Raw genomic sequence first — 122,157 nt, 5'->3', positions numbered from 1 at the left:
GTAAATGTGAGACAACTGTATCATAGTTGCACAGAACAGTATTTTATTTGAAATATTACAAAATGCTTGAGGTAAATATAATGTGTTATATAATCAGTTACAAAATCAAGAGTTCAAATTAATGTTTCTCTAAACTTCTCAAGGCAGAAAGGACAACAAGAGGGACAGCCACACAAGATCTTTGAGGGGTGATTGATAAGTTAATGGCCTGAAGGAGAAGGAGCCAATTTTAGAAAACTTTTTAAACATTTATTTTTCAGCATAGTCCCCTCCTACATTTACACACTTAATCCAGCAGTCATGGAGCTTACAGATCCCCTCTTTGTTGAAGCTGACATCTTGATGATGCCTTCATCACTGCAACCACTGTGCCCCCTCATCATCCTGGGGAAGAGGTAGTCTGAGGGTGCAAAATCAGGTGATCAGGTTTGGAACAAGTTCAAATCTGCATTCTATCGTCACTGTGGACATGTGGGCTTGAGCATTGTCCTAGTGAAAGCGTACTTCTCTTGCCAGCTTCTCACACTGAATCCTCTTGATTTTCTTCCACATAGCTGTCTCAAGAGATAAACATAGAAGACTCCTGTAATTGTGTGACACTTTTCCCGGTAATCCACCAGCAGCAGTTGGAAGAGGTGGACCCAACTCTCATCAACGGTTATAAAGTGCTGGAGAAATCTCTCCAGTTCCACCTCAAAAATGGCAAAAATGTCTAATTACATGTTGTGCTGAATCCACTTCACATCAGGCCAAGAGAGTTTCACAGCCCACTGAGCTGACACCTTGGTCATTTGGAGTTTGTTGTGGATAACTGCATGGACACACTGAAACCCTCTGTGTCAATCTACTGTTGTGTTATTTGTCGATCTGTCAGGATCATCTTGTCATTGGTCTCCAGGACAGGGGTCATCTTCCGGGCACTCTCCGCCATGTTTGAATTCAGCATCCCACTTCTTCACAATACTGTCAGAACTGATTCACTTCCCTAATGTTGCCATGTCCTCATGGACCTTGTTGAGTGAAGCAGATCAGGGGTGCAGATGACTGTACCTCTTGTGTTGTCCATTTTCTGACAGTGCTAACCCACAACAGAAATACCACAGAAGTTATTAACTTCAAACTGTGTGCATTTTCAAAGAGTTGAACTGCATGTAACAAGAACCCATCTCCTTCTACCTTAGACTACAAATTCACCAATCACACCTCATATTTACTAAAGCAACATTCTCCAAAACATGAATGTCTTTAATGTCTTTTATTATTCATACATATAAGTCTTATATATATATATATATATAGTAACTTCAGGAACGTATTGACACTTCCTCTTTTTACTTCCACTACTTTTAGGCGTGTTTATTATTCATTAATATGCAAACCTCTCCTGTAATTATTCTACGCTGGAATACACAGTTTAAACCACGCTGTATCCATCTCTTCCACTCCTGCTCTTCACATGTGGGTAAAGGGTCAGTTTGATGTTGACTAGCGTATAGATTGAACTGCCCCGCCCCATTGCTGACGTCACGCACCGGACCCCGGCTGTGATTGGCTGCTGGGTGAGATACAGTGTTGCAAAAGAAAGTCGACACGGTCAGCACGTCGTGTTCGTGGAAGTGTGTGAGCTTTAAATGTTTGGCTGAGCCGAACTGAACCGGACCGAGCCGAGACAGCTGGGCTGGAGCGTAGAGCGCGGGACAACAGAGACAGCGAGGAGGGAGGAGAAGAAGTTGTACAGACTGTGGGATCCCATAAGAAGAGATAATTCACCGTATTTAAACATTCGAAATCTGTTGTATTTATTTTGATATCTCGGCTAACTGCGGAGTTTTTGTGCATGTAAATGTGATTTTTTAATTTTTTTATTTTGCATTATTTGCACTATAGTGGACCTGTGAACTCTTGAAAACGATAGTGCAATTTGTTAACGAGAAATATTCAAAGAGAAGAAGAAATGGAGAAATCAAACAGCTTCTCGCCGGACAGAAACATCCTCTGCCTGTTCGACGTAGACGGCACCCTGACTCCACCGAGAGAGGTGAGCTCAGTATTTAATGGGTTTTGGTCATCACAAGATTTCGTAAGTGTCCCCTGCCTCCCTGCAGCTCCTTCTCCTCTGCTTTCATCATTTTCATCTCAATTATGTCCAGGGTTGAAGACTAAATTATAATTATGCAACACGAGATTGTATAACGAAATTAGACAGACCGTAACTGAAAGCACACAATGTCCTCGTCACCTCAAACGCTCCCTCAGACAATTTTTTTTTTAATTTAAGCTTTTTCCTTCCCCCTGCACAAACAGCAGCTCTTACCCCTTCACTGCTTACCTCACACTGTGACTAATGCAGGGTCTGTGTAGTATGTGGTCTGGTCATGTATAGGTGTGTTGGTATCTGGTAGCCCATGTAAATACACACAGAAATCACCCCACGTGGGCTTAAATAGTATTTTCATAATTGATATAACACTTGTAAATAAATCCCACTTTTCTGAGCCTCTTTTTTGAGTGACAGTCAAGTTATGAAGGACTTATGTAAGTTTTAAGGAGAGAAATCATCAATTTTTTATTATCCATTAAAGTTATGTTGTAATGTGTTATGTGTCATTGAGTGTGATGGCTTGGGTTCATCTAAGGTCACTGGTTTGTGTGTGCCCAGATATTACATAATGCAGTCTCCCTTGTGTAGCTCAGACCTCTTCTTCCATATGTTAGAAAATGCTCTGTTCCAAATTACAACACCACAAAGGCAAGTTCTGCACTTGTGTCCATTGATCTCTGTTATCTCTATGTTAAAACGCCTCCATAACACAGTGCAAGACTTATATTTAGCTTTTTGATGATGGTACATGTGTGTGCATGCAGAAACGCACGTGGCCTGTGTGTGAGGAAGCTCTACCAGTCAACACAGAGTGTTAACACGGACTGTATTTTCCTGTTTCCTGCAGAAAATTGATCCACAGCTGGACGAGTTCTTCCAGACTCTGAGGAGGAAAGTGAAGATCGGCATTGTGGGAGGGTCGGACTACTCCAAGATAGCGGAGCAGCTCGGGGAGGGGGACGATGGTGAGCAGTCCACTTCCTGTCTGAAAACCACAAACGGTTTATACTCTGTATATGATTATACCCAGCTGAATCACACTGTGTCAACTGACACTTTTTACTGTAATGTCTGCTTAATGGGACACCAGTCTACAGAGAGTGGAGCAGAGGTGATGGGTCCTGGGAATACTTTAGGATTTAGGCCACAAGGTCGACTTAAAGTTCTTGGCTCGAGCAGCTTATTAAAGAGTAACACAACATCCTTTTAGCTGCAATAGAGGGCCATTATAAAAGGATGATAAGGATAATACAAAAGTAGAAGTTAGTTAAGCCTTATCATCTTTCTCTTCCTTTATCTATGTCGCAATTCATGAGGCATGGCTCGTAATTGTCTCATAATGACCAACACAGATGCCGTACGATGATTTCACAACAGCACGTCGGGAGCCACAGCTAAAAAATGAACACACTAAACTTAGACTCCTGTGTCACTGCTGATATCTGAGCTCACATGACAACTCCAATGCTTCAGTTTAGTTTGTTTTACTAGCCGGTGACTCCCAAAGCTGCTGCCAAAACAAACTGGCACACTGACCCGGACACCGCAGTGCCAGCGACAGCCCAGCTAAGCTAACACACACCTGCACGGACAGGCTGAAAACCTGTCTATCAGTAAATATTAGGCTACACCTGGAATGCAGAGGTATTGTGCCATGTGGTTTCATGACCGTGCCAAGTGTGTCAAAGGTGAAGCCTTTCATATCTCATGATGCACACAGTCACAGCTGATGCTGATGTAGCTGCTGGACAGTGTAATGATCTATCAAAAACAGTTACAAAATGACACATAAAATTGGTTGAGAATGAGATAAAAAGATGATGAAAAGGGTTATTATTATTGTTATTATTATTATGCTGTTTTGCTGGTGACTGCTGTTGGAGCAGCTTTTCAGTCAGGCATTAGGCTTTCCCTACTGAGTGTTGTTGGCACAGAACACACAGGTCAGCATGGGAAGGTCAGATGGATTAAACTTGACTTTTCCAGGCAGTGTTACATACAGTGTAATCTGCCACCAGGTAAATATAGCGGGCTGTTCTGTCCGTCTGTATTAATAGCTAAGTGGAAGAGCCACTAACCTAGTGGAGCGTGCAGGTTTTAGAGAACCAGATGAGCACATTTAGCCACATTTCACCTGTCTCTTCTGTTTTACAGTGATACAGAAGTTTGATTATGTATTTGCTGAGAACGGGACAGTGCAATACAAAGATGGGAAACTTCTCTCAAAACATGTAAGTGAACAGTCATAATGTCAGCTCACTATCTACACATTATCTGTCTCAAGAACACAAGACATTGGACCAAATGTGTGTACTACATACTGTACATGCTTCATATGTTCCCCCTGTAGAGCTGATGAATACTGACACACAGAGAAGGTTTTACTTTTAATCAGCTTTTTAAATTGTCTTTAAAAATCACAATCAATGGCACAGAGCACAGTCTGACATTTTGTTTATTAATGAAGTGCATTTTCATCCTGACAGGCCATTCAGAACCAGATTGGGGAGGAGCTTCTGCAGGACCTGATCAACTTCTGCCTCAGCTACATGGGGCTCATCAAGCTGCCAAAGAAAAGGTGAGACTGACCGAACCCACGCAACAATTAGGCCACTGGTTACTCAAACCCCCAGGTGGACATGCACACACATCTGACCTGCATTCCTGGTATGCAAGAATGCCAAATCTCCTTATCAGCTCTGATCTGTTGAAGCAGAATACATGTCCCTCTTGTGTAGAAATAAAACTAAAACACTTTTGTTAACAGGTCATCTTTATATAGAGGTAAAGGCTGAGTGTGTAGACTTTGTATTATGTTTACCCAAAAGCAGATCTCTGCCTCTGTGAAGTCTTTTTTAATGTCGTGTAACTGCTATGCCTCTTTTAACCACGCCTACAGGGGGACATTCATTGAGTTCAGGAATGGAATGCTCAACATTTCTCCCATTGGTCGGAGCTGCACGCCGGAGGAGAGAATCGAATTCTCTGAAATCGACAAGGTAAAATACTTGGTCATTAGTACATTATGTCCAGTCACCATGCATGGCGTAAATTGTATGTCAGAGGTCAAAGAGTGTAGAGTTTTCAGGACAGCTTAACAGGCTGTCCATTGATGGCTCACAGAGCCAGGCGATATGGAGGAAGCAGATAGCGGCAGAAGAGGAGAGGTTTAACCCTTCAGCTGCCAGCTAACATGTATACAGCTAGATCCTCAGAGGAGTAATGTGGATGCTGCAGCAGGTGATCTGGACGTGACATGTACATTGTAAGTTGGACAAATTTAACCCTCAGGGGAACAGGGCAGGTAATAGTTATGACCAAGGATAATCACAGTCCAGAGCACTAAATGAACACACAAGCCTTTGAGATTAAATCTGTCTGCTTTGTCTTTTTCTCCACAGAGAGAGAAGATCAGGGAGAAATTTGTTGCTGCCCTGAAAGAAGAGTTTGCTGGAAAGGGATTACGGTTTACTAAAGGTGAGAGCTGAAAGCCAATTTACAAAAAAAACCTGTTGCTGCTGCTGTTTTTAATTTACTAATTAACCACAAAGTAATTAGGTCTAAAGATTATAAGATAAAAATAACATTTTAGCCTCTCCTAAGTTATAACCAGGTCACAAAATGAGTCAACGCTTTATTTAGGTGTCAGATGGGAGAGAGAAGTCTGAACCAAAACAGACTTGATTTTTCTACGAGCATGTGCACTCACCAACAAACCACATCCTGTATTATTCTACCCACCAACGTTCACTCTTGACTGCTCCCAAGTAAAGTAAGTAAAGTAAGTAAATTTGACAAGAAGCATGAATCATCTCCTAATCTCCAGGAGGCGTGACACAGCAGAGCCAGCTGGCGTGACTGCAGGGGGAGAAGAAGAAAAAAGCCTGTGTGTATCTGTCGTTAAGCATCCCTGCTTTTGAAATCTGTGTCACTGGCTCAGGGCTGAATTCAGTGTGACAGCGATAATCTCTTGTAGCCAATGTGTCACTTCATGTTGCCTCACAAGTGAGGTGTACAGATTTTAAATTTGGGTAAAAGAGAGCACTGTATCAGATGAGTACTCAGTAGCTCAAGCTGAGATATTGGTATTGGTATCAGGAGAGAAAAGTCAGATCAGTGAGAACGTGAAGAAAGCTCATGAATAGTCATGAACCAAACATTGGGTCTTACAGGCTTTGTGTTTGGACATTGCCCAGTCTCCTGATAATAGCAGTCAGGCCAGAGACAGCATCTCTGTTTCTGCTCCTAGAGGAATTTCTCTCAGGAAGAAAAACAAGCTCATCAAATCTGTCTACTCAATTGCAGCAGTGTAGTTTAATGACAAACCAGTTTTACAGCATGTGTTTATGCTTGTTGTCTCTTATCTCCATTTTAAAAAAGAGGACTCCTCTGCCTCACAATTAATGATGTGTGGAGGACCTTGTGCTGGACATTGGAGCCCTCAGTTAGTCATTACCTCACACACTGTTCCCTCTTTTCCTCTGGCAACACGACAGCAGTAAGGTGAATCGGGTACTCAATGTTTGCTTACGTGCTCTGTGAGGTGTGAGACTCTGCCAATGACGCGTGAATGCTGGTCACAGGTCAGGCAAACAGCCTTGTTTTTCCTCAATACTGTCCCTGTTAAAAGATCCCTGGTATGTAGCAGAGAAGACAAGTGTGATGTTGTTTTATATCTAATATCACAGGGGTCTACTGTTCTAAATGCCATCATCAGTCAGCATTTTTAACTTACTGAACCAAAGGTCAACCAGTGCAAAATATAATTCTCTGGTCACTGAGGCTGCTGAGGTGAACAGCAGGTGTGTTTTGTGCCATAGGTGACATCTGCAGCAAAGGATGTAGAGTTTAAAATTAATTTGTTTGGCCTGCTCAGTGTTTATCTCTTTCTGTGCACCCTCTCTTGGTAACTGATGCGGCTGATCTTTGCAATAGGTGTTATATAAACCCGACACTCTATCCACTCTGCACTGAGTGTACAGAATGTAAGGGACACTGAGACTGATGAGGTAAAAGCTATTATCCTATATAGATTTTTTTCCTCCTCATTAAATGATACTGATCGCAGAGGAGGAGGTGTGCTTAAGGAGAAGGGAACCTTTGTGTGAGACTTGTGTGCACATGTCATATGTCTCTATCAGGTGTCAGTGGTTACTCAGGTTTTATCAGATTACTGTTTATACTTTCCTTGGAACTATTCATCTATTGTGCCCTTTAACCAAAATGCTTAATAACCCTTAATTATTAGGGCAGGTTGTGTAAATAGGTTGAGTAATAGTTGAGTAAGGTTACAAATGCACATCTATGCACTGTCAGCAGCTCTACTTGGTCTCTGCTCAGGAGGGTGAAAAGCAGGCTGGGGGATGGGTCACTGCAGATGAGGCTAAATCACAGAGGTGTTTATAGTCTTGGGCTGATGGTGTTTGGGATGGAGGCATGTAGAGGGTGTGTGAGGGATACGGCCCTCTGATTGGCTGGATGCTTCTCAGCTGTTGCCATTGTTGTTTGTGCTTTAGAGCGATCAGCTGAGAAAACAAGGCAGTGAAAAGAATTTACGGTGGGGGGGGGGGGGGGGGGTGAGAGAAGAAAGAGAAAGGGAAGAACCTTGCTGGAGGCTTTTCAGCCTCTTTTCACAGTTCAAAGGTCACTGCGATCATTCACCGCTCAGCTGAGCAACAACTGAGCTTCTTCTGTGACTTTAAAGTGAGGAGCCAAATGAGCTGCAATGAGAGCCAGAGTTGGAAATGCAAGATTTTTACAAAACTCACCCTTCAGTTGTGCAGCAGGTTACACACAGTTACCTAAGGATTTCTTGAAAACAGGAAAGATAGACATTGTTTGGTCTAAAATAAACACAGACAGGATGAATGTTAATGTGTGACACATCCTTTTTCCATCTACAGTGTGTCTTTGTGCCAACAAGTTCTCTGTACTGTCAGGACAAACAGGCCTGTCCCTGCTGGAGATAAAAAGCCTCCATCAGCTGCTCAGACTGTAAATAACACTTGTTCTGCAGAGCTGCAGGTGTTGACTGTTCATACAAGTAGAAGAGAGCAAAAGAGAAAATATACATACTGAGTGAAGTGGTTAATAAAAACTGTACTGTAAATGCAGCATTAACACTGCTTTATCTGTGATTTGCTGAAACATTTGGAAAATGTGAATGTTTAATTTACCTCTGTAAAATGTTAAGAGGTATGTCTGTTCAAGAAATACACTGTGTATATAATACAGACAGTGATTGTAATGATGTCTGTCATCATCTTGTTTTAGGCGGTCTCATCAGCTTTGACATTTTTCCGGAGGGCTGGGACAAGAGACTGTGTCTGGAGCTGCTGGAGAGTGAAAGCCTGGACGCCATCTACTTCTTCGGCAACGAGACCTCAGATGTGAGTTCATCTTGGGAAATGTTTACAGTAGAGCCAGACACAGTCCTGTGAGAGAAACATTGTTATGTATATAGATCCCAAGAGGTGGATATAGATGCCAATATTAGACCAATATGTGATTGTGTCTCATTAAAAACCACAGGGAATAATATTCTGCTGTAAAAGCTTTTCACAAGATTGAAACATGCAGAAATTTGAGAGGTCACACTGATGCTGGTTGATAAGTCCTGACTCACAGTCGGTATTCCAGTTCATCATAAGATGTTGGATGGGGTTAAGGTCTGGGAGAGTATGAGAGTTAGTTTTACTTTACTTTTGTTACTATGCAATAAAAAGAGTTTGCTCTTTAAACGTTAGTAACAGAGATAAAACTGTTTGTCCAGGCTGAGGGGTAAAAGTTCAGATGACATGGTTATGTTATTGAAATGACAGAGGAAGAGAAAGAGAAGAAGACAAGTCAAGCCACAATAATCCACTCTGTGCGCTGGTTTATGACGTTAATGATTTTCTCTGTAGGGAGGAAACGACTATGAAATTTTCAACGACCCACGGACCATCGGTTTCACAGTCTACTGTCCAGAGGACACGGCCAGGCTCTGTCGGGAGCTGTTCTTTGACACGCCGCCACACGAGCCCTGATGTGCTCAATCGTCTCCACCCCTGCCCCAGCCCATTTACCCACAAGCCCCTCCGAATTCCCACCTGTAGATCTACGACAACCAGGCTTTTTATGAACTGCTAAAAGGTACCACTACTGATTTTGTACATGTTATTAGTGGGGTGATTTGACGAAACATGTTCAATAAATCCCACATCTTTTTTTAAAGGGACAGTAACTGAGGAAGTGTTACATGTTGATGTGTGTTCAAGTGAGGTTTTAATACTGTGCCAGAAGACGTGTTTGACTGCAGACTTACATCACAACATGTGATGTGCAATGTGTAGCATGTAACATAACGTTAATCAAAATGCTCAGAGAGATTATGAAACAAAGGTTAATACTCCAGATTACTTAGAGTATAGGATGATGTTTTGCACTAATGTTGGGATAATCTTATACCAGTAGTTGGTATAGTCTTGTTGAACACTGCTGAGGGATGTGATAAGAAAGAAAGAGACTGATATTAAAACTTTCCTTGTTGTTTTGTGAGTCCATTTTGAAAATGACATATGAATGAAGTGTTAAAGAGGATGTGGACCTTTCCTCCTTGAAAGTTGAGGATACAGGAATCATTCCAGATATTTGAATGTCTCTACAGCTCTGAACTGGATGTAATTTATTGATGGTTTGCTGTGTGATCCTCTGAAAGATGTTAGTTTTAACTTAACAAGGCTGCTGGAAATGAAAGAAGCTTGCCAAGCATTGCTTTGCTTCTCTAGGTTCGTTAAATGCATTAAAATGAAAATATATCAGCTTTATATTTAAAACTGAACATTACTGACTCAACAAATTCATTCTAACCAGTGAATTAAGCTACGGTGACCAAGTCACTCACTTTTATCAGTCAGTATGACAATTTTTTTATGTAAAATATTTTTACAAGCTGTATAATGACCTGCATGCTGTATATGTATTGATGCGTATTGCTTAATTCCTTGCAATTTTTTAAAAGGGTTATGCTGTTTTCAACAGCTGCTTAAATGGTTTTCTTAAGAGTAACTGCCAGTTTGATTTTCCCATACTGTGTTAATGATCCATCTTTCTGCTGTGGTTCAGGAAAATACTGTAACACCTCTTTAATGAATCATTATTGGGAACATGAAGTTTTTGATAAGTTAGATACATCAGCAGCAGTCCTGTTGTGTCCGACTGTAAACACTCCCTCTACATCCAGAGGATCATGCAGACTTCCTTGCACAGCAGAGAATTAGCTTTTAACGTGTCACTGATGCTAACTGTAATATGGATCATGTTGTTTTTCAACATGTCATTAATGGATAAAAATGTGTTTTATGTAAATTCATTGTAATAAATCTTTTTTGATATCATTTCACCGACCTCAGCTCTCCAGTGTTGTTCTTAACCCAGTTTGGACCAAACTGGGCTTTGAGCTCAGAAATGTTTATTCACAGACTTTTTCAATAAGCAGACTGCAGATTGTCCTCATGGCCCTTTCATTCTACCACTGGAGGTCGCCAGACATTTTGATTTCCTGTCATCTATGTCTCTTCATTTTATTCAACAGTGTCTGATGTGCTTTGACAGGCACTTGACTAAGTGGGCCTCAAGAATAATTGTCTGTAGAAAGATTCACCTGTCTGGAGTGAACTCTGCTACCAATAAATAACAGAGAGGCAAAAACACCCATTGTTTTTCAGGTATCCAGCACCTTTGTCAACTTAATTTCACTGGTTTATTTTGGTCTCTGCAAATTAAGAGATTAAAACCTGAAACCTGGTTGTGACCCTTCCTCCTCTCTCTCTCCAGGGCACAGAAGACACACAATGACACACAGAGCAGTATGAACTCTGAATTCATATCAATGAGTTGCAGAAATTATGCCCCAGTTAACAGAGTGCTCATGGTTCAAAAATATAAAATATGAAACATCAAACAACAACAGACACAAACAGCAGGAGCAACATGTGTATGAAAGAAAGAAAGAACTGTAGTTGTGACAGTCAAATAGTAGAGTGTGTTATTTTCCAGGCCTGTAGATGTTGCTCTAAGGCATGTCCACAGATTGAAATCTGTCTATTGTTTAAATTGCCTGTCACTTTTCTCAGCAGCAGGTGGCGCAGGTTGGACTGGAACTGCTGCTCTACAACAAGATAATATTGGCTGAAACTGGTTTTAGGTACTTTACATCAGTGATATTAAGTCTTCTTGTTTCCCATTAAACAATCCTACTGGGTCTATTTTGGCCATGCCAGAATATGAAGTTGCAAATTTGCTGCTGCAGTAGAGTGCATCGGTCAAACTGCCCCAAAGCCCCAGGCCCTTACACAGCACATTTTTGCCCTTAGTCACACTTCTACACACAACCTAAAGAAACAGAAGAAGCTTCCATTAAACCTGTGAATCTTAAAATGCTTTAATGATCTTTCAAGGCTCAACAGACATAATCAAGGGAATCACCACCACAATGGTTCGTCAACAGGAGAAAGTGCCCTTTGATGTGACAGAAACAAACAAAAGGTCCATGTTGAACTGATTCAGGCAGTGACACTGACAGACGAGACGAGATGCATAGTGCATAATGAGACAGATATAATAGAAAATGACATACAGTACAGTATATAACCTGAATAACAACAAACATTTTTGTGACAATGATCTCTATTGGCACCAACTATGAAGTCATGTGGTTCACCATCACGATGACTGCGCTCAATAAATCACACGTTTTTTTAATTGTAGAAAAAGAGATTTAGAAATAGCTGTTTTTCAATAAATCTTGGTTCCAGACGCTTTTAAAACAGGAATTTTCATTTGACAAATTGACTGAAGCCTGACAGTTGTGGCAGTTTTCAGAGTGGAAGTTCAAATCTCTCCAGTGCAAGCTTTGACTGTATTACCCAAAATATAGAGCATGTAATCTGAGGACACACACATATCTGAACCAATCATCAAATAAATAATTAAAATAAATAACCACAAACAAGACAATACAACCAAGGATATGTATTTTTTCAAGGGGAGATACTTGCAGTCGCTTTCCATTCACAGTAAAATATATATTTTGTTGATGCTTTTGAAATGTCCATATATGGTTTTATTAGGTCTCTCTGCTTCAGTCCTGGTCCAACCTTTGCTCTTTCTATCAACACAAACTGAGTTCCAAACTTCTTATTTACTCTGCCTTCAACCCTCAGTACATTCCCCTTTCAATTTCAAAATAAAACATCCTCTTTTCCATCTAAAGATCATGTTTCTAAACTGGTGCCCTGAAAACTAAAACGAGGTCATGAGATGTCCTGTCAGGGGTGCACACTTAGAAGTATTTTTATCTAGGGCTTTGGATTTTTGAATAGATTTCATTTCGGTTTCTAATCCAAATCTAGCTGTTATTTACTGCTCTAAGAACTGTCAACCTGCCATTTCATCCTTTTTTCTCTCAGCAACACAGTCGTTCAAATCTTTTCAACCCTACTCAAGCCATGAAACTACTTTCTTTTACAGTCTTTATCTCTGCTGATGAATTCAAAGTTTAAGCTCATCTCTTCACAACCTGCACTTGATGTAAAGACAGTGTAGGTTGCAATAACAAGTCATCTGACCCATGCTTGCACCCAACATGTGATCCTGGAAACTTTGGTGAAGTAAATAAGTGCATAACAGCTGCAAAGAAGGGAAGTAAAACTGATTTCAGCCTTTTGTCCTCTCCTCCTCACACATACTGTTCACTCAGCAGTCATGGCCCAGTTTGAAGCTCTGCACCACAGTTACATACACAGTTTTCACAATTTTTCATATTTTACATACTTGATTGAGTAACTTTATCTTCCCCACCTCTGAAATTTGACTTTCAAGAAAAAATATAAATAAACATGTGACTTCCCTAACAATGAATAAATGGTCAGTGTCACATACACAGCAAAATCATCAGTGTAGTAAACAGACTCTGTCAATGGACAAACGTCTGCCGTCGCCTCCTACAACTGAATTATTAGCACATACTAACGCTGAACACTATGCTGTGTAGGTAAAACGTGTATTTAAAAAAAGTTTTAAGCACAGAATGTGAGTTATCAGTCCCAGAGCACCTCACCCCCTCACCACCCACTACCCAGCCCTGCCCAGCACCACCCGACCAGGCCCAGAGCTCAGGTCCTACGAACTGATGATCTGCCCAGACCAGGTCTCGTGTTTCGTCCCTGGGTTCAGATGTGTGATCTTCACCTCCACCGCCTGCACCTTCAGGTTTTTGGGCGGGACCCGGCACACTTTGTATGTGACTTCATCACCCTCAACTGGGACATACTCGCCTTCGATGCTGAAATGGAGAAAAATGATCACAACTGAAGAGAATGTGCAGGCAGTGACTTGTGACTCATGAAATGACTTAAAGCAGCGGTTCTCATCCTTTTTTCTTTTTTTTTTTTTTTAGATTTTCAACTGACTTTACTTCCTGACTTTCAACCATGGAAACTCTGGGAAGTCATCATAATTGACTCATATTTTCTAAAGAAATAGTTATAGCAAATAGCTCTGTAAAACCACAACTTTTTACATTCTACAAACAAACTCAACTAACGGATACAACATTTTAATTACTAAGCTTTAGATGTGCTGGTGGGCGTAGTTTTAAACTTAAGACAGAGTCATGAGGTGAGATCGAAAAGTTCTGAAACTGTTCCTGTTGCAGTTGCAGTATGGTAATGTACATGCAGCAGGCGCAAACAATAACTTTTGTGAGATAGTTATGCACGTTACCTTGTATGATCGACATCTGGACCATGTGTTTATACAATCACTTGCAGGTGAGCAATCATTGATACCCACCCAACTCACTGGATTTCGTTCTGTGTGACTTCTTCCTCTTCCCCAAGATGAAATTCAAGCTGAAGGGTCGCCGTTTTGACACAGTGGAGGAGATGCAGTCTGAGTCGCAGATGGTGCCTGACACACTTACAGAGCAGGACTTCCAGGGAGTGCTCCAATCATGGCAGGAGCACTGAGAGCAGTGTATCCCTGCACAAGGTGACTGCTTCGAGGGGATGATGGCCAAATTAAAATCAGGTACAGTTTTTGCTTGTTATAGGCGCAGTCTCAGAACCTTTTGATTGCACCTCATATGTTAAAGTAACTTTAAATTAATCCTTTCATGGCTCTAGCTTGTCGATCTTGTCATCTAATTCTTCGTAGAAAAAAGTAAACAAACATAATTTCCCAAACAAATGTCAAACACAGAGTGTAGTTGTACATACACACATACATATTAGAAGGAGCAAATACAGACATCTGCTGGAGCACTGATACTCAGGAAATTTGAGACAAGATAAATGTTGGACTTTCAGATCCATGATGCAGATGTTTGGCTAAAAGATAACTGGATCATCCTGCATAATTTGCTTGGAAAAAATCTGCAGATCTGCTTTTGCTGAGGCTGTAAATCATTTGATGAACTGCTTGTCCTGAATAAAAAGTAGAATAAAACCAGTGCGGAGAAGTCACTGCACTCTTTGTGCATGTCCAATTACTGCAGGTGTCACAGTGTCCTGGGAGAGTAGGAAAAAATAGCTTTCCCTCTGAAAAAAGTGTATACTTTAACAGCGTAGTTTGTCGATTTCTTACAGTGAAATGAGATTGTCTATTTATGTTTCTATTTGTAATGCAGCTAATGCATAATATGTTTCTTGGACTGTGATTCTCAGAGGCACCAGCTGTGAAATCTGCATAACTGTGTCTTTGAGGAGTGAGTTCAGTGTTATTGCCACTCACTCTGAGATGTGAACAAAGATGTCTTCGCCGCCATGGGAGGGTCGAATGAAGCCGTGACCTTGTGACCTGGAGAAGTTCTTACACATGCCCTTAAACACTGGACCTGAGTGGGCACGTACTGTACTGCAGGGGGAGGACAACAGGGTTCTCACATGAACAATAAAATTACTCATCTCAGTATGACTCTCTTTTTAGTAGAAAACAGAAACAAGTAGTTTACAGTTCCTATTCATGGTTCTGGCCCATTTGACAAGAGAAATGGAGAAGTGAGAGGAGGATTCATACAGGAGGTGAGAAAGGAAGATGAAGTGCTGATCAAATCAACTCCTACATGTCGCCTCTTAATGTCACAACACAACGGCAGCAGAGATGAGATCACTAATCTCCTGAATCACAGTGTAAACAACATAGTATTTAACCTTCAGTACCAACTACTGTCTGCAAACCAGCCATGATACAGCCTGTCAGATTTATGTTTGTAGTAATACTAATTGGTATGCACATCCTTTACTTAAGTGAAAGTAGCAGTACTACAAAGAAAATACTCCCTTACAAGTACAAGTACTTCAAATCTTTACTTGGGTAAAAACCACAGACATAACCACAGCAACATACTTTATACTGATACTTAAAGCATCATGAGTAAAGGTAGCCTATGCAAAAAAAAAAAAAAAAAAATGGTGCATGTCAGTGTTGGATTGTTATGCATTGATAGATAAGCAGTATTTTAATTTAGCTATTACTTTTCATAGTTTTTGGCAGTGTAACCCATAGCAACACATCATATTTTATAAACTCATCATAAGTCTTGTATGTAAAATCTGTAAAGGGACTAGAGCTGTCAGATAAATAGGTACCACTCTCTAAAAAAACGTGCTGTTCATACAAGGTTTATAGGCTGTAACCAGTGGCTTTATAACCCACTTTAGGTTTCCTAGCTAAAGAAACTTTCTATAACATCACAGCTTATTCTATAATTGATTTAGTAAGTATTAATCAATTAGTTACAGCTTATAAAGCCTTTACACCCCTTTTGTGTAGTACTGTAGAGTGAAAATTACAATATTTTTCTATTAAATGTATGTGAAGTATTGCAGTACCACAAAGTCAAACAAGGTACAGTCAAGAAGAGAACTGAAGTAAATGTCTTTTTTCCACCACACGCTAAGTGGTAAATAAACAAATCATACTTACGCTGAATAGGTGCGGGTGCGTTTGGTTGGCAGGGGGCTGGGCAGATCCCGAGGCAGTGGTTGCTCTTTCCCTTCCTCCCACACCCGGCTCCCCTCCCTCAGGAAGGGGAAGGAGAGGGTGAGGGAGGCGTTGGGGGAGCGCAGTGGTGTCCCAGAGGGTGATGTGAGGCTGGGGTCCGCCATGTCAGATGTGACAAAGAGGAGGAGAAGGAGAAGGAGGAGGATGGGGGAGGATGGTGTGGATGCAGTGTCGGATGCTGCTGCTACTCCTTGAGCTGCAGGCTGCTGATGGGCTGCTGACACCGCTGTCTGTCGGCTGGTGTATCTGTGAGTCCGTCTGCTCGGAGAAGCCTGCCTCAGTGTGGGACACAGGCTCAGCGGGTATCCAGGTCAGCGCTGTCGCTTCAAGTCTGTCTTCAAGGAGGACTTGCTGTGAGGAGAGAGACCACAGGGAGAGAATGGAGGAGGATCAGAGAGATCAGATATGGCTTCAGACCTGCTGGGGGGAAGGAAAGGATGAGAGGGGCTGTAGGAAAGTAAAAGTGGAAACTAATTTTCTGTGTTCTTTCCCTGTGCCTTTCATTATTTGTCATTATTGTGTTAATAGGCAAAAAATCCTCTGAACAGATGACAGATGTTCAGATGACACAGCCAACCCTTCCTCAATCAAGTCTCAAATCCTTTAATTCAAGTCATTTCAAGTGTTAAAGGGGTACTCCAGTGATTTAGTATAGCACATCCAATAGGGTGGGGGGATCGCTAAGGACCAATATAAGAAGAGACAGATCAAAACTGTTGCCACAGAGGCTGCAATATTCTGACTTTTAGTATATAGTGTGGATCTAAAAAACACTGGATACCACACTGCCCATAATGCAACAGCATGTTTTCAGTAAATCCTCCTGGTAACTGGTAACCTGTTAACTCCACACTGTGATGCTGTCCTATCTATCTATCTATCTATCTATTCATTATTTACTAACATGCACATTGTATCTTGTTTAGTCAGGTGACCTTGCCCTTCATTCTATCTAATCTGGTTTCTTTCAGTGTTATGGGATGAGGAGGCAGCTGACTGATCTCTTGTCAGTACTCAAGGGTGACCTCACCCCAGAAACACCATTACCACAGTGCGGACAACTACCGTGTCTCATATTTTATACGTGTATGTGTGTCACGCGCGCACGTCTGTGTGTGTGCGTGCAGGACGTGGTGTTTTTTTTAAAGCCCACTTCTCCTCTGCCCGTGATGTGATGATGCAGAGCTGGAGCACCGCACGCTTCGTGACGTCAGAGCAGCTGCAGAACGCGCCGCCACCGCCTCCAGTGGTGCGTTCGTGACGTCAGTGCCCCATTCCCAAATGAACGGTCACATAGGCTCTGATGTTGTCCTGCAGGAGGACCTCCCTACTACTGAAACAACATTACAGCCGTACCACAGGACAGGTCCAATAACATACTCCGGACACACTGCTACCACTGATGATGATGATTACTGTAACGTTTCACAATGAGAAACCACCAAAACATTCAGAGCTACTCAGGTTACACTGACATGCACGGGCTCCAGCTGTAGAACATCTGGAGGTGCAGAAATGAAGCAACAGAATTAAAAAGATCATGGATCCTCTGGCCCGAGGTCAGGGACAAATCTCCTTTCTGGCCCGTGATTATGAAAATGCACGACTAGTGTGTCTATGAATTGTGTGTCTGTGCGCGTGTGTGTGTGGAGTTAGTCCCAGGAGTTCAATTCATACACCTCACTTTCCTCAAAAAAGCAGCGTGAAATCCCATATTTGATCTCTTTGCATTGTCCCTCTTTTTATCTGAGCAAATAGCGACAGAGAAGAAGCCCTGATTCGCAGCAACAGTAAATCTCTGCAATCTCTCAGAAATGTGTGAAAGTCGGGAGAAGCGATCAGTGCTGTTAGACAACACAACTTGGACAAAAGCAGGGTGAGAGGTCCGTTATAAAGGACCAGCTGGCGTCAGATATGGTGGAAATGTTCCACCCATCAGTCAACCCCATACAGTCACAGATAAATAAATCAAAACTGTCTTTTATTTTAGCGGTTATTCTATCAAGCATGCAAAGAATACTCATTGTCCCGATCCAAAAACAAAGCCACACTGACACACTCCCCCCGCTGCAAGCACTTCAACATGCATATTATTCACAAAAATGCTACTTACTGCATCGGATGCGATAGTTGGTTGAAGGTGATCAGTGTGTGCGAGTGTGTGTTTTAAGTCGGTGTGTATTATATAACGAGTAATGAAATAAATAAGTCGACTAAATCCGCGCAAACCGACGGAAAACCCTGATGTGACGGTGTGTGAGGGGCTGCGGAGTCTGCGCAGCTGGCGGAGATTCCGATGGCGTGAAGCGACTGTGTGTGTGTGTATGTGTGTGTGAGCGTGAAAATGACTTTCTTCATTCTTTATCATGTGTGCAATCTGCTGGGGGAACAGTGTGTTCAGTCTGGTGGGGTTTTCTTTCTCTGCTATGATGTTTATCATAATGCATTCTTTATGCAGCTGTTCTTGTGCTGTTCAATGATAAAGGCTGTGTTATACTGCAGACTGGACTCTAGTCATGCTGTGGATTTTTGCATTTTACATTTATCTTTCATCACAAACACATAATGAAAACCAACAAAAACTGTTTTAATCCAGTGTGTCCAGAGAGCAGTCACATCCACATGATCTGTATGTGATACTCTGCAGTAAAAGTAGATATTAACATGGTAAATAAATCATCTTAAACTGAGCTTTCTGTTGGCAGGATCTCTGCAGGCAGGGTCACATGCAACCCATCTATTTTTGCTGATTAAAAACTCCATACAGTCTGACCTAGTTTCACAATAGACAGCAGAGACAAACATCAACTGGCCATGCAGTTGTCACATGAAACACTACATTTCTGATTCAACAACAAACACAAGTGTGTGTTGCAGGAGCTGAAAACTAACAGGGACGGACGCTAAGAGTGCAGAGGGCAGATCTGTCGTAAACAAACAGGACTCTGTCCTTCACTGCCCGTCAAACTGTGGGATTTAAAGACTAATCCTTTTTCACATACTTCTATAATCACACAAAATGATAAATTCTCAGATCACATGCACTCACGCTGATGATACATCAAATATTAGATCACCAGGCTGTTAAATAAACTGCAGATATATGCACAAATACATGGGGTATAAAAATGATTGTGATATAATTTAATATTAACATATAAAATTATGATATAATACTACATGATAGAAACATAACAAATGGTCAACAAATTTTTGATCTAATTAATTTCCATGCTCAGATGGCATTCACAGAAATGAATCATGAACTGCCAATCATGTCACAGGAATAGAGGTATGAATTGCCCAAGTTAGGTTTTAGTTTTTTTAGATTTTATCATAATCTAACCTAACCTCTGACTTGTGAAATGTTTGTTGAGTGTTTGTCATGTTCTGACCATAAGGAATAATTTCAAGCCATAATTAACCAAATGGTTTCTCCAACTTTCACTCAGGAGCAAAAATCTGCTTTTAAACTTGAAAGAAATGATAATTTGACCATGATTTATCCTAATAACTTTCAATACTGTCCAGCGCTTGGTAGATGTAATATTTAAAATAAACTATGTTGAACAAATTTGACCCCAACTGAAAAAAACATTTTTATTGCTGCCATGTTACCTCAAATCTTTATATCAACAAAAATGCAGCTGCCTTATTTCTCTCACCTTTAAACTCAGAGGTCCCACAAGTACATATAATTTATTCATCCCTGATAAATGACGGAGTTTTAAGAAGCACCTACTTTGAACCATTAAAGAGATTTTGTGTCCGTCCATCAAACTAAAGTCAAATAATTAATAACATCATTCTTGTTTTCTTTTGATTTGGGGGGGAGGGTGTCAAAATCTCATGTGAAATATATCAACTGAATGTGAAAGTTCATCAATCTTTCTGTTATTAGATATACACGGAGCTGGTATTTTAAGGGCAGTGTTTACTAAACAGTCAGTCTCAGTATGACAGGTTACATGAGTCACCTCTACACCAACAGTATCTTGGTTCAGAAAGCAGCTCCACTTTGTCTCTTTACTTCTGCACGGAAAAGGCAGGGTTGTGTGTCTCCAGCTGACCGTCCCTCTGTCAAGATGGGCAGTCTGTTCCTAACACTCAGATTTCCTGTCCTCCCTCTGCAGTGCTAACTGTTCCACCATGACAGCAGCCCCAGCCCCGGCTCACAGATGGTCCCCTGAAACGACAGCACAAGAGGGTCGGACCATGTGAAGCTACTTTTGCTTCTCCAGCAGGATTTGTTGCATCTCTTGGGGTCAGACAACATTTACCTGTATGAATCTGTTGAACACCTGTACAAGAGCCCTGTCACAACAGGAAGTGACACAGTCTACCTTCACAGAGACCAAAACTGTAGGTTTAGACAACTCTGTTTGTTAAGTCAGACACTTCGATGTTTAGCACCACAAAACTGCCCTAAGCAGCAAATGTGGACTTGGAAGGTGCAGCCTCTGAACTATGAGAGACTACATGTACAGCTCCACCTACAAAGAGTCTGAGCCAGCCAAAGGATTTTCACACATTTATCAGTAACACAGTTTTTATTTGAACAGGTCTCCTGGTGATGTAATTGCATGTTAACTGTGAAGTGTGTTCTTACAATCAGAGTGTATGGCGCCTCTTTCTTCTGCCCGCTGTCCTCTGCTGGTGGCGCCGTCGACTGCCCCGGTTGAGCCGGCGTGTCCGTCGCTGCGGTGGCCGGGCCTGTCGGCGACGTATCCACAAAGACCTCATCCGTCACCCGAAAACGGATCTCCTCTCCTTGGTCCATGTAGAGGTCGTGGGCCCCCTCATCCGTCTCGTACTCCCAAAGCCAAACTTGTTCTGCTTCGTCACTGAGGCTGCAGCTAAGGAAGGTGAGACCGCTCAGCAGCTGCAGCTACTTCAGCTACAGTCACAGTCAGCTCTAGATCAATGCAATTGATTTGATATGTGATGCACAAAGGTTATGAGGCCAAACTGCACTCCTGATGAAAAGCACTTGAAGTCAGGATACAACTTTGCAGGCTGTTGAAGTGACTCTGGTGGAATGAGGATGTCGTCAAAGAAACCCATCGTCACTGAAACAGAGAGACAGAGCGTGCAGGTAGGGTTTAGCACAGGACTATAGATGAATCAGGAAATCATTGTAGGAGTAAAAAACAATGAGAATAATCATTAAACATAATTTCTTTCATTTCTAGGGTGCTGAGAATGAATCTGCAAATAAAATTCTGGACATTGAATCAAACATGCTGCAATGGTAAGAACAGAGGTTACCATGAACTCCCTCCTGACTGCAGTACTTGATCTTGCCGACCAGGATCTCATCGAGGAAAGGGTGAAAAACAACATACCTGAAATGAACTGACAGAAAGACCAAAGGAAGATGAGAATCAGATCAGTGGGTAAAAGCCCAACCACCTGTAGATGTGTTCTCATTTTTGGATAAGGAAACAGCAGCAACATTTTCTGGGTCTGTATCATTCTGTCCTTTAGGAGTTTTCTCTTAACGAGGGCAGAAAAGCCTCTGAGCAACAATATGATACCATATTCTTAAAGAATCATGATGAAAATAGGTGAGTTAATCCCATCCTCCATCTCACTCTGATCTGTATGTAACAGTGTTTCTGTCAGGATGTCGGGGTAAACTTTAATTTCTGCTTTGGAGAGACACATTTTTCCTTCAATTCCTTCTATCAGTAAGATTCACATTAAAGCACCAGTGCAAACACAGCAGTGTTATCACCAGCCTCATACCTTTAGTGTGTGAGGCTCCATCCCCTGGGAATATATAGGAATCTTCCAGTTTAGTGATGTCGTACAAGCAGATGCAGAGGCCAACGTTGTAGACCACCTGAGGTGATGAGAGCAGGTGCTGAATCACTGAACGCCACTACAGCTTTCACTGAGTTATCACAACGTAGTCTCAGTGAGTTTTACCAACTCAAAATACTGTCATTACCCACAACTCATATACAGACATCTCATCATAAATCACTTCACCACCATTTCAATGTATTCATGTCATTTTCTTTACTGTAAAAATGTTGCAATGTATTTTGAAATTGAAATATTTAATAGTGAGAGTTATGTAAAACTATTTTTTACAAACGAAACAAATATTCGATTAAGCTGTTACTTGATCGACTGAGATCAGCAACTATTTTAAAGATGACCTCATTTATTAAAACAGAAATGCCAGCTTCTCAAATGTAATGATGTGCTGCTTTTCTCAGTTTGACGTCGCTGTAAACTGAACATCTTTGAGGTTTGGTTGTTTTTCACATTGTCATGATACTATACAGACTACACGATTACTTGAAAATATAATCAATAGCAAAAACAATCATTAGGAGCCTTACTGTGTGGCTGCTTCATTTAATAATCATCTGATTAACTGGATGTTTCTGAGAGTATACAAGTTGTTTCTCTCTCTCTCTGTCTGTTGTCAGGTTGAACACCACTGTCCAACCTGTGTTCCTGTCTCTTTTTTTCTCTCTCTTTCTGTCCTCTCCTCCTTGCCCTCTTCACTGAGTGTGCTGGGACCTTCATCCTCCAGGAGACTCAGTCTCACCTTTTATCTCTTTCCTCCTCTGTGTGAACAGTGTCCTTGAGTCTGTCTCTTGTGTGTATATGTTGTCTGTCCTCTTTTCAGGTCTGTGGTAGAGAAGTCATGTGGTATCACTTTGGGCTGTTTCTGTAAGTTGCCTAACATCTTCCGGGATCCATATTCTTAATATATGTTCAATAATGTGCAAATTCTGTATACACAACATCTATTACACATCTGTGCGGCCTGGAGGAGGGATTCCTCCTCTGTATCTCTTTTGTGTTTTTTTCACATCCAAATCAAGGGTCTAAGGACAGAGGATGCTCTAAAGGTGCTGTACAATTTGTAAAACCAGGTGAGGCAAATTCATGATTTTATACAAATTCTGATTTTTTTATAAAAATTCTGAAATGCAAAATAATTGAAATGCAAAGGTTGGCTGCCAACAAGAAGAGGAGTACAATCTATCATTTTTCTTAACAAGTGTTTCCTACTAAAGCTGCCTCAGTGTAATCACATCTCTGTTAAACTACTGTTCATCAGACCAGCCCCCGGGACTGGTTATCACACCAGTAAAGACTGAACTTAGGAAGACACTGTCCTGCACCCTGCACCATATAAATGGAATGAACTACAGAGGACTTCAACGTCTCATCTCACTGGATGAATTTAAACGTCTAGTTTTGGACCTTTTTACAGGAGTCTGATGAGATGCAGTGTTTTATGTGACTGGTTGAGTTTAGTTGAGGGTCCTGTCTCTGCTCCTATTACTTCTGGTGTACTCAGGTCTTGAATCGCTGAGAGTGAAACGCACCTTGTTGGCCAGTTTCTTGTTGAGCTCCTCGGCTATGGCCTCGTTGAGTTGTCTCTGGAAGTTCCACGGAGGGATCCTGACAGTGTCCACCATCTCCACCAGCACAAACATGATGCAGCCAGTACTCACTCCCTCACACACACACACACAGATATACAGACACACCACCTGTGGTCCAACAACCTGCCTGAGCTGTCAGTCTGACGCCAGGACGAGCCGTTTATTTTTCAGGACAGCATTTACAGTTTTTTCTCCTCTACAAATGACAGCGGAGAGGAAACACATCGACAATTATTGTCAATGTAGCAAGCGACGCTACAAGTGCATTAATTTAAAACAAAGTGTGAGGCAGCCATGTTTCATGTCTCCATGTGAGTATTTACGACAGTGCGCCTTTACGACATGTCGCAACACTTAAAGGTACAGTGCGCATTTTAACCATAAAGGTTTATTGGGTGCCGTGTTCTTAATATCTTTAATTCAGGGGTAGTGTGGCAGGTTAATAAAGATTATGAAAAATAAATATAAATAAATTAAATCTTAACTAACTTCAACGGAATTGTATGGATAGGGGATTGAAAATATAGTAGTTCGTTGAACCTGTATGTATGTAAAGTGTTACTGAGTGTTACTGATGGATGGATGAACAGGGATAAACAGGTGATATAATGAATGTCAGTGTGTATTAACACCACAATACTGACACATATCACATATTCTATCATCAGACAAAGAAACACAAAAACATTCACTTCTGAATTTCATCTTTATTAATTTACCATTTATACTGTAAATGTCAAGATATCTTCTCTAAATCTCGCAAGCTACAAAAGTGCAGGCATTCTGAACCATCTACTTTTACAAAAATCAAGTTTAATGCTGAAACAGGAGTGTGAGGGAGACCATCACCGTGATATAACATCTATTCATATTCCATCTTCAATCAAATGTAGCATGTTAAAGAAATGATTTCCAACCAATCATACAACGCCTGACCAAACAGAGTGCACCTGAGTACAAAATGACAGAATGGGCATGCCACCACACAATGCCTTCATGAACAACATCATTTGATTTATTGGTTTACAGTAGCGCTGTTAAAACTGAACCAGTGAACATCAAAGTAGCATCTTACATCACAGTATAAGCAAACTGTTTCACAAGCAGCTGTTAAATGTGCTGACACAGGAAATGACAATCAAATAAATCAGTATTTTTGAAGATCCTGGTGGATTCTTTAGGAAACACGACCCTGTAGAATATCAAGTCATTGTGGAAATGGAAATGAATGGGTGATTTGTCAAACTCCTGGGTAAATGTTATTTCTTCACATTTTTCATTAGGCATCTTTGGCAGTAAATCTGATACACTGATGAGGAGTGTTTAACCGTCAGAAATGTGATCGTAATGAGGGCATAAAACAGTTTTTTTGATGATTCTCAATGCGTTGAGCAGCTGAGTTTATGAACAGCTGACCCTATAAGGAATCATTTATGTCCAAGAAGTCCTTAAAGTTGGGCTGCTGCTTTTTCACCTTTCTAAAAAATAACAAGTCCCTTTTCACTGTCAAAGCCCAGCAGCAACTGACAGCTACAATCCAATATCTGTGCTTTCATTTAACCCACAATCAACATGTCAACTGGTCTGTCAAACCATCAGATTAATGGAGATTCAGTTTAATTTAAAGACCGGCTGTATATCATGACACTACGCTACGAGAGGTAACAAACTGAGTTAACGGCTCTCATTTAAACGGGCAGCATACAGCATCTTACTTGCTCTCTCTCTCTCTCTCTCTCTCTCTCTCTGTTCATATATATTTATATCTATATAATTATTTATTATCTATGTACACATCCCTATACAAAGTGCAGCTATATATCACATCATTTACACGCAGGTCCAAACTTTGTGACTTTTTAGTACATAGGGTTTTAGCCCAGGAACTGTATTAATCCAAACAGTTTCACATCTATTACAGCAGACTGAAGAAGTGACGGATTTAGATTCTCTAAACACAGAGGGCTAACAGTACTGCCACATTAAACATAGCAGCAATGACCTCAAATATCCCTAAGTCTCATATATGACCACAGTGTTTCAGTGGTGCACACTTGGTATACATCATAGCAAGACTCTGGTTTATATATAAGAATGATCTCGAATCTAGGTCGTTCTACTGGCTGAAAACTCATTTATCAGTAATGAATATATAAAGTTGTATGTCAGTCCTATAGAGTCACACACAACAGAAATGTACGCAGAAGAGGAAGATGTATGCAGAAGAAAAACAACGACATATAGCAAAGCACACCTAAAAACTACTTCTCTAACTCTACAAAGTGCTAGTGTACAGGCATCTGGACACTAGATTGTGCGTTAGTTTGTGTAAGAAGACAGCAGGCCTTCCCATGCTGCGGAGGACCAAACCTCAACCTGAAAAAACATTCTGTTCAAAGACAAACACAGCCTGTCATCTCCCGTTACAGCTACACGAGGCAATTTCACACACTGGCAGCTCCAGATGATGGGGAGGACGAACTGAAAAACTGGGATTTAAACACAGAGAAATGATGACAACGTAACGTAATGTGTACATAACGCCTGAGCTGGATGACCAAGTGATCTGTGAAGCTCCAGCTGTTTTCATTGAGATGACAACACTGAAGGTCGACTATCCAAGCGTACAGGTTTCTCTGGACGTGGAATGATTGCAGCTGCTAGAAAGAGTTTATCACACTGCTGCTTTTTCTCTGTGGGCACAGAGGATTTCTTGTGTCTATACTTTACATCAGAATGTACATAAAAATCTTGCCCAGTGCAGCTTTACTGTCTAGCAACACAAACCTGATTACAGCCTATTTAACCAAGCATCAGGTTTTGGTTTGGACTGCATGAGCCAGCCTGGTGACCACAAATAGAGAGGCAGCAGGAGCAGAGAGGGACAGACAGATGCAAACACAGACCAATGTTAACCTGATAAAAACAATCATGCATCTCATACACAGAAACAAACACACACACACACACACACACACACACACACACACACACAGGACAAAGCACAGATGAAAAGAAAAAATGGCAAAGCTAGTGCTAACACAACAGTGGTATGTGTTCTGGTTGTTGTCCCAGTCAGAAAGAGACAACCACACAGAAACATTTTCACACAGTGGGGTGTTATATCATTCAATAAGACGGAGAACGGGCTAGTGAGCATGAGAAGAGCAGCAGGGAGTGGACAGAGATTCACATGGAGGCTGATGAAAATGAAAAGTGCAACAACAGCAGCCTGAATACTCCAGATCTCCGGCCGAGTGAGAGCAGGGTGGGCCGCAGGTGTAGGAGCTGATGGGATGTCACTGATGCTGCTTACAGTAAATAAGTGAGTCTGGCAGCTTGTTTACAGTGTGGTTCTAATCAACAATGACTGAGAAACTTGTTCAACTCAATAATTGTATCAGAAAGCAGAAAACCCTGAAGTACATCATCATTAGAAGTGTAAGAAGAGACTTCAGGTGACAGGTCTGGAGATAATGAAGGAAAAGTACATTCATGTGAGTTAAACTACTCAGTCAGCTTATTGAGCTGTTTGGATGGAACAACATTACAGAGGAGGTATAATGAAGGACAAGAATATCCTGGTCTTGGGTGGATTTTGCAGTTAAAGATATTTAACTATGATGCTATTAACTAGTCACTCCTTCATCAAATCTTTAAATTATATTCTGCTGGATACGGCCACCAAAGATGACAAGACACAGGATAGCTGATGATGATGTTACTGCTTCCAACAAGCCTGTTTCTGCAGAGGAGAGTTTGAAACGACTTTTAGTGAAACCAAACAACTTCCTCTTTTGAGAAATACAGTAGTGATACCAATGTGTCACAAAAATAGGAAAGTACCAATGGAGAAGGATGAGCATCTGTGTATGAAACAGTCAACTAAGTGCCAAATGAACAAATGAGCTCGACAATTCTCATTTAAAACTGAGGAGTGCTGCTTGTATGAACGATACAGTATACGAGACAGACACACACACTGCTAAGCTTCGGTTATGTGCGTTTGTTTGAGTGCATTCATGCTAGTCTGCCTGTCGCCTGGGAGTGCTTTCACAGTAATCCTGTCTGTGCATGAACATGCTCGTGTGTATGTGTATATGTGTGTGCGCTTTTCATCTGTACAGCGACCTTGTGTGTGTGTGTGTGTGTGTGTGTGTGTGTGCACGCGCACATGTGTGTGTGTTCTTTTCTTTAACTGAGCATGACTGCCGCTGTCCTTAAATCAAGTCTGGTTACCATCTACCGTTAAAATCGTCTCTCCCTCTTTGCGAAGCCCCTCTCTAGGCCCATGTTTCTCCCCTTCTTAACCCACACCAAGGCCCCTCATTGGCCCCTTCAGGCCCCACCTTCCTCCTTGCCACCAACTACTGGAGCTCCTTCATCCTGTTGAGGGCGGAGCCAGCCTTGAACCACTCGATCTGTGTGTCATTGAAGGTGTGGTTTAGGGAGATGGACTGCTGGCTGCCGTCGCTGTGTTTGATCACTGCTGTCAGGGTCTGGAGAGGGTCACAGGAGGCGAACATGAATCATGTGTCAATCATTTATCCAGTTACTCTGACATAGTGAAATAGTGAAAGCCTGGGCTGTCCTCGGGATCAATGTTTCATTAGTACAGAACATTGCTCACCTTGCCGGGAGCAAAGGATTTCAGGCCAGTGATTGAGATCTTGTCATCAGGGCGAATTTTGTCGTAGTCTTGGGGGTCTGCAAAAGTCAGAGGCAGCAGGCCCTGCTTCTTCAGGTTAGTCTCTGTGAGGAAGAAAAGGGAACACGGAAAAATAATAAGATACTGACTCATACTGTAACTCCATCAGGTAACCAGAGAAGAGTTCTCTATCTGACAGGAGTGTATCTGTTACACACAAATACAAGGTCATGGGGAATAACACATGCAAGTATGTATGTCTCAGTGTTACTGATGAGCAGCAGTTCTCATGATGAATAAGCTGCTCCATTCACACAAAATCCATAATCATGCTGAATGATTTATTTTTGTGTTGTCTGCAAGTTCTGAATAAATCTTTTCACAACAAATGAAAGAAACAATATTTCATCATCCATTCAGCCTCCTCTGTGCAAAAAACTGGCACTGGACTGTAATTACAACTTGGAGACTAGATACTGCTGGAGAAATCTTCATCCTGGCAGACTGTAAACATGCCAGATTAAATTATCATCAGTTTTCTGCAGAGGCCAGTTACAACTATTAAAATGCTGTTTCCCCATTGCCTCAACTTTTAATAAAGATGATGATGAACAGTTGTGGACAAATGGATGTTTGCCTGTTGTTTACCATGGATTCTGGCAAAGCTCTTGACGATGATGGCGCGTCCTCCCAGGTGTCGTGGCTCCAGGGCGGCATGCTCTCTGCTGGACCCTTCTCCATAGTTCTCGTCTCCAACCACAACCCAGTTCACTCCGTTGGCCTGGTTTATAAAATCAAACAAAGATCAAGATGGCTGTCAGCACAGGACAGACCAGACAAATGAAGGCAAGTTCATCTGCAAAGAAACCTATTAACAACAAGGCAATTCCAAGTGCTTTACATGAGGCACAGACACAGTGCTAGAGGGGAAATTGAATATCTGGTTGCTGGGAAAAATGTGCAACACAAATATGTAAAACAATTAATCAACAGACACTATTCCCCGTCAAACTCACCTTGTAGTGGCGGGCCACATCGGGCACACCTCCGTACTCTCCTGTCAGCTGGTTCTTGACCTTGTTGACGGCATCATTCTCAATGTTGACGGCACCAATCAGCAGATTGTTGGAGATGTTGTCCAGATGGCCGCGGAATTTCAGCCAGGGGCCAGCGGCACTGATGTGGTCAGTGGTGCACTTTCCCTTCACCTACAGCAGCAGAGGGAAAGAGACAAGGATGAGCGGCTGAAGATGCAGAGGACAGGGAAAGTAGGAAGAGTGACGTTCTCAAATTCTCTACACTACCTCTCAGCAGCAAGTCTAATCTGTCCTACTGAAGATATAAATATTTTAAAAACTGGTCACAAATATATAGCTTCTTTAAAAAAAGGTCAAATGTTTGCTTTAACAGCTGAGCCCTATACTTTTTTAGAAAACATAAGTTAAACAGGACTACACACTGCATTTGTTGGGGACTATTTTTAGTCATGAATTAATCCACATTTGGTGCAGAGTATTTTCAGAAGCAGGATGGTGTATGTGAGATCATTTCATCCTAATGACAGAGAATGTAACCAAGAGCTACAGTGTGGCTCAGTAATTTGTTTTTGGTCAACAGTGGAGCTCTAAGGCACACAGGGATAAGATATCTCAGATACTTGTTTTTATATAATTTGCTGATAATAACAATATTATTGGTGCAGTTTTTATTCTATTTGTACAGTCACCAGCTCTCCCTTGTTTGCACATCAATCACGACTTTCCCTCCATTTCCTGCTCACCTTGATGAGGACCCTCATGTCTTCCAGGTCTTTTCCGTGCCATTTGTCAAACGGTTCCAGCAGCTGCAGACGGTTGCTGGAGGGGTTCACATCCACCTGAACAACAGCAAATCAGGGTGAGACATGAAGGTTCTTCCAGGTATATTTGTAACAGTTGGTGAGGCAGACAACTTCCAGATAGCACTGAATTTTATTTTAACACCAATAAAACGTCTGTCTAGACTGTCACATTACACAGTCTATACAACCCTTGATCATTCTGTTAGTTTGCACTTGTTTTCTCTTTCATGCACTGGTTCAAAGTCTTACTGGGCTAAAACAGAACATGCTCACTTTTTTAAATGTCTGTTGTCATTAGTGTTGTGCTGCTTTCTGGATTGTGAAGGATCGATACTGTATCTTAAAAAAAAGAAGAATCACATTGACTGAGCTGCTCTCAGCTGGGGGGTGCTGGTAGGTGTCCTGGCCTGGGTCGAAGTCTCTGGAGGGGAGCTCATCACCGCTGGGTGGTTCTAGCTTGAACTTTTCTCCATTAGGAGCAGTTAGGTAGTCAGTCTCAGGGTTGAAGTTGAGGGTCCCAGCCAGGGCCAAGGCAGTGACAATCTACAATGAATTACAGGACAATTAGCCAATGGTATCAGTTAAATGTGTTTAGATCAGGAGACCAAGAGTGTGCAACAGCCTTTTTTATTCACACCCACTTTGCTGTGTATATGAGCTACTGGAATCCTGTATATTGATGCCCATGTAATTATGAATTGTTGAGAGTGAATTCTGCAGGATGTTTAACATGCAGACCTTCTTACCTCAGGAGAGGTGACAAAAGCGTGAGTCGCTGGGTTAGCATCATTCCTGGCAGTGAAGTTCCTGTTGAAGGACGTGACAATAGTATTCTTCTCTCCTTTCTTCACGTCCTTCCTGAAGAAAAGCAAAATGTAAAACATGTTAGTCTGACACCTTTAATTTAACCCTCATTTTTCAAAGGAATCTTCTATTTAATCTTCAGACTTTACACGACCTTGCTGCTAGTGAGGCAAAATTAGCCTTTACAAATGAAGTACCTACCTGTCCCACTGTCCGATGCAGGGTCCACAGGCATTGGCGAGTACAATTCCGCCAACATCACTCAGGATCTTGGCCTAGAAGAGGGACAACAAGATTTTTAAAAAATAATTTCTTGTATCTTTTAGAGACAGAATTGTATGAGGGACAAACTGACCAAAAGAAATCAGTTCATTTTGGCAAGATTCTGACTCACATATCCATCCCTCTCAATAGTGGCGCGGATCTGTTCAGAGCCAGGAGTGACGGTGAACTGGGCCTTGCACTTCAGACCTTTATCCAGAGCCTGCTTAGCCAGAGAAGCCGCTCTGCCCATGTCCTCATAGCTGGAGTTGGTGCAGCTGCCGATCAGACCTGAAAGAGACAAGTTAAAAGTTTGTCAGACGAGAAAGAGGAAACTAAAACAAGGGAGGATACAGTCACAATGGCCAATTGGAAGTACTCATTTATTTTTAATAACACATCTTGCGTATGAGATGGGAGGAAAATTGTTGAAGAGGGGAAGAGACAAAAGACAAGCAAGTCTGTAATTATACATTTGATGATTATAATTATCCTCTACTCATTCTGTCAATGACTGGAATTATACTGTGTCTCGTACTCATTCTGGTAAGTCACTCTGAAACACCACCGGCTACTTGACAGAGCTGTAATGTGATCTGATCATATCTGGTCAGTAACACTGATAGTGCTAGAACAAAGAAAGAAATATCACATTTCACTGGACAAAGCATTAAAAATATTAAAAATTGTAAGGCAATATGGCTGTGTCACAAATACAGACCAACTTTAACCTCCAGGGGCCAGCCGCTCTTCTTTGCTATGGCCCCGATCTCAGACACAGGGTGGGCCAGGTCAGGGGTGAATGGTCCGTTGATGTGGGGCTTCAACTGTTTAAGGAAAACAAAACAGAATGAAGGACAGTCATAATTTACATAAACTGGGACATGTTTTGTATGCTAGAAATATTGGTTTCTAAATTTGGAAACTTTTAAAAGAGGAACACTAATAAGCACTTATACTGCCTCATGCACCATCATAACCACAGAACATGACACAGAAGCAAAAGAGGGTGACTAAATAAGAACTGGGTGCTGTGGTCTTTTTACTGGACAGCACTTGAGAACACCTCAGGAAAGCTTTTACTCAACACAAGCAAAATTTTAATGATATCTGTACATTTTTGGTTTACTGCCCAGCTTCAGTGCCTAGGTCATTCATTAAGCTAATGAATGAATGGCTAGCTAATGAATAAGCAGGTTACTATATTGAAATGCTATGTCTCAACATATTTTAGCAGCAAGGTGCTCCAAAATCAATCATACAATGTATTATGGTGGCAGGATGTACACTTTACATCCAAAATCCATATCACATCCTAATTCTAAGCAGTAAGAATATGAAGTGTATTCACACTCGCAAAGTGACAGAATTAATTATATTATATTTAAAGCAGATAAATACAGTTTATTTTTGAGCTTGCTATTAATGGATGTTATTCTTCCACAATTCAATGCACAAAGGAAATGGAGAAGAAGCTCACAGCTGGAAAACATTAAAATCATTTGTGGCACGCAGTGAAACAGCTCCAGAAAGATCTTAGAGGACAACAGTATTAATTTGATTCGCTCTGACATCCTAATGTCACAGTTTGACTGTCACACACACTATATCATTTCCTGTTAGTATAGAAATGTAAAGTTTGTTTATTATTTTGTATTCTAACTGCTACACCAGTATACTATGACAATTAGTACATACTTAAAAGAATTAGCACGTAGCATGGATGTGGGACATGCTGATAATAATGTTGTGCGTTACATAACCAATGCCAGGAATCCAAAGTGTTTTAACTCACCTCACTCAGGTTAATCTCAATGACTTGGTCGTACTCACAGCCCTCATCTGGGACCAAGTCATCTTTAAACTGATCAGCCACAGAGGAAATCTCTGAGAGGGAATGAAGAAGGAGACAAATTTGAAGGTAACGGTGACACACTGAATATAAACTAAGCATACAGAGAAACACTTCAATGACTGACCTCCACGGCCAGTTTTCTCCAGATACGTCTTCATGCGGTGGTTGTAGGGGAAAACAGACGTAGTGGCTCCAATCTCAGCACCCATGTTACAGATGGTGGCCATTCCTGAAAATCAAAGAGTGAATTATACTGAGCTACAGTTAAAGAAATATATCATAATGTCTTTCACCAACAGTTTAAGTCTTGGCATGTCATTACCAGTGCAGGAGATGGAGTCAACTCCAGGGCCATGATATTCCACAATGGCTCCAGTGCCGCCCTTCACAGTCAGGATGCCAGCCACCTTCAGGATGACATCCTTCGGAGAGGTCCAGCCAGACAGGGTGCCTGTCAGCCTCACTCCGATCACCTGCAGGAGGAAAGCACACAGGCTTAAACAGATAAAAAAAACAAACAGATAAGAGACATTTAGTGGAGACATTTAGTGGTTGAAAACAGGGCCGGCACTGAAAGTTAATTAGATTCAAATAAATGTAAAACATATCAGATGATGCCAAGAACTCACTTTAGGACACTTGAGCTCCCAAGGGATTCCAGCCATGACATCCACAGCATCAGCTCCACCCACTCCAATACAGATGGCACCCAGGCCACCACCATTGGGAGTGTGGGAGTCTGTACCAATCAGCATCACTCCAGGATAGGCATAGTTCTCCAAGATGATCTGGCCAAAGAAAGAGACATTTCACATTCAGTTACACATTTCCCCATGTGACTTTAAAAGTTTTTGGACTGCTATTTAAAAGGTTATATTAACTATTCTGGCACAAATACTTTTAGAAAGGAACTGCATGCTGATTCACTGCGAACAGCATATGATGGTGCAAGTTCACTGACAAGAATTTATTAAGGAATGTTTGTGTGATTATTCTCTCAGCACTGGGAGGTGCACAAAAGTCAGAGAAGCCATTTATAGCATCATTATAAATCAGTGTACTTTACCTGATGGATGATCCCTGAGCCTGGTTTCCAGAAACCAACTCCATATTTGGCTGCAGCAGTTGCAAGGAAGTTGTACACCTCCTGGTTCACCTCCTTTGTGGAGATAATTATGGAGGAGTTAGGGCTTCTGTTGAGGTTATTTTCATGTAACTATAAGAGAATAAACTTGGCTGCAGCACTTAATCCTTAGTCCTATTACTCAGCCTGACCTCCAGGCATGTGGTTAACCAGACAATTTGATCAAACCTTCAGATTGGGAACCAAACCATGATATCCATTGTGCTCACAGAAAACTGATAAAGGCTGCTCCCTCTGCAATCACATGAATCCCTGCTGGATGAGAATAAAATGCTGCCCAAACAACAGTGAAATGCCGCCTAGCCCTTTACAAAAAATTAAAATGAACCGAACAGAGAAACAATATGTGATACTGTGAGTTCAAAAATATATTATGTGTAACTACACTGTATAAACACTGCTCAAAATAGAAACTGGCTCTTGTTTGACTCATTGTGTTAATTGACAAACCCTTATAACAAACTGAGCCAGAGGCCAGAGGAGAAACTTATGAAGCTGTAGAGTCTCTCCATGACTGCATCTTGCCAACACATTAATGGGATGTTATGAGGTTGGTATCAAATACACACATTGCAAGCACACTGGCTTAGTGTTGTTGTTTACTGTTGTGGGTATCAAATGTGTGCGTAAAAAATGAAGCAGCCCGAGTGACCTTAACCTGAAATCAGCATCACATTTGTTAGTCACTTTAAACCAGAGGAACTATGACTTCCACAGTATAAAAAGCAGTCTGTCAACATTTGCTTTGTAGTAATAAGCTTGTCAGATTGTGCCATTGTCCAAGGCTCTTTGCCATAACACTTGAAGTATCCAATTATACAGCAAAATGGAGGCCAGTGGCATAGCAGAGAGTCACAGTAACAATAACATGCATCTCGTCAGACAAAAATAGTAACATGGTGATGGTAATTCGCAACCAATAACTGTACCATAAAAACATATGTGCAATAAATATAATTCTCACTTTAGCCCTCTGCAGGTCCTGAGCTCCTCCGATCTGAGCCTCAATCAGGTGATCACAGTGGATGGTGGAGGGAACGGCCACCTTGGGCAGACCACTGCTGATAAACTGAAGCATCGCCATCTGAGCTGTAGCGTCCTGCATAGCCACGCGGTCTGGACGCAGGCGCAGGTACGTGCGGCCGCGGTCAATCTCCTGCCCTGCTGGATCATCCAGGTGACCATACACAATCTTCTCTGACAGAGTGAGAGGTCTGTTGAGCCTGGTGGGGTGGATTGGTGGAAAGATGTGAAAAATATTGTGTCTGACTGTTTGTAAAATCAGATTAACTATGTTTTCCTGTGATACTGTTTGCGTTTTGTGAGATATGCTGGGTATGCAAACTGACATAAGACTGGAATAATAACAAACAGTACTAGAAAATTTGGAAAGTTGCAAAGAATCAAAGAAAACCCATAACACCAGAAATAACCATGGATCAGGACAGCAAACATTTGGGGTCTGACTGCTCAATAGTTGTTGGAAAAAAAGGCCTTTCCATGGTTCCATGGTGTAATGGTTAGCACTCTGGACTCCAGCAATCTGAGTTCAAATCTCGGTGGAACCTGACTGTTTGTAAATTTCCCCATTGTGGGAATAATAAAGGATTATCTTATCTATTCCTGGATTACAGCATGTGGTCAACTAAACAAGAGGGGAACACCAGGTCATCCAAAGTTAGCTCCTGGCCCTACTGGCTCTGACAAGTCAACACTGTAAATGACACAAGATTTACTGTGTGGCTGTAATCAACACCAGCCATCGCTCATGAGCCAACTGTAATCAACAAGGACTCTGTTTGTGTGCATGCATGTGTGTATTTCTGAGAAGGTCAACTGCTGCTAACCTCCTGCGTACAATGTTGATGTTCTCGTGCATCTTCTCATAGTTAATGCTGGAGCCGGGTTCAAAGCGGCTCATAGCCACTTTGGCTTTGGCACTGAAAGCTGTAGAGACATGAAACCGTCTTGCCCCAGTTCCAAGGGCCAGCTAAACCAGGGAGAAAAGAAGACATTTCACAGAATTGACACACCATTGACACCAAAGTTTTATTGTAGAGTTTAGGACCAACACATAAAATTTCATAATGAGTTAAATAGTAACTATGGAACAGAAAGAGGCAATTAAGTCATGTAAGAATGGGAACACATGACCAAGACACAAGGCAGGTGAGTCTAATTAAAACCTAATCTTGCAATGGACAAGCAGAACCATTGAAAATGTGGACTAATGTGGTTAAATCTCTGCAAGATTAGTCCTGTTTATTTTATCCCAGTGTACTCCAGCTACACCAGTTGCCCAAATGCTTGACTCTGATAAAATACAATAGTCCATCTCTAACACATGTCCTTTGTCAGAATTCCTGCTGCAGAAATTCCAGACTGACAATCATCTCTTTGTAGACATGATATACAACCTTACAAAACCTTTCTTTCAGTAATTTGAAGTGTGCAATATGCCCTTATGTAGAACAATACATTATATATACACACATTGTATCAAAAATCAGAAAAGAAACTCAGACACTCAATCTCAGGCATTATAGGACTAGATTTACACCTGTTATACCAGTGTGTGATCCTATGTGATATACAGTAGGAGGGAAATCTTAAAACCAGCAGTTCAGTTGCTCAATATCTGTCCTTTAGTGTTGATATTCAGAGGAAAGTCACTGCGCTCAAGGAAAACTGGGTGAAAGTTTATACAGCTCATATTACAGGGGTTAGCCTCACCCACTGGACTGTTACTGACAGTCCGATGCTCTAAGTGAATTCAACTGTCTCTAAACTGTTACCCATGTATGAGCAAAAGAGGTACACACATAATGATTATAAAAATATGTATCGGAACCATTAGAGTACCAATGCCCATACTTGTCATCAGCAAATTAATTGTTTGATTCAGATTCCACGGCAGACATATCTAATGACATGCACTTTGTATAGAAATGTTATGATATGATATTAAGGATAGTCCTCTGTAATTAAACGAACATGAAATCATGTGTAATGTGCACATTTCATCAGCAGAAACCGTCACTTTGACATGTCCATTATCTTTGCAACTTAAAGATCACTACTTCCTCAGTTTAAGCCTAAATGAGGAGAATCTCCTTCTTGTCATACAAACTGTACACACATGTTCTTGAAACATCCACAAAGGTCTTAAGTGAGGAGACTTTAAAACTGCAATGTGGCAACACCGTAACACACTGACACACTACTGGAGCAGCAGATTCAGTGTTTGGGTCACTAACTTTGACAGTAACAAGTGGTTAATGAAGAACCTGTCTGAATGAATACTTTGTATATAATGCCAAGTCGCCACCTATTTTCAAAACTGGACTAATCGCAATTAGTTTATATGTAAAGTAACACTAAAACCTTCCTGGCTGTATTTTTTTTCTTCTTGATATTTTTTATGGGAATAATGCATGTAGGTATATGTTTATGTGTGTGATGGTTTATTTGTGGAAATTGAAAATTCAAAAAGATATCTTTATAATTTAAAAATATTACAATAAAAAATATCACAAAAAATAAAAACTCGTCAAAGAATGTGTACATCCCATAGTAAACAGATGCCTACAGAAATTCCGGGGTTTATCAAACTGAACATTATCTGATCAGACTCATTGCCCAATACGGGACCAGATTCATGCTGCTGTGCATCAGTCCCGGCTTCAGAAGTGAACTGTCACAGAGACAAGTCTGTAACCTTGTGATCACCTTGCAAACATCATGACGCTGAGGTCCATTTAAAGACACTGTACAGCTGTGATGTTGAGTGAATTAGACACTGTTATTAACAATAACATGGTTGTAAGTTGGTTGTCGACAGGTGGGACGTGGTTTAAAACCGTTTCAACGCATCGCTGCCCGGAGTCAAACGGGGACACTGTGACCTGACTGACAGCGGCTCGGTACGTACTCTGCTCTACATATACCCGCCGTCAGTCAACCGTAAGCGATGGCGACTGTACCACACAATAGAACTTATCGGTTGTCACATATGTTCTCCACAACAGGACAGTCAAATACTCCATAAAAGTAAAATAACGTTTTCTTACCCGCAGTCTAGTGACAGTCAAGCAGTAAGACGCCATTTTGTTCAAATATGTGTCGCCCGGGTGTGACGTCACCGGCTTAAGAAGTCCGTTATTTAACATTTAATAAAAAGACTATTTAACATTTAATAAAATAAAGTATTGTTATTATTATTATTATTATTGTGTTGTCATTATTATTATTATTATTATTATTATTCGCTTTTACTACTTTCTACACAAATACGTCACATTGATTCAAAGTAAAATATTGTACTTTTACTCTGTTTCAGTAGTCAGTTAGCTTCACCTGCACCAGATACTACATTAAGATGTTGCTCACACAGAGACGCAGCAACATTGATAGGCATTTTTCACAGGCTCACTTTATACTGTCTGCTTCTCTGATGTATCAGTTTCAATCCTGGCTTATTTTGTAAATATTCTCTTCCTGAAATTAAAAAAACAAAAAAACATACATACACACACACATACAACGTCTTAAGGGGGGAAAAAAGCCAATAATCAATTTGAAATGCTTTCAGTGTAGATGACTGATGTCTGAAGATTCTTGTTTTACACCTTTTGATGTGTGTGAGTCGTTAAAAGAAAATAAATAGTTTAGTTTTAATTGCATTTATACAATAGTTTATTTATTATGTGATTAATTTAAAAAAGGTACACACACACACACACATGTGAATGCATGATAAATCAGGGTAAAAAAAAATAACTGACTAGTTTTATAATCCCATATCATTTACTAATAAGAACCACATTTCCCACAAGCCCCTGGTGAAAGTCAGGTTGCTTTGGTTGGCTGAGTGGACGCTGCAGCCCTATAATCTGTGGGTCCTCCCTCATCTCAGCCAATAGAGACTCTGTTGCTATCACTGCTTATATTTTTAGCAAATTGTTCAGCACCGTAGGAAACTACAAATATCCCTCCGCACAATAAACTAGAGTCTGCAAGGTAAACTTGCATTTTACGCAAGGCCAAAAACGTCCTTATTTGTGTTTTTGATGTCGCTACTTTCGATGAAAACTATGAATCGATATCGTGTTTAGAAAGTGAAGAATGTACCGTTTATATTTGTTTTCGTTTTTTAAATCAGTCTGCAGGTTTATACTAAAAAAGGTATGGTTCATAAGGATAGCATTAATGATTTGCTGACAGAAGAACAGCCGTGATAAATACAGCTATACAGAGAATATAAAAACAATAATAAAGCAGCATCTATTATAATGTGAAGAAAGTAGTGCCTGCCGTCACGGGGGTGTGGGCGAGTCACAGTGTATAAATACGCCGGGTTGTCAAACAGTAAAGTTTCTCTGGACCCTCCATGCAAACTGTCAGCTCTAGACAAACTGGGAAACCCTTTAGCCATCAAAGAATTGGGGCAGCAGTTTTTAAAAAATTAACATCACTAAGGTGAAAAATATCTTCTGGTCAGCATCTTAACCGACGACTCGACACATTCCGCCTTGAAATCTGAGATAACACAAGGGATTTAAAACAGAAACGCAGGAGTACAAGTCAAGCTAGGGCATCAGTAACGATAGGTGAGTAATTAACTGTCAGCCGGTGCATGAAACAGGCTAATTTTACTCTAATATCCTCACAAAGCCTGTCCATTGACACCTGCATGTTGCTGTGTGTTGGTGTTTTCCTATCCAGAAGCTTTGGTTATCCATCAAAACGCGCTGACTATAATGAATAACTGTACTGGTTCAGCCACTGAATAAATACACAGCTTTTGTTTTTGTCGTTATATATTAGCTGACGTGACCCTCTCAAAGTCTGTTCAGCTGTCACGTCTGTTCGCGTTTTATTCGCTGTTTGACGGGCTTGTTTATGCTGAGGAGGGACTCTCTCCTTCATTGCTCAGTGCACATACTCGGTCGATAGGCTGTTCACCACTTAATTAGCTCCATAATTTAATTTACAGCGACAATTTGGCAAGGAGGGATTCTCCACCTGCATGTCAGCTAAACCAGTGTCCTTTCTGCTCTAGGGTCTTTTGACTGGCATATGTCAGTAATCCCCAGGTAGACCCTGCTGCCTTATTATCTGAGCTGCTCACCACTCACACAAACCTGGTTGATATTTTTTTCCAATTTCTCTCTCTTCTTGCATATTAATCCTCCGTTGTCTGTCAGCTAGAAATGCAACATATTCCCAGTTCAGTGGTTCTATATGTAACTCGTTGTTATTGGGTGAAAACAAGTGACAAAACAGGACAAAAGGGAAAAGATCACCAAAAAATTTGCCTCCAATTTTATTGAGATCTATGGTGGTGACCACTTACTTCATTCAGGCCTCTATATGTTGCTCTGACCCTCAAATATAATATTTCTAAATGGGCTTTTGTTGTCATATATGTATTGTAGCTTGTGCCGCTTATAAAATCACTGTGGCTCTGCTGCTTAATAGTTAAAACCTGACTTGTAGTAGATGCTTTGCAGCACACACTGTCACACATTTGCAGCTCTGATAATCAGTCCATGTAAACAAAAATAGCACTGTAGATCCTGCTGCTGCTCCGATACGCAATAACAGGCCTTTAAAATATGAAAACCAGCTCCTTCAAACTGTGCAAGAAATCTGCAGGTGAAGGATAGAAATATGAACACACAGAGAGGGATTTACGAACCTGATAGATTTTGATGGGTTTTTAAAAATTAAATTCCAAGCTATGGGTCATGATTTAGAGCAACTATAGCACCCCTGGAGCAATAAATCTGCACATATTATGAGTTATTCCCCTAACGTCATTGGATGACATTGGAGCTTGTGTATCTTGCTGTTGCCTTTTTGTAATGAGAGGAACAAAATGCAGTGGATGCTGTAGGTAGCTTAGCTGTGCGTGTGTGCACCCAAGGTTTTTAGTGATGATGGCTGTTGCAGGTAATGGACCAAGTGGATTCTCTAGTGCTCGGAGATCCTTTCCTACAGACACTTTAACTCATTTTTAACCCAGGTGGTAGGGAGCAATTTGCACCACAGATGATGCAAAATGGGGTCCTATTTATAGCCCATCCTAACCAACCCCCACCTTATCCTTCAATGTCACCTTTTTCATGCAAAAGGAAAATGTAAAATTTCATCTTGAACTGTTACTCCCGCAGCCCTGCATCCAACCGGAGCAGCTTTATCTGTAATAACATTAGAATTGTCTGTAATCGGAGGCGTCTTTCTAATCTTAGCTGCCGAATCCCCATCTGGCAGGGAATGTGAGTGAATTGTTTGTGTGTGTGTGTGTGTGTGTGCGTGCGTAGGGGGGGTGTGATGGTGCGCACTGCATGGTGGGATATGGTGTTCTCTGGAGTCGATTAACTGTCCTGCCATTTTATACTTCTTCCTCTGGGAGTCTTTTGTTGTTGTTGGGTTTCTTTTTTTGCATGCAGTCTCTTTTCAGCTCGACTGTGTGTGGTGATGAATGGCCTCCGTGTGACTGTGTTACAGCATTAAGCAGGAGGCACTCCGTGAGCTCGGATTCAGATTATAAAGGATTTATGAAGCCCACAAACACAGCATCTGTTACATCAATCGGTACATCCTGCAGTTGATAGAACCAACTGATATAAAATATAAAACATTTCTAATTGCTGTGTGTTACTGAATAAGAATAGTTGTTGTGTAAATAAGATTGTATACCTCTAACAACCATATTCAGTATGTAGATTCAGTGAAACTACAATATTTTCCCCTCAACACCCCCCCCAAAGTGTCCATGCCTCCAACACATATACTGGATTGTTGATATGCTATATTATGAAAATATGATTCCTAAATATTAATGACATTATAGTGGGCTTTTTACACCATTTAACCAGTCTATTTTGAATGGCTCTGAAGTCACAGAAATACTGTTGTATCGCATCAAGCAGTGATGCTTCCACTGGTCTCATACCTGCAGTCGTGTCTTTTTCCTCGTTTCTCCAGGCATCTTTCACTATCGTGATGTATGGGAGCTTGGAGTGTGCCGAAAAAATTATCAACAACAATTAGACATTCAGTTAACTGATATATTTGCTTAACTGTTCCACCAGCATCTTGTACATTTTGTGTGCATGTGTCTTTCTTCTTTTCCTTTTGTATTTTTTTATTGGAATTATTGGAAAATTTAAGTTGTTTGAAAAAACTCATAGATTTTTGTAAATGTAAATAACACTTTTTTGATAATTGCTGCTAGTCTATTTATTCTGGTGGCACACTCTGGCCCCTGTATAACCAAGGCCTCCTGGGTCCATCAAATACCAGTATGATCAATTGTTTACAGGCAGAGCAGCAACTAGAACAACAACAGAATTCTTCATGTCTTCGCCAGGTTAAATGACTGCTTTCTTCTCTTTTCGTCTTCACAGTTGGGACCTGAAAACATTGTTATACATTTGTGACCGCGAAGAAACAGCCTGCAACCTGCTGCCCCCGCCCTCAAGGTGCCTTTATCATGGTGACACTAAAAGAATCATACATTTTACAATAAGCCAGAGGAAAAACTCTTTGTTACAGTTGCATTGCCTCACTTTCAGCACAAACGTATTAAACAATTTGCTCCCAAGACGGCGTTAACCCAGCGCAGCCATGCATCTAGAAGTGAAGGTTGCCCTCAACTTCATCGTGTCCTATCTGTACAACAAGCTGCCTCGCCGTCGAGCTGACCTGTTCGGCGAGGAGCTGGAGAGGATACTGGTGTCTCGTTTCGAGGGCCACTGGTACCCCGAAGCCCCTCTCCGGGGTTCTGCCTTCCGCTGCATTCACCTGGGAGCGCCGAGGGACCCCGTGGTGGAGTTGGCCGCCAAGAGAAGTGGGCTGGACACGGAGGAAGTGCGTGCAAATGTTCCCGCAGAGCTCAGTGTGTGGATCGACCCTTACGAGGTGTCCTACCAGATTGGAGAGAAGGGGGCAGTGAAGGTGCTCTACCTGGAGGACCCACCAGGCCTCGGCTGCGACAGCGAGAGGGCCGAGGGGGTGATCAGAGAGGGTAAAGGAGATGCAGAGGCGGAGGAGGCCAAGAATCTGGGCTTCAACCCAGACGCTCAGGTGTTCGTGCCAATTGGAAGCCAGGCGTCTCCTGCCCTCATGCCGTCGCACTCCAGCTCTCCCACACCCCTGTCTGCCCAGTCCTGCCCCGGGCTCTTCAGCTACCCGAGCTCCAGCACACCCACCGACCCCGCCGCCCACTCCTCCAACACCTCCACCCCTTCCCCTCCCAGCGGCGGGCTGCCCTACCTCGCCACTCAGCAGCCGCCCTCCGCCCTCCCCGCCGCCCGCCCTCAACCCATCACCTTCACCACCGCCAGCTTTGCCGCCACTAAATTCGGCTCGACCAAGATGAAGAAGTGCAGCGGGGCCGGGTCGCCAGCCAGCTCTGGAGTTGTCGTGCCACCCGCCCAGAGAATGCTCTCCCGTTCTCCCACCACCATCGCGACACCAGAGCTGCTCAAGCACAAGCCGCTGTCTCTCTCCTTGCACTCCCTCGGAGGCCCCATCCCCAGCCAGCTCTCCCCCAACGCCAAAGAGTTTGTCTACCCAGGATCCCCAGGCCCCCTTTACTTCGATGCCGACACCCAGCCCATGCAACCCCGCGCCAGCCCTTTCCAGCCCCCCCACACTGTCAACACCCATCCGTCCTTTGACCCCTTCTCCAGCCCTCCTCCTGCCCAGAGCGTGGGCATCATCGGCAGCAACGGAGGAATCTCTTACATGGAGAAGCCGCCATTTGTCGAGGGTTTAGGAAGCTACAACCTGCAATATCCCAGCCAGTCCTTCCAGCCTGTTGTGCTGGCCAACTAAGCCTTCATTTGTAACCAGAAGAGTTGTCGTAGGAGGCGTTGGGTGTTAGGACAGTGATGCTCCTGATATTTTCAGTTTTTCTAAGAAGTTGTTCTAATACTAATACAAGTTAAGAGTTAGTTTTACTACAAAGATTTACAATATCACATTCACTGAATATTTCATGTGATTTGTTTTGTTCCTCCATAACCCCCAAACCCCACCCTGCCCCCTTTTGTCCATTGCTGTTACTCGTCACGTTCTGTGTGTTGGCTTTGATGACAGGAGTGGGTGGGGTGTTGAGTTCCTTTCTACCTTGAGTCCTTGCCAATCTCTTATGTTTATTGTTTTGCATCGAATGTTAATGTGAGAGACTTCTTTTTGTTTTTTTTCGACTTGTAGTCTAATGGACCCGGCTCTAGTATAGCTCCATTTTGCACTGCACTGTCATGCTGTGAAAAAGGACCTCGCCAAGTCCTGCAGGGAACGACGGCTGTGGAAAGCTCAGCACTTTGCTCTGCAATCTGCTCTGCCCTACTTGCCACAAATACAGAGAAGGGGGGCTCTGCTGTCTCTGTGCGTGTAGTCCTGTTCTGTTTTGTTGTGGCTCAGCGTGATCGAGAGACTCATTGTTTGTACATCGGGCCCGTTACCCTTGAAACGCACTCATGCACAGGCACAATTTGACTCTGTTGTTGTCAGTGGGCGCATATTGAAAGCAGTTTATCGTCAGCTGGAATGTGCACATGACATGGGTTTCAAATGAAGTCGGAGCGGTGGAGGGAGCAGAGAGGGAGCGTCGGGGTGTTTAGGGAGTGATGTAGTGGAATGTATTGTACCTGTCAGGGGAAGCTGCAGCTGGGAAGGTCAGGGAAACCTTGGTGAATGTGATAGGCAAATGCATCTTTGTGTTTTAAGACAATAACCATGTGCTGATACCTCAGTTCTATACACACAGGGATGCAAGTTATGGTTTCGCACATGTATTCAAACTGGCACGCACATACACAGAAATACGTGCACGTACAACACAATTCCAGTCAGCGGTGTGTGAAGGTGAACAGGCGGAGAAGGAGGTGAGGGGGAGGGGATGCAGCCGCTAAGCAGTAGGGATTGTGATAAATGGCTTAACATGACTTTGACTATGAAGGAGAGGTTTTCCTCTGCATGAGAGGGAGAGGGAGAGGGGGAGACAGAAGGAATTGAAAGAGAGAGAAGAAGCAGCAGCAGCAGCAGCAGCAGCAGCAGCAGCAGCTAGAGGGTTCTGTTGCCTTGGTGGCGTCCAGAGCGTATTGGCTTAGAGAGCGACACTTTAATACCCAGAGCACGTTTCTGGTGAGCTTAAATGGTATTGAAGCCAAAAGCTCACACTATTCTCTCCCTCCTCTTGAAATTCTTCAACGATATCTGCTTCTGTGGCTGCTACAAAGAAAAACCAGAATCATAGAGATCAGGTTGCTCTGTCTCTATTCCCAGTTGCGGTCATGTGGACAAAGATACAAAGACGAATGTTCTTTATTGATGTGTGGCTTTTGTCACTTTATTGCATAGCCTGTCAGATCTCTGAAAGTCTGTTGTTTGAAACGTCTGTTTACCAGTCGGGTCCATGTGATTGTTGGTTAGTCGCCACAGGGAAGGGTAAACCCCCACCCCCCACACCCAACTTGTCCATTTGAACTGTCCAGCACTTTATTACTGGGCTCCTGATGCTGTGTGTTGTGCACAGACATGAGCGCTTAAAACCATTCCTTTGCCCTCTGTTTGGTTAAGGCACATTTTGATTCTGCTGTCATGAAATGCTTTAGAGATTCAAACACAAGCTAAATTTGTATGGAACCGCGTCTCGCGGGTGTGGAAGATGCCGTCAGTCATGTCCGTTTATTCGAATGTTTTCCAGACTTTTACCCATAAATGTTTTTGTATAAGATGACCCGAGGACCCTTGACTTGTGCCCACGCTGGTATTGCGATGTGACAGCTTGTCATATGCATGCAAGTTTTATTTCTTTTTCTTTTTTTTCTAAGGGAATAGGTGGGGGATACACGTCTCTGTAAATGCTATGATTGTGAGGGAAAGATGCATTTCTAATTTTTGTTTTGTAATTTATTTCCAATATTTCTATATTTTTGTTTTTTGCAAATTATCACTTAACATTTGTATGAGAAAGACATGACTGGAGTCCAGGAATATGTATATATAAAAAGTTCTTATGTTCAGATTCTTTGTTTAGTTTCTTACATGCTGAGGTTATTTTTTCAGAAAATAACATGAATATATGCAAACTGAGACAAAAATAAAGATGTACAGAATAAAGTATTGAATGTGTATTGTATCTTGTACAGCATTTGTCTAATAAGACGGGTAAATGTATTCATTCTTCAAGTTGGGTTTGGAGTTCAAGACGTGAATGTTTACAGTGGGTTTGTGTAGGAAAAGATGGCTGATTATCACTTTTTCTGTGCTCCCAGGGCAGTCTGACAACACTACTCCCATAAGGCAGTACATTTAAACCAAAAATCTCCACGTTTTACATTCATTTTTGAGTGCAATGTCCACCCTCCGTCTTTATGTGAATTTCATGTGGTTACCCTTGGTGTTTCTTTTCTAGAAAAACTGTCTTTGATTTTTTTTTTCTCTCTCTCTCCCCCTCCCTTTTTCCTTTCTTTAAACGGCTTCACATCAGCATTACTCACCAACAGTATTTTCATCTGTATGCCACTACAGTATCTAAACCCACATATACCTGCCCTCCTTATATATTTCCCATCAAATTTTACTTTATCTCACCTGCACTGTTTTGTTTTTGTTTTTTTTTTTAATCACTGGGTCATCTTCTCCCCATCAGCCTGGATCCTTTGGTCCTGATACTATAGCCATATCCCAGACTGTCTTTGCTTACACAGATGCTCACCCTTCTCCAGTGCAATGTAACGCCATAGTTTAAATTACCCTGAAGGATTCAAGGGGTTTCTACCTCTCTGCACCCTGGAAAAAAAAGTAGATATATATCTCTTCTTCAATAGGAAGACAGTGTTAACGGCAGGTTTGGAACGATGAAGGAAATGAATGTGCTGTGAATGTGATTCTGATCTGATGTTAGTCGAACCCTGGTTGAGAGGGCCTGCAGAAAATAAAACAGAAGAAACAGCAAATTTTATTGTGTTTAAAAGTCTTGGAGAGATTTTTAGTCACATGCATGTCTGAATTTTTTTTTCCCCTCCCCACATTTGTCAGATTATTCAAAATGCAGAACGAGGTTGTGTTGTTAAATTTCTTCTGCGTGCAAATCTGGCTTGTGAGGAGAGAGATCTGAGGATGTGAGCGATGATCGTAAAAGCTGGTTTTACCCTCACATCTTTAAGAATGAATGCTCGGTTTGTGTTTTGCACTTGGAAAGAGATTAGACAGTGTTTTAAACGCACCACAGATCAACTCTAAATGCAGGCTGTTCTTCAATCAGGGTTGAACATTAATGGAGAGGAACAACAAGAATTTTGTATTCTGATGTCCTTTGCTTATATCAATATGTGCATTTTATTTTGCACTTTGGAATATTTCATTGTCATAAAAGAAGTTTATTTTCTATGTAAAATTTAACATTTAAGAGTAAATAGATATAATTAAAAGTTCAGATGATGTATAAATATAGTGCTTTCTTTCCTGCCTGTATTTTATTATTTTTCCTATTTTGTATCTGATCTGTACACCCTGTAGATGTATAATGAATCTTTCACTACTGAAATGCAATGACCTGTTTTCTGTGCTGCCCCTTGGGAATGGGGAGTTACTACTGCAGTTTCTTATTGTATCAGATTCTTTTTTAAGTTTGTAATAAAAACAGATTGGCAAAAATGAGCATGGAAAATAAGCTAATTGTGTCGTCCTCATCGATTCTGGGTATGCGGAGGGTTACGTGACTAAATGGGAAACTAATGTGGGCATGCAGCCTAATCATAGATAAATCCACCTCTTACTGCCTGTGTGCGTCATACTCAATTAATGTTGAACATGTTGCAGATCAAAGATTATGAAAAGTGGATCCCTGTGTTCCTCTGAAAAGCCTCAGATTGAAATGCCAGAGCAATGTGTCCTCTTATTGCAGTAAATAAATTCAAGTGATGTTTGATCAATAATTCAAAGCTGAGATGAAATTCTCAAATGGTGAGGAGCCAGATTGTTCACCACCTACCTCAGCTGGACCCATCCCAGCAGATATTACTTTATATTTCATCATGCAGCACTCTGTCTGTCTGTCTGTCTGTCTGCCTGCCTGCCTGCCTGCCTGCCTGTCTGCCTGTCTGCCTGTCTGTCCTGTGCTAGCGTTTCCATTGGATGCTCGCTCATGAGAGGCATACACGCCAGGCTGTGCTTCCTATAGTAACATGTAGTGGTGTGACATTAACATGCGTGGCTGGGCTCCTCCTTGGCTCTCCTCTACATCTTCATCGCCCACTCACTGCATCCCATCCCCCTCCCTCCCTCCCCTCACATGTCTGTAACTGCATCCCTGTTCTCCATCTTTCTCTGTCCATTCCCTTGCCATCTTGTTTGTCCCTCCTCCCCCCTCCCTCCTTCTCCCATTCTCCTTCACCCCCTGCCCTTCCCTCCCTCTCCCTCCTCGGCACCCTTTCCTCTCCTTGCTCCGCTCCATCCTTCTAACCACCTGATCCTTTCCTCTCCTTGCCCCCCACCCCATTCCCAGAGCCCTCCCTTGCTTCCTTGCTTTCCTTTCTCTATCCTTCACACACACACACACACACACACACCCATCCCACTGGTCTTTGAGGCTGCTGCTGTTACGCAATGCTGCTCCCCTATGTGTTGATGTGATCATTACGCAACATCTCCTACTCCTCTGGAATACTGATGAGCAGCAGGACCGAGGCAACGAAGGGACAGTGAAAAACAACACCACGTCTCAAGGAAAACAAAATATGATTTTGTGTGTGTACATGGTGAGGGGGCATGTGTACGTGTGCAACAAGGACGAGGAAGACGTCTCCATTTGACCACCAAACTGTGCTTCTTTTGTTATCTATTGTCTCTTTGTCTCTCAGCACCAGTGTGCCTCCCATTAGAGCTGCTGCAGCTGGTCGATGACTTCAGCAATGTCAAACCCAGAGCCCACGTGTCATTAAATCCCAATTTATTTCATATACATGATACAAGATACAGTTAGGACATGGCACTGCAGTTGCATGTGTCCTATACATGGTTAGGACAATACAAAAACACTCAACAAAACACATTTATATAAAAAGAGAGAAAATTAAGCAAAAACACCACAAAACAAACAAAACTTTAAAAATGTTTTCAATAAAGACCTTTAAATATTTTATACAGGAGTACTGTAGCTACATTTAATAGCAAACAAGGACATAGTGTCAGTGATGCAGAGCACCTGAAGCCAGTGCCAACAGTTTCAGACTAGAACCTGAAAACAGCAGTTTAGACCTTCAGATGTGCTCATTTGCACCATCTAAAGACAAAGAAAACACTTGCACTTTCACACTTGCACCACCTGCAGGCAAAGTGTTACTACTGCAGTTTTTTTAAATTTGCAAAGCTTGACCAGATATCAGGATTTCTTTTTTCTTTGTCCAGACTTATTATTTATTTATAAAATATCTCATTCCGGACATGTCAGTTAACAATTGCATGCCCAGTTTTCTGATGATGAACTGCTTGACAAAGCTTAATTATAAGCAGAAGTCATACATGAAGGTTAGTATTACTGATGCTTGCTTGCAATCACACTGACTTTTTTAAGTTAGCTAGGCAAAATGAATGTTGAACTAAAAAACTGAAACAAATGCAAGTAAATAGCAAAGGTAAAAATGCAATTACTTTGTCTATAGGTGGAAACACACATCGACAGCTGCAGGTCTAAACCACCACTGCTTTTATTTTCCTTTTCTATTTGTGGAGCAGGTTGGCATGTGTACAACTGGAGTACCTGCAACCTGCTGAATGTTAATGAGCAACAATTACAAGCCGTTTCCATGAGGCGCTTTGCTTCAAATAGAGAGAGTGCTACATACTGTAAGCTGTACTACAAAAGATCTTGATTTATTGCCTTCTAAAAGGCTCTCTTGGCCAGTACCTTTAGTCAGCCTTATGCAGAACGTTTTTAATTTAGTTAGAAAATAACTCAAAGTTTGCATTCATCAACTACACTGATGTATAAACACCATGTTGCAGTCAATGTCAAGTTTTGAATGTCGATGCAAAATAAAACTCACTGCTGAGAAATGTCTGTTATACTACACCATCAGGAAACTGAAACAAACACAGAAACTATCAAGAAAACACAAAAGCACCAACTGATCCAGTGTATCTAGATATAGATCAATCTGAAGTAAATAGGAAACAATCCACACAGTGATCAAAAGATGCTGTTTTCAGCTAATGTTCACCCCAAGGTCAAGCACTGGCTGCACAAGGATGGGTGGCGCTATTATGCAAGTTATAAACACAAGACATCATAGCTAAGATGTTCTGCTTTTCCTTTTGACAGAGCTGTACAACAGAGCATCAGCCCACCCACCCAAAAACACATCTAGTTTTCAGTGATGGTTTACAGACATAAGTACACTTGGTGTAAAATAGTCAAGAAAAAAAAGACAAGTTTACTGGTTTTCATGCATTAAGATCCCAGACGACAAAGGATCTAAACTGGAAGCACAGATGACTTTGGGGCATTTCTATTTAGTACATCATAGCAATTTTACATACAACATCATCACTGAAATTAAACAAGCATTACATAACAGAGTATTATTGCCACATTTATTTTCTTTCTAAGATTATGGGGATTATGAGCACAAGCCGACCGATCACAATATCTGCATCAGTCAAAGACACTTGAGATATAGTTTCCCATAACAGTCTGTAATGTATTTACTAATGTAGACACAGATGCAGCCATTTTGGCAAAAAGAACTCCATTTATCAACTTGGATTCAAGGTTTTGCCAAATGGAGCTAAGCTGCTTTTTATGTGCTCTCTGCTTCAATAAACACCACTCTGTAGCCCTGCTAAACTTGTATCCATTCAAAATAGGAAGTGTTGGATGAGGTAAATAAGAGTGTGCCCTGTTCTTTCTGTGTTCAGACACATACATACATATTTGTATGTATAGAGAAAAAAAATCATTTAACTGTATAAATCTGTTTTTAAAATAAACATCCAAAAGCACAGTTTACCCATTTGAATTCCCTGCTTAGTCATTGGTTTCATTATAAGTAGTGTTTCTCAAAGGAAATAGAGATATTTGACATATTGTTGTACATCACAATCAACAGATGCATTATTACCATCAGAATAAATACAGCACTCATTGACTATTTGGCAAATATAAGTATTGGATTAATAAAGACACAGTCAGAATCCCTGTTTTAGGAAATAAAGACCATGAGACAATCATTTAATTACAAGGTTTAGAAGCAGTCGGCTTTGGGCCTGGCTATAAAAAAAACATCAATCCAGCCATCACTACACCATGAGCAGGCAGGTAGTGGCTATAGCGCCCTCTACTTGCGGTGTGCAGTAAAATAAACATCCCTACATGAAAACATACCCCTCCACCAGTGAGGGCCCTAGAGATCATCAAACTTATGCCTTTGACAGCAAACAGTAACCTGCAGAAAAAAACCTACTGCTCTTCCTCCGCTTGTAAACCCACCATCTTTTAAGTAAACCCAAAATCTGTATTCTTTAATAAAATATTGTGTGAGGCTGATCTGAGGTTAGTAGAAAAGGAAACTAAATCACAGTAGCTTTAAATTGTAGGTCATGCATGTTTTCTTTCCTTATAAACTACTGTGTCTTCCACTGTGGTTGTGATTTATTTAGGTAGACACCTGCCACCACTATAATCTTTACACACTGTTGTTTTTTTTTGTTTTTTTTAGAAAAAGTGCAAAAATGGATTACACACTATTACACACACACACATTTATGTGGTGCAGGGAGATGACTCTATATACAATTTATTTTTAACAGCGTTTGTGTGTGTGTGCAGATGTGAGCATGTGGGTTACAAGAAGGAAGAACTGTGACTGTGACCGAATCACACCACTACCAAACTCTCCTCTTTTTCTCCTCCGCTGACCTGAGCTCTTTTTGATTCCTTTCTCTTCAGGCTATGACACTGTGACTACTGCCTCCTGCTCCTTCATTCATATATTTATCTGTCCCTCTGCCACCCTGCTGTGAGTTAATAAATATCCTTCTTCTGAGCCTCAGCTGGATTTAAAGGATGTACGGACACAAATCTAAGTGCAACACAAGGAAATATGAGGAACAGCAAGTGTGCACCATTCTAAATACACAACTTCTAACTGATGGGACTCATGCTTTGGTCCGTTTGAAGAAGTGCTATGCAGTGATAAAAACTGATCTGTGTGGTAGTTAAAAGCCAGCCTGCTTCCTTATTTCCTGACTTTCCTGAAACTGTCTTGAGACAGAGCATATTTTCCATGTGTGTATGACCATGGGAGTATCCACCATCATCCCATTCCTCTCTGAGTGTAGGAGCCAGGCGCTCTCCACAGGCCTTCCTGTGACCACCGCTCCCATCATGCCTTACTGCCTGCCAGTGTGTATCCAAAGCGCCAGCATCACGTTAAAAAACAACTGGAGCTTGACACAGTGACTTGAGGTCAGCAAAGACAAAAGTGCAAATTTAGATTCCCTCTGTGTTTGTGTCTGTGTTGAATTTTTGCGGGGAGGGGAGTTCTGCTGTTGTCTGATACTTCATGGGTTTTAAGCGGAGTTGTTTACAGTGGACCGTACTTTGCCTCGTATCGGGCCAGGAATGTTCTTACAGCGGCCACAGTCCTTCCGCAGCTCAGCCACTTGCTGCCTCAGCGCGGCGTTTTCCCGCTCCAGGAAGGAGGCGCGCACCGTGATCTGGTTCTCCTTCAGCCGCCGCGCGTCACGAGAGCGCTTTGCTGCCAGATTGTTCTTCTTTCTCCTGGACCAGTATTTGTCATCCTGAGGGAATGAGTGGATGTGAATAAGAGGAAGAGAGAGGTATGGTCGAACATGACCAACATTAGCAAGGGATTTGTAAAAGATGAACATCTGCATTGTGAAAACAACCCTGCCATCTTTGATCACTAATCCACAAGCTGGCCCTCAACACTGAACTGCCTGCAATCCATCCCTGGAACAATAAAAAACTCTGTCATCTCACACACACTTTAGAAGTCTGAGTTCTCTGAGTGATTTATAAAATCTCTCTCTCTGAACTTCTTGCAAATGATATCTTTGTGGTGTTTTGATGATGGAGAGCAGACTAATATGTTGATGTTGAACTGGGTTAAGAGCTGGTGACTGCAAAAGTCATATCATCCTCATTGAAACATATTCCACATGCCCTACTGCCTAATATGGAACCATCTGTATTCACATTCTTATTTGGTTAGGTCTTTTGGCTACTATGAAAATGCCAAATTACACAGTGAATTTATCAACAAAATTTATGAACAAAATTATTTTCATAACAGCTAAATCTAATGCACAATTCAGCTGTAAAAATGACAAACTGTACAGCCACTGTGTAATTTAGATCACTGTATGAGCAGTTCAGCATCAGTTCAGCACCACATACACATGTGATTAAATTGGCCTACCTTCTGTTCATCAGGAACAAACACTTTCTTGGCCTTCTTGATCATAGGCTGCGGCTTCAGCTCCTCGTCAGAGAACTTGTGTTTGCGTGGGTTGAACAGCTCTCCTCCCGGCACACTGGACAGGACCAGGTCTGTGGGATCCGGCTGGAAATTAATGTCCACCTCAATCGCATCTGGGTCGATGGGGGAGGGGGTGTTACGTTCTGCAGCACTGCGATCTGTGGGTATGGAGAGACAATGAAAGCTCTGATCCAAGAGAGGTCACTCCGAAAACAAAACTAACCAAATCTACTGCTCCACTGAACACTAATATTAGATTAGTTCATTGATTTTTCAAGTACATGAACAGTAAAAACCAAACATTTTCTGGTTACCGTCGCACAAATATGGATATTTGTTGCATTTCTCTGTCACATCTGATTTTATATAGTTTTTTGACTTTATTCAGCACTTGTCTCAAACTGACCAGAAAAAAACTCTTCCTTAAACCTAAATCAATACTGTTATTCCTTTTTTTCCTTTTTGTGAAACTTATATTGTTTTGGTTTTTTTTTTAAGTTCAGCAAGGATGTCTCAAATCAACTCTGTGGTAATTAACCCTGTGTAATGTTTTTTCAGGTAAAGTATAATGGCTACATGTTTGAGCCTCTATATGCCATGTGTGTACATAAGTGAACATTTTCAGGCACTGGTAAAGCTGATCTCTCCCTCTGAAGGTTGTGAATTTGATGTTTATATTGGTACATTTTGTGGTACATACATCTGTGGTGGACATCATGCTCCAAACACAAAAGCTATAGTATGGGCTCAAAGGTCAGTGTTTTGTCTGTGTGTCTATGGCATGTTAGTTAATCTTACACCAGGGTCTCCAGGAGTGAGAGCAACTAAACTACACTTAACTACAAACTACATCCACAGGCAGCACCTGAAACAACTGGCATTTTTTCAGCCTCTAGATACAAAATTTAAAAATCTAGGCCAGCAGAGATTGTTTTTCTGAAATAATTTGCTCTAATTGTAATAATTAAGATAAACAGAATATCAAAATAACACATCTACAAAGAATCCCATCAGCTGCCAATTGTTCAACAAATATTTACTTCTATAAATCTAAATTACTCACCTGTATTCTTCTCCTTTACTTTCACCTCTGTCGTTACCTCTTCAGACAGAGATTCCTCTTCTTGTCCTTCTTCTTCTTCCTCTTCCTCCTCCTCCTCCTCCTCCTCCTCCTCTTCTTCTAGTTTAGCTGGTTGTAAGGTAGTGACTGTCACTGTTTCCTCTGGTTCTGAGGTGGCCATAGCAGAGGCAGAAGGGGATGACTCTGAGGCGGATACAGATGCTTCAGCAGCAGGAGGAGTAGTAGTAGTTGTTGTTGTGGTTGCTGCAGCAGCAACCTTGGGGATGGATTTGCCTTTGCCTTCCACTGAGCTCAGAGTCTTCTGCAGCTCCTCCTCCTCCAGGCTCACAGGGATCCCGTTTTCCAGAAGGAACTCATCCAGGTCCATGTACTCCAAGTGGAAGGTCTCCCCATCGTAGGGAATGGTCTTCTCCCAGATGGCTGGGGTCAGGGAGGCTGATACCCCTCCACCACCACCGCCACCGCCGCCACCACCACCACCGCCACCTCCTCCTCCTCCTCTGGAAACTCCACCTGCACTGGCTGCTCCGGCCCCACCTCCCTCCACATCCTCGGATGAGCACAGCTTCTCCTTCTCTATTTCTGAATTAAAGACAGGAGGGAACAGGAGTTAAATAAACAGCTGTTTGCTGTGTGTGAAAGGTTTTTTTCTGTGCACACATAACTTCAGAGTCCTCTCAGAGAGTCTGAGACACATGCACACATAACACAAGCCAGGAAACAGATGAAGACGGGCAAGGTGGGAGGTGGCATCTGACTAAAAAAGGGGGTAAACAAAGATGGGTTACAACCAAACCTGCCAGTGAGTTTGACAGTGGGAGAGCAGATGCCTGGATGAAATAAAAGACTGACTGGGGATTTGAGGGAGTCAGAGTGTACAAGGGCAGGCACAAGAAACGTGAGTGTCCTGCTTGTTCTACACACGGACCCCAAAACACACCACGACCACACAAACTAGGGACTAGATAACACTAGACCATTGTGTTTAATAAAAAGCCAAACAGTAATTCTGTCTTTAAGTGTCTTTCCGGTGTGAATGTGCTGCTCAGAGAGCAGCTGAGAGGAGTTAGAACTTTTTGTTCTTTTTCTGTTTCCTCGCAGCCTCGGATGAAACTGGCTCCGTGCAACATATGGGATGTCCGCGCTAATCTCGCGTAATTAACGGCAATGATTCCATCCACATACAATTAATAGGGCTTGGTACAGTTACAGAAGATTATACACGCCCAATTCAGTATATAGCTTCTGAACCATAAACAAACTCGTAGTAATTTCACACGCTGCTTTTCGTGTCATTCTTACCGTCGTCGCCTTCCTCCAGGATGTTAGGAGGGGGAATGTCCATAATCTTCTTTAAAACAAAAGGGAAAGACTTCTGCGGTGTCACCGTAACGACGTTATCGCTGGGCTTAAGCGCCACTGCCACCGCGGCTTTGCCAGGCATTGTTCCCCTGCCAAGCTGCGAGCAGACCGGAGCGATGTTCCCTGACGGTACCAAAGAGCTGCCTCCTCCACCGGGAGACGACGGAAACAAAACGGAGCGCGGTTCCTCACTTGTTTCACCTCTACTACTGCTGCTGCTTTCAGGCCTGTTTGTCTATATTGACGGTTTTGGGTGCGAAAACAACACTACACAAACCCCTTGTTCTCCGTACCCACTGAGCGCCCTTGTTGGATATTCATGAGTCGCGTGCCCCGCCCACTCGGAGATTAGTAGAATCTGATTGGCTGTCGGTTCTGTCCATAAGAATATGTATCACAGCGGCTGTAAATGTTCAGAGTACATGGACGCGCATTTGTGTCTGTGTAGTAGTTCTACGACTCCTCATTGGCCGCAAATTGTCCACATGGAAATCTATTCTTTATATAGAAACGTCTGTTCAGTCCATGCGGAACGTGAACCGCAATAAGAACATAATGTCTCGTGCAGCCAGTATATTAATGTCTTTTGAATATAAAGTGTCATTATTTACACACTGCAGGAGGATGATGCGGGGAGCATCCAGCTGAAGCGGCCACTCGCTACGCCCAAAAAGTACCATGGAGTGTGCGCCTGCGAGTCCAAAGGACTTCTTGTTGTCCGCATCCCACCCTACGCAAGATGATACTCGTGGCCAAACACGTGCCCCCGCCCCCATCCCTTTCACGTGAGAGTACAATCTGTTGAGGGGCGTAGCTTCAGATACTTAGCACGTGTGGGCCAAGGCAAGCTGGAGCGGGCACGCGCCCATCACTCGAACAGCTGGCACGGGAACCAAAGGTAATAGAGAGACAGCTCTGAATAATAAGTCAGTGTCTTCATATTGATTTAAAACCGTTTGATTGAATTTCCTGTAAGAAAACACAATGTTCAGGCCACATGTTATAGTTTAGAGTTCCACAATTGTCTTTTAACACCAAACATTCAAAACAGAGACCGCACCTCTGTGTGACGTCATTGCGCCACTCAATATTTCACACATGTATTTCTAATTAAATACATTTGAATGTATTAATCTTCCACACCAAACGCTCCCAGCGTCAAAAAAAGAGTTAAGCTCACGTTTCCATGCACGCGCTGCTATACTGCACGCGACAATGAGCGCGCGAGGGTCTCATGCTCCCTTCAACAGGATGTTTGGGTTCAGGAACACGATGTTCAAACCGCACAGCACTCCACCTTCACCACTAATCTGTGTTTTTTTACAACTTCTCCACAGTAACCATACGGTAAACAAAGTGCTGTGTGTCTGCTGAAACTGACCCGGCAGAGAGGAGGCATCCCCACTGCAGCAGACTGGCATACTGAGAGGGGACTGAGGACCAGACTGATGTACCCTTCTTATCTAAATGAATGGTGCAGCTGGCAGAGATAAGTCCAGTATCAGTTGTCACTGTCTTTGCAGTGAGCACTTGTTAAACATGTGAAATCAAGGTAAAAGTTTTTTTTTCTTAGCTATTGAGTGGATAATGAAACGGAAACATATATATATACATACAGAATACAATAAATCAATGTCGTTTATTTACTAACAGGAAATTAGGCAATATATGCTCAGATTGATGTTAGTCAAACTGCCAGTTTGGAAAGCTGGTACCAGTTTATACAGAGAAATCTTACTTGTTGACTTAGAGTAAACACTTCTCATTGCCCTCTACTGTCCATTCACAATGACGGAGACACTGTATTTACTCCCTGGAGCTGCAGACAGGGGGCAACCTTAAAGTCCAACTTTTGTCTCAGGATAAGGTAGAACAATAAGGTTTTGTATCCATACTGAATTCAAATTCAGTCTAAGCAGAACAGCTTAGTTTTAACAGCACATCCAAACAATACTCTGGTGCAGAAGTTGCTCAAAGCTTCTCTCTCTCCTCAAATTTCCTCTTTATTAGACATTATAAGACATAATCTTAAAAAGGAAAAATGATGGGATGATTGATCTGCTGTTCACTGCCCAGCAGAGTTAGTTGATTGATCTTTCTTTTGGTCAGTTATTTTGCATGTATTTAGCACATGTTCCACTGACACAAACATGTGAATACTTTGTACCAAAAACAAGATCAGTTCATGTCTTCTTACGTGCTGAGTCTAAGAGCTGCTGTCCCTCTGCCTGTTCCCTCCAACAGTGAACATCCACTATCCTGAGGGGCCATCCAAATTCTTCATTTGCATACCCATAGTATACTGTATAACTAAGTTTGTAGATGACCCTGACCTTTGACCTTTCTATATGAAAGTAGCAAGTAAAAAACAGAATTCCTCTACAATGCTCAGCAAATTATCACAGCATTATTCACAACTGTGATGCAACAGAAACTGGCTCAGATATATTTACAGACTATATTAAGAGGTGGGTAACCATGGGAAAACCCATTTAAATTACAAGGATACCAGGATAAGTTATTATCCCTGCCTATGTTAATCCCTGAACAAAGCATACTGGGACATTGTGAGTACAGGCAAGAACAAGAGAATAGTCACAAAGTAAGAAAGGAAAGGGCGTCCCTGTGGCCGAGTGGTATAAGTTACAATAACATGTGATCCCATCGTATCACAATTACAGCCAGAGACCTTTGTTCCATGTCGTCCCCTCTCAGTCCCTCCTCACGTTTCCTGCCTGTCTGCACTTCCAACTCTTGAATAAAGACCAAAAAATAATAAATAAAATAAAATCTAAAAAAGAAAGTAAGCCAAAAAAAGTACACATGAAGAACTGAATCCACAGAGAAACTAATGATGTGATGAAACCGTGAGTGAGGGCTGTTTCAGTGTTGTTGCATCAGTTGCAGGCTGCTGTGTTGTGACTGTATGGAGAAGCAGCACAGACAGTCTGCTGACACAATGCAGCTCACTGCCTTTGATCATCTGAGCATGTTTTGAGCCACCAGTGCAGCTGGACACATTTCCATATAATCCTGAACCTGCAGCTGAGGCAACTTTAACATACAACCATGGTCACCTTAGACTACAGCAGTCAATACAATAATGAACAGTGTGAGTGAGAGCAGACAATGTCTGATCCTCTCCTAATGAGGGCCATAAGTTGTTTTGCATCAGCTGTCTATTCATGTAATAACTTTAGAAGTACTACTACTTTGTGGTAGAAGTATTGAGCCCAGTGTTGAGACAGTAGTGTTGACCTAATGTAAAAGCATTAGTCCTGCATTTCTTATTCTATTCCATTAGCTTAAACAAACTGTACTCTCAGTTGCCAGTTTATTAGGAATAACTAGCTGAAAGTATTATTTTGTCCACCCTATTCATATTAATGAGGCTCGGCTTCAACAGCAGCACAAACAACATCCTCTAAAATCATAATACAGTTGGGTCGACACCTCTCTAAAACATCCTCAACTGCAGGACTGATGTATGAGACTGCATACGTTTTAGCTCAGTGGACCTGATGACCTGGTAACTGAATGCATACTTAGAGCATTAAACTTTTAGCTGCTTTACATACTATAGGGTAGGTTAATCTATGATTATATGTTTTGTGTGTAAAATCCTAATCTAATGTAGTGCAAATGGATTACAAGGAGAGTACAAATACCTCAAAAATGCTACTATTAGGGCTTGAATAAATGTACTTGGACTCCACCGCTGTTTACTGATACAAGTCTGGCTGCTACAGTTTCTAATTTCTGACAACAAGAGCAACTATTAGACAAGTTTCAACACTGTTTTTCTGCTTGAAAAATGTATATGTACGTATTCTTACCGGTGTCATCAAAGGTAGGGAAGGTGAACGGATAGTCAGCCAAGGACTTGAGGAGGTCAGGAACGTCGTTCCTATCTCCAAAGAAGTTAGCTGTTGACATGCTGAACAAGTCAAAGTATCTCCTGTTGAAGTTAAAAGTCGAGTCCAGCTGAACAAGAAACGCTCGAGCTGTGGCTGAGTGTGTGTTCGCTCTCGTCTGCTGACTTCAGTCACTTCTCACCAACTTCGCAGCAGGTCACATCACGGGTACCTCTGCATGTGTCCAAACAACTTGTATTATAATGAGCAGAAGGAGCCCCGCCCCCAACACCATGTTGATTCGATGACAGTTGAGTACGCGCCTGTCAGTCACGTCGCAGAGCCAATGAGAGAGCAGGGGGCGGGCTCTAATGAATCACAACAGCCATGTTCAGGTTCAGGAAAGCACATTTCTCTCCACGCACGGCAGCACGTGCAAGACAGAGCAGGCTCGAGGCTCGAGGCCAGGTCCAACCGTGAGCCCCACGCCATCTAATGACCTGATTAAGTACTGCATTAAAAAGGTGACTGCACAAAGCAGTGGAAAAAGTATTAGTTGTTAATACCACACTTAAAATTTTTCCATTACAAGTTAAAGTCCTGCAGTCAACATATTACTTGATTATTATTAATAGATTCACTAATATTAAAAGTAAGTCCTCAATGCAGAACACTGCCAGTCAGTACAATTTTTCACTCTGAACTATGAATAGGTATAGTTACAACTATACCTCAAATCTGTACTTAAGTAAATGTTTTTAGACATTTGATCACTGTTCAATAACTGCTGCTACAATCTGAAACTGAGTTTGAACCCAAATACCTCATGACCTTTACACTGATATAAATTTTTCTATTATTACTCTTACAACTGGGTATTTATATCTATTGTTATCAAAATCTTTTTTCTTTTCATTTATTACCATAGACTATATGGTAGTATATAGAATCTTTCTTTATTATTTGCATGTTTTTTTCTTTTCTTTTTTCCCCCATATATACTTAAGTTTCCTTAAACATACTCCACACATACACATATATATCAAGCACATCACCAAAACTGCTTTTAGTGTTGTGGTTGATCTGTGTATTTATGACAAATAACACATTTTCACACATGCATAACCAAACAAATACATAACATTAATACACACAACAATCATATGAACTGATGATGAACTGTACTGAGTTTAATTCACAAACTATTCCTGTCCTGTATAATCTTATTCAACCCTTTACAGAGCATCTCAGGTCTGACTGGAGCAACAACACTTCACTTAATTCCGTTCTTATTCAATTATACAATGACCAAAACTATTAGTCTCATAATGACAGTTCAGCCAATTTAGCTTCACCAGTCTCTGATGCTTAAAAAATAACCATGATAACACACGTATGCTCCAAATAAGAATACACAGTCGAATCATGCCACCAAAAACAAATATGTCTTTGCTTAAGCACAGATCACAACTGAACCTTTTTTATTTGTTGTAGGCCGAGGTTTTGAAAATACTTTGTGGAGAGTATTTTAATGCACAGCTGGAGTTTTAACATCCTCTCTCTTACTATGGAATGAAAGCACTATTATCATACCCCCTGCTTAAACAGAAAGGAAAAGAAAAAAACAAAAAGGTTTGTATGAACATCACATGGCCCTAACCACGCAAGAGGCTGTGTGTAGGGTTAAATATAAACCCTCTAAATGTTCTGTAATTAACAGTGTGTGTGTTTGTGTCTGCTGTGTCTCTATGAGTGGCACCAACATGAGCCTTAGTTTCACAGCATTGAGTAGTTTGTACTAATGTTTTAGCTGAACAGACATGAAGAAATTAAAATATTTACCTGTTTAAAGTAAATGGTATATGGCATTTTGAGAATGCAAATCTCAATACATATATCTCTCAGATTTCAACTGATCTTTTGGCAAACTGACACTCAGCTAGTCTGATCGCATCACCTGTTCATTTTGGTTTTGATTTGAAAATTCCTGATATGGCAGTTTCAAAAATGGCTCTAACTCTCCTCAGTTCTGAAGTAGAAAGTTGTACTTCCCAAAGTCAAATTCATCGGGCATGATGAGCATGTCTTCCCTGGCTTTGGTCAGCTTCTGTCGCAGGAAATCCCTTCTCTCAGTCCACTCCTGCAGCTCCTCCAGGCTGTGGGCGTAGTCGCAGCTCGCACCGTCAGGACAGCCACCATCCAACCTGTCGGTCATTAACAGGATGCTTAATGTTTCATCTGTTTTAAGATTTGTCATTTTTAGTATGAATATAATGAAGTGTTCACTGAATGTTTTGACAGTGTATTTAATTCCCAATCAAACAACTCAGATCTGTAACAAGTGGTACAGACATGTTTAATACTGACCACTCTTCGCTCCATTAGACCTTTAAGCCTATACAACAGAGTTGCTAATGTAAACAGCTGCTTATTTACACATCTAGCAGACAATGAGCAAGATTAGCAAATTTGGTGACAAATTTTAGTCAAATATTCCAATATTCTCTTAGCTCTGTTTTGGTTTCCACCAACTCCTGAGAAAAATATCTGGTTGTTTAGCAGCTAAATGCTCCACTGTGTTTACCAGCTAGTCACTAACTTTGTCTGTCTGATTGTATGTTGCTGGACAGGCACAGTTGAAGAGTCTTCACTAAAAGCACTTGTCTGTGTCTTTTGCAGGTTGTAAACCAAAACAATGTGCCAAAAGAGGCTAAAATGCTCTGTGGAACTGAAAGGAATGCAAAGTTGGTGATAAGTTCTTGTCATACTCTTACAGAGTACACAGCAGTGAATTTCAAGACTTTGTGTCCACGCTAATTCCCTGCTGCTTGACAATTAGTCTCAATCATTTAGAGCAAATACAGATATTTATATGTGAACAGTTACAGACTGTAGCCCTGTAGTTATGTATGTTGCATTGGTCCACTGTGAAGTTGCCAATTCCATCCAAGTCTACAATTCAGAGTAATTACACTAACACTGACAATGGTTGTTGAGAATCTTTTTTGTTTAGAGTAATTTAACACCAGTAGTGTTTCACTGCTCTCCCAGGTTTAAAGTGTCAACTCTGTTTCCCTGCACACGCCCAACAGTGATGTCACAGTGTCCCGTCTCATCCTGGAGTACATTTCTGCATCACTGCAGCTGGATTTCAGGGTCAGCAAAAAAAACAATAAACAACCAAACAAGATTTTCAAGGGTGCCAAGTTCCCCTATATTTTTGTGGTCTCCACCTTGACCTGAAATTCATACCAACAATAATGATGCAAGATCCCTAGCCAGTTGAGTTCAGTAGTGAATTATTTTCTGAATGTAGAAACTGATCCAGGAAAAGATCTTACTTGGGGCAGAGTTCAAAGTATGTTCCAGGAAAACGGTAGTTCCACGTCAGAGCCTCGTCCTCTCCCTCACAGCTGAACACTCGGTCCTTGTGCTTCTCAGAGGAGATATGTCGCTGCCACTGCCGCTCACTGTTACTGTGTTTACCACACAGACGGCAGTAGAGGCCACTCTGAAATATCAAGACAAAGCATTGTTGTCATCTTGCATAGCCAGGAGAGTTTTAGTTTGGTGCCAGTGGAGCTGTTTTTAAGTCTTCAACTTTACTGAACCAAAAAACAAACGTGAACCCACCATTAGTTCAGCATAGTCAGTTGGCATAGCAATATATTTCTCTTCTGGGATGGGCTGGGTCAGCATGGTTCCATCTGCTTGGCGGTTTTGGGTGGTTAATGTCAGCCACATGTCATACATCTGCTGCATGTCCCGCACTGCCAGCATAGATAAAGAAAATCTCTTAAGACTACTGGGATGTTCAGCAAAAGAGAGAGTCAGACTGGAATGTGGGTTTATGATAAGGAATGTTAAATGCATTACAGATTAAACTGCACTGTGCAACAGAGTGATTTTAATGACTCACGGTCATTATTCTTCATATACATCCACATCTCCTTCTCCTCTTGGCTGTGGGCAAAGGTGCATTTTCCAGTGTAGTTACATCTCCTTTTCTCCAACATCTGGGTACATATCTGCAAAGACAAAGCAGTACAAACTTTCACGAGTGCCTGATCAAAAATATGTGTTGCGTTAAAGTGCGTAAGAACAGAGGAAGCACACCTACATCATACTGCACAGGGAAGTTCTTGGCATGTGGCAGTGGTCGGACCTGAACCCATTTACTTCTCTCTGGGGACCTGACCAGCAGTATCCGCCTGTCTTTAGTCCACCTGAAGATAATGTCACAAGAGGAAGACAGAAAACGTGTAGTTTAACTTGTCTTTTTGTATCTAAATGCACCAATGACTTGTCATATTTTGAATTCACTGTGATTTACTAGATAAAAGTTTTTTTCAAGCAGGCTTTAAATTTCTTCTCCACATTTGAAGTCTTGATATTAAAGTGGATCTCTAATAATATGACATGGTTTTGCAATGTGAGAAAAATAAATTTCATATTAAATACATTTTTTATTACTTTCCAGACTTGTATAGGAACTATGCAGATATATCATTTTTACTAACATGTGCCTGGCCTTAGCATTGCAGTACTTGAGGGTTTTGTCTGGTTCACTAATCAGGCCATCCCGCCAGCACTGGGCGCAGGCAAATTTCATCTTCATGTCCAGATTTTTCCCAGCTCCTCCTCCAACTCCTCCTCTTGGTTTGTTAACACCACCTCCAGAAGACAACTGCTTAAATGAAATGATAACAAAGGTAAGGGTGACAGTCACTTAAAAACATCCTCCTTCATGTTTCACCTCTCATCTGCCAAAATAAACTATAAAATAATCTCAAATATTAAATTAAAAGGTTTAAGTTGGCCAATAGTTACACAGATTTTGATTAAACTGCACCTACGCAATACTGCACAGTTTAAATTACATCACTGCCTCAACAAGCAGGTTCATTAGATTTAGAAAAACAAGAGAACACAGAACAGATGCTGGATAAGTTGACTGACAGAAAAACTGAGGCAAGTCATACACATTGTGTTTCTATAAATACAATAAAAATTGTTTCTTACTCTACTCCCTTTCTGTTTGCTTGCATTTTGCTCTTGTTTCTCATGATACTTTGTAGCTACTTTCACAATCTCATCAGGGCTGATACCTGTAAATAACACAAACACATATTCAGAAACACAGTCGCCATTCACTTTGAGAGAAACACTACATGCTGCTGCTATTGTCTGGTTTTTACTCAGAATACTGAAAGGGAACACTTACACCCTGCTTATAACGATTAGTGTTTTTACCTGATTTAATAACTGTTCAACAGACAAAAATATCTTAAAGCAATATTAGCAGTATTCATTGATTTTTTTCAGCAGCAAAACAAGCTGTCAACAATACTGACATACAAATACCTTAGAAAATTAATATGGCATACATGTTAGCTAAGAGTTGCTTAAGTAACAACTACTTGAGCAACATTATCATATATTTGGAGTTCATACAGTATTCACTCTCTTTTAGCTCTGTTTTTGGTCCCTTCCAACTCCCAAGGGAAATATCTGGCTCTTAAGCTGCTAAATTCACCACTACATTCTATAGATAGTTGCTAGTTTTTAGAGTTTTTCCACTGAAAACAGGTGCTGAATGGTGAAAGTGAATTAAACCAGTTAAGTGGCTTACCATGAAACAGTTTGTTAAAAGAGCACAGAGAACAGATGAAATTCATAAACACTCTTGATTCTAAAATTACCACTACATGTGTTTGGAAGACCGCACCTGTGTCCTGCTGCACCCTCCAGGTTTTGAGCTCTATGATGGAGTGGGCATAATGGCAGGTGTCCTCTCTCTGGCAGCCGTACCGGATGGCTTTGTGGCACAAATCCAACTGGCACAGGATGCTCAGTGGACGGACCTTTCTGTAGTTCACATTGTGGGTCCTCACCACAAATGCCAAGCACCTGACGGGCACAGAGAAAAAAATCAAAGAGTGTTTAAAATTGATTGAAATACATGAGAGTTAAAGAGGTAGTAAATGAGTGAAATGAGTGAGGCTGAGAGGACAACGTCTCGCAGGCACACATGTTGTAAACGCGCTCACTTATTGGCATCGAAGGTGTGGTGAGCATCCAAGTTAGAGCAGATGGTGTGATTGTCTCTGGAGCGCTTACTGATGATTCTAGGTTTATTGTCATAGCACTCCTGGAGAGACAGAAAGACAAAAATAAAAGGAGAAGACACAAACAAAGAGACCAACAAAGGGACAGATAAGAACAAAGAAAGACACAATGCCTTAATAAATGTATATTAATTAATCTATTATGGTACGGAAGAATGCTTTGTACATATACATGAGACATGCTTGTCTGTAACAGTGCTTGCTTCAAGGATAGAAGATTGGCAACTGGTACAGTGTTAAGCATTTAAAGGACCCGTGTGTGGGATTTAGTGGCATCTAGTGGTGAGTTTGCAGATTGCAACCAACTGAATAAAATTGCATGTAACTACATAGATAAATAATTAGTGCAAAATTAAATTAATAAATGCATGACTGTTGGTAATTAATCAGGGCAAACATTAATAATATTCATGTCAACATGATTTTTTCTATATTTCAATTAATCTAAAAAATTAGAACATTTGAACATAAAAAAGAAGAATAAAATAATTGTAAACATAATTGAAAATAGCAAAAATAAGTATAACAGACATGATTTGATTTAAAAGCTTTGTAAAATGATAACAATATAAACTATATAAGCACACTGACCTGGCAGAGGAACATGAATGTGCCTTTGTGTTCCTGCAGAAGGCGTATGATGCTGTTTACAGGATCCAGTTTATCAGCTGTAGTTTCAAACAGCAGACTTCTGTCCAGTGTCCCCTTCCTCTCTTCCGTCCAAACATCAATCTCCAGCTGGCTATAGGCAAACGTACATTTCTCTCCGTATTTACACAGGCCCAGATCCCCAGATTTCAGCAGCTCTGAACATGTAGAAAGACACACAAATCACTCACATAAACATGATTGTGTAACTCACTCATTTTCACCCAAAGTTCCCTCATTAACTACACAACTGTTTGAATTTGAGTAGAAATTAAGTGACTGACATGATTGTTTGCCTGAATTAATTTGTCTCCTGTTCCCTCACACTCTACTGTTTCTGACCAATCGACATGGTAGAAAGTTGCCTTGCAGACATGGGAAAAATGTTAACACTGGGTAACTTCCCAAAACTACAAAGTCCCATCAAGAATGCCTGATGCTTGCAAATCAAAGCTGCCTTCCCTGACTCGACTGCAAAGTATGATGTCGTTTAAAGAGCCTGTCACATGGTTAAAGGAAAACAACACTGCTCTATAATTTGAAAGAACAACCTGTGTTTCAGGGTCTGCCATGTCACGTGAGCATCATGACTCGTGGTTGAGTGACGCCTCCTGCTGCCTGACAACAAACGATTGACTATCATTTCCCTCTTGAGATCAGACCAACAGTCTAGTCAGGCCATAAAATTTGAGAAATATATGGCCTTAACTTCAAGTGCACTATCCTAAGACATGAGCTCCTCTCTTAATATTTACAAATCTGTCAAAAGAATTAGCTTGTCAAACACCATAAAACATCCACTTACATTTCTGTGTCTGGAATAAAATAGAAACTGGGAATGAGACAGTAGTAGTTAATCTTTTTGTGCAGATATTTGTCACCCAGCAACTGCAAAGAATTTATGGAAGCATGAGTGCTTATTCATGACAGCTAAAATAACTTAATCACTGAAGAACTACTTTTGGCCTTTCATTAACACTTTCTGGTTTGGCATATACTGTTGAAATAAATGATATAATCTGCATAATCTATGCATAACAGGTTTTTTTTAATCAGTATAATAAAGACTGAACTGCAGGAGAAGCTTTGCAGAGGTGTAGGAGAAGCCCTTTATGGTATATAGATGGGACACAGATATGGAGGTGTTTTCCTTCTAACAGCTGAAGTTACTAGCCATGGTCCAGTATCACACCTTTCAGAGTGTCTCATGTCTGTGTATTAATATTCGATTCCACTAGGAGGAGTAGGGGAGAGAGAGTTAGGAAGGTTTAAGCTGGGAAAATGTATTTTCTGCTATTCTGAATACGAAATAAATTAATTTGTGATTAAGTCCTGATCACTTTAACTACACTAATGAGCCATGAACAATGAATACCAACAAATATCAATCAAGCATTTGATTTTGAGATGCTTACCCTTGCAAAGTACAAAGGGCCCTTTGAAGGACGTGCAAGGAGGCATCGGTCTGACTCTGGTCCACTCTGAAGGATAACCCACCTTTCGTCTACATAACAGAATGTCTCGCTTACAGTTGTGAACCAGGTCTGGCTTGTGAACATAAGTATATATCCCTTGACCTGAAAAGAAATGTTACATAAATATACAAAATATTTCAGATATTCAGTAGGAACAAAAGTGGGAGATGATGTTTCTGTTATTGAACACTGAACATTTGTGAATATCTACAAATTCATACGTAAGGGTCATCATGACTTTCTTATGATTACAGTTAGTTTGAGACAGGACTGCTCCGCTAACGTACCTTGCCGAGGGTAACAAGCAGAGCAGGCCTGCAGGAACTCGTGGGTGGAGGACAGGGGGTTAAAGACTGCAGCAGGCTCTTGGTTTTTCTTCTCCTTTATTACCAGGATGAGAATAAGATTTCAGTTAATGCTAACAAAACAGACAGAAAAAAACAGCTGGTAACACAAGCCAGATAAACTGTCTTACTTTGTAGTTATTCTTTGGAGATCGCATTACTGGAGCTGCAGCAGCACGAGAGCCTGGGGTACCTGAAGAGCAATAAGAGAAAATCAGTTGCAAATTAAGTATTCATTAAGTCTACACACTGTGCTAAACAGGCTAGAATATGCTCAAACACCAGTATCATTTATCAAAAGAGGGGAACACTTGCTGAAGGTGTTTGAAATTTAAATTAAGTGTCTGGGTTTACTGTATTTTATCTAACTGTTATTTCCTACTGTTCCTGTATCACACATTTCTTGTTTAACTTGGCATCAATTTATATATGGACCATGACATGCACGCAGTGTTTCTTTCCCTCCTCAAAGCTGACATGACACACACACTACACTGTAGGTCAGTGGTTAATAACCTGAAGATTAGAGCACTCCCAAATAAGGGTCTCAAAACATACATTCAGTTAGTTTTCAGTAGATCTGCTCAGAACTCAAGAGGGCTCTCAAACAGACACTGCTCACAAGGCAAAGAGGTTGGGACCCGCTGCTGTAGGTCAAAGCCATCTAACTAATTTCAGCATCTATTAGCTGTTGTGACATCTCAGAGAACGGGGCTTCTGCTTTGCCTGATAATATAATAAGTCGCAGATAAATCATAATCACCAGTTGAGCTGAAATCTGAGAGCGAGTCCAGGCCTGTTCCCCTGATGGAGACTGCTGCCATAGCTGCTCCAACACCTTCAACCGAGGGAAACGAGTCCAGGACATCAAGGCAAGTCAAGCTGGTCCATAGTTCTCATAACAATGGCAGGGACATTACCACCCTGACCACCTGGATCAGAGACGGGCTCCAGGGGATCTAGTTCATCTAACAAATCATCAAGGGACTTTTCCCCCACATCCAGTTCTGTTTTGGATTCATTAACTTCCTCAGTAGCAGCAGCATTTGGCGTTGTATCCAAGAAGTCATCCAGGGAATCAAGGCCATCCAGAGCATCCAGCACCACAGAGGTCTGTCCTAAATTTAGAGCATCTGATCCACTTCCAATTCCAGAGAAGTTGTCTAAGGCGTCCAGACCTGGCGAGGTCAAGAGGTCGTCCAGGGTATCCAGTGCTGCACTCGCAGTGCTGTGCCCACCACCTGAGAAGGAATCCAGGGAGTTGAGTTGGCTGAGAGCTGAGTTGAAGAAGGCTGGGGGTAGCTGGGGTGTTGGGGCAGGCAGGACCGAAGGAACTATTTGTGCACAAGTGGATGTTGTGTGGGGACCTGAGTAGGCTGCCTGGATGTGGTTCTGGAAAGAATGTAAAAAGCCATAAACAAAGCTCCACAATGCTCAAAACTGATGATTAGATTAGAAGGTTTTGATGGATGTCAGCTGACAATAGCTGGCTAATATCAACACAATTCTGATTTCATTTATTTATTCAATAAAACAATGAAGTGAAATACAGCTACATTAAATATTTACTACAAATTGCCCAAACTTAAAGCTGCTCTGGTCAAAATGTTTACTTAAACAATGGATTGAATGACTAAATGTGATAGGTGGCGAATGATAATGAGCTGCAGTTTTACACATAGAGCAAGTGTCTCAAATTTTACCTCGGTTGGCTCTTGTTCAGTAGGGACGCAGTCAAGCAGGCTGTCTAAGTCTTCTCCCATCACCTCCGAGTCCTCCAAAGTGTCCACCTTGTCAGGCACTAGGGAGATGGCAGGTTGGCAGCTGCTGGGAGGTATGGAGGGAATGGTAGACTGAGGCATGCTGGGAAAGCTGACTGAAGAGAAGCAGAAGGGAATTTATTGAGATCCTACCTGTAATTTATTTTGAAAAAAGAAGCAGAGACAAACAGTACATGTTGCCTATATTGTTAGTGCAATTCTGATTGAGTGAAAATCAAGAATTCAGACCTGGTCCAAGGCCACTCAGAGGATTCATACCATTTCCTAAATTAGCACCAGACACCTGGAGGTGAGAGTCAGGAAAAAAATCATTTCAAACTATTATGATAATGTCTGAATGTTGAAATGATTTCTTTAGAACTACTTTGTGTTATCATTTCTAATAAACAACTCTAGTTGTGTGACTATGAACAGTAGGTTTCCCAGGCTCTAAATCTTTTTCCTTACTGGGAGAGATGCAACTGTATCTTGTCTTGTGAGGAATTCTGTGTTCAAGGACAATATAGAAACTGCCAATGTGTAAGTGTGTGTATGCCAGGACCATAATTGTGTGTATTGTGTTAGTATTGCCATACAATTTAACTCAAAAGCAACCAGGGCTCTCTGTGTATTTCTTTTCCTTTATTCATTGACTCTCTCACACAGAAAATTCCTCAACGCCTGGGTAAAGGATCACAGAATATCTCAGATCATGAGTAGGCCCTTTAAGAAAATTAAACTGTGTTTGTTGTTTGTTAGTAAATGGTGATTGTTTTCTAGGAAGTGTTTTTTTTTCTCCCAAATCTATGACGGTGAACGTTAGAGACGATGTGGAACTTGCCTTCATGGCTTCAGCAGCCATGTTTCCATTTGTGACAGCTCTGGTTATAAGTGCATCTTCCTGGGGAAGACAAAGACAAAACAACAAACTGGATGGGGGAAACAAAATAACTGAGGGCCATATGAGGACAAATCAACACCATGTCTTAGAGTTAGGAGATATGATGGTATATAGAGTACACTACAGTAACCATTTTTTAAATATCTCTAGCTACTGGCTACCTGCCCACAGCACTGCATCTTTAATCTGCTGCAGTGTGATAAAAATAAATTAAATCAGTGAAAAGGTCAAAATGATATGCAAGCTTTCCAAATAAATTGTTCTATAATTATACTAAGCCATGATCTGTATTGATATCCCAATGTAAAGTCACCTACACTGATAGAAGATTTTATCACACTCAGCCCCTAGACTGCATCCTATCTGACTATGACTGAGCTGGAAACTGGAAAAGTCTTTTAACATTATTCATTTGGATTCCTCAGTGAACAAAATCTTTACAATAATCTTTTTACCAACCTTTGCGCTGACATAGGGTTTTCGATTTTTTAGTCCCAAATGAACGGCCAGCTCCCGTGCCAGTTCATTCACCTCTTTATCCTGTCAGGAGTAAACAGAAAAAGACTGAATGAATACAGCGCACAAGCCAGAAGTCTGTGACATTTAAATAATAAGATTAAAAAGTAATGGAGAGAGTGTCATTGAGATGATTGCCCTCACTACAACTTAGCTAACTGTATCTGCTTTGAACGCTGTGAGGTGTCATAAAAGGTCTAGAAACAAGACTATGAGTCTACAGCCATGCTAGCAGCTCTGTGGGGCTGTTCTTAGGCACAGCTGTGCTTTGAGCTAAATGCTAGCAGGCTAGCACGCTAATACACTTGTAAAACACTTGTAATTTTGACCATGTTCACGTTGTAGCCTAGCTATTCAGCATGCTAACTTTAACCAATTGGCATGAAGCATAAAGTGCAGCTGAGTATAATGATGGGAAGATCTGCCAGGTATTTATATTTAATCAAAAGTAATGGACACATTTTTGAACAGCTGGTGGTGCTAAAGAAAAGTCAAGGTATCAGTGAAGTTATTAGGATTCATCCTGAGTGGGGCATGAATGTGTGTACAGAATTACATAGCAATCAATTCAGCAGATGTTGAGATATTTCAGTCTGGACCAAAGGGGTGAACAAGCCTGCAAACCGTCATTATCATGCTTAGAGCCATGCAGCTTTCGTGGCTGGAAATCCATGCAAGTGAACCTTGTGATTAATTTTTATGTCAAACTGATATTTCCAAGGCCGAGAATGAACCATCAAGCTAAAATAATCTTAAACAATGTCTGTCTGTTTATTCTGCTACAACATAATTTCATTTTAAAGCCCCACCACCACCAAGCGACTTTAACTTACTTTAAAAAGTGAGACTTCCACTACCACATTACCAGATACCACGAGATCTTACTCAATGAAGCAGTATTCCTATACATGAAAGTAACAGATTTGCATTCAGGCCTCTCTCAGACCTATTTGCATTGACTCTCCCAATTCCCTTCTTCCTTTACCAGGCGACTGATAAGCAGACAGTCCGTGGTGCAGTTGTAGGCCTCCTTGTGCTTCCCAAGCTCTTTCAGACAAAGTGCCTTCCTGTACAGAGCCTTGCGGCTTTCCTTAGACAATTCAAGAGCTCGGTCACAGTCCTTCACGCCTCGATCATATTCCCCCTGTGGAAAACATGACAAATGTGGAGAACGTGAAAAGAGTTCAAATGAGGAGTCTGGAAGTAAAGTATGTAAAGGCAAACTAACATATAAATGGTGTACAATTAAATCAATTTACAAAGTTTAGGCAGAGAATTTGCAGCAGATACTGAGGAGTGTTTTTTTAGTATGCAGGTTTAAGCTCAGTGGCCTGGTACTGCTGTAGAAACATCTAAATGATTTAGTACTGGTCCACATTGTTTTAGGGGTAGTAAATCAGACTGCTCTCGCCCAGTGTCAGCTGGGATTGGCTCCAGCCCTCCTGCGACCCTTAAAGGATAAGCAGTACAGATAATGTGTGGATGGATGGAGATCAGATTAGTATTGTTTTAAGAAGCAGCTTCATAATTCAGGTGTGAGCGGTGATGAGGAGCTGTAGATGTGTGGACAGGACTGTTAATCATACTGTCATATCCCTGAACTGCAGTTTAATACATTCTTTTCCCATTGCCTTATGTCTTGAGTTTAAGTTAACTTATTTGATTTACAGATATCTCTGCACTTTTCTTTTTGTGGCTAACATTATTTGTCATCCTGTACAACAGAGACTGCTGCAGGTCAATGGTTTTTCTAGGTCCGGCAGTGCACCGGGATTGATATTTGCTTTCAGGAACAGCAGCTAAATATACAATAAATAAAACCAGACATTTGATTTTTCAAACAAAGTATGATTTTTACTGAAGTAGAAACCCCCAAATGTTGTTAGAATTCTTTTTTTTTTTTAAGCACAAGAGTAGATATAGAAGTATCTGTATCTGTTAAGTGTTGGTCAACAGCATGCTTGGCTGGGTATCAAACACAGGCATGTCATAGACCTCTGGACAGCCAAATTAACTCTTAACTGGCTCACTGGGGTGATCACCATCTTGACTGGTCAGTCTGAAAATGACCAGATATGTATGTATAAATTATTTATATTTTCACATTCATTCTTTTTTAATCAACCATTTGGCGTAACAGAAAATTTAAAACGCTGATAATAATGTGCCACTACAGCAACAACTAACAGTTTCTTAATTATTAGTTAATTTGCTTTTCTTGTTTAATCATTAGGACTATAAATGTCAGGAAATAGTAAAATGTCCGACCAATTTAATATTTCTGATTATTGATCGTTATATAATGTTCTTTACTGTTGATTTACATGACAATTGACAGTTACTGTGATGGATTAATGTAAGTGTTACTTCAGCTCTGACAGTTATCCTGACATTACCCTGGCTGGTTATAATGTAGTTATAATGTAGTTAGTGCTGATGGAGGAATTTCCTGGGTCGTCCTGGACAGTGTTTCCACAGGTCACTAGTTTGCCCTAAAAGCAATAGTTTATTGTCCTGTCTCAAGGATAGCTGTGAAAACACTGATAGAGTCAAGCTGGTCCACTCCCCAATAGCAGTTGCTGTAGCAACCAAGGTCATAAAGATATGATAAACCAAGCCTCCGGTTGAGGGAGTGAACAGTAAAAACACAGGGGCTCTGGGACAGACTGTCTTTCCTTGAGAAAGTACTGTAAGAAATGTACAATTTGATTTAATGTTTAAGATCTGGTCGCCAATGTTATCTTCACACACGTATGGAGAGGTGCTGTGGTCCCATGAAAAATACCCTTATTTGGATGTGCTGTACATTTTGTATGAGTTTTGAATGGGTTTAAATACACCCTGCAAGGAAGATGACCTGCAGAACTGGGTGGCATTACTCCTTGGTCAAGCTTCAATAAATGCTTCTGCCTAAGACATCTGGCTTTCCTGAAACCTCTTCCTATGGATGCACCACCAAAAAGAAGCTAGAAATGTTGTTAGAACATTTCACAACAAAATCTTTACTGGTGGCACTAGAGGAGAAGTCAGGGAATCACCAAAGTCATTAAGACACATCATCTGTCTGCACAAAGTTTGATGCCAATTCTTTAAAAAAAAAAAAAGTCAAACATGTCAGTATGATCAAATGAAAAGGTAATATACAAGTCTATATTCAAAAATATTTAGATTAATTATGTAATCTAAATATAATGACTAACATGCATGTTACATAAAAATTAACAATGAAAATTACTTATTATATATAATACCTGTAATTATTATGGGTTGATCCTCTTTTATCTGGCTTCACAGTTAACTGACTCACACTCAGATCAGGTTTGGGTGTGTAGAATTATTTGTCACAGAAATTGGCAGCGTTGTTTACAGCAGCATACATTCCTTAATGAGCGGTCACAAGTGTTTGCTTTTGCATTTTTGCTGCACTGATGCTCACTTAAATGTTCTGCTGCAAATCTCAGAAACACACAGAACCTAAATGTATCTCACCATACTGTGGTAGGCAGCAGCCCGGTTGACATACAGGCTCTCAAGTAAAACTTGGGGGATCTGGATATCGTCTCCTGCAGCATAGGATGAGACGTTCAGGCCTTCAGTGAACTCTCTCACAGCCTGCTCCCACTCTCTTTCTCTGAACAAGACATTGCCCTCATCGAGCAGGTTGCACACTAACTGGGTCAGGAAGTCCTGGGGGGGAGGAAAGAAAGTAGGGAATATGTTTTTCAAGTTTTATGAATGATTTTACATTCTGGTCAGTACACATGCGCATAGATAGTAAGCACAATGGCTCTAAGTTTGACAGCTGCAAATGAGGTGTTTTTACAGAAATTTACTTCTTTAGGTTCTAATCAGGATCAAGATCAGAAACTACACAACAGATGAGCAAATCATGACAGGATGTAGACAACATGTTCAACAAAATGCAACGCAGACTTCAAAGTGTGAGATCAGTCTGTTTAAGTTAACTTGAGCTGTGCCATAAATGTAGTTGTAGCACTCTAATTTAAAAGAAAACTTCCAGATTGTTTTAGGTCTGTCCTAATGCAGAACTCTAATGTCTGTATGTATGTTGAAAGTTAATGGTATTATAACTGCTGTATTCATTCCTCCTGTTCATACTGGCCCTGAAGTGATCACAGTGATCAAGTCATTGTTGTGATTTGGACCAAGGTCCCTCCCTGGTCACTGGACCAAAATTCTAAGTATTCAGCTTTGTTCAGTTGTTCAAAAATATCTTCTAATTGGTTGTCAAAAATCCTCAGAAGGAGTCGGTGTTGAAGGGAGCAGTCTTTAATGCTGGCAAAAAAGAGCTTGAAAGCTGTTCATAGTGTACACAGGTTACAGAAGAAGCACTCTGATCAACACTGGCGTGAGTCCTTCTTATATACCCCTTGGGAGTGTAGTTTTTCCACACCTATTTGAACATTTCATTGGCCTTCAACATTACACCATTATAACACTATAACACTGTTTTAGGCCCATAGACCATCTCTAGACATTACACCAGTGTTTTCATCTCTTCAGGTTGGAAAGCATCTAGGAATATATCAGGTTTCAGACCCTTAGGGTACGCCCTACCTTTCTTTTAACACATTCTCTTTACATTTTACACCATTATTTCCTAATTCCTCTAGGCTATATTTTAAAAAAACTAGATTACATTGGTTCTTTACGCCCTTATTTCTTAATTCTTCCTTGTAGCATTTTTTTTTTTTAAATTATTACTTCACACATATATATGGTTTACACATGATATGTATTGCATGCAGTAAACACTAACAACTACTTTATATGGTGACATTAACACACATTACCACTATTCTTTTCTCTGAATCATATAGTAAGTATTGATAATATCATTTTTACACATTCTTAATATCACCAGCATTGCATTATCAGTCAGAGGCTAATTTCAGTACACCTCTGAACATTATACTTTAAGTACATCACATGTCTTTTGAAAAATTAAACTACATCATCATCATCATAATGCCAGTGTAAGAGGAAATATGAAGCTTTAGCAGTCTCCACAGTACAGCCAATGATAATGATGCTGATGTTTAGCAGGTATAATGTTTTCCATGTTCAGTATCCTAGTACATGCTAATGTCTAATGTAATGCTAAAGTACAGCTAGACAGATGGGAATGTCATTGGCTCTGTTGGTATTTGGTCACAAACCAAAATCCTGGACAAATTAAAGTTTGACCTGATGATGAAAAGTTATCATCAAAGTTCTAACAATTCATCCTGAGACAGACAATTGTCTGGACCAAGTGTCATATATGTTGAGACATTTCTCAAAGAAATGCTGGTGGCACTGAAATGTCAGAGGATGATCAAATTCATCAGGATACATTGCCATTTATAAACCCATGCTACTGCAAAGAAACAACTGGCCATCTGTATAGTATCTGTATAGTATTAGTGTTTGCTGGGACTGTTTTCTTGCTAGGACACAGAGAGAATTTTGTACAAAAAATACTGTAACTTTTGATCAGAAGATATCCACATCACTTGGCTAATTCAGAAAGGTGAGGTCTAATTTACTTAAACTAAGTTGCTTTGTGAAGAGATCCTTCAGGGTCCATGTGGACAGGAGGAATGATTACAGTGACAACAACAACTCAGGTGAGTATTGTGCTGAGATAAACTTGAAAAAAATCTGAAGCTATCATTGTGGCAGTAAAAATCAACACTGCCTCCATAAAGGGAGGGGGCAAAAAAAGTCCTAAGAATGAATGAAGTGCCAGGTCTGGGAGGTTGGTGAGTTCAGCAACAACTTATGACCAACTGACTGCAGATCATAAAATGAAACCAAGATTGCAAAGGAGGAAAAGACAGCAGAGACAGACATAACACTGGGTTTGTGATAAGAGCTGGTACCTGGTAGCCCTCAGGTTCTGGATAAGCCAAGGAAGACCTTGAACAAAAGAAGTAGACATGCTTAGGAAAGTAGTGACACAGCTTGGTAATAAAGGATATGAGTCATTGAGAGGCAGGGAAGGTTTCACTTTCTATCAGGGTGCCTTCAAATAAAAAAATAACTCACTGTATAAATGTCAGAGCTTTGCTTATCTCCTCCTTGCGTTTCTGCCTGGTAGAGTCCATGCTTGTGCACTACGAGGAAGACAAACAGAGCACAAGTGGGTTTACAGCAAAGACTGATGTTATGTTGATAGTAGCTATGAATGTAGTTGGTGTGCGCCCACTTCCTACTGAAGTAGAAAGCAAGAAACAATAACCTTTTTGTTACATCGTGCAAAGTCACTTAAAACACTAATTGAGCCTGTTTTTTCATTATCATTCAGTATTTAAACCCCCAAACATCCAGCGTACTAACCCCTGACCCTGCATCTTACCCCTGGCTATCATGGCGCAACTGGACTGACTTTATACACACCTACCTGATGAAGCCAGGAAGTTCATTGAACCGAAACAAAATTTTATTAGCGTATCATCCTGAGTCCGAGGTGGCAAAACACGGGGGGGAAATAACTTTTAGCAGCCGAGAGGCCGTGCTGGCGGTGACAGCGAGCGACGAGGAAGGAAACCCGCTAAATCTCCGGTTAAGTTTCGATTCCCAGCACTTCCAGTCCATCCATGGGGCAACGTCAAATCTGTACACTGGCACTTTAATGACTCACAGTTCTGGAGCCCTGGGTGCAGTCTGTCAGGCACCACTTCCTGCATACAAACCCCACCCACAACATGCTACTCTGCAACTATGCAATGAATTCATACACAATTTGAACTTTAATTGACACAGTTTTTGTTTTTTTCAAAGACAAAAAAAAAACCCGCCGGGCTACAACAACCATAAACACAATAAACAATTACATAACTACACGAATGGGTAAATAAAATTAAACAAAATATGTTTACATTTGTTTACATTCAATAAACCAAGTTTCCAAATAAATTGCATGAATGACTATATTTTGGCAGAGAAAATCACTCACATATTAAGTCCCATTCACCAAAACAGAAGAAGAAAAAAAAAACCCAAACCACAAAAAAAATTGAGGCCTAGAATGAATTATTTAATTAGCTGCTTAATGGTGATAATATTAACTATGTTAACAAGTGAGTAGAGAGATTTAAATGGTGGGATATGGTTAACTTTGAGAATTACATGGTTACATGACTTTAATCTCTAATTTTATCTTGGTGTCAGTTAAGTTTCTTTTTGTATGTTGGCCCTGGAGTTGGTCAGTTACTGCTCTCCTCTCACCTCTAGAGGCATCGCTTCCAGCAGGATTTGCAAAACTGGAATGGGATGTAATTTCAGGAGCCTGAGCTTGAATCTAATACGTTTTTCAGGATGTAGCCAAGAGCTAAAAAATGTTACAGCAGAAGTTTATCCATTCCCCACAGGACACCCAATGATTTGACAACAAAATGCCACACCTTGGTCTAGCACCACCTCCCCAAATGTTTTAACTTATTACTACCTTTTAAAACTGAATATTAAGATTTTGCTTCACTAATTTTCCTCAGTGTCTTGTCAGTACTTTAAGTTTCCTTGGCTAGTTCATAAACTTGTTCCAATAAATTACATAATTACTCTAACAATAACCTTTAAAGACATAACTCATTTCAGCAGCACCAAGACTGTCAGCAGCTGTGTTTTGATACATAGACTTTGCTTCAGCAGTACTGCTCACATTTCATACATTTCACAGATGTTTCTGTGTTTCAAATACATGGGTCAGACATGACCATCTGACTGGCTGGGTGGGACTGGCACCACTACCAATGACCACTACCTGGGAGGGACGCTTCACTATTGGTAGCTGTTGTATTCAACTCTGATTTCAACAACCTGGGAGACTGCATGGGTGAGGCAGTTCTTAAACAGCTGTTGGAAACAAACAGATAAGCAAGGACAGGAAGTCACAGGAGGACCCTCCCACTACACTACTAACAAGGGTAGCACCATAGTGAATAAAAATGTCTGAAGACTCATGTTTAAAGACCAGTTCTTGCCAGATAGGCAACTTTAAATATTCTAATCTGAAATAATATCAATAAACAGCATCTAATCAAATCTCCAGCTCCTACAGTCATGGACAGATCATGACACAATGGGCAGACATGTTAAAGGTCTCACTACTTTTCATAAATCAGTTTCAGAGGGTGAAACTCAGGAAGGAGGAAGCTACTGTGATTGGTCATGATTGTCACTTTTATAATGTTAAAGTATTAAATGCTGATGTGAATAAAGACTTGACTTCAGCCAAACCTTTCTCAGTCAAGATATGAAACTTACATGATTTTCGAAACACATTTATTTAGCTCCAGTGAGGCAGGAATAACAGTAGGTAGACCTAATATGGAATAAAACAAATAATTACAAGGTCCATTTGTCTGTCTCCACGACAAGACACTGCTTACGACCAATTTTCCCATAACCAATTTTCCCATAACCTGAATATAGAGGTTGTAGAGCATTAGAGAAGCACGTGAACGCACCGTTGAGGTCTAATTGAACTACAAGTCCCTTGTCTCCTAGCTCTGCTTTCGTCAGGTCGGGTAGTGTGCTGCTGAAATTTGGTTTTGAACGTGAGGGGCGAGCGGGAGTGTGTAACTGGACTGGACTCAATCGGCACAGCAGTGTTGTGGTAATGCTGATATAAATGTCTATCGGGAGCAGACTAAGCGATGCAGTGTAGTTTCTGGAGTAACGGCTTTAAACGGCGCACCGGAGAGGTCAGGCTAATGTAGTGTAGGCAGACAGCGGTTTATGGATGACCGACAGGAGAGGCCGAGTACAGCCACGCTCTGTCTCATGTTACCCATGCTAGCTAGCTGACTAAATTATCACTCTTAGTCTGGTAACCATGGGACTAAAGTTTATAACTATCTAGGAAACACGTCGTATGTTACTGTGCCGGTAACCGTACCAACTCCACCGGCGTTATGGTGCCTGTAGGTGTGTTAGCATACCGTTACAAGCACTCGGCTAATGCTAGCTACCGGCTGCTGACGAGGGAAACCCACCCAAAACAACTCTTAATGCCAGTGACTGTAGTTTGTGAAGTCGGTCTGTATGAAACCCTACAGCTCTTAGAAGAGCATGAAAAGTTATGTTTATGAGTCGAGCTGGACACTCTCAATACACACTGTCACAGCATCGCAGCTGTTTAGTCAGTGTGAGCTCCAGGATTTATCCCTAATCTTTAACTTTGGATGAAACCTTTACACTCTGTACAGAGTCAAGCACACAGTGACACAGGTGCAGATCCATAGATTAAATCTGAGCTGTACTGTTATATGGTACACCAGGTGTAAACACTGTTTTAGAGTGGGTTTTTTTCTTCAGTGAAAACAACACTTTCAGTAGTTTCTGTCTAGTGTAAAGGTAGAATAAAACCACTTAGTTAAAACCAGGATGTTCATATATAACTGTATGTTGTGGAGTTTAATTTGCCTCTGTTAGGTGGTCAGTGTTTTGGTTCATAATGGGTGATGAGTGCTAACTGTGCAGCAGAGGAAACCAGTTCCAGGATATTATGAAGCAGAATAAATAGTAAACAGTGTGTTTGTCTCTTCAGGTGTCCCAATGGCGACAGACCTTGTTGCTCAGTTGGCCGACTCGCTGGCCCAGACTGGAGTAGAGGAGGGAGAGCTGAGCTACAAAGGCCAGGGAAGAAAGCTGGATGATGCCCAATCAGGTGAGTGTCAGCCATCAGTAAGACAGTGAGGCATGACTTCATTCTTGGTTTTAATGATTTTTTTTCCCCCATCACACTTCACTCTCCCTTTCCTTTTTACTCAACCTATAATTCTTGTTCCCCCTCTCTAGTGGAAGAGATGGTGAAGGAGATCCAGGACTTTGAGGGATTACAGGCTCTGAGGTTGGAGGGAAACACTGTTGGCGTGGAGGCAGCACGGGCCATCGCCAAGGCCCTAGAGACAAAGAGCGAATTCAAGGTTTGAAGTGTTTACTGCTCACATTCTCATTTTGAATCTCACAGTCAAGTTTGTCACCTTTTTGACACCATAACTAGGACATGTTTGGTACTTTTACTTGATAAATGTTAACAGAGTCAATATGAACAAAGTTAAAAATTCCTATCACAATTTCCATTAGTCCAAAGTGATGTCAGTAAATTCAGAAACAACAAAAATAAAAACCGAAACCCCTTTTTTTTTCTTCCAACACTTCAAAATCTAAAGGTGATTACATTTACTTTTACATAAGACACAAAAAGCTACAAATACTAAGGAATATACGGCACTTTTGCTAGACTTAAATGACCAACAGATTATTCAGATATCTGCAGATTATTTTTGTCTTGATCAACTATGTATATGTATTTGTTTCAGATGTAATATGTTGTAAGTAGATTGGGGTTAGTATCTTGTCATTTTGCTTTTTCTTTTTTAGTTGAATATGTATAAGCTAGTCTCTTGGCTCACACTGATGTTGTACATTTTTTATCTGTCTCTTTCAGCGCTGTTATTGGAGTGACATGTTCACAGGTCGTCTGCGCTCTGAGATCCCACCTGCTCTGGTAATGCATTTGCTCCACTACATTACTGTGCGTGTCAAACAAACTTAGGCTTCCAGTCAGAACCTGTTGAACATCGCTCACTTTCCATCTCTTGAATTATTACATAACTATAATCGCAGAAAGAGCTCAAGTCATTTTTGTTTTGGTGTGATGCCTTTTGTATCCTGCCATTTATTTAGTCTCTTTCTCTCCTTGTGCTGTAGAATTCACTGGGAGACGCTCTGATGCTGGCAGGTGCCAGGTTGACTGTTTTAGACCTCAGTGACAACGCCTTTGGACCAGATGGGGTGAAGGGCATTGAGAAGTTGCTCAAGAGCACCGCCTGCTACACATTGCAGGAGCTACGGCTCAACAACTGTGGCATGGGCATCGGAGGGGGAAAGGTGAATCACAAGAGCATCTTTTGTCATCATTGAATTACCTTCAGCAATAAAGAAAGAAACAAACAGAGATGTACAAATCCTTTGTAGATCATGTTAAATGTCAAATGTATCTGTTGATGTTTGGATGAAAATCATCAGAGTTGAACACATCTCTGTTTGTACTCCTCAGATCTTGGCTGCCTCCTTGAAGGAGTGTCATAAAAAATCCAGTGCAGAGGGCGCCCCCCTCAGCCTGAAGGTGTTTGTTGCAGGAAGAAATCGACTGGAGAACGACGGAGCCACCGCCCTCGCTCAAGCTTTCCAGGTACAGGTTTAACTTCTCCCCAAGCTTTGAACACTTTACCGGTAGAACGACAGAAAACACAGGAAAGCGGACTCTGAAGAATACCACATCATAACACTACACTTTTATTCCATCAGAGTAGTTTTTGAGTAACCAAGTTTCAACCATTGTATGAGATTTTACTGCCACTTTGCCTTCCTGGTGCACTTTACAAAATTCAATTCAAATACTGATGTCAGACCAGTTTTTATCATGCTGCTCATATTGTCAGACAATTATTTGACTTCTTGTCCATAGTTCTTCAGAGGTTTATGAGTCTTTTATTGTAGACTGCTGTCCGTCTCTGTGTATGAATGCTGTGTAGTAGAGCAATCTTGCATCTACAATTTTTGTTCCCAGTTGATGGGCAGCCTGGAGGAGGTTCACATGCCCCAGAATGGCATCAATCACCCTGGTGTGACAGCCCTGGCCACAGCCATGCAGCACAACAAAGGACTCCGCATCCTCAACCTCAATGACAACACCTTTACTGAGAAGGGTGCTATGGCCATGGCTCAGGTATGGATACACCTGAGATTAATATCATGACTGTTGGCATGTAGTTACAATCGCAGACAATGAAATTCTCATTGTTGAAATAGATAGATAATCGTTTTCTTTTTGTCCAGAAAACCTCAACACACTCAAACACAGACTCTAACAAACTAGTTACTTTTGTAATGTTATTGTGGATGTGATTGCAAACAGTGACATTCAGTGGTTTCAGAAAGTATTCAGACCTCCTCACTTTTTGCACACTTTATGTTGTCGGGTTATTTTTATATGGATCGAACTGCTGTTTTTTCCATCAATCTACATCCAGTTGCCCACAATGACAGTGAAAACATACTTTTACAATAAAAAAATCCACATTGTAGCACACAGACTCAGACTCATAGCCACAGTAGTACTCATTTGGAGTTGTGTTTTTGCCCTCTGGATTAACTTAAATCCAATGTTTACTCCTCTTTGTCTCCACCACATCCTGATGAATATATGTGGGCTTTAAGCTGATAAAGTTTCGACTTTATTCACCAGGTTTATCAGTCTATAAAATGATTTTTCTCCTTGCGGTCTAATAGAAAACTGGTGCTGCAGAAAATAAAAATTAAATGAGAGTTCTAACTCTATGCCTGTGCTCTTCTACACTTTATAAAATAGGCAGTAGAATTCTCTGTCGTAAAATTAATAGAATGATAATTGGGGAATGTGCAGTGAGAGGCGGGGTGAGCATTACTTGCACTTGCAGTGGTCATTAAAACTTAGACTTTTAATTAAAGTTTCAACAGCAGAATAAGTTGTTCCAATCCATCAGTGCAGCCTGTGAGAGAACAGAAGGCACTCTTCTTCCTCCATGCTGTTACACCAGGGGCTAGAAACCCGGCGAGCATTGTGGATCTTTCTAATAAAGATTACCGATGAATAAAGTCACGAGATGAATAAAGTCATAAGAAACGTTTCCTATATCAAACGCCTCTGTCTAAATAACATAAAGCTCAGAACATTACATGTTCCCTGTCTGAAAAGGGCTTTGGTTGTTCTACCATTTGATGCTGATTGTTGCTGCCAAGAAAAGGGCTTAATGAGAGTTATTGTGCCAAAGCACTAAAACAAAGAGTCTAAAAGCTCTGCTAAATGGTTCTACAGTGTTGGTGACAATTTTCAGACTGTCTGACTGTCATTGTGTGTGACCTCTCTCACATTGTGCTTAGTCATTTGAGCCATTGTTTATGTAAAATAAGGATTAGTGAAGCTTTAACAGTAATAAATACAGAAATAAAAATGTTCTTTTTATATCCAAGTTCTGGCATGAGATCAAAATGAAGAAGGAGAGAAAGAATTTTAGCCTTCTTTTTTTGTGGTGGTGGTGGTGGTGGGGGGGATCATCCAGCAATTTGTCCATCACTTTTGCTTCAATAATAATTCTTCTTTCAGGGTTTGATATCGAAGCTGTAGCAAATACTGTGTGTCATTCACAGGCCCTGAAACCCCTCCGCAGCATCCAGGTGATAAACTTTGGAGACTGTCTGGTGCGGCCAGCAGGAGCCATGGCCATTGCAGAAACTGTGTCAGAGGGACTCCCAATCCTCAAGGTGAGTGAGAGCTTTACTGTCTGACCTGGGTTGTCAGGTCTGATCAGGGCCGCCACTCAGAATAGTCATTTGTTTTGCAAAGAGAAATAGTCAGGTGTGAATGTTGTGACCTTCTGCATGTATGTGGACAGTCTGGATGTGACTGGGCAGATGTAGCCAAACTAACCATGGTCACACACACCCATAGGCTTTGATAATTTCTACCCTGAAAAATCTTTATTTCCTTATCTTTTCCTTGGTTTTTGCTTGATATTTTTCTTCTCTTCAGATTAAATATCTTGTTATGTTGCAGGAACTCAATCTGTCATTTGGCGAGATCACAGAGGAAGCTGCTCTGGCTGTGGCACAAGCAGTAAAGGACAAGGACCAGCTGGAAAAACTGGACCTAAATGGTACAAACCTGCAAAGAACTGACTTTGCTCCTGACATATATACCTGTTTATATGAACACTTACATTTTTTGTTTTTCAGTAAAAGAATTTCTTTAAAGTTTTTTAGAAGAGTAGTGTTTAATTGGCTTTCCTGACACTGTATAAAATGATCCTTTTGTTTTTCAGGTAATTGTTTAGGAGAGGATGGCTGTAAAGCTCTGAAAGACGCCATGGAAGGCATGAACATGGGCGAGCTTCTAGGATCACTCAGGTAATCACGTCATACTTTTTAGCTCCTGTGGTGTGTTTAATGAAGTTCCTCTGTCCTTTCTCTGTACCTGTCTGTCCTGTTGTGGAGGCCTGCAACATGTCTCAGCTTGCATTGAGTGAGGAGCAGGACAGGATGCCAGTCATTGATAGTTGGCACACAGTGACATTACACTCAGTTTAGAGTCTCTGTTTCACTTGACCTGTTTGTGTTTGGACTGTGAGAAGAAACAAGAGCAAAAACATGAGACCTCTATATAAAACCAACTGACAATCATCAAGCCAAGCTGACAATAAGCCTAGGTAAACCAGTGTAGTGCAGACAACAAGGCACATTTGTTAGATCTCTACCCTGTAGCCTTCACCTTCTATTCAAGCTGGTCCGAGATCTGTCTTCACTGTGTTGTGAGCTGCCCTCTGTATACTCGTATCTGAAGTGTAGAGGAAATTATCTGTAAACACTTGGCACACATAAAACAAACACACAAAACACTGATGTGCTGAAGATTAAAATATACTGTACAATGTTGAGACAAACTTTATTACCAGAAATAAGAAGGAAAAGTCTCAGTGACAGAGGAACAAAGTTGATTTTTATAGGTTCTCAAAAACAAATAAGAGGAACATAATTGGCTGATGGCCCAACAAGAGTCTGATTCCAACCAATTGGCAAGAAGCCACGAGCTGTTCACGCGCCAGCATGAGCTGACCACATGCATAGAAAAATATTACACGGGGCCTCTGCTCAGGGATAACACAGAACATCTGGTTTCACTTAACATTCCTTCAGCTACTTATCTTAAAACAGAGGAGCATAGAATGAATAAATTAACTAATGATTCATAGTAGTTTAACTTCCACAGAAGTCACTGAGACTTCAGATTAAAATTCTTTTCTCCACCACAACCTTCCTCACGGCTCTTGTAAATCCTGTCTCTGCTATTTTTATGTTCCTCTGTTTGATATGTACAGTTTAAGAATCTGTGGATCTGCACCACAGTGACTTCCAGGGTGATTTCATCAAATATTGTAATCAAAACATGAATCTTATCCCAGAAGAAAACCCTCACTAATGAGCTGTGTTTTTAAACTGCTTCAGCGATGACGAGGGTGAACCAGAGGATGACGATGAGGACGACGATGATGATGAGGAGGAGGACGATGATGAGGAAGTGGATGAGGAGGAAGTAGAGGAGGAAGAGGAGGAGGAGGAGGAGGAGGAGGAAGAGGAAAGCAGCAGCAACAACAAGGTCAGATAAATGATTATAACCTGATGAGTCATAATATGTGGGGTTTGTATCAGAGTAAACGTTAAGCAAAAAATAATAACTTTCACATGCAGGAGCTGTGTCAAGTTTAAGATCCCACCTTATACATTTTGGGTTGTTTAATGCTGCAGCTGCAATGAATAGCAGTTGAACATGATTAATTCATGTTTAATTAAGAGCATATGTTACAGTATTAATGTTGCTGACATGCATCCTCATGCACAACAATCCCAGTCAGAATAAAATAGGTGACATGAAGTCCAATATAGAGGCAATAGTAGCTGCTGCATATACATGTTTAAGTGTTGTGTTTGTTGTTAGTTTACTTAGTTTTCTCTCCTCTGCCTTTATCAGTTATCCACGCCTGCATCAGCACCCCGGCCACCAGACGTCTCCTCCTTCCTCAGCTTTCCGTCTCCAGACAAACTGCTCAAACTGGGAGACAAGAGAGCTTTCCTGATCGAGCAGCAGGTAAACACAGGGATGATTCCACAAATACATCCAGCCACCAGCTTACGTTTTCACCCACACAGCTGTAAACAGCAGTTTGAGAGGTGCTAACGGCTAAAAGAAATGTCCTGGGTTTCATTGCAGCTCTGATGTTACAGTAAAATGTATCTTGTGTGCTTACCTGATACAAACAAACCAGTAAGGTATCATTAAATCTGTTTTCTTTCTGTCTGTAGGTGGATGTAACAGACGGTACAAAAACAGCTGAAGCCTTCCTCAAGATTGCATCTGTGTACAAGGAGGAGAATAAAGATGTTAAGAATGCAGTGTTGGACAGTATTGGTGAGACACTATGACTGTACCTGCTGAAAGTGCTTGACTGATGAGGAGGAAACCTCATACTGCTACATATTCATTGTTTGATCCAGTGACATTTCAGAATGAGTTTGAACAACCCCCAGAAAATATAAGCACCTGTTACATTAAAGGGATAGCTTCTTAAAATGTTGAACTACTCCTTAAACTTCCTGTTTCTTCCTGTTTCCTTTCACTCTCCACAGGAAACATTTTAGTGGCTGAACTGCACAATGGTCTATTAACGCTTCTGCTTTTTAAATCTTTTTTTGTCGAGACCTTTGCCACGACTGCACCAACATATGCTGAAAAATGCTGATCAGATTGTTACTGATGATACTCAGTATATTTTAAAATGCTGAAGGTGGATTTAATGCTTTACTTCAGCTGTTAAGGGTCAATGCTAACAGGACACACACTTTATTTATTTTCTTTTTTATTGACTGTATTAGAAAAGAAGTTTGTAAGAAATTTGTTTCACCCCTCACAGACGCCCTTCTGAAGAAAGCTTTTGCCACTCCTTCCTTCCAAGGCTACAGCTTTGTATCATCTTTGTTAGTGCTGCTTGGACTTATCAAGGTATGCTTAATTTGCACCTGCATTTCTCACTTTTGTCTCTTGGTTGCATTTTCTGTTGCCTCTGAACAGTCCTCTCTCCTCACCTCTCCCATTTGTCCATCCTTGTGTCCTGTCCTCTTGGATGCTCAGAGTGAAGACAAAGTGAAGCCTGTGCTCGTGGTTCCTGGCCACCTCCATGCCTTGGAGCACGTTGTTCGACAAGACTACTTCCCCAAAGAGAACGTGGCAGTGCTGGAGGCCTTCATGTCCCGGTAAGGACGTGACAATGAGCCAATCAGCATGCAGCTCGCAGGTATAAAATACAGAGATTACCATCCCAATTTGGGAATGAAGCACGTACATGAATGTTTGCACTCGGTGCACACAGTGTTGGTGGTGGACACACTTGGATGATTGCGTATTTTTGTGTTGGAATGGGTTTATTAACTTAGTGTTATTTGAACATTTAGAATTCAACGCTTCAGTTTAAATCGACAAATGTTGAAATTTCTGCCCCTGTGACATGAATTAATGCAAAGGACTTGTGGTAATTTGCCAGTAAGGTTATAATCCTCAGGACTTCAGTCCTGGTGGTTACTGTGGACCTGTGGTTACCATGGTAATGACAGAGTTAGTTTAATACTACAGGTGTCTGGGGGCAGCAAATATTGAGCAGCTACTTTATCCAAAATATAACATATAAACAATTGGTATATGTGTTTACAATGCAGCCAAACAAACTCACATTGTTTTATTAAAGATGTCAGTTCTTCATCTAACAGCTCACTGTGGCTGTTCCCCCTTGTTCCATTTCTCCCTGCAATATTTAAATTTGATCAGCACTTATCCGGAATTTACCTATGCCTTGTTTTGCAGATGCTTTTTTTGACAAATGATCGTGGTCAGCTCTAACCTTCACAGTAAGCAGAACATGAACACAAATATTTCAGCAGTTGAATGCTTTTAATGTGAAGAGGCAGAAGAAGGAAAAGTTTGGTTTTCACTGGCAGTAACTTAATACAGAGCTGATGTTGTGTTGGGAGCATAAACTCTAAACACTGAGGATCAATAAGATAAAATTGCAAATAGTAACTCTGGATTACATGCTGCATGGCACATTCCACCACTACCAATGAAAACTACTGCATGGAGAGTTAATAAGGTATCAAATCTAATGAAAAGGCCCAAACCATCAATGTGTTAGTCTGTTTCTCAGTACTTTCCTGACTTGACTAACCTGTCTGTTGCTGTCACAGCCAGGTAACTGAACAGGTAATTGTTTAAAAACAGGTCACAGATATGGAGTTTCATTTTTCCTTGAACAGATGGCCACTGCCCTCAAACTACCCAAACAGAACTAAATCAGTATTTACAGCAGCAGGACGTGTATGTGGAACTGGTTTTAACCACAGTGCTCGCGATCATTTTAACAAAGGAGTATGTGCTGTTTTCCTATGGGCTCACTGATGTTTTTAAGGACAAAAGTGGAGCTTTATTGCAGAGTAATAAGCTATATCAAAAAGCTGTGGCGGCCCTGTAATGGACTAGTGTTCTGTCCAGGGGTGTACCAGGCCTCTCGCCCAGTGTCAGCTGGGATAGCCCCCCCCCAACCCTTAACAGATAATGAAAAAGCTGTAGCTATGCAGATAACACATGTTAGTGTCATGTTAAGCTCATGGATAAAAAAATAGAGTTCATTTTAATAATTTGAGGATGTGTGTGTACAGACCTGACCCTCTAACCATGTGTGTTTATCCTTCACAGAAACAACAAGGCCCTGGACTCATGTGGAAATGCCAGAAACAGCCTCCAGTCAACACTGCAGAGAGTCAGGTCTGAGAGCTGAGGACACACACACACACACACACACACACAGACTGAACTTTGACTAATCACTGATGGACCTTTGGAAACCAGCACACGAGCTCAAATTTGAAGCAAATGAAGCAGAGCAGCACCTGAGAAGAACAGACTGCACTCAGGCGCACTTCCCTGTGTCACCACTCTCCCTCAACAACACACCCTTTTCTGGACTCTGGACTGGACTTGAATGCTTTTGTGTTTTGAAATAGACTATACTCTTATAGTGTGGACTTACTGAAGTACTTTAAGTACACTCATTACCACAGGACAGCACTGACAACCTGGTCTTAATGCTCTTTGTATTCCGATGAATAAGAAAAGGCCTCGCACTCCACACAACCTGTTGTCTCCTGGTTTGTGACACATGACTGAAGCACAGATTAAACTTTGGAGCAAACTAGAAAAGTTCTGACCAGGATTGATATGGACTCAAAGTATCAGCAGTTGTACATTTTCTATTCATATCTACCTTTACTATTCTCTTTTTATATGAAATGTTTATTAAATTCCCAAAAAATATGGTGAAACAGATATTATTAAATATGTATTGAATGGTAAATATTATCAAACTAAGACTAGAGTTCAATAAAACAATCAAAAGGAATGAAACAGGTTTAAATGTATTTTCTGCCTTTAAATGAGGCACAAAGTGCAGAGTTTTTGGATTTGTGTTGAAAAATAAAGCTGATTTGAGTGTTGGATGCTGTTTGAGTGTCTCCCACGGTCTTTGCATTTTATTAACTCCATAGAATTTTTATTATATTTGATATCCTCCTAAATTATCAAATGCAATACAGTTGCGTGCCCCCAGTGCTCCAGCCTCTAACTGGACAGAAAATGTAAAGCCAAGGTGTTAATTTGCAGTGAGGGGGAACAAGGATCAGAGGTCACCACAAAAGAATTTACCAAAGCCTTGTTTGTTAGCCTGCTGGAACCCAGACTGTGAGTGCTGGATTCAGTCAGAGTGAAATAAAAAGTCACAGCCAGATAACTGGAGCCTAAACTGGCAGATTCACATTCAGTCCATCTTAAACTCATGTTGCCAACAGAGCTGTGAGTGTGTGACATTCTGCTTGAAGGTAAGCTGTGTTTTTTTAAACTTTATATCTTTGTTGAAATGATTTTACATGTGATGACATGACACTTGTTGTGGTTCTAGTCCACATTTGAGACACTGGTTACAGGTTAATATGTTATATATAATTTATCAAGCTTTTGATGGCATACCAATGTGTTCAATATGTTGTAAATAATTGTAAGTAGTTTAAACAGTTTAAACTGGCATCTATTTCATTTTTTCTTTAAGGGACTGTTTAAAGGTCCAACTCGTGATGAGTTTTTACAGCAGCTTTATCGTACATCTAACACACATTTTACTGGCACAGATGCCTTTCTTCTCTGCTGCGATCTTCATGCTGGTTTTAGCGCTGAGTTTACCTGTGGACGCAGGAAAATGTCCCAGGGTTTGCAGCTGTGACAGCGCCAAACTCACAGTCGCCTGTGTTGGCAAGAACCTGACCGAAGTTCCCCCGACTATAGATGAGGTGAGGAATTCAAATGTTAAGTATAGTGACTGCTTTTCACTTCACACAGTTGTTTGAAGAAGGAATAGTGACATAACTGGTGAATTTCAGATATTTCTTACATTTAACATCCTTTGTACTGCTCAAGGGCTCTACAGCTCTTATCAGCTACATGGATGTACGTGCCATTATCAGAAACATGCTTCCACTCAGGGACTTCCCTCTGATTTCAGTCTTGTCCCTTAATGACGCATCACCTCTGTCTCAGATTCGTCCTCCATTCAGTCGTATCTCCCTCGCAGATTACAGTGAAACTCGACCTGAAGAATAACAACCTGCAGGTGCTGCCTAGGGGGGCGTTCATTGCTCACGCCCTACCTCACCCACCTCAACCTGCAGCGCTGCAACATCATCAAGGTGAAGGAGGGTGCTTTCCGGACCCTGGGCCGTGTGGTCTCCCTAAACCTGGCCTACAATAAAATTGACGTCCTTTACCAGGTGAGAGGAGCAGGTGAAACTGTAACAATGACAAAAACTAAGTTGATGTTTTAGTCAGAAAACTGTGTGGCTGACACTTGACATGAGTTTCTCTCTCTTTACCTCTGACCTGACTGATGCAGGAGTCCTTTGACGGCCTCTCCTCCCTGAAGGAGCTGCATCTGGACCATAACCGTGTGGAAGAGATCCAGCCTGGAGTCTTCACACAGCTGGGCTTCCTCAACCTGCTGGCCCTCACCCACAACCAGCTGGTTTACATCCCCAACATGGCCTTCCAGGTACCCAGACTTCCTGTTATCATCACAAACACAGACACTGATACAGGATGCAAGAAGCTGCTGCGTACATATACTGCATACACTCATAATCGTTATGCACAGCAATATGATCCCACAATGGTCTGACTCCTCCTCCAGGGCCTGAACAACATCAAGTGGCTTCGTCTCAGTCATAACTCCCTGAACAACTTGGCCCCTGAGGCGTTCGCTGGTCCTGTTCACCCTCAGCCGCCTCAGCTTGGACCACAATGAGCTGCAGTTCTTCCCCACTCAGACCATGTCCAGGTGGGACAATCTGAACGATTATTATGGGTGCTATACACCTTACTTTAATATTCTCATGGAATATAACAACTTAGCAGTGTCACTATAGGAACAAACATCACAGTGTTTCTCTATGGGTCAAAAATGCAGCGTAACAAAGGGAAAAGCATTTTTGGCAAATAAAAATCACTGACCAGAGACTACTAAAGAGAAACAAGAATCCTGGGATTGATGTTTAGATTCTCTGAGTGCTCCTGAGAGAACATAATAATCTGTCCACTCTGTTTATACAACACCCATTACATGTCTAAGGAGAGTGTAAGTTTCTTTGTATGGAGCTTTTCCTTATCAAATCCAGGGTCTGAGGACAGAGGATGCTGTATGTCGTCAAATTTGTGATTTCAGAGTATGTAAATAAAACTGAATTTAATTTAAATCAGTGAAATATCATTTTTATAAATTAAAATTATATTGTCATCCAAGGCCAGATTAACCCACTAGGGGGCAAAAATGACCAGTGGGGCCCTATTGACACTTTAACCCTCTCTACAAAGATGGGTCATCAAGATTAGGTAATAATGCAGGTATTGCTTTAAAGGCTAAGTGTGGTGATATTCTATATTTCTCACATTATCATTAAGTCCCATGAAAGGACCAAATTAGACAATGAACTAATCCTACTAACAAAAATTGTACTTATGTCCACACCCCTGTATCTTATTCCTCAGTGCTGTAGAGCTCCATTTTGTCCAGAGGCTATTAATAACACATCAGTGAGTCACACTGTTGAACTGTGACATGTTCACTACAATGTACTCACACATACCAAATAAGCATTAGTCTTAAATCAAAAATAGTCCCCAAAAATGCACCCAATCTAACATCTGTTATAAATAGATGTTATGTTTCAGGAAATGATTTCACCTTTTTAAAAGTATTTATTCAAGATCATCATCTTCAGTAAGAACCAAAGGGCTTGGAGCTAAGAGCCACAGGCAGGGTAGGGACGTACTAAAGCGCTGTTGAGTTCAGGGTTCAGACAGAAAATACCTTGTGTTTTACCTTGTGTCTTTTGTATGAATTTGATCACTGGACTGTTCGTGTTTGTCACAAACAGACAGTGTGTAGCATCTGTACAGATGGTGGCTGTAAACAAACTATAGCATCAAACACATTAATTGTGTGTGTGTTTGTGTTCAGCTCAGCCTCTGACTGATTTCCAGACTCATCAGAATTTCCCTCCAGTCTCTCCTCTCCTCCCTCTCATCTACATACATCTGTGAAGCAGCTTCATAAGGCCCGGGGATACACAAAACATTAAACATTTTCAGCTCACACAGATGCATCTGTGCATCACTTTGAGCCACCCTGGGGCCACATTGCTTTTTTACATAGCGATAAATTTGTCCGAGGTTGTATGTGTCATTCATGTTTCTACTTAACTCTCTTCTCTCTGTAAAGACTCCGTGAGGTCACACGTCTGGACATGAGCCACAACCCCATGACCTACCTCGGAGAAGAATCCGTCTCTATGGCCAAGCTTACACACCTCTACCTGGACCATATGTCCCTTCAGGACCTGTCAGACCAGGCGCTGTCTGGCGCCCCCTTCCTCTCCCACTTGGACCTGAGCCAGAATCAGCTTCGTTACCTGGAGCCCCTTTCAGGCCCCAAGGAGCTGACCAGGCTCAACCTGACCGGTACAACTGTGTACCTTTTCACTGACACAAATTTAGACATGAAAAAACTAAATTATCAGTATAAGTAAAGAATGAGGAGGATGAACATGTCATATGTAATCTTTAATATGTCCTGATCATCATTCATGTTCTTGAAGGCAACCCGATCTACTGTAACTGCTACATGCGGCCCCTGAAGGAATGGGCGAGTGTTGGCAGCGTGAAGCTGCTGGGAGCGTGTGCTGGACCTCCTCACCTCTCAGATGAGCCGCTGCAGGCGGTGACTCCTCTGGATCTGCGCTGCCGCAGCAGGGGGGAGGTGCTGAAGGACGAGTTTGAGGAGGACAGTGAGAGCACAGGAAGCTCCCCACCCACTGCCAAGCCCAAGCAGAAAGTCAAGTGTCCAGTTAACTGTGACTGTGATGTGAGTTTTTTTTTGGGGGGGGTTTGTTTGTTTGTTTGTTTCGTGTGTGTGTAGACAGCACTGACAACAATATTTTACATTTTGTAGGACAGATTTTGTGCACTGTGTTAAAAAGTAGTCCTCCAGCATTACCTGCTTTTGAAAAATGGCAGTAACTGTTATGTGAGGTGACTTGACTCTGTACAGATTATGTTAAAAGTCATATTTCTAGATTAAGTGACTGAAATAACTCGACAGTCAGCATTGTTGGATACCAAAGGTATGGAGAAAGCTATGGCTGCCTTGTTTTGATAAAACGTGTAAGAACATATCTGTAGAATAGTTAACATATTTATCAGCGGTGTAGGAAGTAACTAAGTACATTTACTCAAGTACTATTTTGATGCACTTTTCCATTTTATGCTACAAGGGAAATATCATACTTTTCACTCTATAACATTTACCTGACAGTTATAGTTATCAGTGACTTTTCAGATTAAAATTTTACATACAAAACACGACAAATAACATATTTATAAACTGAACTGATGAAATTACCCAACAGTATGAATCAGTTCAGATCTGTTCTATAATGATAGTCAATAATATTATTATCTATAATAATATTAACACTTTTAAAGGGGCCATTTAAATTATGAGTGTGTACTTTCTGAAAATACTTCAGAAAAATCTTAATGCTGGATCACGTCTACTGTCACCTCTCTCACCTTTTTATCACTTTTTGGTTTTCTAGTCCACAACTTTGCTCCTCTGGTTCACTCTCACAGAGACTCTCAGCAAAAAGAAAAAGAAGACAGAGACATTTAGCAACTGAAGAGTCAGATATTCTCCTCAGGAGACAGTAGAGCCTGAAAACACCTAGAGAGAGTAGTATTGAACTTAGGTTCATCAGGTGGCCAGAAACATAACTGCAAATGAATGCTGATATTGCATGGTAATAAGCAAATGTTTGCTAACAAATTGCCATATAAACTGAAAATGCGGTGACGTCAAAGTTATGTTCGCAACAATTTCCTGCCCTCAAGTGGCTAAAAAATATATATTTAAGTTTGAGCAAAATGTCAGAATAATTGTTTAGAAATTTCAGTGAATCATGGTGTTATAATTCCATTCTGATTCGACCCTGCCCAGATTGAAGCCCAGCACGCCACATGTGAGGGTCAGGGTCACACCAAAGTCCCACGAGGTTTCCCCACCAAGACACAGCTGCTCGACCTCCGCAGCAATCACTTCCATTACCTTCCTGCCAACAGCTTCCCGGGCACCAGCCAAGTCATTTCCCTTCACCTGGAGACCTGCAAAATCCATGAAATCGAAGGCGGTGCCTTTCGGGGGATGAAAAACCTGTTTTATCTGTATCTCTCTGACAATGACCTCACATCCTTGGATCCTGGAGCCTTTGTTGGAGCCCCTGAACTCACCTACCTTCACCTAGAGGGGAACCGGCTGGTGCAGTTCCCTGGATCAGGTCAGTGGTTTGAATGAAAGCTACAGGAATTTACATTGCATTTAACACAGGAAGCTGAAACACTGATATGTTCTGTCTCTTTGTGTCTCTGTAGCTCTGGCAGTCTTACCAAGTCTGTTTGTGTTACACCTGGAGCGAAACGCCATCTCCAAACTAGAGCCTGCTGGTTTACTATCCTCAGTAACCCCTACACTGAGGGAACTTTACTTGACCAATAACACTATTACTGCTATTACCAAAGGTGCTCTGGACTCCGCTTTCCTCAGTATACTTCACCTGGATTCAAATCAGCTCAAAGAGGTGCCCACCCACGCTCTGTCCGAGGCCCCTAGTCTGGAGGAGCTCAACCTGTCTCACAACTCAATCCGTTGGGTGGGACCGAATGCGTTCCAGCCCGTATCCCAAAGTCTGAAGAGGCTTTACATGGATCAGATGGGCACAGAGAAGGTACAGGAGGCCATAACAGCACTTCTCAACTGTCGTTTGCATCATGTTTATGTTATCTCCTCCCACCATCTCTCCATTTCCGTACACTCTTTCTTCACTTCTTTTTGTTTTGTTTTTATACATTATGTTATACTCCCTGGGATCAATATTTAATGTAACATAACCTGTGGAAAAATGTGGAGGCTGGGACTGTGATTTCATTAATAAGTTGCTTAAGGGACTTACAGTGTATGCTTACTGACATTTTGTCAGTTGAAGCCAGAAAATCCAAATTAATTTAAGGGTGGAAGTGAGGTGAGACAATCAAGAGTCAAACATAAAGCCTGTGATTGACTTGAAATCACCACTGATCACCACTTTTCAGGAACTAAATTTAGTCATTGAGACCTGAATGTGGTGGAAAGCAGCTTATTTATTAGAATATTATTATAAACTTGATCAACAGTGTTTCATCAGATATATAAAATGCCACACAATGTTGCTTTTAATCAAGCAAATTAACAGTATTATCCACAACAGCAGTTGAAGCAGTAATTGTACAATGACTGATGAGGCTGAAGGATATTATTTTATCCAGAAAAGGGTCAAGGAAGCAAAGGGGCGGTGTAGGACTCACCTCTATAAAGGGGCAGTACAGTTTTACTGATTGCAAAGAAGTTGATTCTAACAGATGTATAATACCTATAATGCCATCATACATGGTATTATACTGTATAAATATTTCTAACTACATCAAGGCCGAATCTAGGCTAACAGCTCTTTTAATTGTTCTGCTCTCCAGATGTCCAAGGGACGCTCTGGCGGGGCTGGGCCCGGGGCTGAAGGCTCTGACTGTGAGAGGAAACCAGCTGGAGGAGCTTCCTGAGCTGAGCCCACTCGCTGGCCTGGAGGTGGTCAACCTGCAAGATAACCCCCTGCGGTGTGACTGTGCTCTGCTGCCCCTACGCAGGTCAGTGCAGAGTTTCACTGGAATTATGGTTTTGAAAATCATTAGGTGAAGAAAGTTCGCCACACATAATTCTTCTAGGAATAACTCAAACTGTTATTAGTAAATAAATGTAAGTGTCAGTATGTATTTTAAAAATTATAGCAGCATGGTGGCACAGCTGATACGGGGATCAAGGAAGAGTAGTAATCAGTAATCTGACCTAGATTAACTGTTATTACAAGCAGTATTTTTAACAATACTTATTTTTTGACTCTGTCTGCCTCTCTTTGTGTCTCTGCCTCAGGTGGATGGAGAATGTGAGTTTAGAGGTGATCGCAACCTGTCGGTCACCCTCCTGAGCTCCAGGGTCAGAAGGTCAGGGACATCCAGGTTTTCACATCATGCCCAGAAAACAGCTCTCCTCCAGATCAGGAGGTAGTGTCGAACCAAAGACCTCCAAAAGTGAAGAAACCCAAGCCTAGCCTCTCCAAAGGTCGCAGCTGTCAAAGCAAAGCCCAAAGCTAAAGTGTCGAAACCAACCAAGAAGCAGCCCCAGAGGAAACATGTGGCACCAAAAGTGGCAAAGAAAAAGAAGACATTGTAATGAATGAATACAACTAATTGAATTTAGTCTGTGTCTCTCTTTTTTGCAGTTAGCCCAGTCATCATGTTAATGTGTTTGTTACTGCAGTCTGACAGTGTGAATATGCTTTTTTGTGTAATTAAAGCTCCTCTGATTACAACTGTATGTGGCATTTGTATGCACTCTCTTTCTATCTGAGTGGAATAAACACATCCATCTGAGGGTCATGGGGATGTGGGGTGGGAGATACACCCTTAACAGATCGCCAGTCTATCACAGGGTGGATGAACAACCATTCACATTCACACCTAGTAGACTACATACCATATTTATCAATAGGATGGAAGGTAACTGAGTACCTTTACTCAAGTACTTTGAACTATTTTGATGTACTTTTCCATTGTATTCTACCGAGGAAATATACTTTTCACCCCACAACATTTATCTGAATTATAATTACCAGTGACTTTCCAGATTAAATTTTTACATACAAAACACGTGATTAACCTATATACTGCCATGTGTTTTATAAATTTAACTGATTAAACTTCTATTTTATTTATTATAACAACTTTGACAGAGGCCATTCTGTATACTTAAGTATGTGTTTACACTTTCTGATAAAACTGAGGCACTTCTACTTGGAAAATTAAAAAGCAGGACTTTTACTTAATGATGCTGTGATATTGATTTTCTTACTTAAAGCACAAGGAAGAAATGAAAGAATGAAAACGGAGGACCCAGCCACCTCCCTTCCCAATCACGTAGGAGATGTACAGTACATGTTACGTTACAGAAGTCAACATCAACACTAGTCCAATTGAACATTTAGTTTGGATTATCAAGAAGACTATCTGACTTATGGAGATACTTATGTGCGTTGTGCTGTGCCTTATCTGTCCTTCAGCTGAAATATGAATCTCTGTCTCTGGATACTTCACAAAACCAACTGCACCATAAACATGGGGAACTATGTGAGTAACTATATAATGTTAAAGTCGATGCCTTTTACCCAGTGGTTCCATGGTGTAATGGTTAGCACTCTGGACTCTGAATCCAGCGATCCGAGTTCAAATCTCGGTGGAACCTGACTTTTTCAATGCGCTCCTCACTTCACGTCAATGGAAATGATAAGTACTGTAGTTCTGTTATGCAACACAACATAATCAACCACTTTCCAGAATAAGCATATAATGACACATACGGCTCAATCCGTGATTAGTGCGCTAATACGCCGACGGAAATTGCTAGGTTCTTCCGGGTAAGTTTTCGTCACACACAAACTCTCCCTTCAAGATGGCAGCAGCTATGGATGTAGATACGCCGAGCGGCACAAACAGTGGAGCAAGCAAGAAGCGATTTGAAGTAAAGAAGGTATGGTGGAATCACTCTGTTTCGAGGTGTACATGGATTTGTGTAATGTGTCAGCAGTGCCAAACAACCGCCAACAAAACTCCCTGCCAGTAACTAGCTATCTGTCGTTAGCATGCTAGCGCTAACTCACTGTAGACTAGCGTTAGTGGCTAGTTAGCTGTTAGCCTGCCTCAAATAGGGCATGAATGTGCACTTCTCCTTTTGGGGGCTAGCTAAATCTGAAATTAAAAACCACCAACCCTGATGTGACGGAGACCACCAATACTCACCAAGGATGTAATCAACAAAAGAGAAAAGTAATTTTAACCATAACGTTTAATTTGAACTTATGTTGTCGTTTAACACCAACGCTCTTAGCTCCTACGAGCTAAGTTAGCTTAGCTTAACAGCAAATCTCAAGCGTCCACAAAGAGTCAAAATCTGTAAAATTATTTAGAAGTTTATGCCCCTCTCCAACTGATAATAATAATAATAATAACAATATTTTAACTAATAATAATATTGTAACATTATGTTCAACCGAAAACAAGTTTCAGTTGAACTCTGTTTACTTCCCTTGTAAATAAACAGTTTCAGTCGGTTATTAAAATGTTTTGTGAACATCCCATTAAAGGCTAAGTTCATAAATTAATATTACATATCAGTACTGTGTAACTAGTATTATAACGCAATAATATCAGGTTAAATAATAATATTACATGACTGTAACTTAAATAGTTATCAGTATTGGGATGATAGTGTCTCAGATCATGTAATCGTGAAACATCTTAAATTTGTATTTTATGGTCAATAAAGCTACATTACATTAGTTTAAACTCCTTTGAACAAGTGAAATGCCTTTTACCTGCTTTATTATATTTATGTTACTTGTTTTGTTGTTGTTGCTCGTATAAATGTTCCTTGTGTAAATATCCACTGAAAGCACCAGCAGTCATTGTGTCACATTTACAGTGTCAGGGTATTTGGTCTGAAATACTGTGCAGTTAGATTTATCATATTATCCAATTCTGAATGTGCAGGCTCATCATTTCATCAACATGTTCAGACAGTTGCAGTTAAAGACCTGGTGCAGGATTTTAGGATGATGAGGTGGAAAGGAGCCAAGAGGTGATGCTTTGCATTTTCCATTTTCAAATTAAATAACATCTGGCATTTTTTGTCATTTCTGTTTTCTCACCAGTGGAATGCGGTGGCACTGTGGGCCTGGGACATTGTGGTGGATAACTGTGCTATCTGTCGGAACCACATCATGGATCTCTGTGAGTTCACACATTTTTGAAGTCAACACACTCTCCTTCAGCTTGTCTTTGGACTGTGAATAATGTGAAACTGCACGTCAACAGAAATATTGAGCTTAAACAAGTTGTTCAACTCTAAATGACATTCATCAGACATGTGAGCTGACTTTGTGAAATTGCATCTGTTGACACATTTCTCTTTCCCACTTCAGGTATAGAGTGCCAGGCCAACCAAGCTTCTGCAACCTCTGAGGAGTGCACTGTAGCCTGGGGTGTCTGCAATGTGGGTTTCCATACCTGCCTCTAACAGTGATTTTATAGATGAGAAATCAGCATCTTATTCTGTCATGCTGATCTCCTGGTTAGCAGCCTTAAAACATAGTGACATTGTTTAAAAATCCTATGATCTTAAACCATTTTACAATTATATACAGTCTGTGTTTATGCTGAAAGTTGAATACATTTTGGTGATCAAATAACAGCTTTCCATTGTAATGTCATAGTTAAATGCCATGTTTTGTGGTTCCATCGGTCTGATAACTGTCAGACACAAGTTTAATTTGGTTTCTTAATAACCTGCATATTCTCATCTAAAATCCCAATTAAGTCAACATTTTGATTCTTCAGCCCTTTAAAGTAAGGTGTTATTTGAATCTGAACATAACTTTATGATCTGATCACTTTACATGTTAAGCCAGCTTGAAGAACTTGAAAAATCCAGTCTCGAGCCAGACCATCAGTAATTAAATCAGCGAATATTTAAATTCATGTAAATCTCATTAAAATGCAAGAAACTTCATGAAGTGACACATATATAAGTAGACTTTGTTATAAAATAGTTGGCTTGGAATAATAAGCATAAAAGTAAGTATCAGTAAGTAATATGCAAATCATGTAAGGTTGTGTTATTTAGTGGGGAAATTGTTAAAATTTGTTCTGGTTATGATAAATTACACAGTGCAGACAGTATATTCATGCATCCCTCTCCCCCGTTTGTTTTCCTCTTTCCCAGCATGCTTTCCATTTCCACTGTATTTCTCGCTGGCTGAAAACCAGACAGGTTTGCCCTCTGGACAACAGGGAGTGGGAGTTTCAGAAGTGAGTATCATTAACTGTGAATTCAAGTGTAATTTGTTAAAGTGTGATACAGATGCGTGGCTCTGTGGACACATCTGTGGATTATTGTAACAGTGCATTGAATCTTAGTTTGGTTGTTCATTCTTTGTGTGTGAATATTTGTTGGAATGACAACACGTCCTCTCTCTCTCTCTCTCTCTCTCTGTCATATTTTCCCAGATATGGACACTAGCTGTATTTTTGTTGACCTCTTTCTTGGCTTCTACGAGAATCATCATTACTTCCTCTCTATTCCCTCCCTAATACTAGCTGTTATTTTACACCCATGTTTTTGTTTTGGTATCTTGTGAGTAAATAAACAAATAAACATGAATGTTGTCACAAAGCAGAGCTCAGAGCTCGTGAAGGGTTTCTGATAGTTCAGTGGTTTGTGAAGCAGGAATGTTATGTTCTGTATTAAATGAAAATCTGTGTGAACGTAAGAGAGGTGCTGAAGATAAAATGGCTCAACATTTGGTTCAGTTGTGAGCATAGACTCTCAGCTACATGTCCGCTGTGACGCAGCAATTCAGGGCTCCATGAGAGCCAGGACCGACCATGTGTTACAGAGCGGTAATCCTCTGGCTGAAAGACAGATGCGCTGGGTGGATTAAGTGGCCTGTTGACCCACTGTCCCTCTGGGCCTGGTTTATCCTACTGCACCGGGAGGCACTCGTGTATATTCAGTTTCTGTATTACAACAATTAAAGAGTGGACCAGGTTCTAACTAGTTGGTTGTAATATGGCTGCAGCCCACAAGTATCTTTTAAATATTTATTAGAGCTGAAACAATTAGTCAACAGCTTCTGGATAGTCTATTCATTGTCAAAGTTAAAAATTAAGTTTCCCAGGTCCTGCTTCTGAATTTGGAGGATTTGCTTCCCTGCATTGTGATAGTGAACTGAATATTTTTAGGTTTTTGTGTTGGTCATATTAAACAATAATGAAAATAATTGTTAGCTGCAGCCATATTATTATTAAATACTAAAAAAATACCTTTAGAATTTCCAAAGTGATGTTTTTAAACTGCTTTTTCCATCTGATCAACAATCCAAAACAAAAAGTTAATCAAATACATTAATATACAATAGAAAGGAACAGAAATCCTAACAAGAGAATCTGGCACCAGTGAATATTTGGCACTATCAAAATTTGGCTATTGGTTCAGCTATTTATGTATTTTTTTCTAGTCTTTATAGAACAGAATTGGAGTTGGCATGAATGGAAATATTTCAAGGCCATTTTGCCTGCTGTCTAGTTTTATACTGCTGCCAAACCTCTATCAAAAACTTCCTGGTTTAGTTAAACCAGTTTCTTCAGTGTGTTAATAAGTCGCTTCCACTGAGGATATGTGAGAGGCTAAAACTACTGGAGGTGTAAACGATTCCGACACCACCATATAAATGTCCAAATTCTTGTATCGCAATATTAGAAAACAGAACCGTGACAGTCATGATCAAGTGATTGTGTCGGTGATAAAAGTTCAGCTAGTTTAATCAGCTCAAGATGAATAATAAACCTGAGGTTGAGGATCCTCCAGGCACATTCAAGTTCACAGTGTAGGACCCAAAGGTATGAACCTATCTGTGGATCTGGAGAATTGTTACTTCTCAGCTCAGCACCACAACACACAGATTTACACTAAATACACTGAAACTTAACAACAGTCTGTACTTTAAATTCACATACAAGCTGCTGCTTTCAATGTGTTGCTTGTAAAACAATAAATCCTGAGCTCGTGTTGAAGACCACAGAGTTGAGTGAAAGGTCTCCTGGAGAAGGAGAAATTAAATTGTTGTAAAATGAGTGTGGTTGTACAGGATGTCTGTAAAGAAAAACAGAAGAACAACTGAACTAGAGAGGAATGTCCAACCTGTTTTGCAGCAACAGAGGTTTTATTATTGTGAATCATTTTTTCCAACAGGGTCAGACATCAAGATCAGTAAGGGTTTTTTTTTTTTTTTGCAATCATAACAGATCTGTTAACAAAAAGTGCAGACAGTTGTGTGTGAGAGTTCGGCTCTGTTCAGAGAAAGAAAAACCCGGTGGCTACCACGTATTAAATGGCTGTAAAAATATTTGTGAGCTAGCATCTTAATGCAGGAGCTCCCAGTTTAGCTTTTCCAGATACAGGTTAAGAAATGTCAACCTGCGGTTAAGTAAAGTCCCAGCTAAGACGCGTCAGAGGGGGGGTTGTCTAAGTATCAGACCTGACTCCTAACCATCGGGTTGCTTTAGTTGAGACGTTGCTAAGTGCTAACAGGCCGATTAAGAACATTTAAAAAGTAGCCTCACTTTGTCTACATCACACCAATTAACCTGTCACCTGCTCCCATGTTTGAGCTGCACACAGTGGAATAATTGTTGAAAAGCGTTGCAGCTCTCAAGATTGTTTCACCACCTCCTCCCCTCCCCACTTTAGTCTTTTCCTGTCTATGACTGTGGTGAAGCACCAAATTTGGCACTCAGCTTGGTGACGAGGGCCATGATTTTAGGGTTGTTCTGGTACTTGGCGATGTTGGCCGGGTTCTGCGCCACATCCTGGAAGGCAGCCATCACCTCAGGGTCCTGGAGTTTAATACAGGAGAGAAACAGGGTCACCTTTCTTTTACTGACACAGTTTATTTCCAAATCAGCTTTAAAAGCTTACTACGAGTTTGAAGGATCCAACATGCTTCTGGCTTTGATTTTCTTACGCGTCTGAAGTGGGTAGGGTTCATTTATTGTTCACTTGCAAATATTAGGAGTTGGTTCATGGAAATAAACTATAGAAAAATGAAGTTTGTGTTTGTTTATTAATTTATTTATTAATTTGAGGAACGTTACTGTGCTCCACACAGATGTGATGTCCTTGTCTGCTGCATTTGTCCATCTCTTCAGTGGATGTTTAGATCTCCTGCCTGATGTACGTCATGGTTTATTCACTGTTTCTACTGGACTGTGTCGCTTTTTCCTTACATCCATTCACTAACTTTTCCAACCAAGCCGAGGGTAAAAACCCTTTAGAATGACTTACTTCAAATTTTTGGCATTTTAACTTGGATGTTTTATGTGCCATCTGAATGGAAACGTGCTTAGTGCCAGTCATATCTGATCAATCTGATGAAAGAGACTCTTAACTCTTACTAAATGATACATATGTACATGTGAATGTTTTTCTGAACTTTAACTCTGATGGTTTCTCATTAAGTCATGAATATAAAACATTAGAGGAGCTTTTCATGCTTTCTAAGTCCAGTTCATTGAACCATTCCTCCTGTCACATGACACCTACAGCTCCTCATTTGTCCTTTAACTCACCTGCAGCGTCAGCTGTAACACTGATCAGAGGCAGGGTTGATGGTAACTGTACAACTGTTCCAAAAAACTGACACCCAGTCTGTACAAATGCTTTCTGACTTTGAGGACATGAGCATGAAGGACGTTCCTGTTAGTCAGGTTGATTCGACAGTAATTTGAAAGATTTCTGAATCTCAGTTTAGAACTGAAAACAAGTAGAAAACAAGTGGAGTTTATGGAGTTTGTCTCTGATGGTGCTGTGGCTGTGAGAGTATGTTGGCTGTTCTGTGTAGACAGGATCCAGGTTTTTAATCTGTTTTAGTAAACAACATCTAAGTCCATCTCTGTGCTGCACTGCCAAAGGCTCAAATGCACATGATCTGGTGTGTGGAATTAAAACATGGCCCTTTGCTCAACATCCTCCCCCTGTGTAAGTGGGGATGATGATAGTGGATTTTGTGTCCTGCCTACTTCTGGACTCTCAGACCCAGACCCACCACAGCAAACTATCACATGTGAAAATACTATGCGTTTAACGAGTGATATCAACCTTTTCATCTAACTCTCAGCAAGAGCTCAAGTAAGCGTTTTGCCCAAACTGACGGACTACTCCTTTGGGATCTATGCAACCTAAGACATGGGACGTAGCAGTGGAAGTGGTGGGATGTAGAGGATTAATGTTGAGCACTAAGTCACCTTCATGGCATTGAGCAGCTCAGGATCCTTGAGGAGTTCACCGAGACCTGGCATGCCAGCAGGGGCTCCACCTGGGAATCCAGCAGGACCTGCAGAAGAATAATGAGATTTATTAACTTATTTGCAAAATGATATGACTTTTATTTTCATATCCTACAACAGCATTTAGAGTGTACCTGGTGTGATCAGAAAATTCTGAGACTGTTCCTGTTGTGAACAAATGAAGCACAGCACATTAATGCGTATGCAGCAGGTGGAAACATTAACTTTCATGAGTCAGTATTCTGTGTTACGCTGCAACATCAACACCTGGACCTGTGTTACATGCGTTTTTGTGGGAGGTGCACATTTAAGATTTCATCATGGAGCAGAAGCAGCACCATGTCAGTCTGAAAGGATCTCCATTAACAGGCCCGGGATGACCCAACCTTCATGTCGAGGATCATTGCCGGTGATGAGAGCTGGATCTAAGGCTACCCAAAGACCACACCAGTCTTCACAGTGAGAGAACCCACAATCTCCAAGACCTAAGAAGTTGCGTCAGGTCAGGAGTGCAACCAAGAGCATGCCTGTCACTTTCTACAATATTTGCAGGATTGTGTAGTGTGAATTTGTCCCCCGGGCATGGTAAATCAAGTACAGTTTTTGCTTATTATAGATGCAGTCTCTGAACTTTTTGATCACACCTCGTATATCTCATCCTATCATGCGATGAACCAGCTTGGTTCCACTCTCCTACCTGGGAAGAATCCTCCTCCAAACTGTCGTGCTTCTTCCTCCTGTTGAGAGACAAAAGAGTGGGACATGTTTCAGGAGGCGTTCAGGAGTTGGCAGTGGTTTTTCTAATGAAAACTTTGTTGTGGAAATGTTAATAGTATTAGTGTAGCGTTTCATGCGATATTATTTTGTAGTGAATGGCACAGTGATGCAGTGTTTAGCACTGTTGCCTCACAGCAAGAAAGTTCCAGGTTTGAGCCCCGGTTCGAGCCCGGGGCTTTTCTGTGTGGAGTTTGCATGTTCTCCCTGCGTGGGTTCTCTCCAGGTACTCCAGCTTCCTCCCACAGTCCAAAGTCATGCAGGTTAATTGGTGACTCTAAATTGCCCGTAGGTGTGAATGTGAGTGTGAATGCTTGTTTGTCTGTATGTGTTGGCCCTGTGATGGACTGGAGATCCTCCACCCCCCACCCCACGACCCTTAACGAATAAGCGGTATAGATAATGGATGGACGGATTATTTTGTAGTGTAAAGCTTAGTTAAAAAAGCTCAGTTCACAGTAGTAGAATTGAATGTGAAGTATTTCTCCTCTGTGTGGAAACTGGTCGTGGATGCAATGGAATATTGGCTAATGTTAGCAGCTGTCCTGCTTGTCATTGGATTTTGGGGAATTTTAGACAGTTGCCAAACACACTGGTTAGTCCTCATCCTGGAGACCTTTTTTCTTGCAGTGGTAAAAGTGAAAACTGAATGTGAACAATAAAAGCATAAATCTATAAATGTTTATTTGCACATTTAGCCTCAGTCTTTTAGTGTAATATCACATATGTAGCCATCATATACATGTTATATTTATTTATATATTTATCAGTTGTACTTTTGAGCTTTTCATCTTTAATTGAATTAATTGAATTTAATTGATGAATCTACAATTGTTTAAATGTAGATTCATCAGTAAACTTCAGTGTATTCGTATGTTGCTAACAGTTGACTGGGTCAACTTTAAAAGGCCATTTATTGTTTTTTTCCACCCCCGAGTCTGAAATAGGAAATCCCCACAGCAACTCACCCTCTGAGCCCGCGCATGCTCCTCTCTCGCTTTCTTTATCCTCTCTTGTTTCTCCTTGATCTCCTTCTCTTCTCTCTTGCGCTCATATTTGCGTCTGTGCTCTATGATTTTGTTTGCCTGAAAAGAAGGGGAAGAATGACAAGTATGATGAACCACAAACTCAAAGCTGGGAGCATCATCTTTGATTCTGAAGACCAACTCTGATCATCAAATATTCATATAAAATATATGAAATAACATACCCACTCTACAGCTAGTACAAACTAACTAGAAAAACTGCACAGTGTTGTTTTACCCTCTGCCTCAGACATTTTACCTTAGGCTGGACCTCCTTCAGCATCGCACTCGCGTCCTCGTCATAGTCCAGTTTACAGGCTGTGGCCAGGTCCCTGGCTGCCTCCTCCCAGTGGCCCAGCAGTCTGCAGCAGCACACGTGCCGCACACACACACACACACACACACACACACACACACACACACACACACACACACACACACAGCAAAATACAGTACTGTCAGGTCACCAAGCAATATGGATGGCATAGAGAAAAAAAAAACATGCCTGTATTCAGACAATCAAGGGCTGTATTAGTTTCAGTCTCCCATCTTCAAACATATCTCATGATAAACTGAAGGCCTTTTGCTTTTAACAGCAATCCTGCAGGTTCACTGCGTGACACACTGCGAGACTATCCACTACTGTTATGTGAAGATTAGAGTTGATGGTTCGTTGAGAAAAGCAGGTGATGGTGCAGATTCCCCAGCTGGGTACCATTAAACCATTACAGTACAAGATGACATGAATAAAGGAGCTCAAGTCAAACCTGAAATGGAGAAACACATGTAGGAAACATAATGTGGTATTTCTGTTTGTCTCATGTTTTACAGTCTCCTCATCGCTCCACACTGATCTCATGTTTTCATCTGCCCCCATCTCTCATCTCTCCTGTGGATGTTTAAGGCCCATGCATCATGAATGTCATGATTTATTTGCCAAGTGTTTCTTTGTTGCATTTTTTCCCAGTCAATTATTGCTGTGCACAAAATGAAATACACATAAAAACATGTGGATCATTTCATCTCACACTCTGGTTTATACCGAAATTAATATAAAATTCAACATAATTACCCAATAACACTTGTTTACACTGAGGGTTATGTGCACGTGTAACCTCTTTGCCAGGTGTTTGTTAATGTTACACATTGGAAAGTGTCTGTCCTGTTTCTAGCCAGAAATGTACCTGTGAGCTTTTCCCCTCCACTTGTAAGGTTGTGCAGAGTCTGGGTTGATGCTGATGGCTCTGTCACAGTCTCTTATGGCTGCATTGGGTTTCTCCATCTGGATGAAGACGCTAACACAAAGAGGAGAACTGATCACACTCAGTCACTCAGAACAGACAGTATAACAGTAGTATAAAGGCAGAAGGTGAATGTAAATGTTAGGTAAATGTTATTTATTATTTAGATGAATTTAACAGCGACATGAATCAAACTTTAACGGTATGCCCTGAATAATCTGGATGAAATACGCTGACTCTCACCTTGCCCTCTTAGCATACAGGATGGCTAGGCAGGGGTTCAGTTTGATGGCTTCGGTGAAAAGATCCAGAGCTTTCTGCAGATCACCTATTTTTAAGCCAAAAAATATATATTTAAAAAGATATATATATATATATATTTTAAAAGAAAATCTATGTTGATTTATACCTAATCAATACACAAACTGTGTCTGCAGGTACTGTTTTCTGAACAGAATGTCAACCTACCCTCTCCCAGAGCGTTAATGGCTTCCATCTTCTTCTCATTGGCCTGATCCATCATCTCCTCCGTGACCTGAGGAAATGTATGGACACAGATGCTACAACAAATCCTGTCTTAATGGTTAAAATTATCTTTATTTTCAAGGCCTGGAATCTCCTTAACAAACTGTTTGGTTTCCACATAAGAGAACATTGTTTGAATGTGAGTAAATGTATGCATGATTAGTAGATGTTACAGAAGAGCTGAACATTTTACCTCAGTGTTTTCAAACTCTCCCATCTCCTGTGGTTCATCAGTGTCTGGTTCAATCACTCCCTCATTGTCGATTTCTGAAAAAGATAAACCCAACATTTACAGTAAGCTCTTGTCAGGACACGTAAATAATATCCATTACTCTTCAAGGTAGTAAGGATGTATAGATATTAAGGTACATCCTCCCAGTTACACATAGCAAATAAATGAAAGCGGGAACATATTTGCAAGCTGTTCTAACGAATGTATTAATAGAATAAATAAGAGACTAACTGGCTTTTAGATTACCTGTGTGGACCTACAGTATGTGTACAGAAACTTCCTTTATCAATAACACCATCACTGAAAACACAGCACTGACCTGGAGTCATGCAACTATAATTATACCTTAAAGGAAGAGTTTGATATTTTGGAAAATGACCTTATTCACTCTCTTGTTGAGCATTAGACCAGAGGACTAATACACACACAACACATTCATGTCTGTGCAGGAAATATGTAGCTTCAATCAGCAGCTGGTTAGACAAATGACAGACATGTTAATAAGTGAGCTTTAGAAGAGATGGTAGGAGGCTTCTGTTACCTTTGGACAGAGTCAGGCTGGCTGCTTCCACCTGTTTACAGTATTTATGCTAAGCTAACTGGCTGCTGGCTAAGTTGATCATATGCGTGCATCCAAACCACAGACTGTCGTAAAACATGGTCATGGTAGATCTGGTCTACCTGTAGACAGCTGACTCCTGAGTCTGGAGCTGTGACTTAAGAAACTTTGTGTTTCGGGTTGAGATGGACAAACCTATTTCACTCTCCTCGCTCTCGGACAGTACAGGAGGCTCAGGCTCAGGAGGTGGAGCTGATGCAGGGGGAGGACCACATGGACAGCCACCCTACAAGTCAGACAGCACTCTATTACAGCATAATGTGATAAACATGAAAACTTACAATTCAACTCATATGTTTTTGTTTTGTTTCTTTAAACACATCAGTGTATAATAAATGGAAATAAACTACAGAAGAAAAAAATTGTGGAAAATATTAAATCAAGAGAATAATAACACTATTTGTTTATCACCTGGCATGAACCCTCTGTCTTGGGTGGGGGAGGGATCGTTGCACCCATGCTGCAATATAAAATTATTATGATAATTTTTAACAATTCAATGAGCAATACAAGAAAACAGATTTTCTTTTTTCTCTTTCATCCATGAACATTTTCTCAATCAATTTCCCAGAATAGAAACTTTACATCATATATTTTAATATGTTATAACAGTTCTTGTCCCTTCCTAGTTGCTACTTCACTTATCTTAACGAATTAATCCACAGATTATTTTCTCAATCAATTATTAGGTCTGTAAAAAAAAAAAAAAATTAAAAACGTAGCTAGCCCTGTGGTGATGTCTTTGAATTATTTTGAACATTGCCTGAAGAATTTCATCAGAAAATATTCACCTTAAAGAAGCTAGAAACTGTGATTTTGAGCCATTTTTGCTAAAGAAAATTACCAGAACTATTTATACATTAACCGAGTTGTTGCCTAATAATGTTTTCATCATTTGACTAGTTTCAGCCTAACTCATCTTAAGTCTGTGTTTCACTTGGTGGCGAGAAGACTTAACTACGCCTGGTTTATACAACATATTAACTCCAATTTCTCTGAAAAAACGTTGACTGACATTAGGCTGATTATTTCTCTGTATGAGGGCATGCACGCGCTCCCAGGCTGTGGTCCATGGCTTTTACTAGAAGGTGGGCGGGACAAGGCACGTGGGACACCTACAGTCTGTGTTAGAGACTTTATTTTACTACTTTAAAGACATAATGCAGGTATATAACCTTTATGAATCTTATACATAGCAACCTGAAAGCTTGTGCAGTTCGCTCACATGTTGGAGCAACAGTGTTACTCCGCGGTGCACTGACCTCAGCAGCCAGGTCCGGAAGAAGCTCATCTCTGGAAGGTGCAGGATCATGGGATTGGACTCGCACAGCTGCACGAAGCCCTTCAACTCTGCCACTTTTCGTGGGTCCATGCTGCTCTGTCACGTCCGACACACAGCGCGCTGCATGTGAGGAACACCGGAGAGAAAAACAAGCAACAGCTTAACCGAGTCTGTCTTGTTTACGTGATCAGCTGCAAACGTTAATACCAGCAGCGGTAAGCTAGGTGCGCTAACCAGCAGCGCCTGAATGAGCGCTCGCTGCACCCTTCACTGTAATCACTCCACAGCTCACATAAACCAAACTATACCTGTAAATCACCATGTGCGACCGTACACAACTTGCATTAATCACTATTACAATGATCACAAGCTAGAAGTTTCTGGAAATGTGAATCGGTCCGTGACGTGATGACTGTTTGACGCATGATGCCGTCGTTAGCTAGCTGCATCTCGGGCCGAGATTAATGGAAAACACTTAAACACTGCAGCCAGAAATGTCAGCAATAAAAGAGAAACGTACCTGATCAAAGATTTACACCGTTGACACCCGAGAAGAAATACCACAGAGGACGGCTGCAGTCGACTTTTTGTCGCCACCGCTTCACTGGTAGTGGCGTCGCTCCTGTGTTTTCATTCAGGCGAGTTGTCGGACAGACCGACACAGACGTCAGACATATGTTCCCCTGAGTTTGGGCTGTCAGGCAGCTTTCAGGATGCACACAACTCCACCGTCCTAACTATAATAGAAAGCTGCACTAAGTCAGTGCGTTATTACAGTAGTTGATTAATCCTTAAAACACACGTTATTATTCATATTTTAATAATGAGTAAAAACATTTAAATTGTCCTTAGTATTATTGTTGACACATTTAAAAAATATATTTCGTAATGTGTTGTCATGAATTTCTTCATTATGGAAAAATATAAATAACCTGAACAATATTTGTCTCTTCTTTAGTCTCATGTTACCATTTCATAAGTGGATCTTGCTTGGAAGGGGGGACTTCTCATAAATACAGTGCTCCTTGAGAGGACTATTTCGGGGCACAAGAATCCTAACACAAAACATGGTGTGTGGTCACCTATTTCTCCTAAATTCGGGCTCTCAGGTAATGAAGCCAGCTTCAACCCGTCAAATAGTGATAATAAATCAGCATTAGAAGAAGTGTTTAGAGGTGATTTTTGTACTGTAGTATGGAAGGGTACCTGGATGATATGAAGACACTTTAATATTATAGACTATTTATGGACAGGATTGGATGCATAGTTACATAAATTGCACATTAATGGGCTAAAAAGAGCAAAACAGTGGTATGGTCTTTTAAAAAGTACACAACTTTAGGGTAGGGGTCGGTCGGGATCTGTCACTAGCGGTTAGTAGAAGCAAAGGAGGCGGGATTAAAGCACCTCTGCCTGGGAAGCCAAACTCAGGGCTAACAATACCCATTTACTACGAATGAATGTGGCTAGCAATCATGAGAGCAGCCAGCTAACGAGGTAACTGTCAACCAGAGGGTGATATAACTGTTCTATGAGAAGATTTTAACGTTGGTAAGTCGCAACAAACAGCTGTGTGTCTCCGCAAATATCCAGTGTCAGCTGACCACTTTGTTCTTCACAGACTCTCACTCTTCATGTCCGCAGTGGGACAACATGCTGTGACTGTGATCGGTGTCCTCCAGTCGCAGCAACAATGTTGCCCTCAACCAGCACCTTGGTCAGGTCTGCTGTCAGGCTGCTGCTGCCGCGGCGTGACTGGAGTCGAGGTGAGCCCAATTTGGTGTTGTTACGTTTTGTCCCCAAGTACTGTACCTTAAGTACAGTCTTAAGGTACGTTCACTGAACTGGAATATTTCCATTCCATGATACTTTACACCTTTACTTGACTTCAGAGAGGAGTGTTCAGTTACTAGTTCGTTTTCAGATTAAAATCTTACATTATTTACAGTCTTAACCACTGGTTCCCAATCTGTTTGGCTTGTAACATCTTACTATTAAGCAGTGTCAGAGGCCCTTGACATGTTTCAGGTGTTTATAAAGACCTCTGAACCTCAGATTGTTGAATTTAATCTTTCTTTCCACAAACATCAATCATCTTACGACCCCTGAGATAAAGTCCCTTTCAGACATTATTGAGAGCCAGAGGAGACTGCGAACAACTGGACTACACCACTGTTATACACCCTCAACAGCTACAACATTAAGACAGGCAGCCCTCCACATAATGAGTATATATATATATATATATATGCACAGATACACAAACAGTTGATACATAATACATAAGCAAATATGTTTTATAATGATGCATTACATTTAGTTAATAAAGGATTGTGACCACGATACATTCTGAGAAGGACTTTTTACAGCTGAAAAATAAACATGCAAATGCTCGAACATATCTTTGGCATTTCTGTACTGTAATTTCTTGTCACTTATTTCTGACATATACTGCTCGCTAATACTGATATATCTGTGGTCAGTCATGAAACTCTGCTGCTCTGTAAAAAAAAAAAATCTGACTGGTGATGAAACAGTCAGTGGTTAAAGCAGCTGCATGCAGTAACTTTGGTGTCCAGATTAAGAGTCTTAGTTCTCTGTGTTGTGTGTCTGTCTGTAGGATGTGTTTGGTGTCCGTGCAGAAACATTTCTGTGAAACCAGGAGGTTTGAAACCAAAGACAGTTCCACCTCGGTACCTGGGTCAGCCCAGCCCGTTCACTCATCCACATCTCATCAAACATGGTGAGTAGTGTTTACGATGGAGTGCTGGACCAAGACATTTACGCTTTTTAGTGAGAACCTGCAATATACATGGTCTTTATCAACTGGTTCAGTATAACCAGTATAACACCACTTATCTGACCTCTGCTCCTCAGGTGAGGTGACACCAGGCTTGAGCCAGATAGAATATGAGCTCCGCAGACACCGACTGGCCTCTCTTATTGAGGCGCAGGCAGACAGGCTGGGACCCTCTGCCTCCTCTGGCACCCATGTGGTCATCGTTTTGTCCCATCCAACCCGCTACATGACCAATGACATCCCTTATCCCTTCCACCAGAACCAGGTGCATGTTTGGTTTCATGTTGCATTTCTTCATCTTCACTTTAATCCTGTGCCTTTGTGGGTTTTTGAACACAATAACAAACAACATTTACTGAATAATTACTGAAGAGTGACTGTTTCAAACACTAAACACACTATTATTGAAGAAACAAGCTTTGGGTACACTATTATGTGTTACTCTGATTTTAGTTTGCACTCTTTTGTGTGTAATACTGTGTCAGTTGGGCAGCTGATTGTAATTTTAGCAGGCTTCGCTAATTAACCAGGAACCAAATGTCCCCCAGGATTTCCTCTACCTCAGTGGCATCCTAGAGCCTGACAGTGCCTTGGTTCTGTATGGGAAAGGGAGACCAGATCAGGCCATCTTGTTCGTCCCCCGCAGAGACCCAGGGAGAGAGCTGTGGGACGGGCCCCGGTCAGGGAAGGATGGGGCGGCTGCATTGACCGGCATAGAGAGAGTTCATAGCACTGAAGAACTGGGTATTGTGCTCAAGGCCCTTAAAGGTGGGTGGATGGGTGTGTGAGGGTGCATGTCCAGCTTCACAGAACTAAGGTTATAGTGACAGTGGCAATTTGACCATTGAAAATTCACAGTAATTTTTGAAATAATGGGGCTTTAATTTCACACAGATGTAAAAAACAATTGGTTTCTTATTTCTAGCCAATGAACATGGGTCTTGTTGGCTGAAATGATGACTGATGTTAGCTGAATTTATCAGTTAGCCAGTGTACGCTAATGCAAGACTCTGAGACTAAATTTGGAACTTCTGTTGCCAGCTGAATTTTTAATGTTTCTAACTTCTTTTTTTTTTTAAAGAACTCTGTAAAAAGTATTTTAAATATGTATAATTACGACTACATATACATACAATAGCAAGAAAAAAAGCTGAATCCTTTTGAATTACCTGCATTTACAGGAGAGAGCATGTCTTCCAGTAGGGTCAGAGCTTCATCTAAGTTACAATGATGAACAAACACAGTCTATTTTTACTAATAACTCACAAATCATTGTGTTGTTCTTGTCCAAACTGAAAACATCATTCAAACATCCACAGTTAAGTTTATTTATGTGAGCCCCTCAGCTAATGACATCAACTAACACTAACTGGAGTCAGGAGTCAGTAAAACTGGAGTTCCAATCAATGAAATGTGAGTTAGAGCTGCTTTTGACTTATTAAAAGAAAAATCACAGGAAGCACGTGCTGATGTGAATTGTGCCTCGCTAAAATTAGATGTCAGAAGAGTTACAATGAACAGTTGTATTGCATAAAGATGGAAAGTAAAGATTTTAGATATTCATCAGTCCACATCACTGCGCACCAGAAGTTTGCCAAAGTGCAGCCTGACACTCTACAAAGCTACTAAGAAGATGTTTGCGGACTAATGAAACTGAGGTTGAGATGTTCGGGAAGAAAAACCTGATCCCAACATAGCAGTATAGCGGAGGGAACATCTAGGGCCATCATCAAGGGGAAAAAGACTTTTATCATGACATCTTACAGAATAATGTCAGGGTGTCTGTCCACCAGCTGAAGCTCAGTAGAAGTTAGGTGATGCAGCAAGACAATGACCCTAAGCATCGAAGCAAATCAATTACAGAATGACTTCAAACAAAGGAAATCCACCTTTTAGAGCCAGAGCTCAGACCTTAACCCAGCAGAGATGCTGTGGAATAAACTCAGAGAGCCGTTCACACCACACATCCTGAGAATATGTCTGAGCTGAAACAACTCTGTGAGAAGAATGGTCCAAACTTCCTCCTGAACGTTGTGCAGGTCTGAGCCGCAGCTAAAGAGAGAGAGCACTTGTTTGAGGTTATTGTTGGAGAGAGGAGATTTGACCAGTTATCAAATTAACTTTTTCTACCAGCACTGAGAACGTGTAATGGGTTTATTTAATAAAGGAACATAAAACATTAGAATTATTTGCGTGTTATTAGCTGTTTTTTTAATATTTGCAATTTAGATCTTATCTATTATGTTCATATGTGCTTCACTTTTACAAGAGGAAAGGATGAAGACTATATAGTACTGAAGAGATATTTCCCTAATCTAACCTGTAAATCCAAAATGATATAAGCTGATGTCTTGCCTCTGGAAATAAGGCTGGGTAGGCCTACATTTACAGCTTATGTTAGAGCCTTTGGAAATAACACTGTTTAATCCAATACTTTGATTTTTGCTCTTTTACTTTTGGTGTTGGAAAGAAGCTGACATTTGACCACTAAATAATTAGGACATCATCGTCAACCATTCTCTCTCTACTCCAATCCTCTCTCAGGCACTCTGCTGTGGTATGACAGTTCTCAGCCTGCACACCCTCGGCTCCACCAGGCTCATGTGTCTCCTGTGCTGGAGGCGGGGCCGATGCCACGCTCTCTTAGGCCCCTCATACACTCTCTCAGGGCCCTCAAGAGCTCAGCAGAGGTGGCACTCATGCAAGAAGCAGGTCGCATCACAGCACAGGTTTGTGTTATTAAATTACTTGAATTTATTTTATAGTTTATTGTTACCTATAAATACCTGCAAATAGAGCAGCATTTCCATTTTCTTGTCTTGTTCTGTAACAATGTACCGTACTTTGTCCATCACATGTAGAGGTTCTTTTTAACAGATGTATGGTTCAGCTGCTCCAACTCAAATCTTTTGTCTTTCAGGCTTTTAGGAGGACAATGACTCTGTCTCAGGGAGACGTGGATGAAGCTGTGCTCTTTGCTAAGGTAACTAAAAATCTTTGCAGCTCCTCAGTGCCTCGCTATCATGTGTGGCCTGCTACGAGCTTCATGTCTTCTACTGATCAGGCTCTTTAACATAATGACTGTGACCACAAGTGTCATCCATTGATTATTCAGTCAGTGCAGATGTAATGAAGTACTCCTCAGTAGGACTGACAAACTGACAGATACAACACATTATATACAGTACAGTTGATTGAGGAGTTTTCAATGAGGATCACACAGAAAATCATTTCCTCCGTCATCCTCACACTCTATGTTTACATGCACACAAGAAACCAGGTTACTCAGAGAAATCAGGCCAGCAGTGGCCATCAGTCACAGACTGTTTCTTATGTATTTAGGACTGTTGTTCTCTTGTTGCACAGCAGAAGGTCAGCTTGTGTCTAATGTATTCAGTAGACACTACCATTAACATCAGATGTTTATTAAAACAAAACATGAGTCTGGTAACCACTTTGTTCTCTGATATGCTAGACTTGATGCATTAACCACTTCTTCTCTTTATTTACAAACCTGGCTGCTTTGAAATATACTTGATTGTGGATTCGTACTAACAGAGACACATTTGACTGTACTTCCATACTTTGTGCCTAATAAAAGTAAATAGTTGCAGCAAACTGAATACTAGTGCTCAGTATTGATTATTTGATAATGATGTTATTCTTTCTGTTGAACTTTACTTTAGCAGAATATCGTGGCATTTTTCTTTCTTCTTATGTGGAATAAGGAAGTGTGTTACCAAGATATAAGTTCCATTTTTTTCATTTACAGATTTTAAAAGGGAAAAATCAACCATTTAATTTTAGTCTTATGAGACTAGCTTATCAGCTAGCTGGTGATATAGCGTGATATATCTCTGTTGTTTTCCAGTTTGATTTTGAGAATCGGATCCATGGCGCCAATTTCCTGGCCTATCCTCCTGTGGTTGCTGGAGGGAACCGAGCCAACACTCTTCACTACATAAATAACAACCAGATTATAAAGGTAAAGGACGAGGCTGTTTGTGCTTAAGGGGTTTATTCATATATAAAAAAATGACTGAATAACATAAATGACTCCCCCTCTTTCTCTCCTTCGTTAGGATGGTGAAATGGTGCTGCTTGATGGTGGCTGTGAATACTTTGGTTATGTCAGTGACATCACTCGAACATGGCCAGTGAATGGAAAGTAAGTTTGACAAAATAATGTCAAGCCATAAGCTTTGTCATGTAAATAAATTTAAATGTTGTGGCTAAAGGTGTGGCTGCCCTTATTACAATGCAATGCAATCTGTGTGTCATCAAAAGTCAAAGTAAACAGAGGTTACAATGTCCTTACTATGCTAATACCTAAACACTACACACTGCAAAACAAAGTTTATTTTTATGTCCTGACTTACATACAGTAAGTCTTCACTGCAACTGCTTCTAAACGCATATGTTGAGTTGAAGTCTGTTCTTACATCTGTCCTCACTGTTTGTTGAACACGCTCATTACTCTGATCTTTTTCTCACTTTTTCTCTCAGTGAAAATTTTGAGTTTTACATTTAATTTGAATGAAAATGTAGTCTGACTGTGTGTGTGCGCATAATGTCTTTTGTCCCCACGTTAATTTTTAATGTCTGGTACCCCGACGTCCTTCCTGCCAGATTCAGCCCCGCTCAGGCTGAGCTGTACGAGGCCGTCCTGGAGGTCCAGCGCTCCTGTTTGTCTCTGTGTTCCCCGGGTGTCAGTCTCGATAACATCTACAGCACCATGCTGGCTCTGCTGGGACGACAGCTCAGGCAGCTCGGGATTGTAAAAAGCAGTACCAGTGATGCTGATGTATTGAAGGTAATAATCAAAGAAATAACATTTGAATATACAATTTGAAACAGAATGGATTCTGGTTGGTGGATTATTCCTCTGCTTTACACCAGTGTTGTGAAAACAAATAAGAGGTACAAAGTTGTGACAGAATTTCTTAAGATGAGTTGCAAATGAAAAACAGCACAATAAAGTTGTATTCCCATCATAGTGTAGAGAGACATGATACTATCACTGTTACCATGTCAGCTTGGCTCTGACTTTTACTTTTTAACATTTGTGGTATATGTGGTGTATATGTATTTATGTCCTCACCAGTGGTTTGTGGCCAGTTCTGCCATTGTAAATGATGAAGTGAACTAATTGCACCCTCCCTGAAACACAATATGCTCATATAACTCTGCATTATAGAGGCACTCCTTTCCTGCAGTGGTTCTTTTCAGGGAAATAAAATGAGCAGACCAAACCAAAGCCAAATGTGAATTTATTCAACTGGTTTCTGTATTAATAATAAGTACTGTATGGTAATAAAACAAAGTTTATTGGCAGCCAAGGATTTGTTAGTTCAAGATGCATATCGGGCTTAAATGTTAGTTCTTCATAAAGGAAAAGAAATATGAAGTATACACACTTTTCAACACTATGAAAGACTTGGAAATGCTGAGGCCTCTTCTTCTGCACTGTTTGATCCTGTGTGAGAAACATTCATTGAGAGCTGGTCTCATAGTAGAGGTGTAACAATTCTGAGGTGAAACAAATGTCCACACTCTTGTATTGATATTATTATTATTGTAATATTAATGTATTAACAGATTTTATGTTATTAACATGTAGCCACAAGCCATGACTGCTCTGGTGTTGGTAGACAATTGTAAACTTTTATACAACTTCTAAGATTTGTTGATGCTCCTCCCAGGCTGCTCGGCGGTTCTGCCCCCACCATGTTGGTCATTACTTGGGAATGGACGTCCACGACACTCCGGAGCTGTCCCGCTCACAGCCTCTACAGCCAGGAATGGCCATCACTATAGAACCAGGTACAGAGCAGAACTAAGCTTTTAAATACTTTCTCACTCTCATGATTTGTCCTCAAGGCGTGGCTGTATTAATCAAGAGCCTGGATGAAAGCAGGTTTTAAAAATCCAAACTGCATCACAAACACTCACATTAACCTCTGTACTAATTTCTCAGTTAATGTGGTGGTTTCATTTTCCACTTTTCTTTCTTCTCCACTTCTCTTGTCACAGGTTTGTACATCTGCGAGGACAACGACCAGGCACCGGCGCGTTTCCGTGGCCTGGGCGTCAGGATTGAGGACGATGTTGTGATCCGAGAAAAGGGAGGCCCCCTGATTCTGTCCTCTGACGCGCCAAAGACCATTGCAGATGTAGAGCAGGCCTGTGCCCAGAGATAGGGCAGGGAGAGACAGACAAGTGACCAAGTGAGCCACGGAGCTGACGGAGGGCAGTGTGCTGTGCTTTTTAACTGTCTCCACGACGATGAGGTCACCAGGCTCAGGGCCCAGGTGTATGAAAGGTGGGGGTGCGCCGCAAGACTCTAGTTTTCTCATCTAGTCTCATTTAGAAATCTGGTATGGAAGCTTTAGAGATTTTGTGACCTGCAGGAAAACACGTGAACTCATCATTTAACAAGACGTGCACTCATGTTCAATCTTTGAAACAATTTATGCATAAAACAAACTTCTTCATCTGCTAAATTCCAATGTGTCCACTTAATTTGAATAACCTGGAAATTCCCCTGACACTTATATTGGAAGTGCATTAGAGAGGGGTCTTTTAATTGCATAAGAGGAATCATTAAAGCAGGTAAAACCTGTTTCACTACACATACTATATGAACATGTGATCCATTCAAGATACACCTACAGTAAAGGCAGATTTAGTTGTATGTTACAGTGTAGCTTTGGTGCCTGTGCACGTACACCACAGACATGCTCCTTCTCAGGGCTGTGACTACACATCAGGGTACAGCCACATAGAGACTGACCCTAAGCATATAAATTTACTGGATCCAGTATTGTGATGGTGCTATCAGCAGGTGAAATCCAATGCTGAATTGTAAATCAAAACCCTTGAACCACAGTTAACCTCTTGCATCAAGCATGTACTCAACAACCATGGAGGCATATTTATTATCAAAACCTGCAGTTTTTGCTCCACACCATGTTTTTCAGAATAGCCTCCATCATGGCACACTGGGTAAATGTTTGTTTGTTGTCTTGCTCAAAAAACTTCTAAAGCCTTTATACACACACTTCGTTTGTTTTGTTACACACAAAAACGCATCGGTCTCTCTCACCTCATGCTACAATACAAAAGATCAAAACACCAGATGTTGAACTGTAGGACGGTCCAATCAGCAGACTGCCGTGTTTTAGCACACAGGTGATGAGTAAAGAGGAAGCCGTACACAACAGCTGCTCCTGATGAAGCCTGATGATTAGAATTATCACACCAATGCAGTGAAATGTGAAAGTGTACTGTATGTATGTGTCTGGGAATTTTGTCTTAACATAAGAGAGAAAATGTGTTTGTATGTATTAAAAAGATCTCTTTCTTTCATAACTAATCAGTTTTGTTGGTTTGACTTAAGCCTTGACTATAACTTAATGCAAAAGGAGATAAATGTTCCACCTCAGGGTTAAACAGTCACATGGGCAAAGCTCTGGGTGCTGATAGAGCAGGAACGTTTCCCTTAATTTGGTTCCTCTAATTATTTCTCTGGCAAAAACACTGTATTTATTTGACAATTTTTAAAGTACAATTTGGTCACTGTTGTCATGCCTCCAAGTTAAGAAAAACTGAGCTCTTAATACATGCCAGTGACAAACTACCACTATGTATCTTATCTTTCTTCCCTTT

General features: G+C 41.0%; 12 protein-coding genes, 1 long non-coding RNA gene and 1 other non-coding gene across 26 annotated transcripts; 8 read left to right on the top strand and 6 right to left on the bottom strand.

Moving 5' to 3' along the window:
• The first annotated feature begins 1,575 nt into the window (after nucleotides 1–1,575).
• LOC108877590 (phosphomannomutase 1) lies at nucleotides 1,576–10,488 on the top strand. Its single transcript, XM_018667674.2, has 8 exons — nucleotides 1,576–2,038; nucleotides 2,949–3,066; nucleotides 4,256–4,332; nucleotides 4,588–4,679; nucleotides 5,001–5,100; nucleotides 5,503–5,578; nucleotides 8,375–8,490; nucleotides 9,007–10,488. Exons 1-8 carry the CDS (start codon nucleotides 1,955–1,957, stop codon nucleotides 9,127–9,129), a joined length of 786 nt encoding a protein of 261 aa, XP_018523190.1. The 5' UTR covers nucleotides 1,576–1,954; the 3' UTR covers nucleotides 9,130–10,488.
• Nucleotides 10,489–11,509: 1,021 nt separating this feature from the next.
• Nucleotides 11,510–18,585, bottom strand: csdc2b (cold shock domain containing C2, RNA binding b). The gene is made up of 4 exons (XM_018667676.2): nucleotides 18,261–18,585; nucleotides 16,070–16,498; nucleotides 14,876–14,998; nucleotides 11,510–13,427 (listed from the first exon to the last, which is right to left on the bottom strand). The coding sequence occupies exons 2-4, from the start codon at nucleotides 16,249–16,251 to the stop codon at nucleotides 13,265–13,267; spliced, it is 468 nt and encodes a 155-aa protein (XP_018523192.1). The 5' UTR covers nucleotides 16,252–16,498; nucleotides 18,261–18,585; the 3' UTR covers nucleotides 11,510–13,264.
• LOC108877593 (uncharacterized) lies at nucleotides 13,434–15,052 on the top strand. 3 transcript variants are annotated; one of them, XR_007814056.1, is made up of 3 exons: nucleotides 13,447–13,914; nucleotides 13,984–14,173; nucleotides 14,809–15,052. It is a non-coding gene; the product is annotated as an uncharacterized LOC108877593 (long non-coding RNA). The 3 variants fall into 3 exon arrangements; XR_007814057.1 differs by having other exon boundaries at nucleotides 13,448–13,762; XR_001960117.2 differs by having other exon boundaries at nucleotides 13,434–14,173.
• A 128-nt stretch (nucleotides 18,586–18,713) lies between the features above and the next one.
• Nucleotides 18,714–23,898, bottom strand: polr3h (polymerase (RNA) III (DNA directed) polypeptide H). Its single transcript, XM_018667675.2, has 6 exons — nucleotides 23,503–23,898; nucleotides 21,896–21,992; nucleotides 21,416–21,502; nucleotides 21,153–21,216; nucleotides 20,757–20,991; nucleotides 18,714–20,333 (listed from the first exon to the last, which is right to left on the bottom strand). The coding sequence occupies exons 1-6, from the start codon at nucleotides 23,611–23,613 to the stop codon at nucleotides 20,283–20,285; spliced, it is 645 nt and encodes a 214-aa protein (XP_018523191.1). The 5' UTR covers nucleotides 23,614–23,898; the 3' UTR covers nucleotides 18,714–20,282.
• Nucleotides 23,899–24,249: 351 nt separating this feature from the next.
• On the bottom strand, nucleotides 24,250–38,246 carry LOC108877638 (aconitate hydratase, mitochondrial). The gene is made up of 18 exons (XM_018667741.2): nucleotides 38,185–38,246; nucleotides 35,962–36,104; nucleotides 35,079–35,337; nucleotides 34,037–34,129; nucleotides 33,600–33,758; nucleotides 33,293–33,443; nucleotides 33,095–33,199; nucleotides 32,911–33,002; nucleotides 31,837–31,942; nucleotides 31,249–31,406; nucleotides 31,056–31,129; nucleotides 30,797–30,908; nucleotides 30,411–30,593; nucleotides 29,991–30,086; nucleotides 29,227–29,418; nucleotides 28,859–28,991; nucleotides 28,193–28,314; nucleotides 24,250–28,061 (listed from the first exon to the last, which is right to left on the bottom strand). The coding sequence occupies exons 1-18, from the start codon at nucleotides 38,218–38,220 to the stop codon at nucleotides 27,930–27,932; spliced, it is 2,346 nt and encodes a 781-aa protein (XP_018523257.1). The 5' UTR covers nucleotides 38,221–38,246; the 3' UTR covers nucleotides 24,250–27,929.
• On the top strand, nucleotides 37,661–47,807 carry LOC108877643 (protein Tob2). 2 transcript variants are annotated; one of them, XM_018667748.2, is made up of 3 exons: nucleotides 39,472–39,723; nucleotides 42,529–42,603; nucleotides 42,697–47,807. In XM_018667748.2, exon 3 carries the CDS (start codon nucleotides 42,749–42,751, stop codon nucleotides 43,958–43,960), a length of 1,212 nt encoding a protein of 403 aa, XP_018523264.1. In that variant the 5' UTR covers nucleotides 39,472–39,723; nucleotides 42,529–42,603; nucleotides 42,697–42,748; the 3' UTR covers nucleotides 43,961–47,807. The 2 variants fall into 2 exon arrangements, with proteins under 2 accessions (XP_050929646.1, XP_018523264.1); XM_051073689.1 differs by lacking the exon at nucleotides 39,472–39,723 and adding an exon at nucleotides 37,661–38,037 and having other exon boundaries at nucleotides 42,529–47,807.
• Nucleotides 47,808–49,068: 1,261 nt separating this feature from the next.
• On the bottom strand, nucleotides 49,069–57,038 carry tefb (TEF transcription factor, PAR bZIP family member b). Its single transcript, XM_018667678.2, is given in 5 exon segments — nucleotides 49,069–52,755; nucleotides 52,757–52,936; nucleotides 53,578–53,795; nucleotides 54,701–55,300; nucleotides 56,021–57,038. Coding segments are annotated over 5 exon segments (1,176 nt in total). The 5' UTR covers nucleotides 56,163–57,038; the 3' UTR covers nucleotides 49,069–52,719.
• A 4,060-nt stretch (nucleotides 57,039–61,098) lies between these two features.
• Nucleotides 61,099–78,342, bottom strand: LOC108877594 (zinc finger CCCH domain-containing protein 7B-like). The gene is given in 24 exon segments (XM_018667677.2): nucleotides 61,099–62,138; nucleotides 63,276–63,445; nucleotides 63,568–63,704; nucleotides 63,854–63,962; nucleotides 64,055–64,160; nucleotides 64,455–64,624; nucleotides 64,957–65,042; nucleotides 65,663–65,844; nucleotides 65,985–66,085; nucleotides 66,654–66,868; nucleotides 68,126–68,287; nucleotides 68,473–68,566; nucleotides 68,661–68,722; nucleotides 69,293–69,404; nucleotides 69,406–69,921; nucleotides 70,233–70,405; nucleotides 70,539–70,593; nucleotides 71,131–71,190; nucleotides 71,650–71,730; nucleotides 72,692–72,850; nucleotides 75,196–75,393; nucleotides 77,592–77,628; nucleotides 77,758–77,825; nucleotides 78,113–78,342. Coding segments are annotated over 23 exon segments (3,225 nt in total). The 5' UTR covers nucleotides 77,817–77,825; nucleotides 78,113–78,342; the 3' UTR covers nucleotides 61,099–61,957.
• A 1,854-nt stretch (nucleotides 78,343–80,196) lies between these two features.
• Nucleotides 80,197–90,860, top strand: rangap1a (RAN GTPase activating protein 1a). Of its 4 annotated transcripts, none has more exons than XR_001960125.2 (17): nucleotides 80,197–80,329; nucleotides 81,263–81,382; nucleotides 81,514–81,641; nucleotides 82,166–82,225; nucleotides 82,429–82,608; nucleotides 82,778–82,912; nucleotides 83,291–83,449; nucleotides 84,910–85,023; nucleotides 85,316–85,415; nucleotides 85,581–85,665; nucleotides 86,761–86,911; nucleotides 87,284–87,400; nucleotides 87,616–87,721; nucleotides 88,224–88,312; nucleotides 88,442–88,604; nucleotides 89,168–89,211; nucleotides 90,056–90,860. XR_001960125.2 is itself a non-coding variant. In XM_051073979.1 (17 exons), exons 2-16 carry the CDS (start codon nucleotides 81,271–81,273, stop codon nucleotides 89,178–89,180), a joined length of 1,671 nt encoding a protein of 556 aa, XP_050929936.1. In that variant the 5' UTR covers nucleotides 80,197–80,329; nucleotides 81,263–81,270; the 3' UTR covers nucleotides 89,181–89,211; nucleotides 90,056–90,860. The 4 variants fall into 4 exon arrangements, 3 of the variants coding, with proteins under 3 accessions (XP_050929936.1, XP_018523283.1, XP_018523285.1); XM_051073979.1 differs by having other exon boundaries at nucleotides 88,442–88,563; XM_018667767.2 differs by lacking the exon at nucleotides 89,168–89,211 and having other exon boundaries at nucleotides 88,442–88,563.
• A 701-nt stretch (nucleotides 90,861–91,561) lies between these two features.
• chadla (chondroadherin-like a) lies at nucleotides 91,562–98,393 on the top strand. Its single transcript, XM_051074073.1, is given in 13 exon segments — nucleotides 91,562–91,698; nucleotides 91,980–92,045; nucleotides 92,047–92,175; nucleotides 92,298–92,453; nucleotides 92,592–92,666; nucleotides 92,668–92,738; nucleotides 94,179–94,417; nucleotides 94,555–94,820; nucleotides 95,952–96,288; nucleotides 96,383–96,816; nucleotides 97,473–97,684; nucleotides 97,968–98,007; nucleotides 98,009–98,393. Coding segments are annotated over 13 exon segments (2,337 nt in total). The 5' UTR covers nucleotides 91,562–91,566; the 3' UTR covers nucleotides 98,189–98,393.
• An 870-nt stretch (nucleotides 98,394–99,263) lies between these two features.
• Nucleotides 99,264–99,335, top strand: trnaq-cug (transfer RNA glutamine (anticodon CUG)). The gene has a single exon. It is a non-coding gene; the product is annotated as a tRNA-Gln (tRNA).
• Nucleotides 99,336–99,453: 118 nt separating this feature from the next.
• rbx1 (ring-box 1, E3 ubiquitin protein ligase) lies at nucleotides 99,454–102,325 on the top strand. The gene is made up of 5 exons (XM_018667665.2): nucleotides 99,454–99,620; nucleotides 100,801–100,879; nucleotides 101,071–101,141; nucleotides 101,871–101,956; nucleotides 102,155–102,325. The coding sequence occupies exons 1-5, from the start codon at nucleotides 99,543–99,545 to the stop codon at nucleotides 102,165–102,167; spliced, it is 327 nt and encodes a 108-aa protein (XP_018523181.1). The 5' UTR covers nucleotides 99,454–99,542; the 3' UTR covers nucleotides 102,168–102,325.
• A 1,525-nt stretch (nucleotides 102,326–103,850) lies between these two features.
• Nucleotides 103,851–112,374, bottom strand: st13 (ST13 Hsp70 interacting protein). 2 transcript variants are annotated; one of them, XM_018667663.2, is made up of 13 exons: nucleotides 112,210–112,374; nucleotides 111,670–111,809; nucleotides 110,819–110,867; nucleotides 110,543–110,633; nucleotides 109,750–109,823; nucleotides 109,500–109,566; nucleotides 109,275–109,359; nucleotides 108,975–109,085; nucleotides 108,050–108,152; nucleotides 107,734–107,850; nucleotides 106,689–106,728; nucleotides 105,950–106,038; nucleotides 103,851–104,542 (listed from the first exon to the last, which is right to left on the bottom strand). In XM_018667663.2, exons 2-13 carry the CDS (start codon nucleotides 111,777–111,779, stop codon nucleotides 104,408–104,410), a joined length of 1,071 nt encoding a protein of 356 aa, XP_018523179.1. In that variant the 5' UTR covers nucleotides 111,780–111,809; nucleotides 112,210–112,374; the 3' UTR covers nucleotides 103,851–104,407. The 2 variants fall into 2 exon arrangements, with proteins under 2 accessions (XP_018523179.1, XP_018523180.1); XM_018667664.2 differs by lacking the exon at nucleotides 112,210–112,374 and adding an exon at nucleotides 111,998–112,125.
• Nucleotides 111,810–121,864, top strand: xpnpep3 (X-prolyl aminopeptidase 3, mitochondrial). Of its 6 annotated transcripts, none has more exons than XM_051073687.1 (12): nucleotides 111,810–111,904; nucleotides 113,311–113,455; nucleotides 114,310–114,432; nucleotides 114,567–114,754; nucleotides 115,038–115,257; nucleotides 117,034–117,218; nucleotides 117,410–117,472; nucleotides 118,361–118,474; nucleotides 118,572–118,657; nucleotides 119,119–119,302; nucleotides 120,192–120,312; nucleotides 120,523–121,864. In XM_051073687.1, exons 2-12 carry the CDS (start codon nucleotides 113,383–113,385, stop codon nucleotides 120,687–120,689), a joined length of 1,524 nt encoding a protein of 507 aa, XP_050929644.1. In that variant the 5' UTR covers nucleotides 111,810–111,904; nucleotides 113,311–113,382; the 3' UTR covers nucleotides 120,690–121,864. The 6 variants fall into 6 exon arrangements, with proteins under 6 accessions (XP_050929644.1, XP_050929645.1, XP_018523178.1 ...); XM_051073688.1 differs by having other exon boundaries at nucleotides 111,887–111,904; nucleotides 113,334–113,455; XM_018667662.2 differs by having other exon boundaries at nucleotides 111,893–111,913.
• The last annotated feature ends 293 nt before the right edge of the window (nucleotides 121,865–122,157 follow it).

This window comes from Lates calcarifer, linkage group LG11 (assembly GCF_001640805.2).
Source record: "Lates calcarifer isolate ASB-BC8 linkage group LG11, TLL_Latcal_v3, whole genome shotgun sequence".
Taxonomy (NCBI): Eukaryota; Metazoa; Chordata; class Actinopteri; family Centropomidae; genus Lates; species Lates calcarifer.
Note: the sequence above shows the minus strand (reverse complement) of the source record. Positions and strands in the feature narration are given on the sequence as shown.

Bases quoted from the DNA above. Each gene is read 5' to 3' on its own strand.
- LOC108877590 (XM_018667674.2), top strand. From the start codon at position 1,955: ATGGAGAAATCAAACAGCTTCTCGCCGGACAGAAACATCCTCTGCCTG. The intron at 4,680-5,000 runs GTGAGACTGACC...CCACGCCTACAG, and splicing joins ATCAAGCTGCCAAAGAAAAG to GGGGACATTCATTGAGTTCA. The intron at 5,579-8,374 runs GTGAGAGCTGAA...ATCTTGTTTTAG, and splicing joins GGGATTACGGTTTACTAAAG to GCGGTCTCATCAGCTTTGAC.
- csdc2b (XM_018667676.2), bottom strand. From the start codon at position 16,251: ATGGCGGACCCCAGCCTCACATCACCCTCTGGGACACCACTGCGCTCC. The intron at 14,999-16,069 runs GTAAGTATGATT...CTCCCCCTGCAG, and splicing joins CGCACCCGCACCTATTCAGC to TACAGTACGTGCCCACTCAG. The intron at 13,428-14,875 runs GTGAGTGGCAAT...TCTCCATTTCAG, and splicing joins ATCTTTGTTCACATCTCAGA to CATCGAAGGCGAGTATGTCC.
- polr3h (XM_018667675.2), bottom strand. From the start codon at position 23,613: ATGTTTGTGCTGGTGGAGATGGTGGACACTGTCAGGATCCCTCCGTGG. The intron at 20,992-21,152 runs GTATCCTGACTT...CTGCAGCCTCAG, and splicing joins CTTCAACAGCCTGCAAAGTT to TGACGAAGCAGAACAAGTTT. The intron at 20,334-20,756 runs GTAAGAACACAC...CTGTCGTTTCAG, and splicing joins AGGCGCCATACACTCTGATT to GGGACCATCTGTGAGCCGGG.
- LOC108877638 (XM_018667741.2), bottom strand. From the start codon at position 38,220: ATGGCGTCTTACTGCTTGACTGTCACTAGACTGCGG. The intron at 33,759-34,036 runs GTAAAGTACACT...TTCTTTGGCCAG, and splicing joins GCTCAGGGATCATCCATCAG to ATCATCTTGGAGAACTATGC. The intron at 33,003-33,094 runs GTCAGTCATTGA...ATTCCCTCTCAG, and splicing joins GGAGAAAACTGGCCGTGGAG to AGATTTCCTCTGTGGCTGAT.
- LOC108877643 (XM_051073689.1), top strand. From the start codon at position 42,749: ATGCATCTAGAAGTGAAGGTTGCCCTCAACTTCATCGTGTCCTATCTG.
- rangap1a (XM_018667767.2), top strand. From the start codon at position 81,271: ATGGCGACAGACCTTGTTGCTCAGTTGGCCGACTCGCTGGCCCAGACT. The intron at 81,383-81,513 runs GTGAGTGTCAGC...CCCCCTCTCTAG, and splicing joins GCTGGATGATGCCCAATCAG to TGGAAGAGATGGTGAAGGAG. The intron at 86,912-87,283 runs GTCAGATAAATG...TGCCTTTATCAG, and splicing joins AAAGCAGCAGCAACAACAAG to TTATCCACGCCTGCATCAGC.
- rbx1 (XM_018667665.2), top strand. From the start codon at position 99,543: ATGGCAGCAGCTATGGATGTAGATACGCCGAGCGGCACAAACAGTGGA. The intron at 99,621-100,800 runs GTATGGTGGAAT...TTTTCTCACCAG, and splicing joins AGCGATTTGAAGTAAAGAAG to TGGAATGCGGTGGCACTGTG. The intron at 101,142-101,870 runs GTGGGTTTCCAT...CCTCTTTCCCAG, and splicing joins TAGCCTGGGGTGTCTGCAAT to CATGCTTTCCATTTCCACTG.
- st13 (XM_018667663.2), bottom strand. From the start codon at position 111,779: ATGGACCCACGAAAAGTGGCAGAGTTGAAGGGCTTCGTGCAGCTGTGC. The intron at 109,824-110,542 runs GTTTGTCCATCT...TATCTTTTTCAG, and splicing joins GAGCGAGGAGAGTGAAATAG to AAATCGACAATGAGGGAGTG. The intron at 109,360-109,499 runs GTAGGTTGACAT...GCTTAAAAATAG, and splicing joins CATTAACGCTCTGGGAGAGG to GTGATCTGCAGAAAGCTCTG.
- xpnpep3 (XM_051073687.1), top strand. From the start codon at position 113,383: ATGTTGCCCTCAACCAGCACCTTGGTCAGGTCTGCTGTCAGGCTGCTG. The intron at 114,433-114,566 runs GTGAGTAGTGTT...TCTGCTCCTCAG, and splicing joins TCCACATCTCATCAAACATG to GTGAGGTGACACCAGGCTTG. The intron at 120,313-120,522 runs GTACAGAGCAGA...CTCTTGTCACAG, and splicing joins GGCCATCACTATAGAACCAG to GTTTGTACATCTGCGAGGAC.